The 120,438-nt window shown below is 41.2% G+C and overlaps 7 protein-coding genes, 2 long non-coding RNA genes and 1 pseudogene across 18 annotated transcripts; 5 read left to right on the top strand and 5 right to left on the bottom strand.

The window, feature by feature from the left end:
* Positions 1 to 1,170: 1,170 nt before the first annotated feature.
* On the bottom strand, positions 1,171 to 3,249 carry LOC130531815 (uncharacterized). The gene is made up of 2 exons (XR_008952207.1): positions 3,201 to 3,249; positions 1,171 to 3,107 (listed from the first exon to the last, which is right to left on the bottom strand). It is a non-coding gene; the product is annotated as an uncharacterized LOC130531815 (long non-coding RNA).
* A 1,039-nt stretch (positions 3,250 to 4,288) lies between these two features.
* LOC130531808 (uncharacterized) lies at positions 4,289 to 12,924 on the bottom strand. Of its 3 annotated transcripts, XR_008952196.1 has the most exons (4): positions 12,664 to 12,824; positions 4,523 to 6,179; positions 4,367 to 4,438; positions 4,289 to 4,303 (listed from the first exon to the last, which is right to left on the bottom strand). It is a non-coding gene; the product is annotated as an uncharacterized LOC130531808 (long non-coding RNA). The 3 variants fall into 3 exon arrangements; XR_008952195.1 differs by having other exon boundaries at positions 4,367 to 6,179; XR_008952194.1 differs by lacking the exons at positions 4,289 to 4,303; positions 4,367 to 4,438 and having other exon boundaries at positions 5,777 to 6,179; positions 12,664 to 12,924.
* rell2 (RELT like 2) lies at positions 5,986 to 19,082 on the top strand. 2 transcript variants are annotated; one of them, XM_057043947.1, is made up of 7 exons: positions 5,986 to 6,127; positions 12,934 to 13,000; positions 14,019 to 14,224; positions 14,757 to 14,819; positions 14,902 to 14,965; positions 16,707 to 16,883; positions 16,956 to 19,082. In XM_057043947.1, the coding sequence occupies exons 3-7, from the start codon at positions 14,032 to 14,034 to the stop codon at positions 17,953 to 17,955; spliced, it is 1,497 nt and encodes a 498-aa protein (XP_056899927.1). In that variant the 5' UTR covers positions 5,986 to 6,127; positions 12,934 to 13,000; positions 14,019 to 14,031; the 3' UTR covers positions 17,956 to 19,082. The 2 variants fall into 2 exon arrangements, with proteins under 2 accessions (XP_056899927.1, XP_056899926.1); XM_057043946.1 differs by having other exon boundaries at positions 12,934 to 13,094.
* A 14,784-nt stretch (positions 19,083 to 33,866) lies between these two features.
* Positions 33,867 to 43,807, top strand: LOC130531789 (alpha-1,3-mannosyl-glycoprotein 4-beta-N-acetylglucosaminyltransferase B-like). Of its 4 annotated transcripts, none has more exons than XM_057043942.1 (15): positions 33,867 to 34,605; positions 35,811 to 36,002; positions 36,134 to 36,244; positions 36,513 to 36,646; positions 37,210 to 37,256; positions 37,794 to 37,907; positions 38,143 to 38,218; positions 38,432 to 38,546; positions 39,610 to 39,740; positions 40,372 to 40,479; positions 41,590 to 41,783; positions 42,011 to 42,089; positions 42,371 to 42,446; positions 42,713 to 42,825; positions 42,908 to 43,807. In XM_057043942.1, the coding sequence occupies exons 1-15, from the start codon at positions 34,512 to 34,514 to the stop codon at positions 42,923 to 42,925; spliced, it is 1,602 nt and encodes a 533-aa protein (XP_056899922.1). In that variant the 5' UTR covers positions 33,867 to 34,511; the 3' UTR covers positions 42,926 to 43,807. The 4 variants fall into 4 exon arrangements, with proteins under 4 accessions (XP_056899922.1, XP_056899924.1, XP_056899923.1 ...); XM_057043944.1 differs by lacking the exon at positions 42,908 to 43,807 and adding an exon at positions 36,330 to 36,382 and having other exon boundaries at positions 42,713 to 42,901; XM_057043943.1 differs by lacking the exon at positions 42,371 to 42,446.
* A 2,604-nt stretch (positions 43,808 to 46,411) lies between these two features.
* Positions 46,412 to 52,256, top strand: setd7 (SET domain containing 7, histone lysine methyltransferase). Its single transcript, XM_057043960.1, has 8 exons — positions 46,412 to 46,562; positions 47,156 to 47,285; positions 48,539 to 48,740; positions 48,852 to 49,041; positions 49,429 to 49,510; positions 49,601 to 49,718; positions 51,444 to 51,601; positions 51,711 to 52,256. Exons 1-8 carry the CDS (start codon positions 46,523 to 46,525, stop codon positions 51,901 to 51,903), a joined length of 1,113 nt encoding a protein of 370 aa, XP_056899940.1. The 5' UTR covers positions 46,412 to 46,522; the 3' UTR covers positions 51,904 to 52,256.
* A 1,250-nt stretch (positions 52,257 to 53,506) lies between these two features.
* Positions 53,507 to 66,322, top strand: trappc11 (trafficking protein particle complex subunit 11). Of its 3 annotated transcripts, none has more exons than XM_057043909.1 (30): positions 53,507 to 53,641; positions 54,248 to 54,476; positions 54,607 to 54,776; positions 55,059 to 55,129; positions 55,324 to 55,438; positions 55,900 to 55,999; positions 56,086 to 56,159; positions 56,609 to 56,705; positions 57,371 to 57,504; positions 58,304 to 58,445; positions 58,581 to 58,668; positions 58,744 to 58,823; positions 59,568 to 59,646; positions 59,788 to 59,842; positions 60,257 to 60,402; positions 60,547 to 60,608; positions 60,786 to 60,918; positions 61,226 to 61,356; positions 61,731 to 61,853; positions 61,929 to 62,122; positions 62,206 to 62,354; positions 62,481 to 62,602; positions 63,453 to 63,572; positions 63,650 to 63,715; positions 63,854 to 64,010; positions 64,088 to 64,202; positions 64,277 to 64,368; positions 64,505 to 64,638; positions 65,812 to 65,979; positions 66,070 to 66,322. In XM_057043909.1, the coding sequence occupies exons 2-30, from the start codon at positions 54,273 to 54,275 to the stop codon at positions 66,112 to 66,114; spliced, it is 3,366 nt and encodes a 1,121-aa protein (XP_056899889.1). In that variant the 5' UTR covers positions 53,507 to 53,641; positions 54,248 to 54,272; the 3' UTR covers positions 66,115 to 66,322. The 3 variants fall into 3 exon arrangements, with proteins under 3 accessions (XP_056899889.1, XP_056899887.1, XP_056899888.1); XM_057043907.1 differs by lacking the exon at positions 53,507 to 53,641 and adding an exon at positions 53,658 to 53,799; XM_057043908.1 differs by lacking the exon at positions 53,507 to 53,641 and adding an exon at positions 53,665 to 54,001.
* A 970-nt stretch (positions 66,323 to 67,292) lies between these two features.
* On the bottom strand, positions 67,293 to 74,805 carry iqcd (IQ motif containing D). The gene is made up of 9 exons (XM_057044077.1): positions 73,954 to 74,805; positions 72,891 to 73,481; positions 72,573 to 72,782; positions 72,418 to 72,489; positions 71,855 to 72,121; positions 68,944 to 69,522; positions 68,636 to 68,845; positions 68,490 to 68,561; positions 67,293 to 67,671 (listed from the first exon to the last, which is right to left on the bottom strand). The coding sequence occupies exons 1-9, from the start codon at positions 74,065 to 74,067 to the stop codon at positions 67,360 to 67,362; spliced, it is 2,427 nt and encodes an 808-aa protein (XP_056900057.1). The 5' UTR covers positions 74,068 to 74,805; the 3' UTR covers positions 67,293 to 67,359.
* A 5,212-nt stretch (positions 74,806 to 80,017) lies between these two features.
* LOC130531799 (uncharacterized) lies at positions 80,018 to 82,036 on the bottom strand (annotated as a pseudogene).
* Positions 82,037 to 82,774: 738 nt separating this feature from the next.
* dnd1 (DND microRNA-mediated repression inhibitor 1) lies at positions 82,775 to 87,657 on the top strand. The gene is made up of 5 exons (XM_057043961.1): positions 82,775 to 82,956; positions 85,657 to 85,762; positions 85,945 to 86,270; positions 86,715 to 86,847; positions 86,944 to 87,657. The coding sequence occupies exons 1-5, from the start codon at positions 82,933 to 82,935 to the stop codon at positions 87,441 to 87,443; spliced, it is 1,089 nt and encodes a 362-aa protein (XP_056899941.1). The 5' UTR covers positions 82,775 to 82,932; the 3' UTR covers positions 87,444 to 87,657.
* A 2,011-nt stretch (positions 87,658 to 89,668) lies between these two features.
* hars (histidyl-tRNA synthetase) lies at positions 89,669 to 95,638 on the bottom strand. Of its 2 annotated transcripts, XM_057043948.1 has the most exons (14): positions 95,452 to 95,635; positions 93,952 to 94,276; positions 93,742 to 93,831; positions 93,472 to 93,591; positions 93,271 to 93,366; positions 92,479 to 92,604; positions 92,269 to 92,376; positions 92,098 to 92,196; positions 91,876 to 91,969; positions 91,551 to 91,678; positions 91,198 to 91,470; positions 90,951 to 91,067; positions 90,718 to 90,864; positions 89,669 to 90,421 (listed from the first exon to the last, which is right to left on the bottom strand). In XM_057043948.1, exons 2-14 carry the CDS (start codon positions 94,054 to 94,056, stop codon positions 90,365 to 90,367), a joined length of 1,560 nt encoding a protein of 519 aa, XP_056899928.1. In that variant the 5' UTR covers positions 94,057 to 94,276; positions 95,452 to 95,635; the 3' UTR covers positions 89,669 to 90,364. The 2 variants fall into 2 exon arrangements, with proteins under 2 accessions (XP_056899928.1, XP_056899929.1); XM_057043949.1 differs by lacking the exon at positions 93,952 to 94,276 and having other exon boundaries at positions 95,452 to 95,638.
* Positions 95,639 to 120,438: the final 24,800 nt, after the last annotated feature.

Genomic DNA, 120,438 nt, shown 5'->3' with positions numbered 1-120,438 from the left:
CATGAAACACCACACTAATGTGCGATTTTAACAGGAAGTGATCAGACGGATGACCAAACGATGATGGTCGATAATAATGGTAGATGTACAAGCGTTAATATGAATACGGGAAAAGAGTCTGTGCTGTGCTGTGTCTGGCAGCATTATGCTCTACATCCTGACACACTGTGGTTTAGTGAGGAGTATCTGGTGATTAATGTGTCAAACACTTTTCTGAGATCGATGAGAACAGCACCAATGACACCACCTGCGTCTAGCTTTGATTTGATGTTTTCCAGAAAGAAGCAAACCGCTGTCTCAGTAGGAGAATGTTGTCTAAAGCCAAATTGCGTCCTGTTCAGGGGACATGGACTGATGCTAATGTGATCTACAATTCGCTCCACTGCTATTTTTTTCTGCTGGAAGTGTGCTTCTTGGTCTGGAGTTGCTGGTTATTGCAGGATCACCTGATTTAAAGACAGGTGTAATGACAGAGCACTTCCATGGTTAAGGGAAGAAATGTTTGTTTATGGATATATTTATAATATATGTCCTCCTGTAGCTCCCCAATTTCTCTCCGCACTATACTGTTTGCCCTCATTTTTTAATATTTGTCCAGATCTCTTTAGCATTTCCTTTTTAGTATCAATTATATTAATGGATAAATTTGCTTTTGCAGATTGAATTTCCTTGACTACTTTATTATTACTATATTTTTCATTTTAAGATTCAAGATTTACTTTATTCATCCCCGTACGGAAATTGAATTGTAGTAGCAGCCTAACATGGATTAATATAACTGTAGTGTAGGTTTTGTATTTACAAAGTATAGAAATAGAATAAATAAAATACAAATAAGATTAGAACCTAATAAGCATTATAAGCATATATACAGCATTTATTATAAGCACATATACATAATATAATATATACATATTATAAGCATTATAAGCATATATACATAAATATAGAATAAAATAGAAATAAAATTACAACATAAACATTAAACAATTATTGTTATTGGCTGGGTTAGGATGAATTATAGAGTCTAATGGCGGACGGTAGGAATGACTTCCTGTACCGTTCCTTAGAGCAGCGAGGCTGCAGGAGTCTATTGCCTAAGCTGCTTCTCAGTTTGCTTCTCAATTTTAAGTGATATTTTGAGAGCATGATCACATTTTTTTTCAGTAATTCAGATTTAGATTTCCTTTATTTGTCCCACAATGGGGAAATTTACGGGGCAACATAAGCAAAAACAGAGGAAAAGACATTCAGGAATGCAAGGATAGAAAAAGATATATAATAATCCAAAATAAATGGATCATTAGTCTTTCTATATACCTGTACATATTTCAGAGAGGAGTTTACCTGAAGAATATACAGATCAGAATATATAATATTCAGTGTGTGCAAAATGGTTGAAATGATAATAGAGAATTGTAATGTTATAGTGTGAGTCCAGTGGTACAAGCAGTTATTTATTTATGTCCACTAGTCTGCAGACTAACGGGCATTATGTTTATTGTGCAGTCTGACAGCAGCCAGCAGGAAAGATCTGCGATACCTCTCCTTCACACAGCGAGGGTGGGGCAGCCGCTCACTGAAGGAGCTGCCCAGTGCTGTCAGGGTGTCCTGTAGGGGGTGGGACGTGTTGTTCAACATGGATGACAGCTTAGCCATCATCCTTCCGTTTCCCACCACCTGCCCTCCTTACCAGTCTGTCCATCCTCCTCCTGTCCTTATCTGTGATGCTACTGGACCAGTAGACTATCCCATAAAAGATGGCTTAGAAAGTCCTCAGGAGTGGTCCCTGCACTCCAAAAGACCTCAGCCTCCTGAGCAGGAACAGTCTGCTATTGCCCTTCTTGACAAGGGCGTTAGTGTTGTGTGTCCAGTCCAGGTTATTGTTTAGGAGAACACCCAGGTACTTAAGTCTTCACAACATCGACATCCAATCCCAGGATGTTCACTGGTGCAGGCGGGGGGTTGTTACGAAATCCACCACCAACTCCTTAGTTTTACTGGCGTTGAGCCGGAGGTTGTTCCACAGGCTCCAGTCCACAAAGTCCTCTGTACTCCGTATCGTCCTGGACTGTGCCTTGACCCTCCTCCTTGACCCCCCTCTCAAACCAACGGTCTGAAAGGGGTGTCAAGGAAGCTATCCATGTCAAATTGGAAAAAACATTCTTAAACAGAGGTGGTGGCTCTATCGCCTTCTGGATAGAAGGCGAAACGTCTTCAAGAGAAGAAACCCAGTCCAGTTGACAGAGAAAACTGCCTTGGATTGTATGACACCCTTCCAAAAAAAGCCACCAGGTTTCATAACTATTCATAATGACCCTTTTCCTAATACATTGTGTGTACAGTTTCCAGAGGAAGCTGAAGAGCATCAGAATCTTACTGTTGTGATGTAGAGAAAGATCAGAGAACTAGAACTGTGGAATTCCTGATCCTACTACCTCCCCCTAAGATATTGTACTTCAGCGGGAAAAGTTTTACATAGTTTATGTGGTCTTTTTTTTTAAAAAACAAAAAAAACAAAAACACCCTTGTTGGCCCTTTGGCATTGATCTTTGGAAAGTCGGTCTGTAAATGAATTAGTTCTTGCTTGTCCCATTATCACCATTTCCTGGAAATGTCATTCAAATCCATTGATAACTTTTGAGTTATTCTGCTAATGACCAGACCAATTCCAGCTGTCACATCAGACGCTGGGTTAAAGCTTCTTCACTCTGAAATGATTTATTCATGCATTATTGTTGTGACAGTAAGCTGGATGACGCTCGGTCTGCTTTAATGCCCCGCCAAAAGAAGCAGCCAAACATTCAATCTGAACAATACGGGAAATAAATACATTTTTTTTAAAAATCAGCAGGTACCTCATGAATGCTGGGGAACAATAGCCGATACAATGTGCAAGAAGAAAAAGCTAACTGTGTGCATTAGAAACCCAGAAGGAAGCAGTCAGGGCGCAGGGGAAGGGTCGCTTTACAAAAAACAATGTGACAGATGAATTTTTTTCAGCACTGAGAAGATTCCATGTTAAGAAAAAACTTAATAGATAAAAATAACATAACTAAAAATAAGATAAGTAAAATAAGACCATCAGTGTCTTGTTTACATCCAGCCTGAAATAGAAAATAGTTTTTTAGGCCCTTTTTAAAGAGTGTAGGCATGTTAAACTCATTATCGACCACAGTTGTCAAGAATTCATTACTCACCACTGTCTTCATAGAGACCTTGCAATATATTACTCATGTTAACATTGATCAATCAATCAATCTTTATTTATATAGCGTCTTATACAATCAAAATTGTGTCAAGGCGCTTTCCAGAATCCCAGGGCCTAACCCCAGACAAGCAACAGTGGCAAGGAAAAACTCCCCTTTAACAGGAAGAAACCTTGAGCAGGACCAGGCTCATGTAGGGGGACCCTCCTGCTGATGGCCGGCTGGGTAAAGAGAGAGGAGAAGGGGGAGGGCAGGAGGTAGAGGAGGATAGGATAGGGAGGAGAGGAGAGGAGAGGGGTAGAGAGTGAAGGGGAGGTAGAGGAGAGGAGAAGGAGAAGGAGGAGGAGGGGAAAGAGGAGAGGAAAGGAGAGGAGAGGAGAGGGAGAGGAAAAGGAAGAGGAGAAGGAGAAGGAGAAGGAGGGGGAGAGGGAGAGGAGAGGAGAGGAGAGGAGAGGAGAGGAGAGGAGAGAGAGGAGAGAGAGGAGAGGAGAGGAGAGGAGAGGAGAGGAGAGGGAGAGGCACAGAGCACAGAAACACACACAAAAAATATGATATACAATCACTTCAGCGGGGCCGGAGGTCATTATGCAGCTCCGAGGGCGGCGATACCTGTAAATAAATAGAGGCGGGGGGGCAGAAGCAGAAAAACTACACAAGAATCAGCATAACTAGTCTGCTTGATGAGGAGAGGAAAGGAGAGGAAAGGAGAGGAGAGGAGAGGAGAGGAAACCATGACCCAGTGGGGTGACAGAGGCCTGTCAGGTGATCATGTTTCCGGACCCCGGCAGCCTTGGCCTATAACAGCATAGCTAAGATGTGACCTAACGATTAGACGACCCCCTAAGTATGATAATTTGTCTGTCTATGATAGTAACTGGAACTACTGAATTAGTAACAATAAGCTTTTTCAAAGAGGTAGGTTTTGAGTCTGATCTTAAAAGTAGCGATGGAGTCAGCCTCCCGTACCTGGACAGGGAGCTGGTTCCATAGCAGGGGGGCCTGATGTGTTGTATTTATTGATGTTCTCTGTACATGCGGTATCTTCTGTCCGTCCGTCCGTCCGTCCGTCCGTCCAGGCAACAATTTCTTGGGCTCTAATTACAAAACAAAAACAAATTAACTGAACTGAAAAGAAGCTTAAAAATTGGGCATCACACCTCTCTAAAAAGTCGTTCAGGACTGGTCCGTGACCTCTCCTTCCTGAAGTAGGCTGAGTAAAAGTGATTTGTCTGCAAACATTAGAAGATGCCTGTCACCATGGTTACTCCTATAGTCATTTGTATAGAGAATATACAATAGAAATAGTCAATCACCAGTGAAGTCAGAGCCACAGAAAGATGTTTGCCAGTGATCCTGTCTGGGCCAGGACTCTTTCTTAAACTACTTCTATCTTTAAAACAAAACTGGACTTCCTTCTTCATTTTCCATAAAAGTCATGGGAAGTTTTATGTACTGTGCTGGTTTACTGAATGCTATCTTTAGTGCTCGTTGGTAGTTGCCAATGGTGTTGTAATCCTCCACCAGCCATTAAACTGCTGACCTGGGATCCCATCCCATAAAGTGTAATGATCACTCACTCAACAACACAAGATGACCACCACGGTCCACACAAATTACCATCTTAGACAAATATAGAGGAGAATTATTTCCTTTTTTTCCATTCGTGTGCAAATGTTAAACTTCTTGGGCTCAGATGCTGAATATAAAGCCTTCGACTATCAAAAAATGAGTGAAGCAAAATTAAAATTGTTGCTTTCCAGGTGCACAAGAATGTAACAAAACAGTGAAAATTCTAGAATAACTCAATCTTGTATAGGTTGGATCAAACAATTGCGGTGGTTTACTTTTAAAGGAATCAGTAAAATTGTGGGATTAATGAACGCAGTAACCAATAATGACCACACGATGGCAACATAGTCGAGGTAATTGGTTTGAGTCGAGCGCCGATGATGCTGTTTTCTGGTGAATCTGTTGGTTCCAGAACATTTAATCTGTTAAATTAAAACATATGGCATCCAAACTGTATAATATTCAGGATCGTGGTCAGAGTGGTAAGCAGTTCTGTACAATAATAAACGTTGTTTTTTTCCCTCCATTTTTCATTAAATCATCTGGTTCTTTCTTCCATCCAACTGGTGAGACTTTAATTTCAGCTGTGACTACAGCTCCTTTGACCGCCTCGGTCCATGATGAAAGGCCGCTACCGCAGGACGGAGCAGCTCGCAGCTTCCGGTCATCCTGCGCTCCTTTGCAGAGTGCCCTCCACACGCTCGACGCGCCTGGATCGGAGGACTGCTGCGCCGCGACTGGGAGTCCAAGCTCCGGTTTGACGCAAACGTCCGCACCGTCAGTGCGAATATGCGGCCTGATCAGGAATTTCACCTTCATTTTTGAAATACAGCATGTTCTCTGGCTTTGGAGGCGTCTGGAGGGTTATCCCCGGCAGAAAAACGCTCCACACACTTATATCTTCTAACTCGCTGTAATTGTCAAGACCGGACTGTCACCTGATCACCGTAAGTTGCACTTATAGCCTGATAAATGCGTGGAACGATGCTAAAACAAGATTCTTTTTTTGGTCACCCCACACGGAGCTCTTTATTAAATGATCACGGAGGACAATGACACTGCTAGAAAAGAACATCTGCAGCATTACCAGTAAAACCTCTGGTTCTGAAGCCTCCACATTCTGTATCAGCGCTGAAAAGACCTTCAAAGTGTCATCTGAGGGGGTGCTGGATCGCGTTCCTCTGTCGTGGGTAGGGACTTACTGAAATGCAAGGGCCGACAACGAGGCGAGCGGGATGTAAGTCCCAGAAACAGGACAGTCCCTTGAACTAGAGCCTGGTTTCTCCTCTCAGCACAGTCCAATGTTGGGTGACCAAGCAGAGAAAGCCCCCAGAGAAGTGCTGCAGGAGGTGAGTTCTCTCTCCGGGGCTCAGAAACACTCTCTCCTTCATCCGACGCATTCTGTTGAACACACAAATAGAATTTAGGATCCAACTTTAACACTGATTTTTATTATGTCTTAATTAATCTGCTTTGAGCTCTGAGAGAATTTGACACGTTCAGAGAGTCATTTCTATTGTTTCTATCGTTAAACATACATCAAGATAGAAATGAAACCATCAAAACTGCAGAGGTCTTCAGGTCACATTTTAACCCCCACCCCACCCCATACACACACAAACACACACACACACACACTTCTGCATGTATACATATCCAGTATTTAATATCTATACTGAAAGCTGAACAAGCAGACCTGCTGCACTGGGAGGTGAGAGCATGGAGGTCACGACAATGCTTCTGAGTCACTGCAATGCTTCTTTCAGTTTTGTGTGTGTGTGTGTGTGTGTGTGTGTGGGGGGGGGGGGGGGGGGGTAATAGACAAATAGAGTAAAATACAGTGAATGTAAGGCTTTCGTAGACAATCCCTTCACTGGCTACAGTATTGGATGTGTTGTATTTTTCAATATTTGACTGATAGGTTTCTATTATTTATTATAGGATAAATTTTGATTGTTATGCTGATGACACTCAGCTTTATTTATCCATGAAACCAGAGGAGACAGAGAAGTTAGTGAAGCTTCAGACGTGTCTTAACGACATAAAGTCCTGGATGTCTTCAAATTTCCTCCTCCTTAACTCAGGAAAAACTGAGGTCATGGTGTTTGGTCCTGAATCTCTCAGGGATAGATTAGATCGCATGATCAATCTAGATGGTATCTCATTAACATTTAGTCTCTCTGTGAAGAATCTAGGAGTAACTTTTGACCAAAATATCTCCTTCAACTCACACATTAAAACAGTCTCTAGAAGTGCCTTTTTTCACTTGAGAAACATCACAAGGATCAGGAAGCTACTGACACGGCATGATGCTGAAAAGTTAGTCCATGCATTTGTTACTTCCAGGCTGGACTATTGTAATTCTTTATTATCAGGGTGTCCAAACAACTCTTCCAGAAGCCTCCAGTTGATCCAAAATGCTGCAGCCAGAGTTCTGACAGGTATTGACAAAAGAGATCACATAACTCCTGTAATGGCGTCTCTTCATTGGCTGCCTGTTAAATTTAGAATAATTTTTAAAACCCTTCTTTTGAGCTACAAGGTCCTCAGAGGCCTAGCTCCATCCTACCTGGAGGAGCTAGTGATACCTTACCAGCCCAATAGACCGCTCCGCTCTCAGAAAGCTGGTCTACTTGTGGTTCCCAGAGTTTCTAGGAGTAGAATGGGGGGCCGAGCATTTAGCTACCAGGCCCCCCTACTATGGAACCAGCTCCCTGTCCAGGTACGGGAGGCTGACTCCATCGCTACTTTTAAGATCAGACTCAAAACCTACCTCTTTGAAAAAGCTTATTGTTACTAATTCTGTAGTTCCAGTTACTATCATAGACAGACAAATTATCATACTTAGGGGGTCGTCTAATCATTAGGTCACACCTTAGCTATGCTGTTATAGGCCAAGGCTACCGGGGTCCAGAAACATGATCACCTGACAGGCCTCTGTCACCCCACTGGGTCATGGTTTCCTCTCCTCTCCTCTCCTCTCCTCTCCTCTCCTCTCCTCTCCTCTCCTCTCCTCTCCTCTCCATCAAGTAGACTAGTTATGCTGATTATTGTGAAGTTTATCTACTTCTCCCCACCCCCCCACTGTATTCATTTACAGGTATTGCCGCCTTCGGAGCTGCGTGATGACCTCCGGCCCCGCTGACCCACTCGGCCGGCGGCTTGCATTAATAGTGTATTTTTGTATGTGTTTCTGTGCTCTGTGCCTCTCCTCTCCATTCTATCATCTACCTGTCCTCCCCCCTCTCCTCTCTTTACCCAGCCGGCCATCAGCAGGAGGGTCCCCCTACATGAGCCTGGTCCTGCTCAAGGTGTCTTCCTGTTAAAGGGGAGTTTTTCCTTGCCCCTGTTGCTTGTCTGGGGTTAGGCCCTGGGATTCTGGAAAGCACTTAGAAACATTTTAATTGTAAAAGACGCTATATAAATAAAGATTGATTTGATTTTGATTTGATTTATTACATCCAACAACTGAAACTGCAGTGTTGGTTCATTTACAGCAGCACAAATGCGCCGGCAACAAAACATGTTGATGTTGATATGCACAACACAGAGTCATGAGTAAGAAAGCATAGTTTTCCTGCTGCTGCTACTGCCACTGCTACTCTTCTTTCTCCTGCTGCTACTGCTGCTGCTGTAGCTGCTACTGCTATTGCTGCTGCTGCTGTAGCTACTGCTACAGGTGCTACTGTAGCTACTGCTTCTGCTGCTGCTGTAGCTGCTACTACTGTTTCTTATCTATTGGGCCTACTACGAGGCAAGGCACTGGCGTGGGCGGATGCAATCAGCTTCCACACTCGCCTGGAAACCATGCCTTATGCAGAGCTTTTCAGTGGAGTTTTGGACCTTGGTGGTGGAGTCCAGGTGGAACAAGCCCAAGCATTTCCTTGCGGGGGCTGAGTGAGCATCTGCAAGATGAACTCATCCTTTGGGACGAATCCCGAGACCTGAACTCCCTCGTCTCCCTGGCTATCTCGCTGGACAACAGCCTCAGAGCGAGATGCCAGGGGCGAGCATCCCACACTCTGGCTCCTGGCCCCCTTCCATTCACATCCTCCATCCCTTCCCCTTCTCTTCGAGCACCATCCAGCCCGGTCCAGGCACCCCAAGCGCTCCACTCACTGCTGAGCAGCCAATGCAGCTGGGGCGTGCCAGGTTAATATTGGCGCAACGACACCGCAGAATCCAGGTGGGTGAGTGCCTATACTGTGGCCAGACTGGTCACTTCATTTCGGTTTAAAGTGCGGGCCAGTCAGCAGCAGTGGGGGTACTGGCGGGCCAGGAATCCATGTTGGACAAACCCCTGCCCTTGGATCAACTCCTTTTGCCCATCTCTTTAGGTGTGGGAAGTCTGGTTTTCCCCCTCCAGGCCTTAATAAATTCCAGAGCCAAGGACAGCCTTCTGGATGAGGAATTGGCTATGCAAGCTAGATGCTCGCTGGAATCCTTGCCGTCACCCTTCACCGCCACCGCCCTGGACGGTAGAATTATTGCTTGGGTCACCCACAAGATGGTCCCAGTCACACTCATCACTTCTGGTAACAATTTGGAACAGATTTCATTCCTCGCCATTCCAGACCCTGATGGTACTGGGTTACCCTTGATTATGCCACCATAACCCTCAGATTGACTGGATACAGGGTAAGGTGGTGAGTTTGAGTTTGCACTGTCATTCACTCTGTCTCAGATCTGCGCTGACTCCTGGAGGAGGTTGAGTCACTCAATGTGCCCCACCAGCACCTCACGATGTGTCAAAGGTGCCTGAACAATACCATGATCTTGATGAGGAATTCAGCACTTAGAAGGCACTCTCCTTGCCTCCTCATCGACTCTATGACTCTATTGGGTTGCTGACAGAGGCTTCTTTTCCACCCAGTTTTATTGGGTCTCTTCCACTCAGTTATTTAACTTGTCATGTCCTGAGAGGGAGGTGATGGAGAAGTTCATCACCGAGTCCCTAGCGACAAAGATTATCCAACTATCCTCCTCACCTCTTGGGGCAGGGTTCTTCTTTGTGGAAAAGAGAGATAAGTTCCTCCGGCCATGCGTCAATTATAGAGGTCTCAATAGCATTACTATTAAAAACATATACCTACTACTACTATTATCCTCTGCGTTCAAGCCTCTTCAGGGAGCCTAGGTCTTTACCAAGCTGGATCTCCGAAATGCCTACCACATGGTCCGGATTCACGAGGGTGATGAATGGAAAATGGCATTTAATACTCCATTAGGGTATTTTGAGTACTTGGTGATGCCCTTTGGACTCACCAACTTCCCGCCGTGTTTTAGGCCCAGGTAAATGACGTCCTCCGAGATTTTCTCAACCAGTTTGCATTTGTTTACATTGATAACATCCTGATTTTCTCCCCGAGCATGATAGAGCATGTAGCTCATGTGCGGCAAGTCTTGACAAGATTTTTGGAAAATAAGTTATTCGTCAAGGCTGAAAAGTGTGATTTCCTTGCTGTTTCTGTCCCTTTCCTGGAATACGAGGCCGCCTGTGAGATCTGTGCCCATGGTAAGGCACAGCACCAGGCACCACGAGGACTTCTCCAGCCCCTATTCATTCCAGGGAGACTCTGGTCCCACATTGCCCTGGACTTTGTCATAGGCCTTCCTCCATCCAAGGGGAATACAGTCATTGTGACGATTGTGGATTGGTTCTCTAAGGCTGCACACTTCCTGGCTCTGCCTAAGCTTCCCACTGCACTAGAGACTGCCAACCTACTGGTAGACCAGGTTTTCTGACTCCCCGGCACTCCTTCCAACATCGTTTCCGACAGGGGCCCCGAATTCACTTCACAAGTTTGGAGGGCTTTTGCCAAGGCCCTGAGAGGCTCTGTCAGCTTGTCGTCCGGCTATCACCCCCACTCCAATGGTCAGGCTGAAAGGGCCAAACAAGACCTGGAGTTAGCCTTTCGCTGCATGGCCGCCACTAACCCCTCTTCGTGAAGTAATCATCTTCTTCTGGTGGAATACGCCCACAACACTGTCACCTGTTCCACAACAGGTTTGTCCCCCTTTGAAGCCTTTCTGGGGTACCAAACCCACCTCCTCTCCTTCCAAGAGCAAGAGACTGTAGTTCCATCCATTCCGGAGCTCTTTCAGAGGGCCAGGGAGACCTGGAGAGCAATTAGGTCGGCCCTGGAACTTGCCCAGAACACCAGCCAACATTCATCCAAATGCCTACCAGTCCCCTCTTATCAACCTGGTCATTTGGTCTTGCTGTCCATCCAGAATATTCTATTGGCCACCAAATCCCGTAAGGTCTCTCCCCGCTTCATTGGACCCTTTCCCATTGAGAATATCATAAATCCATCTGCCGTCCATTTGACTTTGCCTGAGTCCATGAAGAGCCACCCCACCTTCAGCCTCTCAGATGGAGCCTGTATCCACCAGCTCTCCATCACCTTCTTTTGGGGGGTGGGGAGGTTCTGTTAGGAGTTTTCCCTCTCCCCCTTCCCTTTTGTTCCTTCTCTGTGTCCCTTGTCTGTTTCCAGGCTGGGCGGAGTTGCTTCCTGGTTCACTCCCATTGTGCGATCTACACACCTGTGACTTATCTCCAGATAACAATCTACACCTGCCTCCTGTTTTAAAAGACTGGTCTACGCTTCCATCTTTGTCAATTCATTGTTCAACCCTCTGTGATTGCTCATTCCGATGTCTGTTTGTGCCAGCCAGTCTGCTGCGATGAAGAGTTTTCTAACTTTGGTTCTTTGTGGAATTCTACTGCCACGTTTTTAGTAAAGTCTGGTTTGGTCAAATCTACTCAGTCCTGTGTGTGTCTCTGCTTTTTGTGGTCCAGTTCGTGTCTGCTGCTCCTAACATCATCCATTCATAATCATCCATCTGACTAACACTGTTTGCAATTCAAAACCTGTAGATTGACATAATAATAATGAATCATATGAATCACATATATTACAGTACGATCTTGGATTTTACTTATATATTCTCTCCACATTTTCCTGTTACCTGCAAAAAAGTTGTAAAATCTTAAATATACTGAAATAAAGACAATTAAAAATAATCTACTAAAGCATGCATATTAAACAATTTCATTCCCATTCTGAGTGCTTTTTTTTAAAACCTTTATAAAAAGAAAAATGCCATTTATTTATAGAAAAAAGTATAAAATAAAACAAAAGTCTCACAAAGTATCTATTTGGATTTGATAGCTGATTTTGAAGAAAAAGACTAGTTATTAAAGTGATGTGTTTTTGTAATGTGGCAACAACTAATTTGTATCTCCAAAGAACAGGAAGTGGTATTACCAGTCTTTGGAGATGCCAGCAGGTGCCTTGACTAGTCTTAAAGGGAACCCTGTCTATTCATTCTGCCATGAAATGTTATTGTCCTGTTCAAATCTGAGGCTGGTGATGCCTGAAAACTCATCTCATAGTTCCAAACTAATTGTGTGTCTTCAAAATAGTCTCAGATAGTTGGTGAGCCTGTGGGTGGGACGGGGATAAAGATAAGGCTACAGGAGGGTAACCACGATAAGGGCCCCTGTGTACAGCAAGTGTTTGAAGATTTTCAGTTCTGTTGGTTTAACATATGGCAAAAGTGGTAGAAAGAAGTCCCTCATTATGCCTAAACTAGCAATACACTCACTGTACACAACATCATAAGTCTATCAGTATCATTGTTTGCTCACATATTAAAGTGCCAAGAAAAAAAATGGACTATATTTATGAAAAACATACATTACATAGATAATTTGCAGGACCCTGGTTTCAGTTCAACAACAGTATGCCTCATATTCATGATGCATCCAGGAGAAACAACAAAATATTTTCAGCTGTTCCAGGATGCAGTTAGGGATCGTTCGGCTGAGAAGGGAAGCAGCGAATTCAATAAACTGTTGTTGTTTTCATGGCTTACTCACAAGGCTTGTGCATCCCAATCCTTATAGTTTATATTCTAACTACCAAAACAAAGGCTTGATGTTGGTTTCAGCTGGATTTATTATCACCATATGAAAAAGCTCAATTCAATGACTGAACTTTTTGTTCCGTCACTCACTAGATAGAAAAGGAGGGGCAAGTGTTAGTGCACCACACTATATGTTCCTCCAAGCTTCTTATCCACACATGCACATTTTGTGAATAGTTAAGATAAATGTCAGCAGCTAATTTTTGTGTCTTTTTGCCAACAGAGTCTAACCGTGGACGACCGTGCTGACGTCCACATGTTTGGACGACATCATTGATTGACACATTCTGGTAAGATGATATATTTGATGACATACTCAGTGCTTCGAGGGCAATCTCTCATATCTGTGAAAGGATATACTGTTGAAAATGACTTCTTTAGGTGGTAAGTGTCTCTCATAAGATTGCTTCTGCATTAAAATCAATTGTGAAGCAATAAACAATAAACTTACAATGGATCTCAGACAACGGCGAGTGGGAGGCAAAGGTTTTCCACTGAGGCACTTTGGACAAAAGCTTCTCCTGAACTGTAATGTTAAGTGTTGAAGTAAACTGATGCATTTAGTGCATGTTATGTGCTGTGCAGTATGTTCATTCTCATATCAGAACTGTGTGATGGCTGTACTGTCAGTTTTGTGTTGATGGCACATTACACATGTGCAGAGGTACGCGTGCACACACACACAATCTATTGGGCGACAGTCCTACTTAGAATACCCTTAAATATGTTATTCACAACCAGAAATGTATTTCTTCCTTTAAACTATATTCTTACTACCTGCCGTTTGTGACCAAAATAACTCGAAAAGTTTTGAATGGATTTTAATAATGTTCAGGAAATGTGGTCATTGGGAACAGATGGTTACATTTTGGCAATCTTTCAGATGTTTTTGGATTTTGACCTTCAATCTTGATCAAAGATTTATTGATCATAAAGCAACCTAAAATGTTATGTAACCTTGTATTAGCACTGCCTATGTATACTGTACTATAGGTGTAATTCACAATATGTGGGGAAATGACCTGCTTGGTGCAGGTCTGTGCACTCCCAAGTCCTTTTTTCTATGTTTAAGTTAAGTATTCATTCGTTCAAAGGATGAGAATTGGACAGCAAAGTGTTTGTACAAAATTAGCTGCAATGGGACGTTTGGTGTTGGTGTAATAATATGGAATTCTCAATGAAAACATTAAACCTTTTTCAGTAATATTCTTTTTAATGAAGTTGCATGAAAAATGAGTTGAAAGTTACATTATCATATAGGTGGGTAAATAAGCGCTTGTGTTGATTGGTCTGTTTTCTGTGTTTCAGGTTAAACCCAAACATGAGTGAATTAGGTCCTGCAGAGGACAGGGAACAACCACCACCCTACATCATTTTTGTGGTGGTCTCCCTGTTCTTCCTGATGGGCCTGCTTGGTTTCCTCATTTGCCATCTGCTGAAGAAGAAAGGCTACCGTTGCCGCACCATTGGAGATTTGGATGATGAGGTGGAAGAGAAACTGGGCGCAAATGCAGGTTTGTAGAGACATAACAAGGAGCCAAAGGGATCATGCATTTATACATACTTTCCATTTCAGAATGTTAGAGTTACTCAGAAAACTCTTAACTTGTTAAAATGATTAGGACCATGTTAAAAGTGTCTTTGTTACAATTTAAACTTTATATTTTAATGTGGCTATGAATCGATTTCATTCTGCAAGGCTTATGTAAAACTGAGAGTTCTAAAAGTTATACAACTTTTTTTGAACAAATCTTGATAAGTTTTTTTCCAGTCTTAAGACAGACTGGACAAAAATTTGGGTCACAAATCCATCTTTTTGTCTCTTTGTGTGGTTGTTTTACTCAGCATGTGGACATAGACAAATGGAAAATCTGCAACATTTTGATTCGTTGCATTCACACCTATCTACTAAATTCCTAAACATAACATAATTCCTTTTTACTCTAAAAAATAAAATAAAATCAAAATAAATCATGTTCATTTACAAAATAAAGATATTATGTACTTTTTATTGAACAAGTGATATGATGACTGATTGTGTTTCAGATTACAATGATGAGCACCAGGACACAGTGGAGCAGATCCTCAAATGCATAATTGAAAATGAAGGTGATGTTTAATTTATACTGTATGTCCAAAAAATAAAGCTTCTGTAGTTGTGCTGTAATCTGCCTATCTTTGCTACCTCTAGCTAACATGGAAGCCTTCAATGAGATGTTAGAAAGTCGCAACATCTGTGTTCGCCATGACCCGAGGTAATTTTTCCAAAATTGGACTTGATTCTTTTTATACACAGTTTACATTTTCCAGATTTTCCTGTACAGCTATGCCATTTTAGGCCACACTTTTATGGCTTTTGTTGACACATTCCAGTCTAGATAGTTAAGGCCCAAGAGCTAGCCTGACCTGCACCAGCGATGAACTATTCCATACTGCATGCATCTTTAATTAGGGCCCAAATGATGGACTAGCGAGGTTCTATTTTGGGAGGATTCTGACATATATGCCCAGAGAAATGGCTTAGAAGTTCCCTGGCAGACAGGATTTTGCTGCAGGGTTTACAAACCCGGACTACTACGGTATCTGAAAAATCCCAGAAAGACTCAAAAAGCTTCACTTACTTTCCATTTTCTGTGTGCCCCCTCGGCCCCAGGAGCCCCCCTTGGTCTAAAACAAATAGGAAGTTGGCCGATTTAAAATGTGGCTAAAATGATCCAGATTCACCAAACCTCAACATCATGGATTTTAAGATACTCCCAGAGGGGGCCTTTTTTTTTTTTTTTTAAGCATGGAATTTCCCTTCAAACTCTCATTTAACATTGTGTCTTTGTGAGACATTAGAGCGCCCCCCCCCCTCCTCCCAGTAATGACAGCCTTCATTCTCACACTTAAACATGAAGTGGCTTTTTATTCTGTGTGCCTCCTAGGTGCACAGGTTCTAATCCTACCAACCAGGCCACAAAATCTCAAACCACTCAGGAGCCGTAGGGGGCACACTAATCCATCACACTCTAAAACAACCGCATTGGCAATGTGGATTTTGGTGTGGGAAATCAAGACCTACGCTCTCTGAGTAATCCCCAAAAAACTCAAGAAGATTTAATTGTCACACCAAAGCCGGAAGTGGGTTTTATCACAATTTTTTTTTTTATTACGTCACAAAGTTTGGTGTGCATCGCTTCCTACACACATTTTACCAGAATCTGTCTAAATTCTGGAATTTGCTGGCTAGGACTTTTCTTGTAATTAGGACTGGAGGGACCAAGATATAGGGGTGTAAACACCCTCCAAAAACCTATGCAATCTAATAGGAAAGGCCTCCAAAAGGTCAAATTTTTTACCCCTGTATGAGTGCCCATGGCACTCCCATACATTCACATAGAAAAACCAGTCTTTAAACTGTAGCCAAAAGTGTCCAGATTCTCCACTAGCTACAAGCCTCTGCTACCTCACACACGTCAGTTGTAGAACATTAAATGAATCAGCACTCTATAAAAGGAGCTGCTGTACCAACAAGTCTTCTGCTCTCATATTCAATGCAACGGAGAAAGTCCTTGAAAACTGACAAAAGCATCCCTTTTAAACTGTCGTTTCTCCTACACCATTTAAAACTCAGGAAATTTCAGTCACATAAAACAATTTCCATTTTCATATTTTTAAAAAGCTCCAGGGAGCCACTAGGGCGGTACTAAAGAACCGCATGCGTCTCCAGAGCCACAGGTTGCCGACCCCTGAACTATATGATTATTAAACGGATCAATCTAAACCAAATGTTTATACATTTAAATTCTACATGGTTAAACTATATGCAACCAGTTATGGTGGCACAGCAACACAAGGGACAGGGCTGCAGCTGTACAGGGACACAAGAGCAGTGGAGCTCTGCAGCCAAGGGACACAGAGCAACTGGGAGGTGCTGGTAAAGAGTCTGAGGGTCATTTTAATTGTGTATTGTTTGTTTTGTGGTAAAAAATCCTTTTTCATGTTGATGTACAGGTTGCATAAGGAGTCCATTGCCGGTATTCCCTCACATCACCACACAGTTCATTCAGGCACTGATATCAACTCTTGCCATCTCTGCGCCCTGGCACGATCTAAAAAGGGCAGAAGGCAAAGCCGAACACCTCACTTCAAGCAAAGGCCTGGCGAGCAGACCGTATTCTCTGTTGGCAGGTAACGAGTCTCAAAGCATGTCAGGATGAGTCTTAGGTGGAAAATTGTTTTGTCATGCTCTTTTCCACTCAGGTTCCGAGTGACACATCATGATAAGAAGCTTCAAGGTGGTCCAAATCCTTCAGTCAGTTCAGGTGACCAGCTGGACCAATCCGAGGACAGTGAGGACAGGAAGGAGAGTGGATACAACCTGAGAAGTATGTTTAAGGACATCCAACCACCACTGGACACCTCAAATAGGATTGTACCGAACACTGGGAAACGCAGAAAGAGTATAACTCTTTTTGGGTTGAGGCGGGGCAGTGACCCTGCTGGTAGTAAGGTTGCAGAGGGAGCAGGTAAAGAGACTGGAGGAATAATGTTTACCGGTAAGAACCAACCAGCAGTGCTAGAGGAACTGGAGTACAGTACTAAACCAAAAGCACCTCTGTCACCTGACCACAAAGCTAACACTTCAGAAATAGTGGACCCTTTTCCTGCATGTAAGAACCAGTTCCAGGGTTTTGTCCCTGCAACTGAGGGTGGTTCTATTCAGTCATCCAGTCCTGTCCCATGTATGAGACCTGGTAGCAAAAGTCCTCTACAGAGCACTGCAGCTTCTGTCCCCAGCTGTCTCCCCATTCAATCACCGCTTTCTTCCGCCAAGGATTTAATGACTGAGAAACACAGAGATGTTGTGGATTTGGTTTTACCGACCAATGATGCTGGTGATCTTGGCCCTCTGCAGACTTCTACACCTTTTGCACCTGTCCATGGAACAATTTCAGGTTATACTGCTGCCCATTGTACTAACCAATCCAACTGCTATCCTAACAGAGTCTTTCTAGTCAATCAAACACCCCCTGACCTCAGCTCCAGCACAGATATCGAATCAAGTAATAGCCTAGCATTGGTAAGATTAGGTTCATCAAACACTCCTACCACAGAAACAAACTCTGACATAAGTTCAGCAAAGGCTCCACCAGAAACAGCAACAAACCTCTCTGCAGCCCTTGTGCAGAGCCCAAGCTTTTCATCAAGCAAGATGCAAGAGGGAGGAGTTGCACTCCCTAAAGTGCAAGAGAAGAAATAAATTGTAGTACTGGAATTCTGCAAACGTTTCAATGTTCTCCAGTTGATGGAGAGTTGAAACCTGATGTCCTGTCCTCACCTCCTTATCATCTTAATAGCGACAGACCTCTGTCCCCATCCTTAGCTGTCCAGAGTAAAGTGCCTAAAATAACAATTGTCAAATCGAGCACGGACAGCAAAAGAGTTTTGTGTTGTTGCTATGGTGGACGAGCAATCTTCCACTTTAACAAAACACTAGAGTTCTGATCCCCCAGAACCTGGGGATTACTCAAAAGAATTATGACCAGTTACAAATGTAGCACAAGTAATAGCCTATAGTATATGGAGAGACTTCTGAAACACGGAACAGGTCAACAGTGAGCCATAAGGAGTGATTCAGTGGAAAGGCAATTCATCTCCAAACATTGTGATGCAAGCAAAGCATGATGCAGGCAAGTACATTACTGCAAAAATGATGATTGGTAGAACTAGATCACTGAAGATTGTGCTGTGCATGATTTGACCACAAAATGGTCGTCACAAAAATCTATTTACTTGGAAGCCTGTAGGTCCACCAAACCAAATATTGGGACAAATACCATCCCAGGGGTCTATTTTTTCTTCCAAACCTGTTGAATGTTGATGAAAAAATTACCTACCTATTTAAATACAACATTTTATTTGAATGTTATTGTTCTTTTATCTGTTGGTATTCCAGCAAGGGCACGCTAACGAGATACTTCCATTGTGCAGCACCAGTAATGCCAATGTTGCCATTAATGGTATCACCACAGTCTTTGAATTTTGTAACCAGCAATAACGGAAATGACAGTGAATTGATGAAGTGGGAGCAGAAGAAACTGTGAAGAAGTTGTGCAAATTGCAGGCAAACTTCTGATACAAAAATACCAAAAAACTTGAGACCATGGCTGCACTGAGGCTACAATAAGAAATAACAATGAACATGTCTTCATTGACAGTGAACATGCTAATGGACTGGCTTACTGGCTTATAAATAACATCCACTGTACCAGGACAATAGATGCTGCATGTGCTGCACCTTCACCACCACCTTATAGACACTGTGTAACAATTAATTTCTCAACCATACTTGGAAGGTTTTCTTTAAAAGTGTATTGTTACAGGCAAGATTGGTTTCTAATTATTTCCAAATCAACAAACAGTCTCAACCTGTTGTGTTGGGGATCAGTTATCGACAAATGGTAAAGCAAGAAAGATGACTAGGAATGCTAGCGTTGGTGTGCTTGTCATTGATTTTCATGTGGAACATTTATATTTATAGCATGCTAATATTTACAGTGGGACAGAGATGATCAAAACATTCCAGCTAAAAAAAATGAAACTCAAAACAATATACCTATATGTACGTTCATGCTTAATACTTTTAGTATTTTCAATGGTACATGGTAGATTTAATACAATACAATTCAATACAAGGGTTATATAAGCATTTATATTACCGGTAGTTACAGGTTTTTGTCAGCTTACTTAATGTTTTCACTACAGGTCTGAGTATGTGTAAATTGCAGAATTTAGCACTGAATTATTTTGTTTTGATTACCAGAATAGAAAAAAATGAAATAATTAAATTTTGGCCAATAATAGCTGGCGACGGACTGGCCCATCTGTTACTTGATAGGTTACATCATCCTCTTGTTACTGGTGTAACGCCATTCCAGAGGTGGATTTATGATTCATGGTGATTTTTTTTATGTATGTCATATTCCAACTTAATCTTACCTATTTATCAATCTAGCTTTTGTAGATGAAGAGCCCATATTCTGATTAGACATATATCAATACCCTACCCTCTCACTACCGGAAAGCATTGATCCATTCACACACACACTGTGAAATAGGTTGCAGTTCTTAATACAAAGAGGAAAATAGACATAATTTCACTCTTTTATATGAACACAGTTCTGCTACCAGCACGTGACATTTAGTTTCGGATGCCCTCTGGATGCCTCCCTAGGGAGGTGTTCCAGGCATATCCCACTGGGAGGAGGCTGCAGGGCAGACCCAGGACATGCTGGAGAGAGTGTCTCTCGGCTGGCCTGGGAGCGCCTTGGAATACTCCCCCAAGAGCTGGAGGAAGTGTCTGGGGAGAGGGAGGTCTTGGGCAACTTCTTAGGCTGCTGGCCCTGCGACCAGGTTCCTGATAAAGCAGGAGAAGATGAGACTGACGAGATCATGAGAAGATCAGATACAGGGCTAGAGTAATATTTTCATACTCAGTGTTTGAATTTTCCCTTATACATATATAATATATTTGGTCCTGTGAGTCCTGAGAAATCTGAATCAGCCCACCAAATACACATGAAGAGTTTTCAGGTCAGAGGTCGCTGTCTCATTCTGGACTTCATGGGAAAGCAAGCAGGACAGCTGTGGTCTCTTCTGTTTTTCTTCTCTCCCTTTCTCTCTCTCTTCTTTCTCTAGCTCTTTCTCCCTAATCTCTCTTTTTTCTCTCCTATCTCTCTTCTCTCTCTCTCTATGTCTCTCTCTCTCTTCTTGTTCTTTTTTTTTCTCTGGCAAATGTTTTGACCTTGGAAATATATCTTAAGTTATCTTAAAAAAGAATATCATTGAGAAAATATTACAAATACCTGCAAATGTCTTCCTGAATGAAACCAAATATCTTTACAAAACATGTTAGCTTTAAAATTATTTAATGACTAAAATAAATATATCAACGATTCTAACTAAAAGGTACGTGGTATAACTGAATTTGAAGCATTTTTGAATCCTTTGAATTTGTGAACATGATATACAAAAAGCTTGCAGCAATTCAGATGTATTTTTTTCTTTAAAAAATGTACTCTGAATAAAATAAGAGAATTAAACTTTTATATTGTTACGTGTCCTATTTCATTCTTGGTGATGACACAGCAACATACAGTAGTTTATAGCCAGGATGGAATAAAGTTAACAAGATGTAGAATTAAGTTAGAAATTCATCATGTAGACTCCCTCATCTTCCTCCATCCCACCTTCATCATGGATGGTTTGGACCACAAGTGCACAAGTTGACAGTACATATGATTATTACTATAGATTTATTTTAAACACGGATAGTATAAGGACAGTATAATGATGAAAGCATATTTATAGCAGAATAAATCAATATTAGGAAATATTTCTATTGGTTTTACATACAACAGTCAATGTTCAATTTGAAGTGAGGACTAAGCAGGAAAGACTACCAATTTTGCTACACAAGTAATTTATAGATATAATTAGAAGAGCAACAGTTACTTTTACTCGCTGCAGTTTACTTTTAATATCAAATACTGTTCCCATTTACAGCAAACCCTGCTGGCGTGACAAGTTGAAAACGGATTTAGTGCAACTGTTCTGTTATCCATTGAAGAATCCAACAAATTAGTCATTCCAAATATAAAAAGTACAACTAAAATTCAGCAATGAGAAAATCCACTGACGGAGCTGGCAGGGTGGAAATCTGGAGGACATAATGTTTGACTTAGTTTTACTCATTTAGTAGTTCACAACCTTTCAATACTGCATGGTGGGAGCCTCTAAAACAGTTTCTGTCCTCGTTCAGATGAAGATGCACTCATTTCTCAGTGCACATGGGCACATTTGCCTAAGCTGTGCTGGCATCTTTGCCGGGTTTCCCATGTTGGGACATGATCAATTTCTCACGTCAGGGGGCCCTTCTGTGGGTTTCCTATTCCTGGGAGGGGATGTTGCTGCTACTGGAGGGGACAGTGGTCTCCCACACTTTTCGACCTTTCGCTGGTGAGGGCAGTGCAGACAGAAGACTGAAACTTACACAGGGGCAGGGGTTCCTGCAGTTTCTCCAGGTCTCTTCTGTAGCAGATCCATGCAATGATTACTGCCACTGTAATGCTGTGCACCAAACGTAGATGTAACGTCTTCGGGATCTGAAGCTGAACTTGTACAGTGCAGATAGCATATCAAGAAGGTCAAAGCCTCACGTGAACCTATTGTATGTGTCAACTATGGTTGTCTGGAACCATTATGAAGGTTTTGGCTCCAACTAACCCAGTGGTTCCATGCCAGCAAAAAAAGAGACTTGGTTCACAGCTTGCTTCACATAATTTTTACAATGATGTTTTCTTCCTGGTTTACGCTGAAATCCACAGAAGCTCATTCAGCAGTTGGCAGTTCTTCACCCTGCTCATGCCAACTGGGCCTATATCCCTCTTCTGGGACTTCCACGTCATCAGTGGTATCTGGGTTTTCCCCAATCCTTGCAGAAGGATTCCTTCCTCCTCCTCCACCCCCTCCTCCTCATCTTCCCCTAGCTGCTCCATGTCACTTAAATTTCCATCCACAATCCTCTTGAGAGCTTCTTCAACACTGTATTTTTTGCCATCTAAAGCCTTGCATGCAAACAAAACATGATTGTGCATATTTTCCTTGGATTGGTCAGTTTCTAATTAAAATCAGAAAGCAAAAGAAAGTTACTAGCAACTGTATTACATTTGATCCGACATTTTCAACACAGTTTCACTAAAACATATATTATGAAATATTATGCAGTCAAGTGGGTAGGGGTTACTAGGTTATTTATCAGCTGTGCCTAGTATAATGTGTAGTATCACTTTAAGGCCAGCCAGGTAGGAAACAACAAAATCACGTGGCAAGGGAAAGCCAGGAGGCCAGGTCACCCCCTGATATCGAGTTTGGGTACAAAGCCCCAATGATAGACGGACTCGACACAGGGGCAGCTGACCTGAGAGAGAATCATGAAGTCCTGGGGGAACTCAACTCATCTCTACTGGAGGACATGAACACGGTACTGTGAACTATCCCTACCACTACCATTACTGAGACCAATCAGCTAATGTATGCAGCGGTAACAGTAATCCTACAGATGCTTGTCAATAAGATAAGGAGCATGAACAGCCAGAAGGAGCAAATGGCCCCATGGAGGAGAAGGCTAGAGGCAAAAATCATGGCAACATGGAGAGAAGTCAGCCTGTTTGAGATGTTTCAGTCAGGCTTTAGAGCTCACCACAGCACAGAAACGGCACTTCTTAAAGTTACTAATGATCTTCTCATAGCTTCAGATCATGGACTGGTCTCTATTCAACCTGAGCCTGAAGCTGGGGAGAGTGCCACAGCTGTGGAAGACGTCCTGCATCGTCCCAGTGCCGAAGACAGCTACAGGCCGGTAGCTCTGACGTCTCATCTGATAAAGACGCTGGAGAGACTCATCCTCGATCACCTGCGCCCACTGGTGAGCTCCTTCATGGACCCGTTGCAGTTCGCCTACCAGCCGAGCATCGGGGTAGACGATGCCGTCATCTACCTCCTCCACACCTCCCTCACTCACCTGGAGAAGGCTGGAAGCACTGTGAGGATCATGTTTTTTGATTTCTCCAGTGCATTCAACACCATCCAGCCCAGGCTGCTGGAGGACAGGCTGCAGGTAGCTGGGGTGGATCACCACCTCACAACAAGGATTTTGGACTACCTCACACAAAGACCACAGTATGTGAGGGTAAAGGGCTCCGAGTCAGATCGGCTTCTCTGCAGCACTGGTGTCGCGCAGGGAACAGTTCTGGCTCCTTTCCTGTTCACCCTCTACACCGCGGACTTTTCACACAGTACATCTTCATGTCACCTCCAGAAGTTCTCTGACAACTCTGCTGCTGTCGGCCTCATCACTGATGGGGACGATATAGAGTACAGAGAACTTATTCAGGACTTTGTGGACTGGAGCCTGCGGAACAACCTCCAGATCAACACTGGCAAAACCAAGGAGCTGGTGGTGGATTTCCGCAGGCGTAACAACCCCCCGCCAGCACCAGTGAACATCCTGGGAACGGATGTTGACATCGTGGAGTCGTACAAGTACCTGGGTGTTCACTTAAACAATAACCTGGACTGGACACACAACACAGACGCCCTTGTCTAGAAGGGCAATAGCAGACTGTTCCTGCTCAGGAGGCTGAGGTCTTTTGGAGTGCAGGGACCACTCCTGAGGACTTTCTATGACTCTGTGGTGGGATCAGCCATCTTCTATGGGATTGTCTGCTGGTCTAGTATCATCACGGACAGGGACAGGAAGAGGATGGACAGACTGGTAAGGAGGACCAGCTCTGTCCTGGGATGTCCCCTGGACTCGGTGGAGGTGGTGGGAAACGGGAGGATGATGGCTAAGCTGTCATCCATGTTCAACAACACGTCCCACCCCCTACAGGACACCCTGACAGCACTGGGCAGCTCCTTCAGTGAGCGGCTGCTCCACCCTCGCTGTGTGAAGGAGAGGTATCGCAGATCTTTCCTGCCGGCTGCTGTCAGACTGCACAATAAACATAATGCCCGCTAACACAATCTGAATATTATATATTCTGATATGTATATTGTATTCACCCTTTGTACTATGTACAGGTACACAGGGGCTGAGTATCCATTTATCTGGATTATTGTAAATATACATCCTCTTTGTATATTCCAAATTCTTTTCTATTCTATTTTATTTTATTTTTCTCTGCGTGCTCTTGGTGTTGTTGCACTGTAAATTTCCCCGTGTGGGACAATAAAGGACCTGAATCTGAATCTGAAGCCACGGAGTTCCTAAAGGTTCTGTACTTGGACCAATCCTCTTCACCTTGTACATGCTTCCCTTAGGGAACATTACTCGGCAGCATGGGATAAATTTTCATTGTTATGCTAATGACACTCAGCTTTATTTATCCATGAAACCAGAGGAGACAGAGAAGTTAGTGAAGCTTCAGACCTGTCTTAAAGACATAAAGTCCTGGATGTCTTCAAATGTCCTCCTCCTTAACTGAGGTCATGGTGTTTCGTCCTGAACCTCTTAGGGATAGATTAGATCACATGATCACTCTAGATGGTATCTCATTAACATTTAATCTCTCTGTGAGGAATCTAGGAGTTACTTTTGACCAAAATATCTCCTTCAACTCACACATTAAAACAGTCTCTAGAAGTGCCTTTTTTTCATCTGAGGAACATCACAAGGATCAGGAAACTACTGACGCAGCATGATGCTGAAAAGTTAGTCCATGCATTTGTTACTTCCAGGCTGGACTATTGTTATTCTTTGTTATCAGGGTGTCCAAACAACTCTTCCAGAAGCCTCCAGTTGATCCAAAATGCTGCAGCCAGAGTTCTGACAGGTATTGACGGGAGGCTGACTCCATCTCTACTTTTAAGATCAGACTTAAAACCTACCTCTTTGCTTATTGTTACTAATTCTGCAGTTCCAGCTACTATCATAGACAGACAAATTATCATACTTAGGGGGTCGTCTAATCGTTAGGTTAACATCTTAGCTATGCTGTTATAGGCCAAGGCTGCCGGGGTCCAGAAACATTATCACCTGACAGGCCTCTGTCACCCCACTGGGTCATGGTTTCCTCTCCCTCTCCTCTCCTCTCCTCTCCTCTCCTCTCCTCTCCTCTCCTCTCCTCTCCTCTCCTCTCCTCTCCTCTCCATTCTATCATCTACCTGTCTTTCCCCCTCTCCTCTCTCTCTACCCAGCCGGCCATCAGCAGGAGGGTCCCCCTACATGAGACGGTCCTGCTCAAGGTTTCTTCCTGTTAAAGGGGAGTTTTTCCTTGCCACTGTTGCTTGTCTTGGGTTAGGCCCTGGGATTCTGGAAAGCGCCTTGAAACAATTTTGATTGTAAAAGACGCTATATAAATAAAGATTAATTTGATTTTGATTTGATTCTAACAGAGCTGAGTAGAGGCGTGATCCAAGGACAGAGCAGCCCAAGAAGTAAAACAAACTGTCCATACCTGAGTCACTGGAGACTGCTAAGCAAAGGCTCACAGCCCTGGCTACCCGACTAAAGAGGTACACAAGAGAAGTAGAGGCAAGGAGAATACACAGGGTGTTCTCCACTAATGCAGCAAAGGTCCACTCTCAATGGCAGGGCAACAAGATGACAACAGACCCACTCAGGGCTGAGACTGAACAATACTGGAAGGGTATCTGAGAGAAAAAGGCAATGCACAAGACTAATGCCCAATGGCTGCAAGACCTACAGACAGAGCACAGCCAACTTTCAGAACAAGACCCAATAGTCTGCCACTAAACAGCTGGAGCTGTTTAATTAATGTTTCTTCAACATTTAGTAGAAATGCCTTTAGCTTTGTTTTACCAACAGATGGAGCCATGTCCATGTCCACGTTAGACATCGTTCCTTTTATTGCACAACCAAATTATATCTTGACATAATCATATACATTAAGTGTTATTAGGTTAATGGAGTTTTCCCCTATTATTTTGCTTTTAGCACATATTTTTGAGTCCACAAATAAAAAAAGGGTAATACCAAGGTTGCTTGTTTTTTGCTTTTTTTTTAGTATTTAAAGACTATATCCTCTATTCAGACTCCAATTCAAGCTATAATTCTCTTCCTTTGGGTTACAAATTTGATTGGCAATTATCTTCTTGATATCTTCTTTCTATTTTCTGCCAGTGGTGTCAGAAAAACTACTGTCCAAAAGTCCACTCGTTTGAATGCTGAAGACGGTGAATTTGTGAATTTGTCCCCTGTCTCTCTGGTCCAGGGTGGAAGGCTGTACCTCTTCTCCCACTGGTGATGGGCTTTTCTTCGGAGTTAAATGGACCGTCATTGTTAAGTGGTCCAAATTGGTGTTTAAACAGTTGTGTTCAGCCTTGTTCTGCCTCTCTCAGGCCTGTTAAGCTAACAAGCTGGTGCTGCTTGGTTCTGTCTACATTGTTTAACGTAAGCTCCCTAAAATTCACACATATTCAATTACATGTAGTCTCTCGGTTCTAACAAGCCCAGACACATTAACAGCTGTCATTAATAAGTGGATTAACTGCACATCTGAACATTCAGCATTAAAGAGAGGCTGATAACGAGGGCAGAGACAGGCCAGACGAGCCACAAATTCTGGGCTTTTCTCATTTTAGACTTACTGGTTTCATAATAGTATCATCAACCCTTCCCCTTCACTTGTTTGGCTCTGTTGTAAATATATTTTTACAGTATTAATACTGTGGCCATAATCTGCACTGCATTTATTAAAGTTGTTTTAGGTAACTTGCGTTTGTGCTGAAATATATTGTTAAATTCAAGATTTTGTCAGTTAGCTTAATATCAGGTAGTTTATGAAACTACACCTGGGTGTACCCAGTCGGCTCTGGATCTGAGTCGATAAAAATGTGACAAATTGTGGCTTTTCATCAGTGAACCTCAATTTAAATGAATATCACAGACATTAGTTGTTGCATTGCACACTTTCCTGCCTCAAAATAAAAAATGACAAAGACTGAAGCCCGTGACCCCATGAAGGGATACAGCGGTAGGAAAAACCAACTTTTTTATTTGAAATTATTCCCTTATTCCAAAAACAACAGTCAGAAAACATTTCAAATGTTGCTCTTTTCTGTCGTTTTCCATCTTCTCTTACATCCCATGTGTTGCTCCTCTCATTCCAGGAACTCACTCCTCAGACTGCCTTTGCTGTCAGCAATGTTGATTAGCTCTTCCACCATATTACCATCTTCATCCTCCTCTTCCTCATAAATCTCCAGTGATGTCAGTGCCTCTCCATCCCTCTGTTCTTTGCCCCCAACCTCCAGGTATACTTTAGCAGTCTGGCTTACTTCAGCGCCAGACTTTGGCCCTCTTCCTCCATTTTCCCTGGCTCCTGTGCCCTCTGTTTTGAGTTTGACAGGCTGCACCATCAGAATACCCTCATCCAAAATGGGGGTCCCATCAATGCTGAGCTCGTCGCCAGCAGCTCGGCTGGCTTGTTCCATGCTCAGGGGGTGAGTGCTGGGATGTAGGCTGATGGTGGACTTGCTTGTGCAAAGACCCATGAATAATGGTTGGAATTAAAATTCTCTTCAAGTGACTTCTGACTAATTTACAGTCTTAAAGTGGATTTCAAGGATATGTCTTCCTTCCGGTGCTTGATTCTTGGGTGAAAAATCCTTAAAAAATCCCATAAACTGTTTCTCCAGGTAAAAACAAATAATTTTCTACTCGTGGAATTTTCTTGAAGATTTTCCAAAATAAAACAGATGTCTTGGTTAATCTCGGAATCCGTCAGTGAATCATTTCAGCCCTGATTCTCACAGCTAGTAGAGATGCTCCCATCCTCACTGTCTGAGTAAATTTGCTTATTGAAATAGAAGTAATCCTTCCCATCTACCGTCAGAATCAATGTGTGCAGGATCTTAGCAGAAGGAAGAGAAGGGGGCTTTTCACCCCCTACTGCTCTTAAAGAGCCAAACCCACCTGCTATATCTTTCCATCCCTGGGCCATTTGAAAATGTGGGTGGGGAGCAGGGAGGAATAATCTCAGCTCTTCTACATCAAGAGCTCCTAAAGTGCTCTTTAGCAAGCAGTTGAGTCATTTGAGTCATAAAACGGGCAAAATTAAAACACTGTATTTAAGCAAGACCAAGAGAAGTAAATCTATTAAGTCTTAATATGTGCTCAGTTAACCAAATGTGGAAAGCAACTTTCATTTCTTGCTTGTAAACTTAAACCATCAGTTGCTTTGACATTTGGTTTTAGCAGCCTGCTTTGTTCACTCCAGTGAGTGTCCTTGACTCATCACAGCTCTTAGAAACGTCTATAAAACATCTGTTTGTGTCAGATGTGAAAAGTCAAAAGCCCATGTTAAATGTTAATGCATCATAATGCATCATATCGATGCAGCTAGTTTTTCTTATTTTTATATGCCCCATTTTTATATGCCCATATATATATATATATATACTGTATGTGTGTGTGTGGTGTGTGTGTGTGTGTGTGTGGTGTGTGTGTGTGTGTATAAAATAATTTATATAATTTTATATATATATATATATATATATATATATAAAATTATAAATTGCCATTATACCAATCCATAGCAATATCAAATGAAATGTTTTTTTGTAGAGTGCAGTTTATACTCAGTTGATATACAACATGAGCTTTACATGGGCAGAGGATGCATATGTGTACATGTGTATACATAGAGTATACAGTATGTGTGTGTATCTGTTAATGACCACATACAGAAGTGTAGATGCACCACTTTTCAAAATCCTTGAAAAATGATAGGTTTCAAGGTTTCAGGCACCTTTGCGCATATAGGCCTGGTTTTACTCCACTAATAATGTAGATTTCCACAAAAGGAGTTAGATAAGTGAGGTGATGTGAGGCACCTTGAAATGAATTTTACAAAATTTGTGTTTTGCTGTATTTAGTTTGCCCTTCTGATTTATAGGTACCTGGGGAGAGTATAGAAATTATAATTTATTGGATATGTGACGAGTTGTTAACTTTTACTTAAGATATTTTGCGACAAAATTAGCAAGGTAGTAGTAACGACAGATGCTGTGTGACTAAAAGCTGTGTCAGATGTGAAAAGTATGTGTGTGTGTGTGTGTGTGTATAAAAGCTGCATTTGGGCAGGTGCACTGTGTCTAGATGTGCTTTATGCTTTAGTCTGCGCCTGTCATTCCCATAATCCTTCCTCCTTTCCAGTGCATCATCATTCTCTTTCCTCTCCCACCATTGCTCCCTGAACTCCCGTCTTCCTGCAGCAAAAGGCAATGAGAGGTTGTCGACTTTGTTTAAGGATGAAGAGGAGGAGCCAGTGCAGTCCAGCCTGTCTGCAACAGAGGGTCGAGGCTATCCATCCTGGAGTGGGGAGCCTGGAAACAGGAACTTCCATTAGATGTCCTCTTTGAAAACAGAACCTGAAAAGGAAGTGACACGTGACGTACTGATATTATACCGAGGAGGAAATGAAGCTGCCAATTTTTTTCCCTAAAACTAGATCTTCTTTTTAACACTGATTTAAAACAATGTTATGCATATAGAGACCACCCAGATCATTCGCATGCTAATGGTCCACAAGGGTTATATTTTCAAGCTCTGTCCCCAGCGAGTTCAAAACTGTAGAAACATCTTCAAGAGAAGAAAAACAGTCCAGTTGAAGCAGAAAACTTACCTTGGATAATTAATTACTAGTTGGATTTACAACATCACAAAAGGTTAACCAAAATTATTTTAACTTCTGTAAATCAATCAATCAATCATTCAACCTTTATTTATATAGTGTCTTATACAATCAAAATTGTTTCAAGGCGCTTTCCAGAATCCCAGGGCCTAACCCGAGACAAGCAACAGTGGCAAGGAAAAACTCCCCTTTAACAGGAAGAAACCTTGAGCAGGACCAGGCTCATGTAGGGGAACCCTCCTGCTGATGGCCGGCTGGGTAAAGAGAGAGGAGAAGGGGGAGGACAGGTAGAGGATAGGATAGGTAGGAGAGGAGAGGAGAGGGGTAGAGGAGAGGAGAAGTAGAGTGAAGGGGAGGTAGAGGAGAGGAGAAGGAGGAGGAGGGGAAAGAGGAGAGGAAAGAAGAGGAGAGGAGAGGAAAGGAGAAGGAGAAGGAGGGGGAGAGGAGAGGAGAGGAGAGAGGAGAGGAGAGGAGGAGAGGAGAGGAGAGGAGAGGAGAGGAGAGGAGAGGAGAGGAGAGGAGAGGCACAGAGCACAGAAACACACAGAAAAAATATGATGCACAATCACTTCAGCGGGGCTGGAGGTCATTATGCAGCTCCGAGGGCGGCGATACCTGTAAATAAATAGGGAGGGTGGGGGGGGGGGGGGGGGGGGGGAGAAGCAGAATACACAAGAATCAGCATAACTAGTTTGCTTGATGAGGAGAGGAAAGGAGAGGAGAGGAGAGGGAACCATGACCCAGTGGGGTGACAGAGGCCTGTCAGGTGATCATGTTTCCGGACCCCGGCAGCCTTGGCCTATAACAGCATAACTAAGATGTGACCTAACGATTAGACGACCCCCTAAGTATGATAATTTGTCTGTCTATGATAGTAACTGGAACTACTGAATTAGTAACAATAAGCTTTTTCAAAGAGGTAGGTTTCAAGTCTGATCTTAAAAGTAGCGATGGAGTCAGCCTCCCGTACCTGGACAGGGAGCTGGTTCCATAGCAGGGGGGCCTGGTAGCTAAATGCTCGGCCCCCCATTCTACTCCTGGAAACTCTGGGAACCACAAGTAGACCAGCATTCTGAGAGCGAAGCGGTCTATTGGGCTGATAAGGTATCACTAGCTCCTCCAGGTAGGATGGAGCTAGGCCTCTGAGGACCTTGTAGGTCAAAAGAAGGGTTTTAAAAATGATTCTAAATTTAACGGGCAGCCAATGAAGCGACGCCAGTACAGGAGTAATGTGATCTCTTTTGTCAATACCTGTCAGAACTCTGGCTGCAGCATTTTGGATCAACTGGAGGCTTCTTAAAGAGTTGTTTGGACACCCTGATAATAAAGAATTACAGTAGTCCAGCCTGGAAGTAACAAATGCATGGACTAACTTTTCAGCATCATGCTGCGTCAGCACATATACAGTTTTATTGGATCACCATAATTGTGATCTGATTACTTTACATAATCATAATTTTATACAACTGTAGTTCCATGCATGTTATACTCAGCCTTTGTTCTATAAAGGAGTTCAAGAATCTCACAAAACACCATACAACTCAAAGAAAAATCCTTGTTTGTGAACATTGCAATGAGCACAAACATCTATGAAGTCATGAATGTGTTTGTACTCTCCATAAGATAGTTCAGTGTGTGCTAACATTATGTGCCTAAATGTACTCATAAATAAGTACCAATAATAAAGATGATAGCATGATCTGAATGTCTTTCTAGCACAGCATCAAACCGTGGTAGGTCAGGTGGTAGACCCCTCCACAGCCACATCGCCAGTCCTGAAAGCAGCAGTGACACAGAAGTAAAGATGTGGATATTGCTTAAATATAATTCATCTTCAATCTTCAGTGACAAATTATTTGGTTGGTATTCAAACCTTTGAAGAAGAAGGTTTCCCATCAGATACGGGCAACAGCATCAAAACTGGTGTTACAGCGACCTACGAAGGAGCTGGACATAAGAAACACTCAAGTGCTCACTTTAGATGCCACGATTGGCTCTTTAACGTAGGGAGTAAGGGAGTGCCAAACGTTGAAATAGTTTTTGTTCATAATCTCAATCATAAATTAATTACAAAATATGAATAGATTGACCTATTATATCAATCTACATTCAATATCCCAAAATTATTCTGAGATTATTCAGGCTGTAATTTAAGCACTTTTGTCCTTTGCTGCGACCACCATGCCTCACCAGACAGATACTACCAGACAGGTGATGAGCAACTTCTGGGTTCACCAAACACCAAACTGACCTCCGGGCAAGACATACAACTTGTAAACGTCACCAGCTGACTACTGAGCTTACACACAGAGACAAACACATTCACAGTCACGCATAGGAAAGGTTGCTGATGCACTAGTCCTTCAAATGCGGGTTCCCATTCTCTGGGAATTCAAGGAGAGGAGAGGAGAGGAGAGGAGAGGAGAGGAGAGGAGAGGAGAGAGGAGGAGAGGAGAGGAGAGGAGAGGAGAGGAGAGGAGAGGAAAGGAAAGGAGAGGAGAGGAGAGGAGAGGAGAGGAGAGAGAGAGGAGAGGAGAGGAGAGGAGAGGAGAGGAGAGGAGAGGAGAGGAGAGGAGAGGAAGCCATGACCCAGTGGGGTGACAGAGGCCTGTCAGGTGATCATGTTTCTGGAACCCGGCAGCCTTGGCCTATGGCTGCATAAATAAGATGTGACCTAACGATTAGACGACCCCCTAAGTATGATAATTTGTCTGTCTATGATAGTTACAGGAACTACAGAATTAGTAACAATAAGCAAAGAGGTAGGTTTTAAGTCTGATCTTAAAAGTAGCGATGGAGTCAGCCTCCCGTACCTGGACAGGGAGCTGGTTCCATAGTAGGGGGGCCTGGTAGCTAAATGCTCGGCCCCCCATTCTACTCCTGGAAACTCTGGGAACCACAAGTAGACCAGCATTCTGAGAGCGAAGCGGTCTATTGGGCTGATAAGGTATCACTAGCTCCTCCGGGTAGGATGGAGCTAGGCCTCTGAGGACCTTGTAGGTCAAAAGAAGGGTTTTAAAAATGATTCTAAATTTAACAGGCAGCCAATGAAGAGATGCCATTACAGGAGTTATGTGATCTCTTTTGTCAATACCTGTCAGAACTCAGCAGCATTTTGGATCAACTGGAGGCTTCTTAAAGAGTTGTTTGGACACCCTGATAATAAAGAATTACAATAGTCCAGCCTGGAAGTAACAAATGCATGGACTAACTTTTCAGCATCATGCTGCGTCAGTAGCTTCCTGATCTTTGTGATGTTCCTAAGGTGAAAAAAAGGCACTTCTAGAGACTAATTTAATGTGTGAGTTGAAGGAGAGATTTTGATCAAAATCTACCCCTAGATTTCTCACAGAGAGACTAGATGTTAATGAGATACCATCTAGAGTGATCATGTGATCTAATCTATCCCAGAGAGGTTCAGGACCAAACACCATGACCTCAGTTTTTCCTGGGTTAAGGAGGAGAAAATTTGAAGACATCCAAGACTTTATGTCTTTAAGACAGGTCTGGAGCTTGCATATCCGGTTGATGATTTGCTATTTTTCATTGAATGGGGATGTAATGTTTAATATTACTGATAGAGCAGGACGTTTAGTTGGAAAGGCACCTGGACAGGAAGTGGGTTGAACTAAAGAAGGAAGTATCTGAACGGTATGTATGTGCAGGCTGGATGTGAATAAAAAGCAGACTCAACCCCTTAAAATGAAAAGGCAGAGATCGAATGTGGAACCTCAAGTAAGAGATGGTCTACAATACGCTACGGCTCCTCAACTTTGATATAATGCAAAATCATCCTAAACTATAATTTTAACATTTAAATCAAGCACAATTATGCTTAATCTTAAGTATGTCAGAATCTTTTGTAATGAATGAAGGTGGGTTGTGCGTACACCCCCGGGTGTCGCTGTAATCAAGCAGTTGTTAAGCGTGTTGTGTTGTTTTAAAAGGAAACCCGAATTTTGTGCAGCGAGAGCAGAGGATGATGTCGGAGATGATTTACAGCAGCCACCCCAGATGGCCACGAGCGGACGTAGAAGAGGAAGCTTTCTTGTCGAATTATTTCAAATACCACAAAACGATTTAAAAACGTTATTTTTAAATTTGGATTTCTTTTTCTTTTTTGGAAGATCTTGGATCTTTGGAAGACCCATGCTCAGGGCCTCAGCAATTCGGAGGACAAAATTATTATTATCTTTCTTTGGCCCGTTTAATTTTCGTTAAAATCCGTCAAAATCCGGGTTATTTGTTAACAAACGTGAACTGTCACTTAAGGGCTGATAATAACGATGATGCAAAGCAGCAAACAAGCAAGTTTAAAAACAAATCAACAAAAAAACAGGGGGCCAACATCCTTGTATAACTTTGACAGTTTAAACAGCGCACAGAACCAACGAGGACGCGTGTTTGTTTAGTGACGTCAATCACCGTCAGTCTGTGAAACCGGACTTCACCTGTGCTCGTACCTGAACGCATCACCTGCGCTTGTTCCCGAACGCTTCACCTGCGCTCGTACCTGCATGTCTCAACGTTTAGCTTTTAGGATATATAGGCGGAAAGGCTACACAGTAAAATATACAGATTGTCCAGAAGACATAAAATGAGGATTTCTAATCTTAAATGTGGATTGGTGCTAATTGCTTTAACGTGTTTTCCTATGGTGATTTGGATTGAACGAATTCCCAGGGATAAAGGTAACATATCGATCTAATCTCTGGAAAACTCCAGCACAGAGGAACTTGACCACCTTAAAATGCGGGTGTGCGAAACATGTTATTTCCACTGTTTCTTTAAACGCTCACTACAAACGGGCTTTACCGCTTCATGCAGTTTCCATGTTCAAAGCCGTTTTATTGCGGACCAACAGTTGGTAGAAGAGTGAGGTGTTGACAAGAAATTTGCTTGACAGACCAACATAATCCTTCCGGTCACTGTGCGTCCGTGTGTGTGTGTGTGTGTGTGTGTGTGTGTGTGTGTGTGTGTGTGTGTGTGTGTGAGAGAGAGAGAGATTGAGGGGGTGTCCTGATGTTCGCCTGAGGGCCTTGGTATACAGGTGCTTTGCATGCTCTGGTGCAATTGTTTTCTCTTTTTTATGTTTATTTTTTCTCTCTTTTTTCTTAATTCCATTTCCTGTCTAGTAGTGGTTTTCCTGTATTTCCTGTGTGAGTGAGTGAGTGAGTGAGTGAGTGAGTGAGTGAGTGAGGTCGCAACAAGTCCAATATGTTGTGACCCACTGTCGCAAAACTCTTGATTTTCATGTTGCTTGACCCACATGAATTATTTCAATCCTACTCTGTATATGGGCTACAGCTCGTTGGCTGCATATCTGATTAAATGTTTGATCTCTACTTTTATTTGCATACATATTCATTGTATTGAAGCATTTTTATAAAACTTGAACCAGAACAGCAGTTATAGGTGGTAGTCGTTCACTCTTACAAGCCCATATTATGGCCTTCATTTTCTTCTATTTACCCATGTGCATGTTTATAGTTGTCCAACGGTGCTCAACGATGTGACAGCTTTATGACATTGCAGTGACTTGAGGACTGATGCTGTCTGTAAACAAAAGACAAAGCACCAAGTGAATATAGAAGCCATTTGAGAGCACCCTTACTTAACCATACATACCAGTGTCTGTTCAGGCTGACAATATTCATGTTTTCTGCCTCGCAACTTCTATATTTTAATAAGGTAGTAAATCTAAAGTACTGCAGACAAGTGCTTCCCTGTTGTTGCTGTCTGACTGAATGGTGCACTTGTCATCATTTTAGGGTTAGGGTTAGGGTTAGCCAAACCCAAACCCAACTGTTTACAGTGTATTTAACTGTATCATTTATAAAATGAATGAGTGGGATCTAGACCGCGACACAAATTCAGAGTCTCTTGTTTGCCATAGATTCAACAGCTGTAGGTGCAGCAAGATGGACAGACTTGCAAAATCTGTATGAACATCTGCATTTGGCTAAGAAGATGGAAGCAGAGGTCAGCAGAGACCTCCGGGCTGTGCTACAACAGCTGAACAACATTTGTCAACCTGTCAACAACATCAGGGTTTTACCACAGAATGTTGCCGTCTCTGCTTCAAAGGGTAAGATGGAGCAACTGGCTCTTCACATTTCATTGACGTGTGTGTGTATCTATGAATGTAATCTAATGTGTTGGACTGAATTTTGTCCTTTGATGTAGTTATGTATTTACGTTTGCTGTGAATTTAAAAAGAGATGCAGCAGGTTCTCCAGAGGCCAAACATTCACCACTACCTGCCCCACCTCAGACAGAATTTGGACAGCCTCTCCCCAAATGTAGTCCTGGGTCAGGGAAGGCATGGTGGTGAGCGAATCAACACAAGCCCAAATACATGTGCTGATATGTAAGGTTTGCATAAATACCTTGATGCAAGCATTTCCTGGGTCAGGGAAGGCATGGAGGTGAACGAATCAACACAAGCCCAAATACATGTGCTGATATGTAAGGTTTACATAAATACCTTGATGCAAGCATTTCTTTTCAACTGAATTAATAAAATCAATGTGGGGAAACTGAAGGAACAGCTAATTGTCATTGTCCACACCTGTGTTTCTATGTGCTCCTTCCTCAGTGTTCCTGGTGATGGGCATTCCTACAGTCAAACGGGAAAAGCAGAGCTACCTGATGAATACACTCAGTTCATTACTGTTCAGCCTGACTCAGGCACATCGCCAACATCTGCTTATTATTGTCTTCGTTGCTGAGGTTACTCCCACACACACACACACACACACACACACACACACACACACACAGACACACACATAAAATAGGGCTTTCATTTACAATAGGATACGCTAGCAGAACCAGACCTAGGGGAAGCTAGCATATCATAGCATAGCAGTGACCAGGCTGAGCTATGCAGAACAGTGGTTGTGACAGAGCACCCCCTCCCTCCCCGTAGGTGCTTCATAAGCCTCAATTGATGTTGACTGGAACTATGAGTTAGCAGTTAGCCTCTAGACACATTTCCACAGTGCTACGGAGATCCGTACGAAGCTTCTCACAGTTCTGTGGAGTTTTGCCCATTTTAGATCAGGCGTCTCTCAAAGCTCCTTCAAAGTTCTGCCCAGTAAAACATGGTTGTCAGATTTTAGTTTTCTGCCTTTGAGTACACTGGAATGATCTGGGTGTGTTGACAGTTCTAAAAGGATTTGAGTTAAGTCATGTTGTCTTAATGTTAGTTTTAAATCCAACATTTAGGACCATCCATTTGCCGTGCATCACAAACTTCCTGCCTGACAGACTTTTTTTTTTTATTGACACAGACAGACTCAGAATACGTGCACAGCACAGCAGAGACCATTAAGAAGCAGTAAGTCAATACTGAGTCCTTCCCATCCCAGTTTAAAAGGTCAGTCGCACATGTTGTTCATGTTATTGGTTCCTGGTTGAGGTGTGATCAGAACAAGTGAAATAAAATGTAAAGATTAAGATAGTCTGTAAAGATGCAAGTGTTTGACGCGCATCAAGTCTGTTTGTTTAACAGCGACCTTTGCTTCTGAACGATCAGGAACTCCTCTGCGGCAAATTAGCATTTAGGCTTAATGAAGGAGAAAAGCAAGACAGGTGGCCTCCAGACATTCCTTTCTTTTTTTTATCAAGAACTAAACATCCACTCACAACAGTTTAAAGTGACCCAGGCTTCAGGTAGATGTTAAGCTTCAGTGATACTTAGGATGTAATGTAAAGACACATGTAAAGCCGCTTAAAAACGGTGAAGGAACATCGGAACACATAATTAGTCTTCATTTTATGGTTGATTTGACCCTCTTCCGCTCCCGTTCCTGTCTCCCTGTGTTCCGCTGTTTATGATGTGTACTGATGAAAATAACCAGTTCTTCCTCTGGAGTTTTCCAGATGATGTGCAGTCTGGGCTACTGGAAGTGGTCTCTCCCTCCCCTCATTACTACCCAGACTTCAGCACCATCAAAGAGAGCTTAGGAGACTCCAAGGACAGAGTCAGGTACATTTCCCACCTCTTACTGGTTACTTGAAATTCCACACGTTCATTTGGACACATGAATGCACTGGATCATTGGAAAAATTAAAACCTTTTTCAAGAATTAGTAAGAAAATATAGACAAATACTGCAAGGTAATACGAGTCCATTGATCCTCTCTGTCCCACTATAACCAGTTACTCTCATCACTTCTACCATTGCACTCACAGTTTTTGACCCAGTTTTTGTTGGTCTTCAGGTGGAGAACAAAGCAGAATCTGGACTTCAGCTACCTCATGCATTATGCTCAGGACAAAGGAAGCTATTATATTCAGGTTGCAATGAGCATGAGATGTAGTGTTGATTGAAGAGGAATGTGTGAGGAAACTAAAGGATATTAAACCAATCAAATACTGACCAAAACACAGCAAAATGCTTTCCCCCAGCAATTTGGGTCTTTACAGGACCTCATTTAAAATATCCATCGTACCATATTGGAATTAAGGGGGAAATTAAAACATTTGAAAAGTGAGTGTTTGTCTTTCCAGTTAGAAGATGATGTTATTGCAAAATCAGGGTACTACGATGAAATTAAGGCTTTCACCGCTCAGGAGGCTTCTAAAGATTGGCTCTTCCTGGAGTTCTCCCAGCTAGGATTCATAGGTGTGTATGTACCTTCCATAGAATTAATTTTTGTTTCATTAGGTACAGACATGATTTCGTAGCTGAGTTCTGGTGCACCAGTCAGTTACCAAATGTACATCACCTGGACACAATGTAGCACTCTAATGTAGCATTTGTTGGATTAACATGTAATATGTAATAAAAGGAAGGATTTCTGAGTTCACCTTGTTTTTCCCTCTGAAAACCCTAACCCTAACCCTATGTAATAGAATGGGATTTTTGATTTATTTATTCTCATTTTTCTTCATATATACTGTATTTGCTATGTTACAATCAAAATTGTTTCAAGGCGCTTTCCAGAATCCCAGGGCCTAACCCCAGACAAGCAACAGTGGCAGGAAAAAACTCCCCTTTAACAGGAAGAAACCTTGAGCAGGACCAGGCTCATGTGGGGGGACCCTCCTGCTGATGGGGGGGTGGGTAGAGAGGAGAGGAGAGGAGAGGAGAGGAGAGGAGAGGAGAGGAGAGGAGAGGAGAGGAGGGAAGATCATAGCAGACTTCTAGTCATGCAGAATTAATTATTATTTAACACACTGTACATGTGGCTACTACGGAAATGTTGCTGCTTAAATGCTTTACTTATACTATGGTTGTCCTTTTGTTCAAATTTGATCTTTTAATTTCATGGCGATTCCATTCTGTCCATTCAAACTTCATGCTGAAGAGTTGAGGGACAGCTAGAGCGAAACTTCAGTCTGCGAGAGCAATTGAATTCATTGATGTTTGAGAGTCTCTCAAAGGTGAAACCCCAGATATTTTAGTACCAACAAAATCTGACCTCCCCTCAACTCTGGGACTGTCAAACTGTCAAATGTTGGCCTTTTTCATTTTATTTACCAATCACTTATATTTCTAATGCCTCTGATGTTAGAGAGCAAATCATGAGTTTGCTTTAGATTTCTTGAAATCTTGCCAAGAATGTCCAGAATTTGAGCTTTGTGCCTTGAATGAGATGTCTGATGAAGGTGATTGCTAGTTAACAAGGGTGTATTGTTTGTTGTCAGAAACACTGTCCATAAGACACATGTGATGTGACCTGCAGGCAAAATGTTCCGGACCAGTGACCTCCATATGATCTCAGAATTCTTCCTTATGTTCCACAAAGACAAACCGGTGGACTGGCTCTTAGATCACATCCTCTGGGTGAAGACTTGCAACCCAGAAAAAGATGCAGTAAGTCGGTGGTAAAGTCCTTGGATGGTCTACACAACATTTTACATTCTATTAGCTCAAAAAACGTTTGGTACAACTGGAAAAATAGTTTTTTCATGAATATGAGACATGAATTAGACAGCTAGAGGGTAAAAAAGGCATAAGAAGAAACCAAGTTTTTTGTTTATGTATTTGTAGCTTCAGTTTCAGATTTAGATCCCTTTATTTGTCCCACACGGTGAAATTTACAGCACAAAAAGCACGCAGAATTAAAAAAAAAATAAGAATAGAAAATATATTTTAAAAGAATGAACATATATATATATATAGATATATATATAGATATATATATATATATATATTATATATATATATATATATATATTATATATATATATATATATATATATATATATATATATAATATATATATATATATATATACACATATATATATATATATACACATATATATATATACATATATATAATCCAAGATAAATGGATAATCAGCCCTTTTGTATACCTGTACATAGTACGGAGGGTGTATACAATATACATATCAGAATATATAATATTCAGTGTGCTGGCGGGTATTATTCTTGATTATCTTGGAGTTCATGTGAAAGGAGCCTTGTGTTATCTCACCTAGAAACACTGTAATGACCAGAAGGCCTTGCTAAAACGCCAGTACAAGCCCTCCCTGTTTCAGCATGTCGGCCTCCATTCCTCTCTGCTTGGGAAGATACAGCCTCTGAAGGTGAGAGCAGCCTCACCACAGCAGCAGGAGTCACGCGTGCGAATGATCCTTTTTGTAAACCTTTACTCACATTTTTGGGTGGTAGTCAATCATGAGCATGGAAAGAAGACTGTCAATCCAATGTAGCTGAGAAATGCACAGTGGGTAGGACAATCAGCAATTAATAGTCTAGAGGTCAAAACCAATAAGCCAAGAGTTTGAGGACTCAAGGTGATAAGAATGAGGGCAAAGTGTCACCACACTGGCATTGTGGTAACTGGAGAGAGTCACAGTGTTTGCATGGTTTATCAATAACTAGGGAGCAATAAAGAGGCAAAGAGAACACAAGCAAAGGTAGAAGGCATAAGGCAGGAACCACGAGAGAGAGAGAATATGGAGAGAGAGCAAACAGACGGTTGAAAAACAATGATAAAGTGTTTGAAAGATCTGTTCTGTGAGTGGTTAAAGCTTGAACAGCATGTGTTGTGTTAGTGAAACATTAATCATTTGTTTTGCCCACCTCATTGGCGTGGTTTGGAGTTAGAGAAACATCTCCAGGAATTGTAACACCTGCTACGGGAGGGGGGAATTTTAGGACCTCAAAGAGGACACAGAGAGAGAAACATCCCATAGCTTAAGGGAGTCTTGTCAACATGACGTGTTGTAGTTGTTTAGCACTGCTGTATAAGAAACAAATGATTCGATGAAGTTTAAGGAAATGTTAAAATGTAACATTGAGGAAGAGCATCAACCAATCTGAAAAACTGCTTAAACAGTATAATGGAATACTATAAATATTCTATCTCATATTGTTTTTGAATGTTATGGCCATAATTGATTAAAAAAAATAAAAAATAAACATAGGAGTCTTTCATACTAGTCAGTGCGTTGATTTACTTTAATTTTTCAATAGAATTCAAAGGCGTTTTATTACTAAAATACAGCAAAAATGTTGATGAATTTTACTGATTAAAGGAATCACAAGTCTGGATCTACACCACAAATATGTGGCTTGCAGAGTTAAATTTTGCAGAGTTAAAAAGAGATAATGTGCCAATCTTGAAACAGACATCCAAGATGTTATTCAGAAGAAGGTGATTTTAATGCTGTGCATGTGTGTCGCTCCTCCAGGATAAGGCCTTTGAGACTTCAAAACTCTATCAGGCCCATAATAACCCAGCAGCGGAGCTGAGCAGCAGCCTGACACACTACCAGCAGCACAGCCTGGAGAGGGCCTACAAAGGAGTGGACTTCTTCTGGGCATTAACGCCATCTCAGAATGACTACATACTTTTCAAATTCCTACAACCAATTCACATTTCTGGGTGTGTTGCATCATTGCAAATTAACCCAAACAATATTAAGAAATTTGGTATTCAAACTTCCTCGGCAACAAATGCCTCAAACAAACTCGGCCGAGAGCCTTCAGTGTGAAGGACCAGCAGCTCCAGACTCTCTGAGGAAACCTCATTATCACTTCAGATGGTTATGAAGTGAGAAGGTGAAGGAAACTCCATCATTGCTGACTCTCCTCATGTCTTCCATATTCCAGATATCTGTTTCGCAGTGGGAATATCGAGACCAGTACCGACAAGTTCCATAACACCACTGTGGAAGTTCTCCCCAGAAACGTGAGTAAGCGTCCTCTCTGTACTCTTTAGTTTGGTGATCATCTCAGAGCAATGTTCTGTAGATATGGAGAAGGAACCATACTGTGTGTTGTGTATTGAACTGACTTGCAAATAGCATTGTTAAACTGATTTTATTTTTGTTCAAAACACAACAGACAGGAAAATTAGAAGCTATTAGGCAGCTGCTAACATTTGAATGTTTTGGGAGGGTTTTTTTTGGTAGCTTTACAGTGAGCATTCTGAGTGAGGAAAAACCTGTCTTTGTGTTCTTATTCCTTCAGGCATCAGTGAGACAGAAATTCCTGACTAGCCTGCCTTCTGCATACAAAGAATCAGATAACGGCTTCATTATCGTCGGTAAACAAACCCATTTAGCAAACACAGCGCACTTTTACACGCAAGTGCTGGGAAAGATATGAATATGAGGCCTGAAGCTATGAAGAACTGGTACAGCAGCTGTTGGGAAACAAAAAGAAAGTCTTCAACAGCTGGAAACAGGCACCAAACTGGAAAGTGGATTTGGTCACCATTTTATTGGAGCATTAACATTCGTAAACTCAAATGACGTGACCTCTGGTTAGAGCCGTGGGTTTCAAAGGTCACTGTATCATTTTGTGCTTCAGGTGCCTTTGCCAGTGGGTTGGCTGAAGGGGCGATTGAAGACGTGCTGCAACCGATCTGTGCAATACGCCTGGTGTTCCAGTCTGATGCGGATGTCTGGGCGATCCTGAGTGAGGTCTGCTCTGCACGATGCGCGTGTCTCTTCTTTCATTTAGGCTGAACTATCCCTAGCACACAGTCCTGTTCTTGTCTCTCAGATATCCATTAAGGTTTGATGACATTGGTGGAATCCCCTTGCTGGACAGTCGCTACAGGAATGCTTTTTCTGAGCTCCGGGTCAGACAATACTGGACAATGAAACTTGATTTAATTTGAGTGTTTGTCTTCTAACTTTTGTAGGGGAATCTTTTCCCTTGGAAATTGACTGTGCCGTTGGCTAGAATGAGCTGTTAAAAGAATAATGTTTTTATGACTAAAAGCAATAAAACACTCACTTGCCAATGTATTAGGGACAAAATGTAAAAGGGTCCAGCCTCTTTTGCCTCCACACTGCCTTAATTCTTGTATGCTTTCAACAAGGGGCTGGAAACATTCTTCAGAGATTTTGGTCCATATTGAGATGATATGCACCGGCTATACATCTGTGATGCAAATCTCCCCTTTCACCACAGCAGTGTTGATACAAGGTCGGAAGGAGCCATGCTTTCATAATGTTTACATTTTTCTTCTATTGTCTAATTTTGGGGAGTCTGTGTGAATTATTTGAGGTACTGTTGCCTTCCGATCTTCTTAAACTTGTGCCTCCATTCTCCACTGCCCTCTCACATCAGCAAGGCATTTTCCTCCACGCTGGCGCTCACTGGATAGTTTCTCTTCTTTGCACCAGATTCTGTCAAGACTGAAACTCCCAGTAGATCAGCAGTTTCTGAAATACTCAGACCAGCCCGTCTGGCACCAACAACCATGTCCAGAGAGAGTTACATTTCCATTGTTGACCATGTTTCCATCTCTAAAAGCCATGTCACTGGCTGGTTAGCTATTTGTGTTAACAAGGAATCGAGCGGTTTGTGCCTAATAAAGTGTCCATGAGCTATAATACTGAGACATTTGTGTGCACAATAATGTTCCCATGTCAATAAAATAATCTGCACTTAAAATAGAGAGAGCATATTATTTTTAGTTACTTGACCAGGTTTTATCCCATCATACCACTATTAGACAGGAAAAAGACAAATATAACTTTGCTAACCTCACCAAGCTCTGAACACTGCTTGAAATCAGTGGCACCTGACTGGGAGGCACACCTCAGTGTGCGATCCACTGATCTAGAGAAGAATCATGTAACAGCTACATATTTGGATGATCTGTCTGCATTTATGCCCAAATGACTGCGTTCAGAGTTAAAGACAAAGAGAAAAACAGGAAGTGGGTTGTGTCTAGAGTCCTACAGACAGGTGAAAGGTAAAGCAACAGACCATACCCGTGTGGCTTAATTCTGTCAAATGGTCATTCGTTGGTCACCTGCTTTTACTCTATGTGGCACACACACCAATGATAATGCACAAAGCCTTTGTGATTCTGTCAGCATGCTTTACCAGGATTATAGGGAAAAGAAAAACTTAGTAGACACAAATTTGTGTCCTTTTATTTTAACAAGATTTCTTCCAAATAACATTGCAACATCCATGTTGCAACTGTAACTTGGTTAAAATTAGTTCAAAGTAGTATATATTGAAATGGTGTCTGACTTTGATTTGATTTGACATATATGACCAGTAAAATTATTAACCCAAATAAAAACAGCTACCCTTCTCATTGCAATGAAGAATGAGAGAGATCCTGATCGGGATTCTGGGAACTGATAAGCAGTCTGAAGGGTCAAAGTGCAATTTGTGCTTTATTGGGTCATTATACCATCTTAGTCCACTTCCAGTTGTCTTACCTGTGGTGTGGTTAAAGTTGGATGACATCTGGCATCTATATTTAGGTTTATAGTGATGGCCTCATAAACTTACAATAAAAGTTCAGTTGGTCACAACATAGAAGAAGCAGCAACCATGGCAACAGAAATTGACAGTAGGACACCGAGCAGAGGTTCACAGTTGGCCTTCGCACCCACCCTGATGCAGCAAAACTGGCTCGAACACATTAAAATAAGTTGTATTTGTTTCTATTAATGAAACAATTCTATTTTCTATTCTGTTCTGAGGCTAAATTGTTCAAAGCAGCTCTGTTAATGACCCAAGAACAAGGAGGCTTGATGTAAACATTAAACATTCCAGTTCCAAATATAGCATAGAACCTCTATTTATAGAAGAAACAGCAGGCTCATGTGTGCCAGGGGTTCACTGCACGACTAATTCTCGTGTCCTACAGTGACTCAATAACCCATATTTACACCTACAACAATGAGTCACACCTGGTTGATGCTCAGAGGAAAAGGTGTCAACAGCTGTCCACCGCATAGCTCCATCCACTATCAGTGGTTGCATCTTTACAAGCAGCAGGCATGAAAATGCGGTTCTGGTGTCAACATCAACATCTGCTCTGAAGCCCTCCACTGTTCTGGAAACTACTTTTTGGCTATTGAGTGGCGGGAGGCCCTGCTTTATTCTCCTCACTCTCTTTTGCTCGTGGTGTTTGTGGTCTGGGAGACATTGTAGGCAGACAGAATTCCCAATGTGCTGACCAAGGACCTGCTTCTCTGACTTCAGCTTCAGATTCAATTCCTTGACAATGTCTACTCTGGCCCAAAGGTCTGATGGCAAAAACGTCCATTACAAATGTGCGATGGCTGATCACTTCCAACCTAGTCGCATTAAAACACTGCTCGAAGTCTCTGCTGAAATGTCTTGAGGACAGATGAGTCAGCATTTGAACCTCTTTTAATCTGTCATGGGTTAAAGAGGAGATAAACTCCTGATTATTGTCAACATAAAGAGCACAAGTGAGGAATTTAGAAAAAAAAATTTCTTTCTTTCTTTCTTCTTTTTTAAATGAACACATGCGGAACATGCATTTGTGAGTCGAGCAGAAGGATCTACCCATTAACAATTTGTCAGATATTCTCACCAAAGCCAAACAGCTAATTCTGCCCTTGACTGTTGCCTTGTGAAATTTGGTAGATTGCCTGGTTTAAGACTAAATAAAAAATACATATTGGTAATTGAGCCATTTATCCAGCCAACAAACAGTATTGTAGAACCACACACAGTCACAACAGCCTTGCACCTCCTCCTCATGCTGTTCTTCCTAATCTTTTAGAGTTTGCATAAAAATTCAACAGCTATGAAAGTTCAAAAGTACCGGTAGTAAATAACTCATGTTTAACTGAATATATTCAATATATAGTGGCTAAAATCATTACAAAACATTGCATATTTCAGAGACCTTTTTTTTTTTTTTAATTTACTGTTAAAATAAAATAATTTTGATGATTGCCATGACAACCTGCAATAGAAGTAATGTTCAGGAACACTGATGCAAATGAGGAGTCTGCCTTGCAGAACTCGTCATGTTCAGTGCAGGGCCACCAAGGGCCGATAAAAAGTTCCACCACAGAAAACTATTCTTTCTATATTTCCGTCTCTAATAATGGTAAATCTAATAGTTCGAGAAAAAAATAGTCAATTCTCTTTATAGTTTATCGGAGCAACATAAATGATTTATTTGAATAACTATTTGTCATTGTTTTAAACCTCAGCCTCAGCAGACAGCTGAGATTACACAGAGAGGGTGCTGATGTGTAATGCTCAGTTACATTTTAGTAGTCATTTGCATCGTGTCCTTGTGTCAAAAAAGGCAACGTATGCGTGCGTGCGTGTGCGTGTATGACGTTCACGGGCTGACGTAGTAGTGTCTCGGCCTGCAGCATGGACAGCGAAGATGACAACACGGACGACGTCGTGGAAGGTCGAGCGTTTTAAAGCTGTTGATTATAATGTCCTGGCATCCCATAAACTAAGACTGAGCCTTTGATTTTTCTGGTGTTTGGGTTCAGTTGATCAAATGTAAAGTCGATATTTACCATATTCTTTTTTGGGACGCGACGTCCCAGACTAACAATCCTGAACGTTTTCGGTACTTATATCAACAGTTTGCATTATTTTCCCTAAATTTGTAACATTATATTGGCGTATCAATGATTTTGCCAGCCATTAAATGCTAAACATGGTCAAAGTCATTCATTTTTGTCTAAAAGTAATCATTACATTCAGCATTGTTATTGTTTGAACGGGCGCAGGTTGATGACGTTCTCTGTGTGTGCGTGTGTGTGGTTTTTTTTTTTTTTAAAAAAAAAAAAAAACCTTCGCAAAAGCTCTATCAGAAAATTTGGGGACATTATATACGTTATATCCTCCCATAACCTTTCTTCAGAACGTTTTCTTTTCCTGAAAACCTTATCATGTTTTATTGATACACAGGGGGTGCTTAAGATTATATTATTCCTTGTCCATGTTTTCTATGCACAGTCTGGCCAAAACCATGTCTTGTTCACATTTTAGGTCCATTAGATGACGACGCTCAACCTCATGGGCTGTGCACTGTAACCTACTCCTCCGGGGATCGTTTTGAAGGACACTTCACTCATGGAGAAAAGAATGGAAAGGGCAAGTTTTTCTTCATTGATGGAAGGTACTTGCATATTTGTGTATACAGCTTTATTTTCACTACCATAGTGTATTACTTTGCTTGGGTGATGGCTTGGTTTGGCTTACAATCAGGACTAATGAGCATCACTGTCTGTCTATATCATGAAATCAGATATCTAAAGCCAGCAGGTGTATTAATGCTTGAATGGGATGCAGTTATCTGTGTCTTTAGTTTTAATATCTTGTGTCTCCTTTTTGCCTAACTTTACTTCCATTGTCTCTACCTACTCTCCGTACTGAAATGTGAGGAAAAAGCATCATAGCTGGTTCTCTTCAAGTTCAGTAGCTTAGAAAATGAATTCAGTCCAACTGAGCAGCTCTAGGAGGAATTTAACCTGTGGCTGGTTGCTGTTTACCGGTACTTTGATTTATAGTGTGTAGACACCTTAACATCCATAATGTGACCAGATACATATTTTAAGCTTTCAGAAGCTGTCATACTACATTCAATATAAAAATAAGTTATTATTGGGAGAATTAACACACCCCTGTTAAAATGACATGTCAGCATTTTTACTAGTCCAACCTATAATATGAACAATTGAATGCTTTGGAACTGTATCTTATCTTCTTCTCCTGACTGGAAACTTTCAACAGTGAGAGCCCTCTGGTGCTTTGGAAACTCTTTGTGGACCATGGCTTTCGCTGTCAGATGCAGCTAATAAAAAAATACTTTCTGCCAAGCTACCCCATAAAAGATATCAGTGTTTAGAGAGTTGAGTTGTTTACAAGATACATGAGTTGTTTAGACATGTTTTTAAGACACACATGATTGCAATTATTGCGGATAAAAAGGGGTTACTTTTCTCAAAAGTAGAAAGGGTCCAACATGAGGGTTTTCTGAGGCAGATTTTTCTTTCTTCCCCTTTTTTCCCTTCTGTGAATTTTCGATAATGGTTTCTTATCTTTCATGATGTATGTGTAAAAATAAACCTTTGAAAAAATATTCCATGAAAAAGGGGTTCAAGAAGTAAAGTAAGAGCAGATTTTCATTGATGTCGGCATCGTGTCATCCTTCTTTATAGGATAACATGATGGGTTTTTTCCTGACTGCTGTTGCTGACCAGCTGATAAAGTCATAAACCAATCAAGCCATAAACTGCAAAAATCACAGGTTCAACATGTTGGAAAATTCTAATTACTAAATAACTTTATGGCTAAATATGGTAAACATTCTTCCTGTATGTCAGAAATGCTGTACAGATCAAACAGTGAATGAATTGTTCTCTCTTGCAGCACTCTGGAGGGGTACTTTGTGGAGGATGCTCTGCAGGGTCAGGGCATATATACAAATGAAGATGGTGGCATCTTATATGGGACATATGTTGATGGTGAACTCAATGGCCCTGCTCAGGAGTTTGATGGAGAGGAATGTTTGGTGTTTCGGGGTCAGTACAAAGAGAACAATCGCTGTGGAGAATGCTGGTTATTCAATCCTGTGAGTTGATTCAACATTCATACGTTCTACATGTTCACAGTTTTGACGCGTCTTGTTTCGTTTCAATAAAATGTCATTCGCGAAATAAAAGTATGTCTTGCATGTGTCTAGGATGGTGGCAGCATATTTGGGGAGGTGAATAAGGATGGAGAGATGACTGGTGAAGCTATAGCTTACATCTACCCTGACAGATGCACGGCACTCTATGGAAGCTTCGTGAATGGGGAGCTGATCACGGCTCGCCTTGCTACTGTCATCTTCAGCAAAAGCGGAAGGCCACACTTTGAAATCGTGCCCAACTGTAAGAACAAATTCCATATTCAAGAAGTTCTCCATATTAGGTTCTTTGGTGCAGCTGAACAATCTCCTGATGTTCTCTCATTTTGGGGCTTCCTGGCTGTGAAGGCACGTGCTGTCAGAGCTAAGAAGCAATTCAGATGCTTTCAGCAGTTCAGTCTATTTGACACTTGGATCCTAAATCAAAGATATGATATTGTCTATTGTATAATTCTGTGTGAATAGTTTTTCTGCTCAAGTTCTGATTTTTTTGGAGGAAGAAATGTTTGTCAGTAAATCCAGTTCAATTGTTTTTTTTATGCATTTTTCGTGTGGTTAGTGTCAAATGCTGGAACATTCCTCCACTTTTCAACATTAGGAGATGTCTTAACAGCCATCCTGTGATTTGTAGCCCCTTTGTACTCTTATGACAAGTCCACATCCACCTGCATCGCCACCCACACTCTGTTGCCTGATCCCTATGAAAGTCAGAGGTAGGCTTCATGCCCTCATTCAGAAACAGAAAGATTTTGGAGCCACTGCAGCTCTGTTTGCTGTACTGACCATGTGTCCCTTTGTTTCAGGGTGTTTGTGGCAGATTCCTTAATTAAAGGAGCAGGACAAGGCCTGTTTGCCAAGACAAATGCTGAGGCCAACACTGTAATGTCTTTTTACAATGGAGTACGCATCACACACACTGAGGTAAAATCTACACAAACAGTCTGTGGTTCTGTAAAGCTGTCCAACTCAATGTGCATTCTAGCTAACCACCCTCTGTAGGTAGTGTTTTTAGATGTTAAACCAGTTTTAATTGATCGTTTTTTTATTGAGCATAATCTTGATCTTGATGTGTTTTAACTGAAACATAGTTAAGCCAAAAAAACGTGCGGCTTATTGAGTCACACTCTGATAAATACAGTCTCATTAACAAAGATTAGATGACTTAAAAAAGGAGGACTTAAAAAAGCTTCTCTTTAGATTTTCTGGTCAAACAAAGCAAGTCATTTTTGTCTGCTTTGAATGTACTGCTCTTATCATCATCCTGCCAATCAATTGTCATTACTATGGAGGTATATTGTGCGCATAAAGACCTTCATGCTGCCACTTAACAAGACTCGGGGCGTGTCCTTGAAAACTTTGGACTAACCCAGAACATAAAAAGCCAACACATATCAAGGGTCACACAGGCTCTGAATGCCTTCATATTGTGTTTTTGGAGAATGCTGTCTGAAATCCCCTGAAAATATTTTAAAGTCAAAAGTTCCAGTGCAACATAGAATAAAATCTTAATCAAACACAGCAGTTTTCAGTTTTGATCAGGTTTGATTTGATCATGTGTCCTGATATGAAGCACTTTATATAAACGTAGTTTTCCTTGCTGTGTTTGCAAAAAGTCAACATAGCAAAATATAAAAAAAGAGCAAAGGGGTTTGGAATCTTCAGGATTGCACTAAAGGTCCCTTATATTAGTATATATTTAGCCACATATCGGGCCAACTATGATACCACATACATTCACCAGCCACTTGTAAACCTGCTCAATTGCTCATTAACAAATAGCCAGTTAGCCAATCACATGGGTGCATTTCAATACATTTAGGACAGTAGTTGTGGAAAACTTGCTGAAGTTGAAACCAGCATCAGAACGGAAAAGAAAGGGGATTTAAGTGACTTTGAAATTGGCAGTGTTGTTGGTCTGGCCTAAGTAACCCAGAACCTGCTGATCTGTTGGGATTTTCCACACACAACCATCTCTTGGCATCCCTGAGAATGGTCCAAAAACTAAAATTCCCAGTGACTTGTGTGGACGACAGTACCTTGCTGATGTGAGAGGGCAGAGGAGGCAGGCCAGACTGTGGTTACAACCGAGGAATGTAGAATACCATCCCTGAACACAGCACACCAAAACCCTTGAAGACGCTGGGCTCTAGCAGCAGGACGCCACCACCGGGTGTCACTCTTGCCACCTGAGAACAGGAAAAGAGGCTACAATTTGCACAGGCTCACCAAAATCAGACAAGTGACATCGCATGTTCTGACAAGTCTCGATTTTAGCTTTGACATTCAGATGGCAGCGTCGGAATTTGCTGGAAACGCAATGAAATCACAGCTCCATCCTGCCTTGCATCGACGGTTCAGGCTGAGTCATTGCTTGTTGCTCGTTGCCATGCTCCGGTTGCCCCCACAGTCACCACATCTCATTCCCATCATAAATGTGCAACTCTGCAGAAAACTGCATGATGCTATCAGACCAAAATCACTGAGGATGGTTTCCAGCCCCTTGTTGAAAGAATGCTCAGAGGGATTAAAGCACTTCTGGAGGCAAACAGGGGTTCAGTCTCATCCATTGTGTACCTAATAATGTGGCCAGCGAGTGTAAATAGCAGTTTGTAGTCAACGTTTGCTTTGTTTGTTCCATGTCATCAGGTGGACAGCAGAGACTGGGCACTGAATGGCAACACCATCTCTCTAGATGAGGACACCGTCATTGATGTTCCTCAGCCATTTGATGCCATTTTGAGATATTGTGCCTCTTTGGGTCATAAGGCAAACCACTCCTTCACTCCAAACTGCAGATATGACCCGTGAGTTCACCCCCTGAGAAAAACAAATCCTCAGCCAACGATGTGGCTTTACTGTGATTTTTGTATGTAAGCTTATGCAATTCAGTAAAATGGTGTGATTTTGTTACAGATTTGTTCACCCTCGTTTTGGAACTATCAAATGTATCCGGACATTGAGGCCTATGCAGAAAGATGAGGAGGTCACGGTTGCTTATGGTTATAATCATGAATCAACGGGGGGGATGGGTCCAGAGGCTCCTGACTGGTATAAGCGAGACTTGGAAGAGTTTAAGCAGAGCCAAGCAGCCGCTGCTGACTGCTAGGAACACAGCTGTCTTCACCTGTACTGGCACTTAATGGGTGACGTTTTCAACAGCTAGAATATCACTCTCAAGAAGTCGGAGTGCTTCTTATACTTCACAAAGAGTCATTTTTAATGAAAAAAGCTTTTAATACATCCAAGCTATGCAAAAAACCCTATTGTTTTTGGAGACAGGCTGTTACATGTTGGAGATTCTGTAGCCCATTTTAAAGGAGCAGAATGGCTGACATAAATGATAGAAACTACTTGTTTTTCTGCATTCATGAATTCTAAAAATGTATGATTACAAGTGAGACATTTAGCATTTGTGGGGGTGTTTTGACCAATAAATTGAAAATGAATGAGTAAAAGTGACATTTACATTGTCCAGCCTTCTTGCGTGGTCCTCATAGTGACAGGTGAGTAAGAAACATGTTGTCATGTTTGGTAACATGAAGCACAACCACATAAAGAGCTTCACATGCTGCTTAGAAATGGACACAGGTGGTGTTCTCAGCCAATCTTAGTTGCTTTGAATAGGTTAAATTGCAATACAACAGAATTTGATTTGAAGCTGACATGTTGGGTTCCGCTTCTGTAAGTTAGCATTGTTCCTTGATGTTTCATTGACATGTTTTTAATGCGCCTGGTCGGAGAAAAAAAAGACAAATGAAAGCAGTTAGATTCTATAGGTGCCAGTTTCCCAACCCTGCTCTGAAGGGTTGGTTGGCCAGACAGGTGAGCCTGTTCTAAGTATAAACCTGATGCTGCAGGTCATGTTTTATTATCACAGGAGTGGACTGCTCTCTTGAGGAAGACCATGGTATCATCAGCGAACAAGCTAAGTTTGTTTTTTGTGTTCTCTAATGGCCCAAAGCATCGATATGTTTGGCTGCTGTTTATGTCAGATAATCCAAAGAGGATAACTCCACATAAATGCCACAATGGTAAAAGCGACCAGGGGAATGGAGGAAGCACAAAGATCCGATTATAAAATAATCTAATAATGACTCCAGTTCTTAGAGTTCAAATGTGATAACAGAGATATTAAATTAAAAAAATGGTCTTGTTTTCATGAAAGTTATGGTACTGTGGTACGGTACTGGTACTATGGTACGGTACTGTACACAACCACAGCGAGGGCGTGTGTGAACTCCCTTGGCAGATAGTGAGGCCTCGTGCTAACGCCCAACAGTTCAATGTCCTTACTGCAGTGCTGCTCCTTGACAGTGATGTGCCCAGAGTTACACCATCTATCGTTCACAAACATCTTGCTTCTGTCCGCCCACAGAAGAGTAAATCCGAATGGAACTTGAGATGAAAGTCCTGAAAGAAGATTTGATGTGCACACGAGTAACTGCCATCCATGCATCCCCCACCCACCCGCAGACTGATTCTGGAACTGACTGTATAGTAGTATAGACTATACTACTATACTGTATAGTATATAGTATAGTCAAGTCAGAGATGAAGAAACGGCAGACGCATCAGGACTGAGAGCCAAGGTCCCCAGCTAAGGTCAGCAGTTTTAAAGTGTACAAAGAGAAAGCCATAGGAGCAACAAGAAACAAGACATAATAGTATTAATTACAGAGATTCACAGTTAAAGAAACATTTAAGAGGAACAAGATACAGTACCTTTAATTTAGTCCTTTACACTCCATTCCAAACGGCGGCGGTAATGCACCTACAAGATGTTTGCCAACCGCCACAAGAAGAAGACGACGAAAACAGGAAGTGATACCCCAGCTTCAATAGAGGTAGCTAATTTCTTAGTTGTGAGCTATGTTTTGGTTGGTTTATCAACCCCAGCAAAATAGTTATATTTTTCTTTTTGGAAAATTTTGCTTATTTTAATTAGATTTCGTGGTTCATTAGCAGAAAAAATACCTAATACGATGCTAACGGAAAATAAAGGGTTTGTTTGCATTTGCAACCTCGCCCACTAGCATTGCGATCGGATAGATGTTTACACTGCTATGCTGAAACAATTTTACTGGGCTAAATAATCTAAATACACGTTCACTCAATTTAACAGTTATTTGATTTTAAAATGCTGCATTTTATGTACGCTTCTGTCGTTTGATGTATCAGTAGAACTACTCTTTATATCTTTCCAGGTAAGTTAATAACGCTAAATATATAGAGAGAGTATCTTGTCTCCTCTGGTCGTGACCCATGTTGTCACTGCTCTATTCATGCTTTCTAACAGCATGAGTTTGTTGTGATAAGACCACTAAATAATTTCCAACATGTGAAAATTTCATCCTAGCATAAACTGTATCTTGGCTTTAAATTTAGGTCCTTTTAAGCTTGAATTGTGTCAACCAAATAAACCATAATGTTATTTTTTTGTTGTTTTCTAGGTGGATCCATAATAGAAGACCGGTGATGGCAGGTTCCCAGTGGGAGCTTCCATCGGAGCTCTGTTGTCGGCCCATGGCCTTTGTTGCTTTGACTGGTTTGGATGTGGTATATAATGCTGTGCATCGTGCAATTTGGGATGCCTTCTGTGCCAACCGTCGAGCTGACAGAGTTCCCATCTCGTTCAAAGTCCTTCCAGGAGACCATGAATACCCTAAATGCCGCACCAAGGTTAGAATTTGAAGAACTTACAGGTTACTGTCCCAGTCCCCTAAGCTGCAGCACCAAAGGGGATGGCATTCGTTCCTTATTCTTAAGAAAATCATTGTAGATCTTTGATTTCATTTTTCTGACTTTTCAGCGGACATCTTATGAGTGGTACATTCCGAAAGGCATCCTGAAAACAAGCTGGATGAACAAGCATCTGAATCTTGTACCAGCTCTTGTAGTGCTCTTTTATGAACTTGATTGGGACGATGCACAGTGGAAAGAAAAACAGTCCGAATGTGCAACTAAAGTGGAGATTGTCAGGTAGATGACTATTTTATTTTTTAAAATCTGGGTAAAGTGATGCCACAGCAGGGCAACACCTACCCGTGTTCTCATTTTATGTTCTTTATATGCTGTGATAGAGTATCCTTTGACTTGCACTCTAAAGTAATAATTTTGCTTGCAAGCGTTAGAAAATTGACCGCGTCCCAACTGTTATTTCCAGACGCATAATCCCGAAGTAGTAGAACCTGAATTGTTGAACTGTACTGAAACGACTGGTTTTTCTGCGCTCAGTCCTTTTGTGGTTGCTTCCTTGTCCAGGACTAGTCTACAGGGCAGAAACACCAAGGTGGCTGTAGTTCTTATCCAAAAGAAAACGCCTTTACCTCCAGGTCAATCCTTTCTTGAAGTTATTTCTAAACATGTATCTTATTATCCCGACTTGAACTTAATTGCCTGCTAAAGTACCCTCAACTAAATAAAAGAAAATCTGAACATTGCCATTAAAAATGAAGGTAGCGTTGGCTAACAACAAGCTGTGACAATTACCCAACACTACGTCTTTAATAACGGTTTATTTCCACAGGGGAAGACCTGGTGGCATCAGAGCGTGCAGCAGCTCTTTGTAATGCCTGTGACCTGTCTGGGAAGAGCCTCTTTGTGCTGCCACACACTGACCACCTTGTGGGCTACATTATAAGGTGCTCACTTGAATAACAGTTCTACAGTCTTTAGTTTGATAAGGTTTTATTATACTAATATACTTGACATACTGTTCACTTTACTAGTACTCGGAAACTCAAAATTGGAAAATGTGAACTATTATAGTCAGCAATATCAGTGTGTTGGATTACTATGTGACAATTGTGGCCCTTCTAGGGGTGCACGCCACGTGCTCATAGAAAAGAGGTAGTTTGTGGTCATGTTAATTCTTTGACTCCCAGTTTCTTCAAGCATCATTGATAAAATGCTTTTAAATTGGTAAATGAGCATTTTTCTTCCTAACTAAATCATTTGGTATACATCATAAAGTAATACGTGCATGCATTTTTAATTAAAATTGAAATATTTAATGTCTGATGTTGAAAATATTGATGTTGAGTATTTGATATGATCTTTTGAACGTACACCTACCTCATTTTTTATTCTTTTTTCTGTTTAGACTTGAAAATGCTTTCTATGAACATGCACAGACTTATTATTACACTGAGATCCGTCGTGTTAAATCCCATAAAGAATTCCTCAACAAAACGACCCATCAGGTAGGTGTCACTGCACAGGCACAACACCCCATCATACACACACACACAGACACACACACTCATTCTGATTCTTTGTCTCTTCCCAGCTACTGTTTGTTAGACACCAGTTCAAAATCGCTTTCTTCAGTGAACTGAAACAGGACACACAGAATGCTCTCAAGTAAGTCAAAACCTCATTAATGGACTGAAGTCTTTACTATAAGTAGTCATACTTTACAGATTCTTTAAAAAAAAATGCTTTCATCCCAGACTCGATCAATGTTACATAAAGGATGTGATGGCCGCCTCATTTAAAGACCCTGACCTCTACCAGCACGTTTAATCAAGTAGTTGTAGGAGATGTCAGGTGCATCTGGTAGTTGGGAGAAAGTTAACATAATGATAAGCAGCAAGCGGAAAACTTTTAACAGCATTGCTCGTGGTTCTTGCATCTCTAAGAACTGTTAATAAGATGTGCAGAAAGCGGAGCTACTGTTGCCATTTTGAGACAGACAGGTTGTTCCCAGTAGTACAGGTAATGTGTACTACTGGTGTTAGGGTTGTACTACTATAGCTAACCCTAGCTCTACAGTATTTTCTTGAAGAAATGCACTTTTTTTTTACTTGTAGGTACTACAGAACTGCATACAGTCTTATTCATGAGCTGAGAGCTCATGAGACCAACATGTTGGAGATCAAAACATTGGCTGGCTTCATCAACTATAAGGTAGACATTTTTCTGTACATGAGGGTAAAAACAAAGGGCTAATATCCCCTGGGATCATTGGCGTGTTTCAGCTTGACATACTTACATTAATATACCGTACTATTCACGCTGTAGTCTGCTGTTCTATCCAAATGTTTTTGTCACTTTTATTACCTCCACCAAGGTTATATGACAGATGGCATTTGTTTGACTTTTAACAAAATAACTCAAAAATTTATGATGGGATTTGAATGGCATTTTCAGGAAATGTTGGGTTTGGGCCAAGGTAGAGCTCATTAAAGGTGGGTGATGTTTTGAGTTTCGGAGGGAATTTGGTCTCTTTCAGTCTATAATCTGCTGTCTCACTCAGCAATACTTTCTCTGAGGCTATCCCTCAAACAAACATCTGGCTACAATTGCTGAAATTCATGGAACTTATTCCATTAGTTCCCTGCTCACCAAAGGTCTGCACTCTGAGTGCTTTATTTCTAGTTGGCCCTAAAATTGTCTCTTCTTTCTGCAAGTAACTAGACTGTTTTTATAGGACTAGTTTCTAATTATTTTTCAAAATGCTTTGACTACAAGATTGAATTCACCCATTTAACTCATTTGTGTATGAGTCTTCAGGCCCCCTCACCAGAAATTACTGAAGACCACCTCTTCTATCTCCAACATTTTCTCTCTAGATCTGCAGACTTTGTTTTCAGCACAACACCCCTCTGGATGCCATAGCCCAGTTCAGGAAGCATGTTGACCTCTGCAAGAAGAAAATTGGGAGTCCAGAACTGGCCTTTGAACATGCTGCATGGATGTCAAAACAGTGAGAATCAAATTGCATGTTAAAAACACAAGAGGGCTCTTTGGGACGTATGCAACTACACATTCAGTTAGTTATATACTGTATATACACATTCACTCAGTTTGGCTCTGAGTGTTCAGCGTTAATTACTTCATTTTAGTCAGAAAATAAACGGAGCGAAAGCTATCAAACGCCTTATATACCCTTTAATGTGTTCAGAGAGAATATTTATTACTATTTCAGTGAGGTAAAATGTCAGTTCTATGCCACTGAAAATGTAGGAGATTAACTGACAGAAGAAAACAGTTCTGTGAGCAGTTTTACAGCAGGTATTGTAACCCTGAACATAACTTTACTTAATTTCACAAAAAGTACAACATTTGAAATTTTGCATTTTTGGTACGGGATTCATTACAGCTGCTCAGGTTGCTACTGGAGTCCTCTTTCACTCCACCTCGGTGACAGATTGGTCGGTCTGCGACCTTTACCTTTGGCTTCCCCATGAAGGCAGTCGTCTTCTTGGAGGAGTGTTTGGGGTCATTATCATGTTGAAAAATGCCACGCAGGGCAGTTTGTGAAGGAAGGGGATCATGCTCTGATTCAGAATGTCACAGTTCATGCTAGGATGGAAATGTTCATGTTTCCCTTCATGAATCACAGTTGCCCAGTGCTGCAGCACTCGTGCACAGACCACAAAGCTACCTCCACCATACTTGACTGTAGACAGTTGTTTTGGTGCCAGGATTTTCACAGTAGTGGACATGTAAAGCAATTATTTTATGTTCTCCTACTAGCTTTATGCTTCACTGGTTCCCAACAGATTCCAGTCATTTGGAGAGCTCTTTGATGAAGCCATAAAGTTGGGTTTAACAGCAATCCAGACCCAGAATCCAGGTTTCTACTACCAGCAAGCTGCCTGCTACAGTCAGGAGCGGAAACAGCTGGCTCAGCAGCTTTGTCAGGTGAGCCCAGTTTACCTGTCCCAATCGTTAAACTACTCACATTATCAAAAGGCATCCATATAAAGAGGAATACTGTCTTACTTCCTTATCACCAGACATCCATTAAACCTTGATCTGATGTGTTTTTTGTTCCAGGCTGGGAAAAGCTCTTCAGAACCATTAGACATTCAGCCTGGAGGCCTGGATTTCTATGGCCAGAGACACTGGAGACAAGGACACCAGAGTACGTTCATGTGTCCAATCACAAAACATTCCTGTTTTTGGATAAAATAAAGATATGACTTGTTACTGGTTGCAGGTATCGACCCTCCAGATGCAGAGAAGGAGAAGATGGGGATTCTAGCTTTGCAAATTAAAGAGAGAGATGCTCCCCATTCTGTAAGGACATCCACACTGAACAAACATGTTTGTCTGCTGGGATATAATCAGGGTTTCTCCTCAATTGTGATCTGCCGGGCCAACGAGTGCCCCTGCCAGGCCAAAAAATACCAAGAGGCCAAAAATGAGCGGCATATCCATTAATTTACAAGGCAATAATCATTGAAGAGCCTTTGTTCTCAGCCTGCTTCGTTACCTAAAAGGGATATCCTCGATCTGATCAGTGACGGGAAACCAAAGCCAATCACACGATCGATCGGACTCGGGTGGAAACGATTTGGTTCAAGCATCAAGAATGTAGTGTTCTGATGTCCAAACATCCATGTTGTAAACACTACACATTTGCAAAAAGTGGAGAGTGGCTACATCAATCAATCTTTATTTATACAGCGTCTGTTACAATCAAAATTGTTTCTAGGCGCTTTGCAGAATCCCAGGGCCTGACCCCCAACAAGCAACAGTGGACAACTTTATGAATTTTCACTGGACTCTTCTCTCATGGGGTGTTTTGGTGCTCACCACCGGGCCTGGTAAAAAAGTCTAGGGGATTCTAACGTATTGTTTATCAGAACAAATCCCTGATATTCACAGAAAATCAGTAACGTCAGTTCTGAATCATGCACACCCCACCAACACATCAAACGTCTGCAGCCTGTGGCAACAAGTTGAAAGTGTTCAACTGCTTTATTTTAACATGGAAAATAAAATCTGTATGAATCTGTTTCTCTCTGTCTCCCCATTCAGGAGCTGATTATAGCATTGCTTAGTAACGCTGTCGCTCAGTTCAAGAAGTACAAGTGTCCTCGAATGAAGAGCCACCTCAGTGAGTGTTTGTTTTGGGGGATTTCCAGGGGCCCTTAAATGGGGGATCCTGTCAGGATAGGAACATTTGAAGGCCTTTGTTTATGAGTGACATGTCACATCGATCACAACGAGCACATCGGTCTCTCAACATTATTTGCAGTGGTGCAGATGGGGGAAGAGTACTACCACGCTAAAGACTACAGCAAAGCCATCAAGTAAGTCAAAATGCAGAACTTGGTCACTGTTAATGTGACGTACATTCATAGGTTACACGTAAAGGTAGTAGGAACAGGTTACATACCATATTAGCTAGCTTTAGGGTCAAAGTCAAGGGGCTTTGGAAGATCAAAGGTCAATGTCCCTCCATACTCCAGAGCAATAAATACAGATTGAGCTCTTCCTTCACACATTGTTGAACCTTTTGGGTTATTTTGCCAAAAGTGAAACCAGCGCCAGCGGTCTCTTAGCTTTGGCGGAGGGTGTAAGGATTTATCATTCTGAAGATAGTCCATAATGCTATCTGTTATTATTAAACATAAACCCTACACCCTAAGGATGATTATTTCATGAATTTTAGAAGAGTATTTTCAGATCATTGTGTATTATGAGTGTCTCTGGTTTTGGAACAGACTGTTGGACTATGTGATGTGTGACTATCGCTCGGAGCGCTGGTGGGGCCTTCTGACAGCGATACTCACCACAGCACTGCGATGCGCTTACTTGATGGCCAGTATCAAAGACTATATTATCTACTGTATGGAGCTGCTGGGCAGAGGTAAGGAGCTATACTGAAGCGCTCTTTATTCACGGGGAAAGAAATTTCCTTTTTTTTTTTTTTACTTAATGTGACTTTTGCTTCCATATATTTCTGACATCCTAATATGAGTGTGGAATATAAGCATCTTCCATCTGTACTCAGCCTCAAACTTGAAGGAGGAACAAAAGTCAAGGATTGAAAAGAATCTCCTTAAAGTCTTAATGGTGAGATCAAAGAGCTTATGTCTATATCCATAGGCTAATATGCAAACTACCCTTAGGATCATTATAACAAACTATTACAGCACTGTTTCATTCCAAATGTTTCTATTTATGTGTTTATTGAATAGTGTGAAATAATTAATTTTATCTGAAGCTAAAACCTGACATTTGTGTTCGTAGAATGAGGTCCCTGATGCTGAGCCGGAGTGTGATTCATCCTCCCTCACAACAGCCCGCTGTCTGTGGGGTGACAGGATGGCTTTAACTGCATCCACTGAGTTGACCATAGAAGTCCAAGACTACATTCCTTTCAGTATGTAAAACCGAGTAACATCATGATGTGAACAGCTGAGCACAATAACGTGTCCCAGTTGTCTGGGTTCACCGTGTACCCAAAGAGATGGACTGGAGTCAAGAATAGAAATTGCTTTTAGTGAAGAGGAAATTTCTGTGTTCTTACCACCTAAATTTGTAGGGGACTTGAGCACCGCCACTTTTGAATGTTTTAAATGTTATGTCAGTTTCCACACTTTTATAGTTGGTAAATTCCAAGTTTTAATCGTTTGAATCCAAATTGTGTGTTTGCTCCTACCTCAATATGCATGCACCTCTGATTGCAGTTCAGTGTAGAGCAAAGTTCCTGGCCCCCAGTTTTCATGTGGACCAGGCGGTCACATTGCTGGTCTTCCTTCGAGCAGATTGTCCTCATCCAGTCTCATTTAACAAGTTGTCTGTCTACCTCAGCAACCAGGTACCTGCAAGCATTCTTTAAACTAGCACATTCACTTCAGTAAATATGGGTAGTTCCCAAAACTACTGCTGTGATTGTTCCCTCTGTGGATTTTCAGTGTTGCTGGACAGTTATTAAATCTAAATTTTCACATTTTTAGCCACTGCAGCAACCCCCTCAGCAGAGGGTGCAGCAGCTTTTAGCTATTTTGGCAGTAATTCAGTCAGTATATCTCCTGACATTTTTCAGGAGCTCCCAGCCTTTTCCCAATAATTAAGCACTACTCTCCTTCACACGAGGAGGCATTATCTTTTTGCCAGGCAATTGTAATCTGAGCTGTTTGTGCAAAACCTTTTTTCAGTATTGATAACTTGTGTATGTGTGTGCGTGTGTAGGAGTACAACCAGTGGTGTGTGGTGTCTTCAGGGGAGGAGAGTATGAGGCTTTGGCCGGGGAAATCCAAAAGCTTCAGCTTCAGTTTTGTGGCAAAAACAGAAGATGTTGGCAAGAAGATAGAGGTGAGGAACTGTGTGTGTCTGCACACAAGAAAAGGATTCTTAGTTACAATGTGTTTGTTGTGAATTTGCCAATAGGTGACAGGAATCGAGGTGATGCTGGGCCCGGAGTGTGGCCGCTGTGTCTTTTTGACCTGGAGAGGGGCTGGGGGAGACGTGGCCTCTGCTCATGAAGCCCTGCAGGCCAGCCGGTCCTGTCAGGGACGGGATCGCAGCAACGAGGCACCTAAAGAGGTGGACTGGGATAGCCTGGCCATGCAGCCCTGCACCATGTAATCATCTGTTAAGGATCAAAAGTTCATTCGTAGTGGAAGCAAGGTCAAATGTAATGTTTGATTTGTTACTGCCTGCTTAGGATAATGCCAAGAGTCCCAAAGATTTCTGTGCAGCTGAGCCATGACCCCCCTGCGCTCATCAGTGAAATGTACCACATCGGCATCACTGTGCACTCCCAGGAGAACGCTGTGGCCAAGGATGTCAAACTGACAGCCGGCCTAAAACCAGGTAGACGGAGCCCACGGGCGTTCTCGTTGTTTTGGCTCATTTACAGATTTTTCATTGATTTTATTCTTTCTTTAGCACAAAAATGTTCCATGCTATTTGAGATTCTGGATTATTTTGTCTATCCAGGCCAGGATGCTAATCTAAGCCAGAGCACACATGTAACCTTGGATGGTTTGAGCGTTTGCGATGACGCTGCACCGGCCCTGCTCCCAGATGTACCTCTAGGGGACCTGAAACCAGGACAAAAGGTACGTTTTCCACTGTGTTCCTGTCAGCTACAAACCAGGCTGCTGAGTCGAGTACAAAGTGTTTAAAGGAAGTACCAAATAAAAACAGGGAAGAAGTATCCCTTTAATGTACCGGTACATTAGATTTACATTGGCTAATTAGCTACGTTGAGGGGGTTTATATTTCCGGTAATTGGAATGTTTGGCTAAGTAGTAATGTGAAACTGTCTAACCTATACAAGGGATCCTGCCATACGAGGACATCTCAGTAAATTGGAATATCAATCAAAATGTTCCCTTCAGGAAGTCATAGTCATATATGACAGATTAATTACACACAAACATAGATTTCAAGTTTAATTCTTTGAATTTTGATTAATATGGCTTAGAGCTAAGATAAAAATTATATCTATAATCTTATTATCTACGTATAAAACCCATTTTATTCATAAGAACCTTTCATGAAACTCAAGGACACTGTAAAGATGAATAAAATCTCCAGGATAAAATCAGCATAAAGTAAAAGGAAATCAAAAACAGTGCAGCAGTTCAACAGGGGAGCCTTGAGCTTCTGCAGGATGGAGGTATGATGGGATGATGAGTTCTTGTTCTGACCCATTTGAGCCCGAATAAGGACGGAGGCAGTGTGGACGGAGAGAGAGGGGCAGGAGGTGAAAGCGAGCAGCCACGCTGATGTGGGACTGGACTGATGCTGCGAGGACAGTCTGAATAGGCTCCAAATGGGCACCTTACGAAAGCTTCACTCTCCCAAATGTTTTGGATGCAAAATAAAAAGATCAGTGATGCTTATAGAGAGAGGGAGTCCAGGCTTTTCATAATCAACCTGGTAATCAAGTCTTTTTGTCTGTAGTTGGAGAAAAGTGTGTATGTGAAGTGTACGACAACTGGACTGAGGGTCTTCCTGTTCCATGTGGCATACACCATTAATACTGAAGTAGGAGAACAACAGCTCCTCTGCAAATGTCACAAGGTAAATAAGTTGTTTTCCCAAGAACACAAGTTCTTAATTTTTTTTTTTTAATAAACTCTAGCTGTGTTGTTTTTCAGGATGAGACCGTGACTATGGAGACCATGTTTCCCTTTGAGGTGTCTTTGAAGTTCATGTCCACAAAGGTCTGCAGCTGTTATTTTAACATTTTACAAAGCAGATTTTGAAATCTTTAAGGTCTTTTTCTCTCTTCTGTAAATGTGAATACATTGAGGACTCTTGGACATATTCTAACACCCGTTGTTAATGTCACTGATGTTCAGTTTGAGCCCCTGGAGCAGGTTGTGGTGGACATCCCATTTTTACTAATGGCAGACATTCAGTCATCGTCTCCCTGGCCCCTGCTGCTGGCCTCGTCTTCCCTTCAGATGCTTACTATCAGCAGCAACACACCACAAGCTCCATCCCAACTGCAGGGAGGTACAAGGTTTTCAAAAAGGCTTTTAACATTTCAAATCTTTGATTTGAACGCTGTAAAAGTCGTGGTGTGTGTTCAGTGGTTCTCCAGACAGGCGAGTGTGCCACGGAGTGTTTCTGTCTCAGATGCCCCCCACTGAAGAGCAGCAGTAGTAAGACTATAGCTGCAGGGCAATACTTGCTGTCGTGGAGGAGGTGTGTATTCACAGACAAACACACACAATGATGAGTAAGCATGACCTCTTAATGTGCCTCATGGTGTGGAGCAGGAAGTCATCAACGGAGGACAGTCCACTCACCCAGACTGCAATCCCTCTTCCTCTTGTCAGCCTGGACTCTATTCCTCTATACATCTATGCTGGTCAGCCAGTCCTTTTTTTGTACTTTTAAAAATGAGGGTTTTGATTGAATTAACATACACAGGCTAGCAACCATTCAGCTATAGCCTACCACGCACACCAGTACGATCAAACACGAATGTTGTGGATTTCTCGCAGATCTGCCATCATTTGGGCGGGTCCGAGAGTCTCTTTCTGTCCGTTACCACATCCAGAACAGAACAGCTTTGGTGCAGGAGGTGGAGATGGCTGTAGAACCCTCTGATGCCTTCATGTTCTCCGGACTCAAACAGGTAACCCTGCTGTCAGCGTTGGCAGAGCAACTACGTGAGATCAGCAACATTTGTCTGTATGTAGGTGACATTTGTAAAGACGAGTGTTTGTTGAGCACCTATGGCATCAACCCTGTGGGTTAGCGCTTGAATCATCAGCATCAAGGTGAGGACAGCAGGAAAACCTGGCTCCATTGCAGGATTTAGCTGTGAAGCAACAGAAATATATCACATACACTACAGGTCCAAAGTTTGGACACACTTTCTCAATCAGTGCGTTTTCTGGACTTACTCACCCTCATTTCTTAAAGTAATGATGCCACCCCTTTATCTTCACTTAGCTGATTGGTTCTTTATATGAATTCTAACAGTTGTCCAACAGGGCTGTCGGCTGTGTAACAACCTGACTCCTTCACAACACTACTGATGGTCCCAACCCCATTAATCAGGCAAGAGATCCTACTAGTAACCCTGACAAGGTCCACCTGTGGAGTGAAAACCATTCCAGGTGACCACCTCATGAGTGGTCTCATGAGGACCACCTCACCTCTTTGAGAGAACACCCAGGGTTTGCAAAAAAAGCAAACGTGGCTACTTTGAAGAAACTAGAATATAAGAGGTGTTTTCAGTTATTTCACATTTTTTGTTAAGTACCAAATTCCACATTTTTTCCACATCATTTATAGTTTTGATGTCTTCAGTGAGAATCTACAGTGTAGTCATGAAAATGAAGAAAATGCCTTGAATGAGGTGTGTCCAAACTTCTGCCTGTACTGTTGATATATGCAAAAACATAATTCTAAAGATTTTGACTGTCTGCTTTACTTGAATAAGGAGCCAAATGTATCCCTTTTGACAAGAAAATCCAAACAGTTTGAGGGTGGAGACAGTGCTCCCCCCAAAATCTGAGCCATCTTCCTGCATTCCTGAGCAAAGCTCAGAAACATGAACAGTCGCACTCATAGTTAAATCTAAAGAATAACCAGCGGATTTTTTGAGCACAAGGATTTCTTCAAACTAAAAGACTGAGAACATTCACCAAAATGAACAACAGCAGTTGTGACTGGAGTATAGATGTTGAATTATGTATTATACTCGGGTCAAAATAATTGGCTTTAAAATGGAAATGTATTTTCTACTGTATATGTTCTTTAATGTGGTGGTTGATATCTGCGTGCGCATGTGTGTGTGTAGGTGCGTCTGCGAATCCTTCCAGGCTCGGAGCAGCAGATGCTGTATAACTACTACCCACTGATGGCTGGTTACCAAACACTCCCACAGCTCAACATCAGCTTGCCTCGTTGCCCCTCGAGTAACACACACACACTAAGACGATTCCTGCCCCAACGTATCTTTGTCAAGGTAACTTCCACAGTAATGACATGTGGGCCAGTGAATGAGCAGAGAAAGACTTCCAAAGGTTCTAAAGCTTCTTGTTTTCTTTCTCATCAGCCTCAGGGTCGACAGTTGGACGCTCCATCCATTGCTGCAGCTTAACACAAGCTATTTAATGTAACTATGACAACGCAAAGGTGTCCATTTTAGCACCCTCCCAATATTTCAGCAAGATGAACACATGTGAGTGTCATGTCGTTTATGCTGAGTAAATGTGAAGGACTCTTGAGGTTTGTCATTCAAAACTGTTGGTGATGTCAAATTCATGATGGAAATGAAGTTTGAATTAAACGGGAGTAATGGATCACTATTCACGTCCTGGTTTTTTCCTGTCATATTAAAAATATTATTAAAATAATATTGAAAATGTATCACATAATTAGATGACGGTATACTATACAAAATGTGTACATAAGTATTCAAATTTCCTACTTTGTTGATGCACCATTGGCAGCAGTAACAGCCTCCATTCTGGGCCATGTAGGTTCTTTCAGTCTCCATCAGTTTGTAATGGAGATCCAATTATTTTCGGATCTCTCCAGAGAAGTTCCAGTCTGGGATCTGGCTGCTCTTCTCAAGGACTTTTTCAGAGTTGTCCCAAAGAACCTGCTGGTATCTTTGCTGTGTGCTTTAGGTCATTGTTCCTATGAAAGGTAAATCCTTGGTCCGGTCTGAGGTCTGGGAAATTGTTACATTGGGGTTGTAATAGCTCAGTCTGGGCTGAGGAGCAGAGGTTTGTTGATTCAGGGCCCCAGAGCAGACAAAAAATGGAAGGTGTTCTAGTAGGGGGAGGCGTCAGACCACCTTCAGAGCACTGCCGCAGTACCTTTGAGCAAGGTACCAAACCCACCAAAGTTCACATGGGGCCCTGCGATGGCCTGGGGACTCATCCCAGCATTTGTGGACCCTCCCCGAGAGGATATAGTGGTGAAGAAGACAATTGTTTGTATTGTCTTAATTTTTAGCAGTGTATATTTGTAGAGTTCCACATAAAGAGAAAAAACCCCCGATGTGTCGAATCTATTAATGGAAGACAGAATAGCAGAGAAAAGCCGATGGAAGTGAACCACATTTTAAACAAAACTGAGTTTTTGCTGCTTCCTTGTTTTACACAGATGTTTTTAATGAGGTAACGTTTCTTTTTACATCCAATGTGAAACTCTTAGAGGATTGAAGTGAATGCTGCCGATTTCCTTCAAGCTTATGTTGTTTGTGCCTTCATCTGCTTTTTTCTGACATTTTCAAAGGTGTCTTTTTGCCATTTCTGCACACCTCTTCTCTCTCTGGTTTCTTTTCTCTCTCTTCTGTGTCATTTTTGCCTTCATCTGTGTGTTGTCACCCCCAATTCTATGACTTTTTGCCTGCTTTTTTTGTCCCCTTGGATCCTTTACCTTTTTTGCCCTTTTTGCCTTTGCCTTTTTTCCCTCTCTCCTTCAAGGCCTTGCGGACACCATAGCCTCTCCAGTATGCTTGGATAAGAAGAGCAGCTTCTGTCATTAGCATTAGCTGCTTCGCTTCCTTCTCTTTCTTCTCCTCTGCAAGCCGGCGGTTCTCCAAAATGTTTCTGTACTCTACATCTAGTTCAGAATAAAGCATCTCCAGCCTTTCCACTTCTTCTACCTCCTGCTCATACTCCTTTGTCACCCTCTCAAAGCTCTCCTAAGATTGTGGCAGAGAAGAGAGACTATATGTGATAGTGAAGCGTGAAATCAAACAGCAGCTTAGACAGACTTGTACACTGCTGCACTGTTGCAGACATACTTAAAATAAGTCTGGAAACTACAGATGAGTTTTCCCAGGCTCTCACACGCATACAACAAAAGCTACAGGTTCTCCATTTCAGTTTGGTGAGTAATCAGCACAGAACTCCTCTTATGTACTTACTTCTTTTTGGTGATGAGCTCTACATTGGCAACAGAAAGAAAGTAACTTTTGCTTTTCGTGTATATACAGGCCGCATGTAGTTGTATCAAAAAGGAGGACAGCCCGTGAAAGCTGCCTGTGTGGGTTTTTTTTAAACATTTGGACAGAAAAAAAATAGTTTAAAAACCTCAAAGAAGTCTCCAACCTGCCCTTAAATGACATGATGCCACTTTTGGTGTGCAAGGATGAATCTTTGTGTCTCTATGAGAAACTGAAAAGCCAAACTGATGTAAGAACACAGTCAAAAACCAGAAGTTGTGCAATAATGGTTATTGGACACATTTAACACATGGTGAGCCAAACAGACTTATCCTCACCAAGTAAAATCTGTCAATCCATTCCAATGCTAATGCTGCCTGCCTCATTGCTAGACAAGTCAACGGCAAAACCAAAAACCTTTAAAGGTCACACTGCTCTTTTCACCTCCAGTTCAATAAATGAATGATTAGGTACTGGTATGTAAACACTTCTTGATAAAGAACTAATGGGGTGTCCTAATATTTACCCAGGACTGTATACGTGTGTGTGTGTGTGTGTGCGGTATATGGCTGTACCTGCAGGGCCTCCATTTCTTCATCAAAAGCTTCAGTCAAGCGTTCAGTAACTGTATCAACCCTTTTGATTCTCTGATAACAAAAACAAGCAATAATTGAATGTAAATGTGATGTAAAATTTGCAATAACAGGTGTAATAAACGTGCCCATCGGATTGCAGCTTCTTCTTCAAAGTTGCTGGTCATGAGATCGTTGAGTTGAGCGTTCATATGATCAACATCCTGCTGCTGTTTTTTCTGCATTGTTTCACATTCTTCAAAGGCAGCCTGTAGCTGCTCCGCTAATGTACTCTCCTCTTCTCTTTTCTTATGCAGAGAACACTCCAAATTGTCAATACCATGACTTCTCTGAGAAATCTGTTACACAAAAAGAAATATTTTTTCTTTAGTTACAGCTGAGCAGTTGTACACTGGATAGGCTTGAGTTAAATCCTTTTTTTCCCCATGAATATTACCATTATAATGACCTCCTCCATTGTTGCAGTTTGGTCTTTGTCTTGTTCAAAATCAATGTCGTTTGGATCAGAGCAAACTGGTTTGGGAGAACCCATCTGAGGCTTGGGTTCCAGACCTCCTAATATATTAAGCTCTTTAATTAGTGCCCTTTCAAACTTCCCTATTTCCTTACCCAAATCTTTCTTCCAAGCAGAAAGGAGAAGAGGATAGACTTTCAAAAGCCTGAGCAGATTCCTAAAAGAGCTTCTGATCTTCTTCTCGAGCTGAGTAGTCTCATTCTTCCCATCTGACACCAGCTTGTGATCTTTTAGCATCTCCATCCTTTGCTCTAACATTAGATGTTCCTGGAGTGCACTGCTCAACTCACTGTTTATGACAGAGTCGACCTTTAACTGCAGGACAGTAGGCAGTATTGCAATGAACTCAACGTTACTGATAAGGTTCCTCAATATGTGGTTGATGGCGTGTTGTTCAGAGGCGATATGAGCCCTCTTAATTATATCATCATCTTCTGCATCATCATATTCAGTCTTTGTAAATCTTACTTTATTTCCAGGCATTCTGTCACTGTGGAAAAACTAGCAAAAACAAATGTCAAAATATATCTGTATATGTGGACAATTATTTACAGATTTATGTGCAAATTCAAGAGGATGTCAAACATTATTCCATTGATCCATTCATATCTAATAGTTTCCTGAGACAGTATCACCGTGCACTGGCTTTTATTAACTGGCACATTGCCAAATTTTAATTTTATGGTTAACCACAATCACAGCATTCTAAAAGCGATGCATACCTTTTACCCGAGGGCTGATCAGGCTTTATTATTCTTGTATAGTCTTGTGCAGTGTTTAAATTATTGTTAAAGCCAGTAACAAAACCATCTTGAAAGCAGATTGAAGCCTTAATATACTTTTGTTTTGTGTCTTTGATCTTTTTCACTCGTAAAGATCCTAAAAGATTAAAGTGATATTTTCCCAGGTGACCTCTGACAAATGTTTTGGCACATGTTCATATAGCTGCATCAACTGGAATTAACAGAGACTTGGAGAAAATCTGGGCTAACTTGCAATCACTCGGGATGTGCTGATGGGTTGTGCTGTTTTTTTTCTCACATGTGCCCCAATATAACATGTGATCAGATCTGTCCTTCAACTCACATATTAAAATAGTCTCTAGAAGTGTCTTTTTCCACCTGAGAAACATCGGAGAGGAGAGTCCGAATCAACTCACACTCTAGGTGTGAGTTGATTGACACTCTAGGTGTGAAGATCATCACCTTGTGGACATTGAGAAATTTGAACGTGTCCTTCAGCGTAAAATCATGGTGCGTTACAGGGGGTCTGATGACAGGGCTCTACGCCCATCTGTGTCGGCTTACCCCCGTTGCGGCGACCCACTGTTTATTCTGTTGTTTCAGGGACATTATTATGGGATAAAGAATGTGGAGGGTTAACAGGGAATACAGCACGTCTGCAGATTCTGTTACAAAGAGCTGCCAAGACATTGACCAACACAATTGTCCAGGTTGTAGTATCCTCTGTCACGCTTCCTCTTGTACTTTAATCAAGTCAGAGGCGGGAATGTGTTGGGGCTGTGCCCAAACGTGCTCGGTGTGTTGCAAGTCACGAGAATAAGAGAGGGACCCGGTTAACTACATTGGGAACTGGGACGTTTTCTCAGCTGTGAGCTACTGCACTAGTGCCCTCTCCAAACGTCGAGGGTCAGTCAGTTGGCTATGGTAAGCACAGCCTTCAAGAAGCCTCAGTCACATCTCTGACTAAGTCAGCTAGGTCAACAGTGTAACAGATTTTTACCTGTAAAAGAAAGGGGGGAGCATTATCTGAGCAATGCTGGATTCGAGCATCCTCTCGTATCAGGATAATCACAGTGACTCATTTGTCCACACATTGCCAGATCTGATGGATCTCCATGGAGACGAGGGAATGAGCAACATTTATCTCAGTATGTGCTGAGATCCATCAGAATAAACTGTCTGCCCAAGCATCCCTTCATTTTGTCCCTTCTTTTAAAAATTGAGAATGTCAATATATTTTGTCATCGACAGAAGAGTTAAGTTTATTCCATATGATCATGTTGCATTCACTTCTGTCTGTCATTCCACCATAATGTATTAATTGCTAAAAATTGAAGTATTTATTTCATTATTACAATGTAGATTTGCTTAGGTCAGGCATGGGCAAACTACGGCCCGGGGGCCACACGCGGCCCATTAAACGTTTTAATCCGGCCCGCCAAACTTGAAAAATTAAATGAATAAACCTTGTTAATGTTATATTTTCACTGCAATTCTGGTGTTTTCCCACTAGAAAAAAGACAGTCAGGAGGAGAGTGATGGTGATATCCTGAAGGATAACAGAACTTTCAGTGCTTTAAAATAGAAATGGTTATTAATTTTTTTTAAAAAGGCACATTTTATTCATTTGATTTTAAGTGTTTTAAGACTCATTCCAAAGTCAGATATTTTGTTGTAATGCTTCTCTTCATTTTCATTTGAAATTAAAGCACATGTTTTCTCCATATCCCAAGATGGTATTTTTTCTCCAATGAGGTGAGGTTACCAAAGCACTCCATCCATCCATCTGCTCCTGGTCCGGCCCCTTTGTCAAATGTTAGAACCCATTGTGGCCCACAAATCAAAATGTTTGCCCACCCCTGGCTTAGGTCCACATGATATTTAAACTTATCATATGGTGAATAAAAGGAAGACAGATCTAGTCATCACAATTAAAAAATATTGGTCTTGGAGTTAAAGCCTATTGGAACCTTTGAAATAATTTCTTTAGCAGCAAAGTGCTTTACATGTCTTCTTGCCAATGGCTTTTGCTTTGCCTTTTGTGTCCTTTTGGCCTTTGCCTATTTTCTGTCTTTCATTCAAGGCTTTCACTTTTTTGCCCTTTTTGCCTTTGCTTTTTTCTCTCTCCCCTTAATGGCCTTGCGGACATAGAAACTCCTCCACCATGCTTGGATAAGAAGAGCAGCTTCTGTCTTTAACACCAGCTCCTTTTCTTCCTTCACCTTCTTCTCCTCTACCTGCCGGTGTTTCTCCAAAATGTATCTGTAATCCACATCTAGTTCAGAATAAAGCATCTCCAACTTTTTCACTTCTTCCACTTCTTGCTCATACTTCATTGTGTTCAGCTCCAAGCTAGCCTGCGGTCGAGAAAAGAGGGAGACTGTAGGTTATATTTAATAACTTAATTTTGACAGGGACTTGCCTTCTTTATAGTTCAGGCAGTTCATTCTCTGTAAACCCCCAGTCATCGTTGTGAGTAAAATTCCCAGTAGATCAGACTGGCCACTCCCTTTCTTCCCTCTTCTCCTGCTTGTTATGAATGTCTCTTGACTATGTCTGCATGCATAAATGTACTGAATGCATGGAGTTGTGGCCATGCGATTGGCTGATTAGCTATTTAAACAAATAATTTAAATTGAGTATATTTGTGTACCTGCAGGGCCTCTATTGCTTCATCAAAATCTTCAATCAAATGAGCAGTAGCTGCATCAACCATGACGATTTCCTGACAATGGAAGAGAGAAAGTCTAATTTTAATGAAATTGAAATGTGATATAACATTTTAAATAACAGGTGTAACAAACACACTCGTCGAAGTGCAGCTTCTTCTTCAAAGTTTCTCTGTGTTAGATCATTTAGCTCAGTGCTCATTTGATCAACTTCCTGAAGTAATTTTTTCTGCACTGTCTCCAATTCCTCAGTAGTGGTCTGGAGCTGCTCCTCCAATGCACTCTCCTCTTCTCTTTGCTTTTGCAGAGAACTCTGCAAAGTTTCAATGTCTTGACTCTTCTGAAAAATCTGTTACACACAAAAGGGATAAAGAATTGTGATCTTTTGCCAAATCTGAGCAGATGTCGACTGGGCAGGATTGAGCTCGTGTCTTACTTTTATTTTCACGGATCTTACCTTTGTAGTTACTTCTTCTATTGTTGCAGGAAAGTCTTGTAGTACAGGAGTATCGTTCAGCTCATCGGAAACAGGTAGCAGTTTAGGAGCAGCTTGCTGTGGCCTGGGTTCCAGACCTTCCAATACATGAATCTCTTTGATTAGGCACCTTTCACATTTCCCTATTTCCTTTGGCAAGTCTTTCTTCCAAGCAGAAAGGAGAAGCGGACGGGCTTTCACGAGCCTGAGCAAATTTTTCAAAGAGATCTTCAGATTTTTCTCAAGATGAGTATTCTCATTCTTCCCATCTGACACCAAGTTGCGATCTTCTAGCATCTCCAGCCTTTGTTCTAACATTAGATGTTCCTGAAGTGCTCTGATCACCTCACTGTCCATGACATCAGTGTCCCAGTTTACCTTTAGGACCCCAGGCAGAATCGCAATGAACTCAACATTACTGACAAGGTTCCTTAATATGCTGTTGATGGTGTGTTTTTCAGAGGAGATATATGTCCTCTCAACCATTTCATTGTCTTGTGGATCTTGATATTGTATCTTTGTGAATCTTCTTGCTTTATTTCCATGCATTCTGATACTGGATGCTGTGTAGAACTAGCAACAAAAACAAATAATACACAAACATAAATTGATGCAGCCATTTTTTATATTCACTTAGGAACGCACTTAAGACAAGTTTACAACCAGATCTATCCTCAACATGTCTTGTGTTTTCAGAACAATCTCTGCCTGTTCCAGCATCTTCCAAGGACACGAGGCACCGGAGGCCTAGCAGACGACTTATCATTGCAAAATGCATGTATGTCGTTCAAAACTCAGCATGAACTGTCAGCACTGAGATGATCGTCTATAACAGAAACACACCAGTACATGCTTACATGGATCATAGCAGTGATGGTTAAAGTTGACTAGTTTGGATGAATATATGAGGGCCGTAACTCAGAGTTTTAACTTTAGGATTGAATTTATTAATCCTTCAAAGTTCATCTTTATCATTATTTAGCTTCAAGTGGGAAAATAGTACTGTCTGTCAAGCTGTAAAAATAACACAAATTTGAAAAATTACCTCGAGGGGACGATTGGAACTATATGCTGTAGCATTTGTTTCAATGGACGTCGCTGTAAACACAGGGTTTCCTAGGACACAGAAGAAAGAAACTGCATTCAACACCACGCCCATTTGGAGAAAAAACGTCGTCTGCGTTTTAGGGTTTTTTTTTTTTTTTTGCAACACTGAAAGATACGGTTACAATAGATACCATTTAACATTAGATCAAGTTGAGTAAATTGGACATATTGTTAAGTAACATATTAACTAGGTAATTTCACGTAAAAAAAAAAGTCAGGGGGGCGTGTTTTTCATTAAAAAAATGTGTTACCGTCAGTCTGCGGCTACGAGAGGGCAGATAAGCTACAATTTCCCTGTGCCTGATCTGCACCATATTACATCTACGAATGCGCAAACTTGCGCGCTTGCGCGTGCATTTTTCATGATTTATATAAGAAGGAGAAACGTGACAATAACATGGAAATAACCAACTAAAGAATAGAGATAAATAATTTGAAACATTCAATAATTAAAGGGAAAACATAAACGAATAAATAGATAGAAGATTCAATTTAATTGAATTTCATTCCATTTCAAGACAAACAGATGTTTGTTTTTGTTCACAACGTCACACTATACTGTTAAACTGAGTTAAACACCAAACATTTTGATGGCTAAAAGGTTAAAGTATGAGAAATTATTTTTCATTATCCCTATTGTAAAAGCTAAATATTGGCAATTTAGATTAAAATCTGAAAAAGAGCGCTTTCCAGAGTTTCTGGGTAAAAAAAAAAAAAAAAAAGTTGTTTTATGTGTTTCCACCAAATAATCTGTGAGTGGCAAATCTAGATAAATATCTATAATGCCCTGAATACTACAGATTCGTCCCTAAAGAGTGTACTTTTTACTTCATTTCTCTTTATTTCAACCCAACTCATTTGTTGGGGTCCAGGGTTGTGTCTGCTTTGTCCTGCAGGGGGCGTTGTTGAGCTCGATTGACTGCAGCTGGCACTGCAGGCAGGCGCACCTGTAGGCAATTTAAATCCTGCCGCCTACTTAAGGTGGGTGCGTCTGCCTGTCAGTGCCAGAGTGTTGGTTTGTGGCTTTGCTTGGTCCTTTTTCCCTGCATGTTTGAGGTCTTCATGCCGATTGCTGGCCCGGAGAAGTGCAGAACCTGTTCCTGAGCTCTCTGCAGTCCTGGAGGACTGCTTCTGTTCCGAGCTCTCTGCAGTCCTGGAGGACTGCTTCTGTTTCCGAGCTCTCTGCAGTCCTGGAGGACTGCTTCTGTTCCCGAGCTCTCTGCAGTCCTGGAGGACTGCTTCTGTTCCCGAGCTCTCTGCAGTCCTGGAGGACTGCTTCTGTTCCCGAGCTCTCTGCAGTCCTGGAGGACTGCTTCTGTTCCCGAGCTCTCTGCAGTCCTGGAGGACTGCTTCTGTTCCCGAGCTCTCTGCAGTCCTGGAGGACTGCTTCTGTTCCCGAGCTCTCTGCAGTCCTGGAGGACTGCTTCTGTTCCCGAGCTCTCTGCAGTCCTGGAGGACTGCTTCTGTTCCCGAGCAGTGAGACCAACAGCGGCCAGCCACCAGACTCTGGTGAGAAGAAATTAACCCATAATTCACATGTGAAAGCAATAAATTAGATGGTGATGATCATGAGGATGGTGTTTCTGAACAGGGGAACACACTGAAGAATTGTGGCAAACCGAAGACCAGCCGGTCTGGACTCTGAAATGTAAGTTTCTGGCTTTGTTGTGACATGAATGCGAGTCCCAGGAAGGGAGAAACTTCTGAACACTAACTTTTATAATATGTGTTCTAGTTAATCCCCAGGTCAGCAAATCCCGTCGTCGCCTCAACTGCGTGAATACACCATGGATGACAAGTACGACGAAGAAATAAGGATGACCCCACAGGGACTCTGCCTGTTCAGATTGTTTGGCAGCTGATGGGTGGCAATGACCTAATTTTCTTTGAATTTTTGCGCAGCTAACTTAACAGTGAAAATATCAGATTTGAAAAGTAATGTCGTATAAAGTAGATCAATTATTTTTATACATGGATAGGAGCAGATTTGTGGATACTAGCTGCAGTACTTCCTTTGGCCACGGAGTAGCGTCGTTTCACTAACTCCCTTTTTACCTTGACAGCTATATTTAAGGCGCACATTTTAATCATCGTTTCCTATACAGTCACTGTTGGGGGTTTCAGGTTAAGAAAGACCTGCCCAGTTGAAGTGAGCCATTTGGATCATTTAGTTCTAACTGTGCGAAGTGTGCCAGACATGTTCAACTTCTACACCACGACCCTCGGCATGCAGGTCTTGGTGATGTATGGCTTAGATCAGGCATGGGCAAACTAAGGCCCGGGGGCCACACACGGCCCGTTAAACGTTTTAATCCGGCCCGCCAAACTTGAAAAATTAAATGAATAAACCTTGTTAATGTTAAATTTTTACTGCAATTCTGGTGTTTTCCCACTAGAAAAAAGACAGTCAGGAGGAGAGTGGTGATATCCTGAAGGATAACAGAACTTTCAGTGGTGTAAAACAGAAATGGTTATTTTTTTTTTTTTTTTTTAAAAGGCACATTTTATTCATTTGATTTTAAGTGTTAAGAATCATTCCAAAGTCAGATTTTGTTGTAATGCTGCTTTTCATTTGAAATTAAAGCACATGTTTTCTCCATATCCCAAGATGTGTGTGTGTGTGTGTGTGGGTATTATTTATTTTTTTTCTCTCCAATGAGGTGAGGTTACCAAAGCACTCCATCCATCTGCTCCTGGTCCGGCCCCTTTGTCAAATGTTAGAACCCATTGTGGCCCACAAATCAAAATGTTTGCCCACCCCTGGCTTAGATGCAGCTGCTTGGCCATGGAAACCCATTCCATGAAGCTCTCTGCGTACTGTATGTGGGCTAATTTGAAGGTCACGTGAAGTTTGGAGCTCTGTAGCAACTGACTGTGCAGAAAGTCGGTGACCTCTTTGCACTATGCGCTTCAGCATCCGCTGACCCCTGTCAGTTTACGTGGCCTACCACTTTGTGGCTGAGTTGCTGTTGTTCCCAAACTCTTCCATTTTCTTATAATAAAGCCGACAGTTGACTTTGGAATATTTGGGAGCAAGGAAATTTCACCGCTGGATTTATTGCACAGGGGCATCCTATGACAGTTCCACGCTGGAAATCACTGAGCTCCTGAGAACGGCCCATTCTTTCACAATTATTTGTAGAAACAGTCTCCATGCCCAAGGGCTTGATTTTATACACCTGTGGCCGGGCCAAGTGATTAGGACACCTGATTCTGATCATTTGGATGGTGGTCAAATACTTTTGGCAATATAGTGTAGCTGTTGTTGCTCAGTTATACCATTGCAAAGAATGCAATGTTTTCACCCGTTGATGTTTTGTAGCAGCAGCCATCTATGAAGTTGATGTACTGCGCTTCTTCCAGCAGTGACGTATGTAAGTCATCTATAACTATGGTTTGATACGATTCCACATATATTTTATCCAATATAATCAAATGTAATTACTAATAACTGCACATGTAATCACCATAACTGAGTTCTATGTAAGCATATGATGATGTGATGTAATCACCATAACTGAGTTCCATATAAGCATATGCTGAAGAGTTTTAAGTGCCGCTTGGACGGAAAAACTTTCCCTGCTTCATCATTTTGAAAGCACAGCTCGTCATGCTGAAGTTTTAAGAGGGCAAACGGGAGCATCAGAGAGTGAAGAGGGGAATAAGGCGTCATCTCAGCTCTTAGAATTTTACAACCTCACACTGAGAGTACACTGGGGTTGGTGTTCTTCCTCTTCGCTTTTTTTAATAATTCCTAGCATACCCCCCCCACACCTTTGGGTTGATTTAAAACTATTTTATGGGTGTCAAATAACCCTCAATCAATTTTATATTTAGCAGAATACTCTCTTACTACCAATGTACTTCCACTTAACCTTCACTTGGCGGTATTCAATGAGCAGAGTTTAGAAAAGGTTTCCGCTTTGCCTTTTTGCTGTCTTGGCTCCAGTTGGGTGAGAGTCCACCAGATAGCAAAAGTGCGCTGTGGCTGGGTTGATGAGTCTCTCCTGAGGCCATTTTCCATGAGTAGAGTCTTTCTGGTTTCTCTACCTCAGGGGTGGGGAACCCCCGGACTCCGGGCCGTATACGGCCCGCGAGACCATTTCTACCGGCCCGCAACGCAATAAGATTTTTATATGTGCACTTATACAGTGGGACCGTTCGCTAAACGCTGCGAGTAGCAGCGGTAGTGTATTTTTCCCAAACCATCACTGACCCACCACCAAACCGGTCATGCTGAATGATGTTGAGGGCAGCATAACGTTCTCCACGGCATCTCCAGACCCTTTTACATTGTCGCATGTGCTCAGGTTGAACCTGCTCTCATTGGTGAAGAGCACAGGGTGCCAGTGGCGTAGTTGCCAATTCTGGTGGTCTATGGTCTGGGGAGGCATATCCCTGGAAGGACGCACAGATAATGGCACCCTGACTTCTATTGGGTATCGGGATGAAATCTTTGGAGCCATTGTCAGAACCTACGCTGGTGCAGTGAGACCTGGGTTCCACCTGGTCCACGACACTGCCTGACCTCATGTGGCTAGAGTATGCAGGCAGTTCCTGGAGGATGAAGTAATTGATACCATTGACTGGCCCCCACGTTCACCTGACCTAAACCCAAGAGAACACCTCTGGGACATTATGTATAGGTCCATCCGGCGCCGCCAGGTTGATCCTGAGACTGTCCAGGAGCTCAGTGGTGCCCTGGTACAGATCTGGGAGGAGATCCTCCAGGACACCATTCGTCATCTCATTAGGAGCATGCCCCGACGTTGTCAGGCATGCGTACAAGCACGTGGGGGGCCACACAAACCACTGATAATCATTTTGAGTTGCTACAATGACATTTTGGCAAAATAGACCAGTCTGCTGCATTATTTTTTCACTTTCATTTTTTGGGATGTCTTTGAATTCCCCCCTCTATAGGGTGATCTTTTTAATTTCTATCCAATTAGGTAGCATCATTTTGTTACTAATACATCACCTACTTTTTATCAGGACAGATTCAAGATAATTTTCCCCCCGTTTAGATCTGATGTGTTTTAGAAGTGTTCCTCTAATTTTTTTGAGCAGTGTATAGTCTAGGTCTTACATTTTCTTATGTATTTTACTGTGCCTTTTGTGTTTTTTCTTAAATGTTATGTACATATATTATTCTGTATACTTTAATACTAATAATAATACTATTTATTTAGTAAAGCAGAAATAATAGAAATAAATGTGATTTTCAGTCAATAAATCAAAGGCCGCTTCAGTCAGGCACTAATCTCTGAAGGTAGCTGTGACTAGGCCACTTTTGGAAGACGGGTGAACTGAATGGTTACTGAATGGTTCTGTCTAAACTAACTATAGGCCACTTTCGAATCTTCCTTTTATATCCAAGATTACTCTAAAAGTAATTCCTAAATGACTCAGCAGAGTCAGGCATTTGACCTAACCACAGAACAGAAACAGTTCTTGTTAGAGTATTAAATGAGATTAGGGTGAACAGTGACAGTGGTAAGGTGTGAGTTTTGGTTTTATTGGATCTAATAACAGCATGTGACACTACATACTATATCATTCAGATACACATGCTTTAAACTTGGGCAAACATGATTATAACTTGGGCAAGACTCAGTGGAATCATTTCTCTTGAAAATAATTATGTCTTACTTGAGGGAGTAGAGTCATTTTGCGACCACTAGAGATTATGAATCTGACCAAATGCATGTGGAGTCCCGCAGGGGTCAGACTTTAGGTCTTCTCTGTTCAGTTTAACTAATGTTGGTTATCACAGTTACACAGATGACACACAAATTTATCTAGCACTTTTCCTAGACAAACTGGGTTTTATGAGTCTCTGTGTCAGTGTTGAGAGCAAATTAACAATTGCATGAACCAATATTGTCTGCTAACCATATGTTAACAAAACAGGTTGCTGTATTTGGAAATAAAATGAGAAAATGATTCATGTCCTGAGCAAAAACCTTGAGTCATTTGCCCCCAAAACCAAAGACCAAGTCCTAAAGCTAGGAATGTTTTCTTGAGTTAAATTTGACCATTGACATATCAAATTATTAACTAAAAATCAACACATGCAGAGTGAAGGGTTTTATGTTGCAAAACTCATATCCATGCTTTCAGTTAGAGTAATCTAGCCTACTGTCTAGTCAACAAGTTTATTTTTGGGCCCCTTGACCATATTGCACATTGTTTGCTCATTTATCCAAGGTAGTTTTCTCTGTCAACTGGACTGGGTTTCTTCTTTTGAAGACGTTTCGCCTTCTATCCAGAAGGCTTCTTCAGTTCTGAAATCGCTGGGGAGAGAGCTTGAAAATATATAGCCCCTGTGGACCATTTGCATGCTAATGATCCGGGTGGTCACCTGAGAGTCGTTAGCAGGGTCGTTGGTCGGGTCGTTCACCTAGTTTCTGTTGAGGTGTCTCCCCTTTGTCTGCTGGGTCACATGGTGATGAGTCACTGGGTCTCCTGGAATGGTGTGAATGTTTGTTTTGCTGTTGGAAGGAGTGGAGGACTGCATTGTATGTGGGTGATAGGAAGTGCCTCAGGCCACCACCTCTGTTCAAGGATGGTTTCTCCAATTTAACATGGATAGCTTCCTTGACCCCCCTTTCAAACCAGCGGTCTTCTCTGGCCAGTATCCTTACTTGGCTGTCCTCGAAGGAGTACCCACTCTCCTTTAAGTGTAAGTGGACTGCTGAATCCTGACCCGAAGAGGTGGCACGTCTGTGTTGTGCCATTCTTCTGTGGAGAGGTTGTTTGGTTTCCCCAATGTACAGTTCCTTGCATTCCTCCTGGCACTATACAGCATAAACAACATTACTTTGTTTGGGTCTTGGTGTCTTGTCCTTTGGGTGTACTAACCTCTGTCTGAGAGTGTTGCTGGGTTTGAAATGAACCGGTATGTCGTGTTTCTGGAGGATCCTCCTAAACTTCTCCGAGACTCCAGACAGGTAGGGGATGGAAACACTGTGGCGTTTGTTTCTCTCCTCCTCTCCTTTGCTGAGGTCTCGCTTTCTTGAGGTCCTGGTGAAGGCCCAGTCTGGGTAGCCACATGTTTTGAGAGCTGTCTTAATGTGGTCCTGTTCCTTCTTTCTGCCTCGGGATGTGGTGGGTATTTCTCTGGCCCGGTGTTGGAGAGTTCTGATCACTCCCAACTTGTGTTCCAGTGGGTGGTGAGAGTCAAACTGGAGGTACTGGTCAGTATGTGTAGGTTTTCTGTAGACTTCGATGGTGAGATTTCTGTCCTCAGTGATCTTGACCGCGCAGTCCAGAAAGGCCAGACTGTTTCCTTTTACATCTTCCCGGGTGAATTTTACATGCTCGTCTGTTTTGTTGAGGTGATCGGAGAACGCTTCCAATTCTTGTGTTTGAATTTTGACCCAGGTGTCATCTACATACCTGAACCAGTGGCTTGGCGCAGTTCCTGTGAAGGATGTCAGGGCCTGGGATTCCACCTTCTCCATGTATAGATTGGCAACTATAGGGGATACTGGTGAGCCCATGGCACAGCCATGTTTCTGCCTGTAGAAGCCTTCTCTGTACTGGAAATAGGTGGTGTTCAAACACAGGTCCAGCATGGTGCAGATTTGGGCCGGTGTTAAGGTTGTTCTTTCTGTAAGGTTCTTGTCCAATAGAAGGTGCTTGTGGATGGTGTCTATGGCGCTGGCGGTGGGGATGCACGTGAAGAGTGACGTGACATCATAAGATACCATAGTCTCTTCTGGAAGTAGTGTGAGTCCAACGACTTTTTGAGCAAAGTCTTGGGAGTTTTTGATGTGGTGTGGGGTGTTGCCAACCATGAGCGACAAGATGGAGGCCAAGTATTTGGAAATGTTGTAGGTTACAGAATTGATGCTGCTTACTATGGGTCTGAGAGGGGTCCCTGGTTTGTGGATCTTGGGCAATCCATAAATGCAAGGGATGGTTTCTCCTGGATATAGACGGTAGTATTGTGGTCTGTCAATGGCTTTATCCTTTTCCAGCTTCTGTAGTAAGTCTACCACCTTCTTCTTGTAGACAGACGTGCCACCTCTTCGGGTCAGGATTCAGCAGTCCACTTACACTTAAAGGAGAGTGGGTACTCCTTCGAGGACAGCCAAGTAAGGATACTGGCCAGAGAAGACCGCTGGTTTGAAAGGGGGGTCAAGGAAGCTATCCATGTTAAATTGGTGAAACCATCCTTGAACAGAGGTGGTGGCCTGAGGCACTTCCTATCACCCACATACAATGCAGTCCTCCACTCCTTCCAACAGCAAAACAAACATTCACACCATTCCAGGAGACCCAGTGACTCATCACCATGTGACCCAGCAGACAAAGGGGAGACACCTCAACAGAAACTAGGTGAACGACCCGACCAACGACCCTGCTAACGACCCTGCTAACGACTCTCAGGTGACCACCCGGATCATTAGCATGCAAATGGTCCACAGGGGCTATATATTTTCAAGCTCTCTCCCCAGCGATTTCAGAACTGAAGAAGCCTTCTGGATAGAAGGCGAAACGTCTTCAAAAGAAGAAACCCAATCCAGTTGACAGAGAAAACTACCTTGGATACAATGACCTGGATGACTGAGAATTTACACAGACATTTTGCTCATTTAATCACTCTAAAGTACTTCATTATTTTAAATTGCACTCCAGCATTTGACAAAATATATTTTATGAAGGTTTTTGTTATACGATGTAACTTTTAATGTATTAATATTTGAAACAAATAAAGCACAAATAAAACTGCCTTGCCGTGCCTACAGGGGGCAGAATTATCGCTCAAAAATGTTAATTGAGGCACCGAATTGCGTCGACAATGGCGCCTGGAGACGACGTTTCGTCGTGGCCGTGTCAAGTGTGACCTGTTAGCCAATTGGGTTCGTCAGTTGAAGGCGCTGCTCCCTCATTTCCAAGAACGGCGGGCATGATGGATGAATCCCAGAGCCAGGTAAACTGATCAGAAATGCGAAATATCGCCAGTCGCTTTTTTTTTTTTTTTTTTGCCGACGCCTGTATTTTTTTCCAACAAAACGAAATGAAAGCAAACAGTAAAACTACAACAAAGAGTTGTCACGCGTTCTAAAAAGCGGCAAAACTTTGATGTGCCTTAGATGTGCTAGTTTGTTTGAAACCATTTTCGTGATTGTAGCGCCAAAGTGTAGGTTTTGTTTTACGTTGATTGCACCGACCAACGTAGACGGACATCGGATGCCTTTTTAAAAAATCAATCAAAAAACGAAACAAAAAAACGTGACATTCTTTCAGTTACGCGAAATTGGCTACACGCGTGAAATCTGCGCAGGAAAACGTTAGCGATGTGCGGTATTATTTTTGTAAGCATTTATTATAACAATGATTATAAACGATAGGTCTAAAACTTAACAAAAAAAGTTAAGCTTTTGTTATGTATACTTAATTTTGTTCCGAAGCAATTTAATGCAATGGTGCACTATGACTCGAAGGATGAAAGTGATTATTTGATTTTAGATTGTCATCTATACAACTATGGTATTTTAATATGTCATTAATTTAAAATCTCTCTTAATATGTTGCTCCTTCTCATTTTTGTCAGAGCGGACATATTTCTAAACACGAGTGCCTTTTTAATTTTTCTGTTTTAATTGCTTAATATATTATTTTGGCCATTGGTAGAAGCAATATTTAAACTTGTCTCCATATTTTAGTGATAGTGTAATGTATGATCCATCATTAACTTACGATTGTGTGCAGGTGTTTACTGTAGCATTAAAATCCAAACTTTTGAGCGTTTTCATGGTTGAGGACACTTTATTAGGTACACCTTGCTAATAAAAATTGGACCCTTTTTGCCTTCAGAACTGCCTTAGTTCTTCTTGTCATACTGTAAATAAGAGGTTGGAAACATTCCTCAGCAATCTTGGTCCATATTGACAAGACCAAATAATGCCTGACCTAATTCCTACAGCTTTGTCAGCTGCACATTTATGAATTAAATCTCCCATTTGTTCACTTTCCAAAGGTGCTCTCTTTTATTGAGATTTGGGGAGTGTGAGGGCCCTTGGACTACTGTGAACTCATTGCCATGTTACAGAAACTAGATTGAGAAGACGGATAGATACAAAAGCCAGCTTCAGTAAGAATGTCTCCATTTGACCAATGTTCTTCTGTTAGGTTTTATATTGCCATAAAGACCATGCAAATGTTGGGACATTTTCCACAGTGTCTCAGCATTGTCACAGCAAAGTTTATACTATTTTATTAAGTATTATGATTAAATATCTAATATCTCATATTAGAAAACATTGTTATAGGATGAAGGAGGAGGCACCTGCAGCAATGTGTTTGGAGGCCAAAAACGAATCGTTGCATATAGAAAATGAGATCCTGAGTATGTGTGAATCATGGTCACGTTTTTAATGATTTATTGTACACCTTCAGTAATTACATTAATTAAGATTATGATAATCACCCTTTGCTCTGTCTTACATGTCAAGGAGAAAATTAGCAACTTTCGTGCCTTCAAATTCTTTTCTACTTTCAGCCGTCTCCAGTTTTCAAAGGCATCTCTTATACAGTATAGATCCTTGATTTGTTTCTGACAGAAATCAGAAACAAAGATAGGTGGATGGTTGAAGAACAGCCCAAAACACACAAAAAATACATTTTTGTAAACATATTTACTGGCTGACAACTTTGCAATATTATGGCTGGAGTACTGTTGTACAATTTTAAGTTAACGTGATTCCTTATTGTCTTAATGTTGGCATATCAGGGCTATTTTAAGACTGTTTTCTTTCGGTATTTTGGTTTTGTGTCAGATTTCCAGAATGCAGAGATTGACTGCAATGAAAAACCTGATGAATAAAAACACATGTGTAAGGGATTCTTCACATGACAATAACAACGGCAAGTTTTCATGGCATTTGCAAATCTCATATACACAAGAGCAGTGCCCAGAGTGCCCGGGCTCCAGAGTAGATTTTTGACATTGTTATCTTTATTTCTTTGCGTAAACATGAAGTGCAGTTTTCAGTTAAATCAGTGATGTGCACTGCATTCGCATTAATCTCTGGTAGCACGCAACTTGGAAAAGCAACAACAGCTAACGCCGGCTACCAAGCAACATGTTTGCTGCTAACCGTACTAGGTTTGTTTTTATTAAGTTGTTTTGCTCTAACAAAATGTGGATTTGCTGCATTAAACTCAGGCAATTAAATTGCTTATTTGTTCGCCAAGGTCTCATTCAGTTGCCTAGATTGCCACCTGACATGCACGCTACTGAGTTTTCTGTGGTTGATGTTTGTATGTCTCCATGTGAACGCGGATCGCTTTGGAAACAAAGGAAAAACCTTTGTGTTTGTTACCTTAGGTTGTATATTGGCTTCACTCTTGAATATAAAGATCTAATGATAAAATACCAACAACACATGTACCTAATAAAGTGGCCAGGGACTCTTTTCCATAGGTTTTTGGCCATGGTGGAAAGTGGAGCTGCAGCTGGAGAAATTAACTTATAGAGTGACACGTAAAAATCAGAACATTGTTGTTGTGATGGAGTAGGACTGACAACTGCTGTACCCCATTTGTGGGCCAAAACATGCAAGGGGTACATCAATATGCTAGTCGGAGCTTTGTTCTTTCTCTCCTGTTATTTTCTATGTTCTTTTAGATTCTGAACCTTGACCGAGTGAAGGCATTTCACGAGTGGCTGGAAAGAACCAACACAAAGATAACTCAAGTCAATGGCCAGAGAAAGTATGGAGGACCACCTGACAGTGAGAGAGGCTCTATGTACCATTACTGGGTGAAATCTGGTGGATGGTTTTATACCATAAGATGATTTAAATAACGTGTTTCTGAGTAGAATCCTAATTAATGTAGTACCATGTATTTTAGTGAGACCATGTGAATTAGTGTAGCAAATATTCAAAGGTTCACATCTGTATTCTACCACCAGAGTGGGAGGGGCCAGTTCCAGGAGCCCGTTGTGAAATCTACATCACTCATATTCCACGGGATACCTACGAGGACGTGCTGATTCCTCTGTTCACCACTGTTGGGCCACTCTGGCAGTTTCGGCTTATGATGAACTTCAGTGGTCAGAATCGCGGCTTTGCCTATGCCAAATATGGCTCACCAGCCATCGCTGCCAGTGCCATTCAACTGCTGCATGGTCACATGATTGAGCCCGGTGTCTCTCTATGTGTTCGCCATAGCACAGAGAAGCGACAGCTGTGCATCGGAGGCTTGCCAGTGAGCACCAAGCAAGCTGACATTTCTCAGGTACGACACGTTTGATAAAAGGCGCCTGTTTCCTCTTTTTAATATTTAATAGTTCCATTAGATTTGTTGGAAAAAGTTTTGTTCTGCAGTAATCAAATTGGTATTTACCAGTCCCTCTCCAGTATATGAAGTCCTGGAACATGGAGATGTGTGATTTTCTTCTCCCGCGCTGTGGATAATATCTTTTTGCTAAGAAGTCATTTCCAGCAAAAATTGACTTCTTTGTGTCTTTAACTTTGCACCTGTAGCATCTTCCTCTGGTGTTTTTTTTTTTTTTTATTCTAAAAGGATTTAATAAGCGCCTGTTGCGTGGCAAGTATGCTTAAAAAGCACCTGGAATATTTCTGTCTGTTCAGTTTTTTTGGATTAATCTCAGAGATTTGAAAACTGACATCTGGATTTTTTTCCCCCTCTAAATTGCATACTGCTGTCCTGATCTTGTAGGTGATGCACACCATGTGTGAGGGAATAGAGAGAGTTTCTCTAAAATCAGAGCCTGGTATTGCTGGAATGTCTGCTGTAGTTACCTTTTCTTCCCATTACACAGCATCAATGGCAAAGAAAGTGGTGATTGAAGGTATGTGAGATGGTAAACTGATGCTTGGAGTGTATGAGTGAATTACTGTTAATGTAGTTAACGTTTATCTGAATAGATTTACTTTTTTTCCCCAAGCATTCAAGAACCAGTATGCCTTGAGGGTCTCAGTCTCCTGGTTCTCATCCTTTAAGGCCAGTCCAAACCGGTTACTGCCTCCACAAAATCTTGTAAATGTCTCTTGTCGGTCCTCTGTCTTGCTTCCTCGCCAGACCGGCACGTTATTCCACTCCCCTAGTTTTTGCAAAGCAGTCGGAGGACCTATCACCCCACAGCCTTATGAATGTTCCACCCCCTCCTCTCGTGCGTCTCTTCCATCCCCCATGATGCTCCTCAATAACTTGTGCCAGACAGCTGGTTTTGGCCCGCCACACTATAAGATTTCCTGCAGCCGTGCAGGACCTGATGGGTACCTCCATTTTTCTTATCAAGTGTTTATCCTTGGGATAAATATGAGCCTTGAAGGGGTGATCATGATCTTACCTGGTGCCAACATCTCCAGCACTATGGAGGAGGCTCGGGAGGCTGTAGCACAGCAGGTCTTGAGGAAGGTCTTCCACCGCCAGGTCTCCCACTGAGCAGGCCTGCACAGTTCAGCAACTTCTACTGCACCGCTCAATGCTGTTTTATTTCATAGAGTTGTTCAAAAAACATTGATATGTATATTTTATTGCAGTTAACTTATTTTTGCATGGTTTTATTAGTATTTGCTGTTGTTTGTTCTGTTCTATGCATGCTTGTTGTTGTTGTGCTCAGTTAATCATTTTAAGTAAATGTGACTTCAAAAGTAAATCTGATGTGTTGGATTCTTTGGGGTTGTAAAGTGATTGTTTATACATAAAAGAATAATCAATCGTCACAGTGAAACTCAGTCCGGATCAGAATCTCAGCTTGTCCAGTTTAGAAGCAATGATCTCAGAACAGTACCCAAATTAAGGTTCGCTCTGGAGAAAGGCATCCGCTAGATGATGAATTTTATCTTCATAACCTGTGTCTGCCTTCACAAATAGCAATCTAATACTATGTTCATGATGCAATCTCACAGCTATCGCATCCACATGGTGTAAGCCCGGCACGTGTGTATATGATGTAAATCAGTGAGAAGGTCTTTTCCACCTTTCCCAAGGTCCTTCTCTTAGCTTAAGAGTAGTTAAAAATGCAGTTTGGTTTTAACAGACTGGCCTCCCTTCATGCCATTTAAAAAAAAAATGTGCTTATTACTTCAAAACTGGGCAGTACTCTAACCCATGGGTGGCTTTATCATTGGGCAAAAACTGGAAAATGTATCCCAAAAGTACCGGAATGTACCAGAAAGTTTTCTCAAAGCAATCACTGAGGTTTTGTTCTTAATTCACACACTATAAAAAAAGCTTCAAAACAAAGTTCTTAGGACAGTAGTAGTGGAAAACAAGACAATCACAGGAATTGCAACTCTAATATGGTGATTGTAAACCTTTTTAAGGCTATATTTTAGAGTTGAAAGGGTGTTTTAGGTAAGAGCATGGCAGAGCTGTGGTGTCTCGAACAGGTCTAAATACACTCCATTTGGAGGTTCCTCCCATAGGAGAGGCTTGTATTGATGTAGGTATAAAAGTTAAGGGACACCATTCTGGAATTTTCCCACACATTTTGGTGCCTGTATGTGGGAATAAATTTGTCTCATTCATTCCTGCAAATGCAAATGATTGCAAATATTCTTAGATTTACATGTTTTGCTATCCACAAACACAAATCTAGAGCAGGGGTGGGCATCGAGGGCCGTATCCAAGCCAGACTTTCTGTCCTACAGGTAAATATGTTCAACTGGGGTTCCATTTACCTTGGTGAAAGCGTTTTCTGCCTGGTAGGATGCAAATCCTGGCTTGAATTCAACCCTAGAGGAATAGATTTGACCTCCTCTGATGGGCAACTCCAATCCATGAAGGCTGGAATCCAGCCAGGTTTTGCATCCTACCAGGGAGAAACTGCTTTCACCAAGGTAAATGGAACCCCAGGTGAAAGTGTTTACCTGTAGGACAGAAAGTCTGGCTTGGATACGGCCTTCGATGCCCACCCCCGATCTAGAGTAATGAGTAATGTGTGTCTTGGTTGTTACCAATAAATGTGTATTTGTAAATATATCTTTTTTTTTAAAAAAAAAATTGTATCGAATCAGTCCTTTGTAAAAGTTAAAATTCTGTTTGTGTGATTCTATTGCTGGATCACCCTCGCTTTGCCCAATTATGTATTTTTGGGACATTCTTTCTACAAATCCACAGTTCCACAAGGAAAAATGAACAGGGTCATCAGGATATGTTTCAATCGTCAAAGAAATTGTAAAAATACGATCAATTAGTACCCACATTTCACAGCTTAATTTGCAAAGAAAATGTTTTTTGAGCCCCGGGACAAACGGAATCGAGGGCAATTTGACTGAGCTCCGAATTGTGAATTGTGAAACCTCAAAAGTTACTTCCATTGAGTGAATACGATTTTGATTTTCTTCAGGCACCTGACATATCAGCAAAAGGCTCACGTTTAATATTTATAGGAGACCTAGAAAATTTTGGTTTGGATTTTTCAAACGGTCGTGGTCAGTCTCACGACAATGGCGGTGATGTGCAGTCCGTACAAAGGAGAGGCTGGAAATGAAAAGCTTGATCCATTCCTTGTGGAAACCACATATTGAATTTTGTTGGTGATACAGTAAAGTCCTTTGTAACAACTACGGTAGTTTATTTGGTCTGGATGTTGAGAAAGCTGGCTGCTACCGGCTGCCTGTAATCCTGGAGGCACTGACTCCTCTGAAGGAAAACAGACTCGGTCAACTGCAGCTGATTTATTCATAAAACTGTTTTCTCTGCTCCTTGTAGATGCAGTACAGTGAAGTAGAGATATACACTGAGAATGGTGCGGGATGAGTGACATCACAGACTTGAGTGGAAGCTAGATGGTATTGATGAAAAGGACCTCAAGCTAGGAGTTAAGTTCGATCTCAGAATAGCTGTCAGATCTCCTCTCATTCTCTGAACACAGAATCAGGAAGTCACTGAATTTGGATGGTTGATTACAAGCTTTGCTGTTGCAAAGGCTGACTTACATTGCGTAAAACGAACATTATGTGGCTCCCAAATTGTTTTTGTAACGTGAAAATTTTGTTTCACAAAAAACATTTTATTTTTTTTAAATTTAAATAGACTCAATTTTCCATTGAAATAAGTGATGTTTATTTCAGGAGTACAAGAATATTTGATACAGGTAGGCTTTTGCTGATGCATTCCTTAAGAACCACTTCTTGCACTTTTCAGGCAAATGCTTAATTAAGATCATAAATGAAAACATGAACCCAATTTATTAATATCATTTCCTCTACTGAGTCCGCCAGTTGCTGTGTAGATGCGTCCATATGTGTGTTGTCACAGCTGCATTATTTGCAACAATTTACACAGAGTTAATGCGAGTCTGAATGGCGATGATGATGATAATGATGATGATGCAGCAGCAGAAGAGCAGGGAATAACTATGCAGAGGTCCTCTTCTTGATCTCAGCTATGAGATCTGCTCTGGAAATGTCAACCTGTGGAAAAATAGGACATTAATTGTAAACTAAATTTTGCAGATTCTTCTGTGTAAAAGTCCCACTGGTTTGTAGGTCCAATCATCAATCATAGGCAAAGCTTAGCTATTGTTCACCGTGGGTCAAACCAAATACAAACAAACAAGAACTACTGTAATCAAAAGCGTCCTCAAGATGAAATGATAAGATCATTGGAGGATGATATTAAGGCTGCACTTATCATGTAAAATGATTGATAACTTCAAAACAAATCCAAATGTGAGGAGAACAACTTCTGTATTCTGTGTCAGCAGTACCTCATCTCTAGTAGCGACATTACGGAGTTTGACCACTCCATTTTTCAGTTCCTGTTCTCCCAGTATGGCCACCAGGGGAATCCCCGACTCCTCACAGTGCTGGAGCTGACTCAGCAATTTAGGGCTCTTCTTGTACATCAACTCTGCCTAAGCACACACACGTGCACGTTTTTCTACTGTTGTGAGATATAATTAGCAGTTTATTCTGGATAGCTTATCCTAAACACACACACCTTAATACCAGCATTCCAGAGTTCAGTGATGAGTCGGAGCCTCTCCTCCAGCAGGTTCTTTTGGGCAGCTGCCACCATGACCTGAACCTCTGTAGTACGAATCTTCTCTGTTGAGGCCTGCAACAACAGAACAAACCGACTGAGAGAGACCCTGACACATATTAAGACACGACCATTAGACCCATTACACACTACACCTTTTCCTACTCAACACATGTATCCATTGTGTAGGTAATAACTGCCTCACCTCGGCCTTCTGCTCCATGATGGAGAAGATCCTCTCGATGCCAATACTGACACCCACACACGGCACCTTCCTGCCTTTGGGGTCAAACATGCCCACCAAGCCATCATATCGCCCCCCACCAGCCACACTGCCCACAGTGACACACTCCTCTGTTGGTGCCTCATTTGAAGTTTCAGGTGCTACAGGGGCCACACCTGCTTGAGTCAAGATCGCCTCATAAATGATTCCTGTGTAATAGTCTAGACCTCGAGCCAGGCTAAGGTCAAACACCACCTATAATGAAATAACCATATGCATTAGCAATATTAAAAGACTATTATTACATTTGCTAATGATGAAAAAACATGTCACACCTTGTCTGTGACCTGGAAGAGCTGCAGGTAACTGAAGAGAAGCTTAATGTCAGTAAGGCCAGCACAAGCCTGCGTACTCTGACACATTTTCTGGTCCTGAAGGAGACGTTCAGCCAAATCCATTCCACCTACAGAGACATTGACAAGGACTCATGACAATTCACATGTGCTTTAGACCAATTTTTCATGCTGGAGCTCAGCTGCCTGCAGCACACGCCATTTGGAAGCTATGTATGCTGTTTAGAGATGTAGGGTTGCTTTGGATAGAAGAGCTCAATTACCAACTGCGGTATCGTGTATATTGAGAATCTAAGAAAAATCTCACCTTGCATACCAACATACACTCCGATCTGGTCAGCAGCCTCCTCTGACAAACCCTTCTCATTCACCATTTCATTTTTCACAGCCTCCCACGGCAGCTAGTTTTGGATAAAAGAAACACACGATAAAATGGTGGATTGAACTCTGCACTGGATCCTGAATGATCGTCACATGCAGGAGGGTCATTTAAAATCAGCACTATGAGCACCGCAGTGCATCAGCGCACCTTGTCCAGTTTATCCACTGTGGAACAGATGGTACGGAACATGTTATCTGGAACACCACATACAGCAAACATGCCATCAAGAATTCGTCTGTCATTGACCTGGAAAAGGAAAAAATAGTTAGACTTATGCCAGGCAATGATTTAAAATGCAAATGAAAGGATGTGGAGAACCTTGATGCGAAAGTCGCCAAGGTCCAGCTCACTGAGGATTTCATGGACAATCTTCAGACATTCAGCATCTGGAATCATGGCATCATACTGTCCTGCTATGTCAAAATCCTGCAGATCATACAAATTCCTCATTGCAACACTGAGAATTTCCACACCAAAGGGCATTTTGAGCAGCAGCAGGACTAATAAACGTGTTCAAGGAGGACTTACACACTGATAAAACTCTCTATAACGTCCACGGGTCATGGCTGGGTTGTCACGGCGGTACACTTTGGCAATGTGGTAGCGTTTTATGTTGGTTATCTTGTTCATGGCTAAATAGCGGGCGAAGGGTACCTAGCAAAACGACTGGTTATGGATGAGACTGCAATCTGCTCTGGAGGAGGGGTTTCATCATCAAAACATATGTGCACCATATTTTTTTGTTAGGAAATTTTACTTTTCTTAATTTATTGATGCCTGTTGCTAAGGGCGAGATTTAACAACAACTTACGGTACATCAAGGATGACCTGATACAGATACCAGCATTATCATGTGATGATTTCAAACTCCAAAAACACAGCATTAGTAAAACACTAGACGGTAAATGGACTGGTGAGCAATGCCAATGGTTTGAGGGTATGTATGAGCAACATTTTTTCATCATTGCTGCCACTAAAAAGAACAGGCAGTACCAAGCTATAATCCTGCTAAAGAACTAGTAATATAACAAAAACCTAAGAATAAAAATGAGATTAAATACAATGAGTTCAATAAGACTACCACCGTAACATTAAGTTTAATATATTTGTTATCATCTGTATTAGTCTTTAAATGTAGTCTATACTGTATGCTATTTTCAAGCACCTGTTTGGACAACCACTGGATTGTACTGTACTTGTTTAAAATAATTGTAGTGCCACATTAATGGGAAAAAACAGTATGCAACAATCAAATGTTGCATCTGAATTTCCTGCAGTGATGCTAATGCAACCTGTGCACATGTGATAGCTTAAGGATACAGTGAGGTCATATCTGAGTGACAACAGCTCTCCTCCTTGGTCTTTGAGGTCGTAGATGAGTTTGGAATCTTCTCCATACTTCCCTGTTAGAGTTTCCTACACACACATTGGTTACCATATACTGGGTCAGGTTTCAATGAGCACTTGTTTTTTTAACATATATTTTAGCTGTTTTGAATTCAAATTTGTGCAAAACTACACCTTCAGTTCAAACACTGGTGTGTCGATGGTCTCTGCTCCATGGCGTTTAAAGCAGCTAACAATGGTGTTAAAGACTTTCTCTCTGATGGCCATCTGCTTGGGGTTGTAGTCTCTTGTTCCCTGAAACATTGAGTCAGTTAGGTGATTCTTTATCCAACTAAGATCAAAAGCAGAATCAAAGACAGAAGGAATGGCAGAATTCCACACACATGTGTGTGTTGGTATTGTGCTGTGTAAATGGATGAAAACAGATTGGTACTGCTGTCTTACCTTTGCTGTCTTGAGGACAAACTGATGTTTTCCATCATCTCCTCCTAAATGAGCCTTGAGCTCCAGAAGTTTTGCAACCTCTTCATCAATCTTAAAACAAATGTTTTTAAAAAGCCTTGATTAGAACATTAAAACAATGGTCACAAGCAACAAAAATAAACCACCTTTAAAATGGTAAAGACATTTATTTAAACAGTTCCACGGGCCTACCTGAGCCAAAGTGACCCCGGGAAAAGAGCGTATAGATAGCGCACGTGTCGTGGTCCGACAGCCCATCAAAACAGAGCAAACACGAGCACAATGCATAGCCAACATGTTCAGTCCACAGGGCAGATGGTATCCAATAGGAGGGTAAATTGGGTCCAAAATTGTTCAAAATTGTTCAAGGGTGCATCATTGATGAGTCGGTATTACCCAAGGTGATATCCAGGGTTTAATGCACATATAGTAAGGGAGAGGATGAAGGTTCAGCCAGGCCAAGGTCATCCAAGGTCAGGCAGGAAGAACAGGAGAAAAGTGGTAAGCAACCTTAGCTCTAGTAGAGAGCGCAGCATGATGCAGCATCATCATCATCATCATCATCAGAGCGTGGAGGACAGAACACGAGATGTACCAAGTCAATCAAAGCAGTGAGCAGAATGAAGCAAGTACACTCACACAGCATCACTATCATAACTCTTCAAAACTGAAAATACATTTAAATATCAAAGAACAGGAAACGCTATGGGGATAATAACTCCCAAAACTAAATTGATTAAGGAAGTGTTTGGGTCCATTTACACATTTAATAGTACTGGGAATTTTTAAAAAACTCATGTTTCCACCAATGACATATTTAAGCAATTTAGAGACACAAAAAAGGAAATTTTGAAATGAAGGTCAGTCAGTCCAGAAAAGGCAGTGAATGAGAAGGTGTGTCCAAAAGTTGGCTTGTACTGTAGATAAAACAATTGGTCTTTCTTTTTTTTTTTTTTTTTTTACTTTAAACGATCAGTAGAATAAGGACGAGTTACTGAATTTCAATCACTAAAAGGTTTAATGAATTTATCATTCCACTACAGGAGCTATTACTATAAGAAACAGAACTACATGCTCATTTTCGGCCAGCTGCTACCGCACCAGCATCAGTGATTTTGGCTTTAGCCGTACAAAAACGACCTGTTTTACTCAAATATAAATGCATAACGAGTGAAATAATGGTTGGTAGGATGCAATAGCTAATATCCCCTTAAAGTACAGATATTTGCGATAGAACAGTCTATTTAATACTTCGACTTTACTTTCGATTTTAGTTTAGTTTAAAGAGTTGCGTCTCGTGTTGCATTTCGTAAAGTAAAAAAAGCCTGGAAAAAAAGATGTGCTCTTCGGTGTAGGGGTCGAATTTACAGTTTAATCTCTCTCTCAGAGAGATTATTAAAAAACTTTTTTCGGTCATCCTACAGGATCCTACAAAACATCAGTTTAAGTTGTACAGGCCTTCATCAGGGCAGTGCCTTACTTTCGATTTACTTTAAAACGTTAACTACACCGGAGTCAATTGACAGAATCGCAATAAGTGGACAATTTTGGAAACTTTTTCCTGTAAATCTGATGAGTTTTGCTGGTTAAAGGAATGATTATGGTTGAGGTAAAACTGACGGTGTCATGTTTAAACGACACGCTGATCACCACGCGAACAAGCCAACCTGGATATCGGGGACTAACACTGACCTGCTCTTTGCTCGCCTTTTCTGCCTTCAGCTTCCGAACGACTTCACCTTGGCATTTAATCGCTTCTTGAATCTGTGCTTTATCGTCCATGACTTTTCAATGATGTATTTGTCCAAAGCGTGGACCGTCGCTGTCAACTCTACAGCTATGAAACCCACAGGAGTAACCTAAAGCGGAAATAAAACTGGAATCACTTCCTGGTCACATTTCTGACGCAATTTGTGTTCATTTCGAAAGTGGATGTAGGTTTGGAGAGTATTTACATTAGTGATATAAGCATTAGTAATAAAAACTTTCTTATAATCTAATAAGCTTCAGGAGTCAAGAGGCAGCAATTTTGTTAAAATGGGTCCGTGTTTCTAACATTTAGCTACGATTAAATATGCGACATCTGCTGGCAATTACGCAACATAACATTGTGATTTATGTTTAAAAATAAAGGTATATGTGCATCATGAAACCTTCGTCTGTTTTTTTTTCTTTTAAAGGCATTAATGTTATACTGATGTTTTTTTTAAAAAAGGGAATTTTTTATTAAATACTGTACGTAATAGAGATGTGTTCTTGCAAGATTAACTGAAATACAGTACAAGCATATTTTCTGACAAAATTGGAAATGTATTTACTTTCAGATTTGGGGAATTTGCTTATTTTTATTCAAAACCAAGGTCGTTGCTGTTGAGTCAGACTTCAGCAGTTTTTTGACCTCTAATTTGAAAAAGGTTGTGTTTTTGTCTCAAGGAATGTTTTCTGTATGAGTCCATCTAAAACATTCCTAAAACACAAAGGTATGAACACACACACATTATATATCATATTATCATATAGTAAATCCAAAAGAAAGTAATGAAATAAAGAAAACAAATGTTCCATCTAATTTTAAAATCTAATTTTAATCAGATTATGAGAAGCTTTATCCTCCTTGCTATATGCAAGTATTTGCCTTTTTAAACCTGCATGGGTCCACAGATAATATCTTACCAAATGATTATACCATAGGTCCGAATACAATAGGCAGAAAATAGGAAGAAAGTAGTTTTGCACTTTAGTTTGCCATTCTTTATTTTGCCTAAAGTATGCATTTCTTTCAGTTTGGGAAAATTCCTCCTCCTTCCCCCATCTGAAGAGGATGCATGCTGCTTTGGGTTTTATTCTTCCCATCTTTCTCTTCAGATAACCCACCCTCATTGCTCATTGTCCTCTATCTCCTGTTGCTCCAAGTCTATGTCGTGCTGTGTTTCTTCAAGAACTGAGGGTATTGACATCTGTAGCACCTTTATAGATTTGTTTGTGTGCTCTTGTGTTTTTGTGCTGTAAAATTTACTCTTACGGTGATTTCCTGTAATTAACTGATGGGTCAAAAATGACCCATAGGCAACCGATATCCTCTATTGATGCACGCTTTGACAGAAATGTAACCAAAAAATATGTTTTACTTTCTCTATTAGTTGGGTCACATTAGGAAAAGACATTGAATTTAAGTTGGGAAAAAATGTAATTTATTGGATTTACTGCTGTTAAATGTAGTGACCGGGGTAATTTTGATTCTAAGATGAGAGACCAAATTTAGACTGTGGCCAAAACAAAGTACATTCTTTAGCCTGACATGTTTAGCGGAAGCCAATGTTTTTGCATTATTGCCAGTAATGACATAATGGATCTATTTTTAGACTTTAGATTTAATCTGTTATTCTGAACCCACCCAGTCCAACTGCACAGCTGATGAACTTTATCTAACCGACTACTTCTTACTCTCATTCATTTCCCACCATTTCCCACCTCTCTGCACTAAAGCCTCATTTTGTTTCAGAATTGGAAGGAAATCAGCATAGATACCTTCTGCTACAACATAGAAAAGAGCATGACCTATTTAGCATAACCCCTGATGAACTTGTGGCTCACTATAACCATGGTTCAAAAACATTTTTAATTATTTTGCCCCAGTGTAATTACAGTCTGTTTCCTTCTCAACTGCCCCAGTATATGTCCAAGCGCCGATTTAAAGCTGAAGCCCGACAGCTTGAGCAGCTCTATAAAAAACAATTGGTTTCACTATCCATAAAGAGATGCACAAAACCCATATGTTACCCTACAAGGACTCAGTTTCTCAAACCAAATACAACTATTCCTCAGGTTTAATCACATCAATAGAAGGAAACAACAAATCACTGACTGCTTAATGGCATTCCGCAGCCGCCTGACTCTCAACTCTACTCTACTGTCACCTCTGAATCCATGTTGCTCTTTTTAATGGAAAATCCACAATATTTACCACAATATTTGGGCTTCCTCTCACTGCCCCCACTGCCCTGCTCCTCATCCACCTTTTTGCAAACTCTGCCTGCCTCAGCACCAGCTCTTGTATTCTCTTCCATCAGCCATCCCAAACACTGTCTCCCTATTTTCAAATCCACATTTTGGACTTCACACTGTCCTTTACCTTCTTTCACTTCATACATCTCTTTTATATTTTCTATTCCCTGACTTTAAGGGATTATTTACCCCATTTTCAACATTGTACAGTCTCCTTAGGTGTCCAGAAAAGCACTTATAAATAAAAAGTATTATTATTTATTGTAGCGTAGTGGTGATCACGTTCACACACGAAAGGTTTCCAGGTCGAAACCGGGTGGAAGCAGGTGTGCTTTGATCTTTGTGGGCGGTGGTAGCTCAGTCTGTTGGGGACTGGGCTGAGAAGCAGAGGGTTTTCAGTTCATGCCCCAGTGCAGACAAAACATGGACGGTGATGTGGTCAAAGTAGCAAGAACACCTTCAGAGCACTGCTAAAGTACTCTTGAGCAAGGTACCAAACCCACAAAGGCTCACATAGGGCCTTGCTGTGAACAAGTGACTCGCCCATGGGTGTACCTTACATTCGCCCATATGTGCACCCTCCCCATGACCCACAAAGTCCAAACAAAATTTTAATTGTTTCTCAGTGTTCTTGGGGACATGAGAAACATCTTTCAGGCCTGATCACAGTACAAGTTCCTCATTTATGTATTCAGATTCAGATTCAGATCCTTTATTGTCCCACACGGGGAAATTTACAACAGGTGACCTTAAAGGCACATACCCACTTTCACAAGTGTCCACATGTTTTGTCAGCTCTGTCACTGCTTTCTTTGTAGCTTCTTATTATTATGTTAAGTCACCACTTGATAATTGTACCTATCAAGGACTCGTCCAGTTCAGCTTCTTGCCGTTTAAATCAGTATATGTGAATAAGTGAGCTTTTTAAGGTATTATAGTTGTTTTATATATTTTAAATGATGAACCATTTACCATACTTAGTATTTATCCATTTCATTAGTAAAGTCTATAATAAATATAGACCTACCTTGTCCAGTTACTCCAGTAGCAGGAGGAGCAGCTTTATTGGGTGGATTTTGTGGGTGTCTTGACTACAGGTACCTCAGCACTGAAAAGGTGGATTAGTTAAAGGCCACTTCTTGAGCAGCGATCTCATAATTGACCTTTTTTGGTGGGTAATAAGGTCAAAATATTCCCACTCATAAGATAGATCTTTTACTTTCTTAATCACTCTGAACACATGCTATTACACAAACAACACAAGCTTTACACTCAACACAAATCTGCCAAATAACCTGTAAATATTTTGTGTATCTGTACGTAATATGTATAAGGATGTATTCATGTCAATAAAGATGATTTGTATTTCTCTGTGCCAATGTGAATATACAACTATATTCAAATGTATCTAATATTAATCTAATCCTACATAAGTATCTCTGGTTGTCAGTCAATGCAACTAGCAATAACACAGCAAAAATTCCAACAAAGTTTAAAGGGATTTTGCCTGTTTAAAAGCATTGGAAGAATTTTGAAAACACCCTGGGTTCACATAACTTTATTCAAATTCCTTCTTTAGTGGTGGATACTGGTGAATTTCCCAGCTTACAGATTTCCATGCTCTTTTCTCTGAGTTGCTTTGATAGTGTTCTTTTGTTGTCATGAAAATGTAGTTGGAATACTGATGAACCAGTGACTGGATCTGGCAGACAGGTGTCTGTAAACTAGACTCATTTGACAGACATCAGCTGCACTCATGTGATCTCTATTTCACAAACTGAGACACTGCTGGCTTAAACTAGAAGGACCTCTGTTGAATTATTTCACTCACTATGAAAGAGGGGGACACTTTAGCAAACACTTACTGAGGTGATTCTGTAAAAATCTGCTCTTAATTTAACATGAAAGAAGCTTCTTGTATGGATATAATCTTTTACTACCAAGGTTGACATCAGAAACAAATAATATTGATGCCTTAATCGATTTTGAAGTAGACATTAGTTTGCCCCTGTGCACGGAAAAAAGATTAATGTATCAATAAAATAGGATTTTCTGCTTCGTATTTGTTTATTTAAAAAAAAAAATAGAATTACTTATATATATCTTGTTTGAATGCGCACATATGTTGTCAAAGATATAATCTGCTGCCAATGCAGAAGTGTTTGGCTTAAGGGCTTTTATCACTTTAAATCCATTCGACTCCAGCTGGTGTTAGGATGTGAACAGCCTCCTACCCTCATAGATCTTCTGCTTGGAGATGCTCCAGAGATTATCTATAGGTTTGAGGCCAAAGGAAGATGGAGGCCACACCAAAAACTTATCTCTCTTTATGCCCATAGCAGCCAGTGTCTTAGGAAAATCTGAGAAGAAAAATCATTTGCACATTAATTTGGAAAACAGTATACACAGAAGCTTATGACACCAGTTGTCATCCCTCCCAAAAAGGGTCTCCTATCATTCACAGCCGAAAGCAAATCCCCTTGTGCATCGGGGAACCAATGACAACCGCCAACCACTAAAGACCACTGATGGTAACCATCAATAAAACACCACAGTATATAAAAAAGTTAATTAAGAATTGAAAATACTTGGATAGTAGGTGAAACATCTTCGAAAGTCCAGTTGTCGTTTCTTTTTTAGACTGCGAGTTCTCTAAACTTGGACAACTGAAAATGTTCAGGGAGATCATGTGTTACTTAGATTCTCCACAAGATGTCACTATAGTACATGGAAACAAAGGCCCTATAATACGTGCGAGAGCTTTTAACTTTGAATTCTTTCCACAAAACCACGTAAATGATCGAGATCACTCCCTAAACGTGGAGTAAAACTTTTACTCCAACGGTGCTTAGAACAGGTGGACGTCCAAGGGATCGATGCGTGAATCACTTCGGATTTTGATCAGACATCAATGAACCATCAATGAACACTCAGGGAAAACATTCAAATATAGAATCAATTCACATTCACACAAATTTAACCTACCATGGTCAGCAAACCAACACCCCCCGTGCCCCCTCTGTCTGTCTGTCTGTCTGTCTGTCTGTCTGTCTGTCTGTCTGTCTGTCTGTCTGTCTGTCTGTCTGTCTGTCTGTCTGTCTGTCTGTCGCAATGTGTGAAATTAATATGGAACCTATTGACATAATTAACTTAGGATTTAAATGCAATTGATCTAATAACTATTATAATAACAAAGACTATTAAAGTAATATAATGTGTTTTCATCTGTGTGTTTTTCCCTCAAAATACTCTACTTGAGCTGTACACAAGTGTGTGGTGTGTCAGTGTGTGGCCATGGTCACTGAACGAGGAACATGCAGGTTATCGCAAGGTCACTATTTCACTTGTCGTGTGTGTGTGGTGTGCACGCACGATTGTGTGTTTGGGGGGGTCAGATAAAAGATGTCTAATGAGAGCATTAATTAAGAAGCAAACGGTTTATTGAACAAATGCTGTGGTAATTAAGGGATCACGGAAGAGCCAACCTCTGTTCTGCATCCTCCTCCCCCCACTCTGTTGTGACTGCTGCTGAATTTAAACAGACTTCTGTATTTACAAGACAAATAAAATAAGTACCGGTAATGCAAAACAAATATATCACCTACGCCAACTTAATGACAATAAAGACTTTTTACTTTGTCACTGAGAAAACTGAAACTTTTTAGCATAACCAGACTAATACAAATTGTTATTACTTTTGGTAATAACAAATTAAACTATAAATGGAATTATCTCCCATCTGTATCATTTCTGTGTGTAAAGATTTAGTGCGGCTCCACACACTGCATAGGACATGCAAAAACACAAGACATATTAGAAAATATATCGATTCAACACTGCCGACAATGCAGCCTGCTTAAATGTATTGGGTGGAGATGAGCCTCCAGCCCACATCTTTGTCGGAACAGGAGAACAAGCTCTGGAGTGTGTTTCAGAGTTTACAGCTGATTTTCTGTGGTGTGGGGGCCATTTCCCTGGCCTGGACCCTCCATTTCTGTACACCAATGGTTCACTGGCGGACCCCGTGGTTTAAGTGTCCAGACTACAGGTGCAGATGAACTTGGTTTGGCCGCTTCAATAAAAACACCTTTTTATTGGGGGTTGGTGGGGTTCCTCCTCAGGTGATCAGGACAATGACACCCCCCTCTTTTGCAATAAGGTGAGACTTCACAGATGACCAAACGACACCACCTGGCTTCCTCACAATCAAGTCTAACACACGTTGCTAAAAGTGTGTGTGAGTGTGTGTTTGTGCGTGTGTTGGTAGTGTATCATGGCCCACTGCTACAGAGCAGCACCTCTGCTTCTCTAATCCTCTCAGCCTATCCGTCTCTCTGTCTCTGTCTCTATCTATCTGTTCAGTTATCTGTCCATCTGTCATCAGGTCATCGTCTCCATTGTCTATACCTTTACACACACATGCTTACCTCTCTGCCAATACCAGTGTCCTTCACAAACACCCCCAAACACACACACACACACACACACACACACACACACACACACCACACACACACACACACACACACGCACGCACACACAAAATTAAGAAAAAATTGTTTGCGGCATGTTTTTCAATATGTATCCTCCCCGCTCAATTAAAGCGTATTTTCTAGGGCAGGGCGCACACAAATGCACGCGCGCGCGCGCGCACGCACACACACACACACACACACACACACACACACACACACACACACACCACACACACACACACACACACACACACACACACACATCTCAGCTTGTTCTGCTGACACAGTATTTAAAGAGAAGACATTTAGACTGAAAAAAATCATCTTTTTAGACTGATCACATCTTTTATTCCTATACTTCACCTCCTTTTGTCTATCTTTCACTCACTCATCTCTGACCTGATAGCATCATGTTATCTACTCGCTAAATTAAAAAAATAAAAAATAAATGCGCCTTATGCCCTTCAATGACATACACCACTGTGTGTGTGTGTGTGTGTGTGTGTGCACAAATAGGTCAGTGTTTTGCTGCTTTTTTAATAAAGGTCAAAGGATGCATTTGCAGTTATCAGCAGATGTGATCTGAATCAAGCTGAAAGAAGTCGAAAATGAGAATCTCATCATCAACTGCATCCACGCCGGCTGGCTGCAACAGAAACTGTTAACTGTTAATCATAATTGAATACTCATAATCATCTGTGTCCTTCCAACAATTAACATAATAAATCAAAGATAATCAAGATAATCAAAGATAATACAGCAAAAACAAAACATTCAAGCTCCGTTGAATACAATATGGGTTTAACCCAAATTGGGTTTAACCTGATATGGTTAGAACTGATTTTTAATTAGGTCCAGCCTTTAGTTTTGGCATTTTACACATTGCATTTATCCGATTACACAGAACAGGCACACAACTAGTCAACATGGACGTCTTAAGTCGCTCAACAATGTCTACTAGGTCTAAAGGTGAGTCAGCTTTAGTGGCTATTATTAATGTTCTCTGTAGACAGTCTTAATGCATTATTTAGTAGGTAGATTCAAGACAAAGTTAAATCAAATGAAAAACTCTGAAAAACAGATTTGAAAGAAAAAAAACAACTATCAAAGGAGTAAAATGAAGGACAAAGACAAATGAAAGAAACAAATGAAAGAAAGACCAAAGAAGACAGAAGCACCCAAAAATGCTTTGAACAGCCCACATTAACATACACGCTATTGAAAATGCTTTAAATTTTCTGGCCTTGATAAAGACAGCCCTGAATGCAGCAACTTTACCCTAGCACCCCTGGTGATAGAAGATGTCTTCTTACTCTGGTACTGACATTCTGATGAGGCTGAAAGAGTGCCTTGCAGGAGGCAGCTTGCAGCTTTGATCATTTGATCATCACTTTTCCAAACCCTTCAATCTTAACCAGCCAAACATGTGTTTTTGACTGCTTAAACTGCATTTTAAATTGTTTAATGCAGAACTTAAATACAGTACAGCCAAATGATAACCAATATTTTTTCTTTTCAGTCAATTCTCACATGTCGATGGCATGAAATGACTCAAGAGGCTTAAAAATAGTATGCTGTCCATACAGAATCCCGTAAGATCACCTCGTAATATGAAAGGAAACCTTTCAAACAGTCTATTAAGTATCAATTGAGGTGACAACCACAGGCTATTTCTGTTGTATTGATCAGTTTATTAGGCACATATTCAGTCAAACTGTGCCATATCCATCAAATCAGAGGTGAATAGTACCTACTGGACCACATCACATTTCTGGACCTTTCCATCTGGCTCATACATGCATTTTGGGAGATTTTATGGAGAATCATAGTTTAGTGTTTATGTTTGGCATATAAATGGAGTACTGGAAGGTAAAATGTTACCACTCTAACTTTTACATATTTATAGCAGATATTTGTATAATATGCACTCTATCAAATGTGAATTATCCATCATGACCAAGTCCTTGGCTTTGCCAGATTTCCATTCAGTCATTACTGGTTATTACCATCAATGAAAATGAAAAACTCACCCACTGATTTACTGTCACCCACTGTGTGTGCAGAGCTCAGCTTATTTCAGTTACGAATGCCAGCATCCTGATTTATACAGGCCACTTTTTAAACAGAGCTAGCCATAGCCAAATTTAAGTAAGCCGATTAATCAACTAAACATTCAATATCTCCCATTCCGTAGGAGCATAAATGGCATGAACATCTTCTCAAAAGAATTTTCCAGAAGGTTTCTCTATTGATCAACACACAGATGATTTGTGAGATACATCGAGTGGAGATCAATAGGTGGCCCGTGATAGCTCATATGGGGAAATTAAGTGTGCCAACACAAAGGCCATGAAGTCAAGCCAGGTAGTCTTCTGTAGTCCATGTAAAAATAGAGAAGAACGTTCAGTCTGTTAAGGATTCAGTAGCATTTCAGTCATTTTTTGAAACCTATTTAATAACTTTAATAAATTAATGAGGCACAGAGTCTGAAAATGTCAGCGGGTGGCCAGAGGCTGTTCTTCTACGTGTGTGTGTGTGTGTGTGTGTGTGTGTGTGTGTGTGTGTGTGTGTGTGTGTGTGTGTGTGTGTGTGTGTGTGTGAGTGTGGGTAAGGGCGTTTGTTAACTGAGGGGCAATTTAGAGACTCTTCCCAATCTAATTTGGATGTTTCTAGGATGAGGGAAGAAGTCAAAGCCTCCTTACCCTATCTCAACAAGCTATATGGGTTTGAATTGTTTTCTGTGGGATGACAAGCATTAACGAGTTGGAGGTGATGAAAAAGAGACACCACAGTGTGCCTGTTTATTAGCAGCAAATCTTACTAGCAAGAAAAGCATCAGACACCCTCCAGCACCCTCAAGAAAGTATGGAGGTGGCCTCCAGGAAAACATTTGCATTGTTCAAGACTAGCAAACAAGTCAAGGTTCTGTTGGTTGATCAACTCCGTCAGGGTGACTGAACATGGATTAGAATGACCTCTCAGTGTACGCGCTGGCTTTCTCACTGAAGACCATTCACAGTAACAAGTTAGCATGTTTTACACAGGTGAACACTACATCATTATTTCCAACAGCTCCAGGAGACCAGAAATACACACGTGTATGGGGACCTGGGACCGACTTTCATTACCACAGACTCACCATGCAAAGATCTGACCTGTAAAAATACAGACTGACAGAACCTAGACCCGTGCTGCTCTGAGCAGGTCAATGTTTCATAACATCTCATGGTGGAATTTTCATTTTTAGAGCCAAATGTCTTCATTTACTTGTAATCAGTAAAAAGCAGAAGCAAAAATATGTGGTCTTTTAGTTTTGTGTGCGACAGAACAGTGGTTTGATAACCCCTCCTGCACCAATGCATAAATTAGAAATAAGAGTAATTAGTGTGTTTTAATAAGGAGGGCAGCATCATCCTAATACGAATAACTGTAACAAGGAAAAGAAGCACATTTGTTGTGATGAGCTGCACAACTAAAGTTACGTGACAATATTATGGGAGGTAAATAAAACATTTCCTATTATGTGGTGTGGTTGTGTCATGTGTAGACAGACATAAACAAAAATACATTAGCATAACTTAGATTGCCAGAACCTACATAGTTTGTATTTGAGAAAAATAAAATGTATTCACAGGTTTGTGTGTTGCTTTTGCTTCAGGTTCTTATATAGACAATGTCTATTTGATACTGTCCATCTTTCATTCCCCAACTAACCTGAACTGGCTTCTGCTTTGTCCAGACATGTGATCAGTCATTCTCCAATGCATTGTTTCCTGATCAGAAAAGCAGCCCTTTCATATGACTGCCAGTCTGAAAGTGTCCATATTAGCCTCAGATTTGGTCTGGCCCTCATAGCTGTGGGCGCACTTGCATGTGAGGTACATATCTATGTGTCCTCGATGCTCTCTGGGTCAGTATAATGTTGTGGGTTCAAGCACAGCCCTCCAACATCAGCTGGATGTCGTCCTCTCTCTGCTTGCTGGGATTCAGCTGCTCTAACCTCTGCCTGTGGTGGAGCTCTGGGGTCAATATGGTGTTTTACCAACAGGAAAGTGATTCTCCGCACCTGTCAACATCCATCAACCTCAATCACGTGCAGCCACACAAACACACACAGGTCAACCACTCAGCCATAAACTTACAGACACAAACACACATGCACGCACGCGGGCACGCGGGCACACACACACACACACACACGCGCGCGCGCGCGCACACACACACACGCGCATACACACACTGGGGTCACTCACTCATAAAGTTGTAAACAATGGAAAATGGTATGTGGCTAAAATAGTGTCAGTTCAATTGGACTCTCCAAACACTGCTCTGTTTTTCCACAGCTGGTTTATTTTCTCTGTACATGGTAATATGTCTTCTATCTTCCTGTCCTGCCTAGCGTTTTTTACTCTGTCTAAAGGCTATCTTACTCACTGATGCTTATGGCTCTACCCTTTTACTCTGAAGCTGTCGACTACAGACTAGCCCTTTGTGTCTTATCAGTGAAGAGAATGTGAATGCTTGGGTCAAAGCTAAATTGCCAAATCAAGTTATTGTTAAATGGCCTTGATGTGTATATATATATATATATATATATATATATAAACACACATATATAAACACACACACACACACACACACATATATTTATATATATATGACATCATCATTTAATTTTTTTCCAAAATATTTTGTTTTTTGAAAGGTGAATTAAATGTGTGTTCCCTTCCAATGAATATTATTGTGCAATATTTGTGTAGTGTATGCATTACATGAATATTTTCTTTTTTGTTGCCTCTCTCTTATCACAAGCGTTGGTGTGACATATGGCTCTTATTGGGGCTGTGTAAAATGTGTACAGAGAATTCCTCTGAGGTGTAGATCTGTGCTGTCCAACAGAACAAAGTGTATGTGCTCCTTGTGTGATTTAGATTTGCGGCCCTATATTCCTTCTGCCATCTTCATTGTTTTATCTCCCCTGCGCACAGGCCTTTTCAGGCTAATAGATAGTATTTTAAATCATATTACCTCTATTACAAACTGTTTTATTCTCTAGCTACATCTGTCAATTCACTGGCATTGCATGTGTGTGTGTGGGTGTGTAGGTGATTGTGTGTGAGATGCTATCTGTTTGTGAATTGAAGCCAAGCAGGAGAAGACCATTTTAGTGTTCGAGCTAAGATTGAGCTGTGGGACATAGATCAGAGGAAGAAGAGACAGAGACAAAGACACACAGACAAAAAAGAGAGAAAGATACAAGGAAGAGAGAGAACAAGAGGTGTTGAGAAAAGAATAACACATAAACTGGTGGAGCAATCAATGGTCCTGACCCCACTTTGTCAGCTTTGTGTGTGTGAGAGAGAGATAATGAGAGAGAATGATAGCATACTTGGCACATCTGACTCTGCAATCTAGTAAAGGTTAGAGGTGTAAAACTGTGGACAAGCACATATATATTAGGTTAAACTGTCACTTAGCTCAACAACAGAGACATATATACGATACAGTATCAATATTAACCTCCGTAAAATGGAAGCTCTTTTCATTTAGGATAGTAAAGTATTAGGATATCAATTTCATATGAAAATACATTCTTCTTTGAATTGGAAGAGCTTAAAATGGGTGATCTCATAATTGTCACATGCATGCATGCATTTTAAGCAGATTTCTAGCATTAAGTGTGTTGTTCTTTGCCAAAGTACAGACAGAATATGTCAAGATGAACATTTATAATACAGTGCTTGTGTTTGTGTTGCTTTTTGTGCTCTTCGTGATGTCTACTTTCACTCCACTGAAAGTAAGAAGCATAATCCACTAGATAGAAGTCGAAAAACATCCATTAAATGTCACCTCTTTATTTGGAGAAATGTCTTCTTAGTAATTTTCCCTCTGATTAGCTTTCATACAGCTCACTGTTTGAGCCCTATTTTTTTCAATGCTTTGTGCTGCATGTTGTTTCACATCTTTTTTTTACACTCACTCTGCGTGCTCTGGTAAATTGGCAACAAGGTCAAAGCAGATGAAAAGTGTGCACGTTTCAGTGTTGGAGGTTAGAGGTAAAGCTTTGATTTAACTGGGCCATCCTGCCCATGTGACTCGTAAGAGCCCTCAACATTTAGATGGAGAATGCATCACTGTGGTTATTCATAAAGCTACCATGTGGAACACACTTTGATCTCTCTCTTTCACACTTACACACACGCATGCATACACACACACACACACACACACACACACACACACCCACACACGCTCTGATACACACATTCACGCTTATGGCACATCATCCAGAACATTCTCTGATGACTTTATCATTCTCCCCTCTCATATACAGTGCTGATCAATCTGTGTGTGTGTGTGTGTGTATCACGCTCTCTTTCTTTTGTGAATGGGTGAGCGTACTATAGAATAATATTTGTGGAGAATATTCAGATTTATTGGGTTATTAATTGCAGTGGTGCTTTAAGTTATTCCTCTTTTATGGAGCGGAAAGATAATAAGATAATAAGTGTGTGTCTGTGTGTGGGTTTGTGTAGGTTTAAATATATATGTACACCTATTGGCTTGGGTGTGAGGTCAGCATGTCAATGTATTGTTTCCAGTCTAAATATTCAATGTAAGGTCAGTGCAGCCTGAACACATAGCTCATCATCAGCAGCAGCACTTGCTTGACTTATTCTGTCATTGATGCCAGCTATTAGATCAGTCAAGGGAGCTCTAAAGGGACAAACCACTTATTTTAAAGAATGAGTAATTGTCACGCTGATACTGCAGGGCAGTCCAATCATAAAGTGTGCCTATCTTTCCTGTATTGGTTGGGACCCAGAGGAGAGGATTTAGAAAGCATTAGCTGAGTAATGTATAAGTTATTTATTATTCCACACAGTAAAAGACAAATTACAAAAGGGAACAAAACCCAATCCTTTAACCATTGAGGACATCTACACAGGTAAAACCAGACTTACAATAAGTCAGTGTTAATTATTTTCGACCTCTGTTAAAAGAAATAATCTAAAAATACCCCAAGAGCTGTTATAGGTAGCTTGTTAATATAGCCAATGCAAAGCTGTGCCAAACACACACCTGGAATTTGCTTTTCAGAACAACAACTTTTAGCAAACAAGAAATGAGCCACTATGACTGGAATCCTAATGACTCCTCCTAGAAATAGTGGCCAACTGGAGGATGACCCAATGAGGATGAGCCTCTCTAGGTCCAATAGGAAGGGGCACAGTCACCAGTTGTGGACCTCGACAGTTTGGGTGGTATATTCCTTAAGGTTTAGACGTCAAAGGGTTGTTGGGGATGACTCAGCTTTGCAACATTATGTGGACATTAGGGAGAGTGCTTCTGGAGTAGCACAATTAGGCTGGTAGTTCTTCTTGAAACCAGATTTTGAAAAGACTTATGTCTCACTCAGGATGGTCCATTGGCCTTTTGTGGTAAGGAGAAATCTGAGCCTGAAGGCATAGCTCTTTCTACAAATCAATCTACATTCCGGCACCCAGCCTATGGTAGGGACCAGAAGAATAAAATTTTAAAATAATTTTCCTCTGTTGAGTGGCAGCTTCTGCCTCAAAGATAGGGTAATTATGAGAGTGGCACTCTAGTCCAGTGGCTGGGTTAACAGGGGTCATGCTCATTGTGATGTATCATCTGGCACATACCTGAGGCAGACTGTCTAGTCATATGAATATTCTCTAATGATAGATGCTTGATTTTCTATGTCTATATGGGCTCATTTCTCTCTTAAACAATAAAAGCAACTTTGTGGCTGATGAAGACAGCATAATGTGACAGACTCTTCCTCTCCCCCTCCCTGATCCTGCTTAGATTCTGCCTCGTTCTAGTCATTCAATCAAATTTTAATGCTTGATGAATTCTTACCTAAATTACCAAGCACTATTCAATGTCTAAATTACAACCAGAATTGGAAAAAATCCAGTAAACAGTAACATTATCCACTCTAAAATGTTTTTGTTCTAAAGTGCTTCCTAAAACCATCATTCTGCTATTAATCAGCCTCCGCAGCATTTGATAGCCTTGGTGTTATGGTGAAATCCTTATGCAGACAGGGCTAATTAGCAGTATCAATCCGATGCCATCCGTTCCCACAGGCAGCACAAGCAGGGAGCCTTCGAACTGTATGGCCTGTTATTAGTGCTTAAGACATGGCTCCTCAACACATCCACACCCCCATCTGTACTGCTGTTTGAAAGGAGCAATTGGTGTTGAGGCACCCTACTCACCTGGTGTGTATCTTGTCATTGTGTTTGATATGTAGATGTATCTCTGTCTGATACAGATAAAGATTTACATGATGTAAGTGTGTGTTTGAGAGTGTAATAGGTAAAATGTCCTTTTGGCTTCTCTATTTTGTTTGGCCTGTGATGGCTTTATTAAGCCCTCATACCCTCCCCATCATGGTCATTGCGCACTCACACACACTGACACACAAGGACACACATGTACATCATTGTAGTTCTATCTTTATGGGGACTTTCACATGCATAATACATTCCACAGATCCTTACCCTCACCCTAACCATCACAACTAAATGCCTAAGCCTAGTCCAAACATTAACCTAAACCCAACTCCAACCTCCAACCGTGTCTCAACACTCAAATTGTCCTTTGAATTTGTGATGACGAGCCAAAATATTATCACTTTCCCGTAAAAATACCTACTTAGGTCCTCATTATGTAGCAAGAACATACACACACACACACACACACACACACACACACAAGCGCGTGTGCGCACAGCTTAAAAACTGCTAATTTGATCAATAGTTAATTTTTCCTCCTTGATACTTTTTTCTCTGTTAAACTGTGATAAGACAAGAGAGGGGGCAGGGCCGGTCTCTTCAGTGTGTACTGGCTGTAAATCTTTGTGTGTGTATGTGTGTGTGTGCGTGTGTATGTGTGTGTGTAAACACGCACGCTCATGCATCAATGCTGGAAGCTGCCATAGTGTGCGGCTGTAATTTCCACATAGCCTCCTATTACCTGTGTATCTCAAGGTGTGTGTGTGTGTGTGTGAGAGTGTGTGTGTATGTGCCAACACTATCAGGCCATCTAGTAAATGGATAGGTTGGTGGGGTGTCGTCATGGCAGCCAGTTAGCCAGGGGAACCAAATGATGTCATTCCTCACCACAGCAACACTTAAAGAGATAAGTTCCCTAAAGAGGCAGCCATTTGTCAGCAGCCAATTCACTGATACTCTCCACAACACACGCAACCACACACATAAGAAAACAAAGACACACCTACTATTGTTGAATCAGTTGATCAGTCTTACCCCTGTTCTCCATTTGTAATCACCTTGTCATGGCAGACTTGGGTGAGGATGGGGTGCTTATACCACTTTGTGGGTGTTGCCTAATGTCTTAAAGAATTTTACTGTATATTCTCTGTGGTTATATTTCCTGTGATTGAGGTGTGACACTGATTTCTCTATGAGTTTAAATCTAATGGCGGTTGGTGTTTTTTATGGTTATCAGTGAGATGTTTATTTTTGTTCAACCAAACCTCACATAGTTAATTCTCATTTAAAATTTACAGAATTGAAATTCATTTGCTTGTCCTTCTCTGGATCCATGCCTCTATTGGGCTTTCCAATCTTTTGCCTGTGGCCTTGGATGTGGCTGTTTTTGTTATCTTTAAATAATAGGGCCTTACACCAGTCAGTGCTCAGGCCCTATTATTTTTTGCAGGAATGATTATTGTTTTTCCTCCATTTTAAATATCAATCAATCAATCAATCAATCAATCAATCAATCAATCTTTCTTTATATAGCATCTGTTACAATCAAAATTGTTTCTAGGCATTTTCCAGAATCCCAGGGCCTGACCCCCAAACAAGCAACAGTGGCAGGAAAAACTCCCCTTTAACTGGAAGAAACCTTTAGTAGGACCAGGCTCATGTAGAGGGACCCTCCTGCTGATGGGGGGGTGGATAGAGAGAGAGGAGAAGGGGGAGAACAGGTAGAGGAGAGAATAGGCAGAGATCAGGAAAATACATTAATTATAACAAGCAATTCCCATCACCCATTTCTGTCGAATGCCTCCTAATTAATTGGTAAAAGCGTTCCATGACTTGTAAATTGGTTTTATCAGTTGTAAAAGTTTATCCCATTTTGGGTTTTGTTTAAATTTAATTTCTTTTTGTAATTTTGTTTTCTAAAATGTGTAAAAAGTAGAATTGTTTCAAGGTGTCTCATCTCATCTTCATAACTACTTTGTCCCTTGTGGGGTCACAGGTAGGGTACACAACGGATAAAATGGGCAAAGGCAGGTCCCCCCCTGGATGAGTCATCAGTTCATTAAAATGCCCACACATGAGCATTTGTTGATTTGGTACCTTGCTCAAAGGTAGCTCACCAGTGCTCTGAAGGTGTTCTAAGACCTTCCCATACTACCAGAACACTTCCCATGTATTGTCTGCACTGGGGCTCAAACCCTCTGCTTTTCAGCCCAGTTCCCAACAGACTGAGCTACAATTGCTCACTTTGTTGTAATTGTTAATGAACAACAAACAGTTTCATGAATTTTATTTTGTATTGCACTTCTCAGTCACCCTAATGAGCAGCAGTGATACATTTAATATATTTTGGGTCCCTGGCATGGCTGTGAGAAAAGTGGCTTGATGGCCCTCCTAACCAACATGGTCCTTAGAGGTTAACCTCCATTCTATCTGGAGGAGCTAATAGCACCATGCCATTCAAATAGACCGCTCTGCTCTCTGAAGGTTGGCTTACTGGTGGTTCCCAGGAGCTCTGAGAGTAGAATGAGTGGCTGAGCCTTTGGCTATCAGCCCCCACTGCTCGTAGGTCAGTGATGATGTTGTTAACACATTTTCCTGTGCAGTTCAGTTGTGCTTCTTTCCCCCCTCCTCTGCCTCTGTCTGTATCACCGGAAGGTCCCCCGTATGGGCCCATTTGTGTACCTACAACAGCACTTTAAATATCAATGTCACACCAAGAATGCAAAAGTTGTTGTAACTTGCATATACATCTTGCAATCCACGCCCAAATTTGTATATTTCGCCATACTTATGTACATTTCAATAGTAGCTTTACTGCACAGTTGACTAACACATGCGGAATTTGGTACACCTGCAGCCCTATGAAACCTAGTAAAAGTCCCATACCCTCAACCCAACAGGAAGTGACATATTTTGATTAAATTTTGCTATTTTGTCTATTAAAATACTGTGTTTGAAGATTCTACAGATCGGATCCATTTCACATTTGTTTTGTACATTCTTGAGGCCCTTACACAGTAAAACACTTGTTTTTGTAAAAAGCCCAGTCCCTGGATATGTAGAAAATCTAATGTCAACAAAATGCAGGTTCTTATCTAAAAGGCCAAAGGGGGGGGGGGGGGGGGGGGGGGGGGGGGGTGAAATATTATGATATCATGGCAGAAGATGAGGAGAATTAGAAGGTTGACAGCATTGTACACACCATGGGAACCATTGGAACCTAATGCAAAAGAGGAAATAGGAGCATTAAACCAAGACTTAATGAAGAAATTTAAATGTGTAAAACAACACAGAGCAGGGCATCTTCCACATGGAGAACTGAAGCCATGACATCTGAAAAAAGGTCTGATGCTGTTGTCAGATGTCAAAACCATTTAAGATCCCCTAACCCTAACCCTAAACCTTCAGAAGTAACAGAAAAGCCCCAAACAAACTAAACCATGCCCCTTTTACATCTTATACACCAGCAAAGTAATCTTAAATAAAATTTACTTTAATAACTGTTGTAAAAAATCTGTTGTATTTACAAAAAAAAACAAAAAACAAATTAGATCTTTCCTGGTCATTATTTACAAAATTTAAATGTAATATTACAATTAGATAAAATTCAATTTTTTCCAATTCAATTCAATTCAATCTTTATTTATATGGCACTTTTCATACCCTGGGTAGCACAAAGTGCCTCACAAAGGATAAAAACAACAAAGAGAAAATCAAGAAACAAGAGAATCAAGAAGGACAAGAAAAAAAACCTGACCCTCCCACCCCCACATATATGCATACTCATATACACACTCACACACAGATACACACACACACACATGCATACACACACTCAAACACACACACCCACACATACAAACAAGCTGAGACATGGTCGGGCACCGAGACCTGAGGCGAGGGAGACGCCACCTTTGGGGGGGCCAACCAGGCCGGGCGAGGCCACGGTCCATGACCACAGGGGGTACTGCCACAGAGACCACCCCGACCCGGACGGACAGGAGGCTCCACACCAAGGCACAGAGCCCCCTCGCCACCCCGGCCAGAGCCGTCCACGGGACAGCACCCCCAGCGGTAGACCGGAAACATCTCCCAGCCTGGCAGGCCCTCATGAGGAAACACTGGGGCTAAAAACTGAAGGACTAAAACAGTAAAATGAGATAAAAGGTGTAAAAGCTAAAAAATAAAAAAAATAAAAAACTGAGGGAGTAAAACAGTAAAAATAACAAGTAAAATAAGGATAGTACATAAAGAAGCATAAGAGCTTAAAAGAAATCAAAAAATCTATTAAAATGCTTAATATTGATACATATTTGAATTAGAAATGTAAATATCAAAACACATTTGATTTTAGCATGTAACTGAGGTGGAACAATAATGCCTGCATTCATTACTAATGATAGCAGCCACCAAAGCTTCACAGTGCGAACATTAGATCATAATTTCTGGTAATCTCTTGCATGTCAGAGCACATTCCCATTTAAACTGAATCACCATGCTGTACTAAAGCAGCCTCCGTTTTTCAGCTAAACGGGTGAGTGAGCACCGAATACATAAAAAAAGATAAAAGAGTAAATGATGCGTCTCTATTATAATTTAGTCAGGTGAAAGGAGCCACATAGCAGAAGAAGCTGTAAAAAAACAGCGGGTATTGAGAATGCAAAGAAATCTGCTGGATGAATTTTCTTTCATCATATCATTCTTGTATTGACATTATCCATTCTTTTCCTCTAAACCTATTCTGCTGGCTATAGAGCAGAAAATGAGGATACTGTGTGTGTGTGTGTGTGTGTGTGTGTGTGTGTGTGTGTGTGTGTGTGTGTGTATGTTTGCTGAGGTTAAAAAAAAGTCAATTTAACTTTTGTAAACAACAAACAACTGCCTGTACATTAACAGAATTTTGATGTTAATAATATACTTTGTAAGAAACATATTTAAACATTAATATTGGCTTTAATAATATATAATAATAATGAATCGGAGTGTTGGTCTCTCTTATTATTCATAGTTGCAACTCTGTTCCTTCCTATCCTACCAAAATTAAAAGGAAAATGTACTTTGTATTTCATCTGAATGTATATGACTGGGCACCATCCTGAGGAAGTAAAGTGGCACAAAACACCTAAAAATGCATAAAGCAGCATCCTTGCTAAGCTGCAAAGATCGTGAAGAATACTCTTTGGCAGACAAACACAATTCAGATCATACAGGCAACAGCAATATGGATGAACAAATTTGCTAACTATGGAAAGGACAAGGCAAATCTGTGTGTGTGTTTTAAGGCTTTAATGTTTGGATGGTGTGTCTTTAAAATTTTGCTATTTGTTGCACATTGACGTTTTTTTTAATTCAGCAGTAAACATCTCCGTTTGAACTGTGATTTACTCTCTGTCACTGCCTTCACCTAGCTATTTTGGTACTGAACAAGTCGAAAGTAAAAGAACGCACAGCACCACCATATATTGTTCCTTGGGCTCAGTGCCACTCTGCTCATCATGTTTTTCTAGGCTAATCGCCCAGTTGCCACCTCCTCCCTGCATTAACTTTGTTAGAACAGAAACACCTTGTTAATGACAGTACTAATTGAATGAAATGGCCATACTAACGACCATAAAACCTCCCTCTCACATTTTGCTAATTAACAACACACTGGCTTAATTACAACAGTAGAAACACATGCAGCACAGCCTCGTTACTGTTAATTGCCGTGGCTAACAGGGATTTATGGTAATTGGCTGTATGAGTGCTGTTAACAAGAGGCTGAATTAGCAAGACATACAGAGACAAGCAGAGAGCAGAGATGTGCTGCTTCTAATTAAAACTGGGTTCATACTTTATTAGTTGGAAATAAGAGATCAGTATGTCTATATTGATCATGATTGGTCGATTATTTAATATTCCACTGTCTTTTCTCAGGAGCCAAGCAGCGTTACAATGTGTAGCAAAATAAACTGTTCTGGTTTATGGATAAAATACAAATTCTTGCAGCTCATTAGATAAAATACATAACAATACAAATCAATGATTGAACCTAAATATATCTAAAATTATTATCAGTTAATTTGAGGATAAAACTACAGCATTTTTTAGAGGAGTTTGCATGCTCTCCCTGTGTTTTCTCTTTGCGTCTCCAGTATTTCTTGTTCCTCTCTCTCTATCAGTCCCAAAAGGTTGATTAGGGAATTTAAACTGACTACAGGTGTGGTGTTTGCACCTTGTCCATGAAGAATCTCATTTAGACAGGTATTAGCAATCCAGAAGAAGGAAGAACATCATCCAGTATTGTTCAACAGCCCAGTTGAGTCTACGCTTTGCTGGGAATTCTATAGTATAGCTATAATACGTATATGACTTATAAGGATAATTTGCCTGTGTTTACTATAATGACTGGAAAAATATCATATGATGTGACAACCTGTTGTTTAACTGGTCTACCCATCAATTATTCCTAATTTCCCATGCAGAGGATAACAGGGTCTGGAGCCAGTTTTAGGAGTCACATAGTCGTCAGAGGTTGGAATATTCTCCGGACAGGTCTTTAACAGAACACATCTACCATTCACTTTTACTGAGGGAGAGTGCAAACCCCACGGACGCCTGCTGGTTTTACACTTGTAAAACTTGTAATGTTGTACTTTGTAGATGTTATTTACAAAATGACCATCTTAATGCAGGTGATGTAGCATATTACGTCTGGTATAATGGATGGATTTTTTAAATTGGCTTTTACCAAATACATAATTTCATGCAAACACGGATGAAAGCTTTGCTTCACTAAACATCCGGAGCTCATGAGCGCAGCAGCACAGGGTATCTCTGCTGCCACTTGCAAAATAGGGTGAGTTCCGGGTATACCTTGGAATTAGCAATGAATATAAGTGCCTGGTGCTGGTGTCCTGAACCACAGAGGAGTGCAACACAGGCTCAACAATATTATGTAATACAAACAAAGACTCCCATCGTCATCAAAAATAGAAGAGACAATGGCAGAAACGTACTTGTTAAACAATCAACAGTAACTTTATTTTATATATTGCAAATTTAATATACTGTGTTAGTTTTGTGTACACAAAGAACAAAATTAATTATATATTTAAAAACAACAATAAAGATGTAAAAAAATATTTAAATTAACATGTTTATTTAAATTTAGCGTTCATGGCAATAATTAAAGAAAATCTATTCATGAATTAATATTTTTAGTAATTAATTTTGAAACAGTTTTAGTGTTTAGTTATTAATATAAATGATGAAATAATGTGCAGTTTTAGTATAAAAATAGTATTTGTGACTTCCATTCTTTCTGCTTTTAGAGTGTAGTTATGCAGATGAGGAATATGTGTGTATGTGTGTTACTTGTGACAGGGACTAATGACTAAATCAACCAGACTCCATCGCCCTGTCGCCCCGTTCCCCTACAAATGTCACCTGTTCCCGGCCAGTGATTTGCATAATGCAAAGCTTCTCAGTCGTAACGGTCCGATTAGCGGCAGGGAGCACTAGGACCATTCCTGACGCACCAAGCCGTTAAGTGCTCCTTTTGCTGGAAGCAACTGTGATTAACTGGGGGGGGGGGTGCAGTCTGAAAATGTTCCCACTCAGGTTGTATTAATTACATACAGACAGGTTGGGTGCTGCTAACACAACCAGCTGATAGCACAGAGGACAAGAGCATGAGAGGAAGGCTGGAGAGCAGGGTGGAAGATGGGGACGATCAAGGCAGCTCTTATGGTGTCAAAATCTAGAAAAATGTACATTCCAAAAGATGAATAAAATAAATAAGTAAATGTGGGTGATGTCAATTCATTCATACCTAATTAATACATAACTATTATCCAAAAATAACATCATCAACCTCCCATTGGGTAATCACAGGGAGGGTGCTGGACCAAGGTGAAGGCAGGTACAACCGTGGATGAGTTGTCAGGTTGCAGGGCCCTATTTTGGGCACTTGGTGGTTCCGTATCTTGCTCAAGGGTACATCTAAGGGCATCCTGGCACGGCCCCCTGGTACCAAATCTTATTAAAAATGTGTCCACACTTGGGGCTTGATTTGAGAACCTTCTGCTTCTCAACCCAGTGTCTACAGGCTGGGCTACCAACATCGCATTTATCAAATATGCACTTATCAGTACAATGCGCACAGTAACACAGAAAAACACAAAAAAGAACAGAAACTTATACCCATATGAGCAGTTCCTGAAAATGTCATTAAAACTCATTCATAACTTTTTGATGTTTTTTTTTCTAAAGCCAATCAAACGTCCGTATACAACGCTGTCACGTAACCTCCTTGGGAGTGAGAAAATAGAAGTAAAGCAAGTCTACACAAAGTGGAACGCAGTTTCCTGCAAGACACTGCTAATATTCCTTCAGCCATCGTGGGTTGAAAAAATATAGTGATGGCTTTTAGTAGCTAAAGGAACCTTGTGTTTATTTCAGATGTTTTGCAGCGTTGCACCTCTCAGGTCGTGTTCAGCGTACAATAGAGTTCACTTTTTTGATTCAAAAGGCCTCAGGCTGAGCCTGACAACACAAGTTAGCTGAAATATGATTGGATAACAACTTGAATAATTTTATTTGCGCACTGTGTACGTGAAAAATAAAATAACTTTACTTTTCTGAGTATGATTAAGGCAGCAACAAAGGCCTTGCTGGCACTGACACCCCACCACTGTCCTAGGAAAACATATACACACCACACACACACACACACACACACACATATATATATATATATATATATATATATATATATATATATATCTACGTGGGAAAATAGTCACCATTAATAGGTGACTAGTTCTCCACATGATTGATGATGGGACAGAAAATAGTTTTGGTACCCTAAATTTCAAACTATTACATTAAACATGGGTCTAAATGTTTTATATAAAGAAGATTTACAATGAGACAAGATGCTAAAAGTCTGTTCTTTTCATGTCTTCAGTTCTATTTTTCACTTACCATCTTTGTCACTTTCTTTCTCCACCTCCCTTTGCATCAGTGTTTGACAGATGAGGCAGTAATAAGAGGATGAGAGGGGAGATGTGTTGCACTTCACTTCTCTTTCTAATGTCGCCGGCTGCTGGGAAACCATGTGGAAAACTAAAGACTATTAATGCTACAAACAAATCTATGGTAAAATGGAAGCTCTTTTACATGTTTTAGTGCACGAGTTGAGGGCTTAATGACATGGAGAGAGAAGGAAGCTGCAGCGGAAAGGGAGCAGAAAGATGAATATTAAAAAGAAAGAAAGATGGAATGGTGGCAATAAGAAGAGGAGAAGAATGTCAAGAGGCAATGAAGGAGCTCCTAGATAATTTGGATAGAAAGGAAGACGAGCAGTGGAGGAGATCGATGATGAGGGAGAGCAGGATTATGTGAAAGTGAGAGCAGGCAGGATTAAAAAAATTAATACTATGGGAATAAGAGAAAATGAAGATTACAAATGAGCTATGTTTTTGAAAGGCCAAACCGAACTGCTTTGACCAAAGTATTGCTAATGAGGATAATTTAATTTTCACCACCTCTGTCATGAGTACAAAGACCTGTCCCTCGGTGTTGCTGTGGAAAGGAAGGGAGCTTTATTTGAGAAGAAGAATGAGCGTGACAACAGTTTATTTTTACCAGGGATTATTTGCAAATCTCCACCCAAACAGCAGATTGTCTGAAAAGTGCGATGCATGAAAGTGTTATAGCAACAAAGTGAAAATACTTGAATTTTGTATGGTTCAGCATTGCTGTATGAGCACGTGTGTTGGTCTTTTTGATGCAACACAATCGATTTTCTCCACATTCAAATCAACTTAGATGAAATAACACAAGAGAGTGTCTCTTTAAAAAGATCAGCAGTACAAGTTTTAAAAAGTAGTAAAAACTGATTGGTCAGCAACTGAACTCCACAACAACTGAGCTCCCTGCTTCCCCTG

The sequence above is a fragment of the Takifugu flavidus genome, chromosome 9 (genome assembly GCF_003711565.1).
Source record: "Takifugu flavidus isolate HTHZ2018 chromosome 9, ASM371156v2, whole genome shotgun sequence".
In the NCBI taxonomy this organism is placed as follows: domain Eukaryota; kingdom Metazoa; phylum Chordata; class Actinopteri; order Tetraodontiformes; family Tetraodontidae; genus Takifugu; species Takifugu flavidus.
The sequence above is the reverse complement of the archived record's forward strand: the minus strand, read 5'-3'. Positions and strand labels throughout refer to the sequence as shown.

Bases quoted from the DNA above. Each gene is read 5' to 3' on its own strand.
- LOC130531789 (XM_057043941.1), top strand. From the start codon at position 34,512: ATGAGGATTTCTAATCTTAAATGTGGATTGGTGCTAATTGCTTTAACG. The intron at 41,784-42,010 runs GTGTGTTGCATC...TCCATATTCCAG, and splicing joins CAACCAATTCACATTTCTGG to ATATCTGTTTCGCAGTGGGA. The intron at 42,447-42,712 runs GTAAACAAACCC...TTTGTGCTTCAG, and splicing joins TAACGGCTTCATTATCGTCG to GTGCCTTTGCCAGTGGGTTG.
- hars (XM_057043948.1), bottom strand. From the start codon at position 94,056: ATGTTGGCTATGCATTGTGCTCGTGTTTGCTCTGTTTTGATGGGCTGT. The intron at 91,679-91,875 runs GTGAGATTTTTC...ATGTCTCTGTAG, and splicing joins AGTGTATGTTGGTATGCAAG to GTGGAATGGATTTGGCTGAA. The intron at 90,865-90,950 runs GTGTGTGTGTTT...GTGTGTGCTTAG, and splicing joins TCTGGAATGCTGGTATTAAG to GCAGAGTTGATGTACAAGAA.
- rell2 (XM_057043946.1), top strand. From the start codon at position 13,006: ATGATATATTTGATGACATACTCAGTGCTTCGAGGGCAATCTCTCATA. The intron at 14,820-14,901 runs GTGATGTTTAAT...TGCTACCTCTAG, and splicing joins ATGCATAATTGAAAATGAAG to CTAACATGGAAGCCTTCAAT. The intron at 14,966-16,706 runs GTAATTTTTCCA...GTTGATGTACAG, and splicing joins TGTGTTCGCCATGACCCGAG to GTTGCATAAGGAGTCCATTG.
- dnd1 (XM_057043961.1), top strand. From the start codon at position 82,933: ATGATGGATGAATCCCAGAGCCAG. The intron at 82,957-85,656 runs GTAAACTGATCA...ATGTTCTTTTAG, and splicing joins TGGATGAATCCCAGAGCCAG to ATTCTGAACCTTGACCGAGT. The intron at 86,848-86,943 runs GTATGTGAGATG...TTTTTCCCCAAG, and splicing joins AAAGAAAGTGGTGATTGAAG to CATTCAAGAACCAGTATGCC.
- trappc11 (XM_057043907.1), top strand. From the start codon at position 53,780: ATGCTAACGGAAAATAAAGG. The intron at 56,706-57,370 runs GTAGACATTTTT...TTTTCTCTCTAG, and splicing joins CTGGCTTCATCAACTATAAG to ATCTGCAGACTTTGTTTTCA. The intron at 65,980-66,069 runs GTAACTTCCACA...CTTTCTCATCAG, and splicing joins CCCAACGTATCTTTGTCAAG to CCTCAGGGTCGACAGTTGGA.
- iqcd (XM_057044077.1), bottom strand. From the start codon at position 74,067: ATGGGCGTGGTGTTGAATGCAGTTTCTTTCTTCTGTGTCCTAGGAAAC. The intron at 72,122-72,417 runs GTACACAAATAT...TCTCGACCGCAG, and splicing joins AAGCAATAGAGGCCCTGCAG to GCTAGCTTGGAGCTGAACAC. The intron at 67,672-68,489 runs GTACAGCCATAT...CCACAATCTTAG, and splicing joins AAGAAATGGAGGCCCTGCAG to GAGAGCTTTGAGAGGGTGAC.
- setd7 (XM_057043960.1), top strand. From the start codon at position 46,523: ATGGACAGCGAAGATGACAACACGGACGACGTCGTGGAAG. The intron at 47,286-48,538 runs GTACTTGCATAT...TCTCTCTTGCAG, and splicing joins TTTTTCTTCATTGATGGAAG to CACTCTGGAGGGGTACTTTG. The intron at 49,042-49,428 runs GTAAGAACAAAT...TGTGATTTGTAG, and splicing joins CTTTGAAATCGTGCCCAACT to CCCCTTTGTACTCTTATGAC.